The sequence below is a fragment of the Leucoraja erinacea genome, chromosome 12, assembly GCF_028641065.1.
Source record: "Leucoraja erinacea ecotype New England chromosome 12, Leri_hhj_1, whole genome shotgun sequence".
NCBI lineage: Eukaryota > Metazoa > Chordata > Chondrichthyes > Rajiformes > Rajidae > Leucoraja > Leucoraja erinaceus.
Window position 1 is genome coordinate 2,857,106 of NC_073388.1, and position 144,179 is coordinate 3,001,284.

General features: G+C 43.1%; 1 protein-coding gene and 1 long non-coding RNA gene across 3 annotated transcripts; one reads left to right on the plus strand and one right to left on the minus strand.

Annotated features, from left to right (window-relative positions):
- Positions 1 to 5,857: 5,857 nt before the first annotated feature.
- Positions 5,858 to 78,747, minus strand: pls3 (plastin 3 (T isoform)). 2 transcript variants are annotated; one of them, XM_055643470.1, is made up of 16 exons: positions 78,617 to 78,747; positions 42,445 to 42,555; positions 38,729 to 38,892; positions 30,701 to 30,830; positions 28,855 to 28,987; positions 26,705 to 26,786; positions 23,936 to 24,101; positions 20,770 to 20,912; positions 15,107 to 15,202; positions 13,778 to 13,973; positions 11,338 to 11,416; positions 10,019 to 10,133; positions 9,802 to 9,935; positions 9,286 to 9,409; positions 7,983 to 8,107; positions 5,858 to 7,023 (listed from the first exon to the last, which is right to left on the minus strand). In XM_055643470.1, the coding sequence occupies exons 2-16, from the start codon at positions 42,509 to 42,511 to the stop codon at positions 6,891 to 6,893; spliced, it is 1,887 nt and encodes a 628-aa protein (XP_055499445.1). In that variant the 5' UTR covers positions 42,512 to 42,555; positions 78,617 to 78,747; the 3' UTR covers positions 5,858 to 6,890. The 2 variants fall into 2 exon arrangements, with proteins under 2 accessions (XP_055499445.1, XP_055499446.1); XM_055643471.1 differs by lacking the exon at positions 78,617 to 78,747 and adding an exon at positions 77,622 to 77,750.
- On the plus strand, positions 77,902 to 101,346 carry LOC129702002 (uncharacterized). Its single transcript, XR_008724307.1, has 3 exons — positions 77,902 to 78,190; positions 81,810 to 81,915; positions 98,399 to 101,346. It is a non-coding gene; the product is annotated as an uncharacterized LOC129702002 (long non-coding RNA).
- The last annotated feature ends 42,833 nt before the right edge of the window (positions 101,347 to 144,179 follow it).

Sequence of the window (144,179 nt, forward strand, 5' to 3'; positions counted from 1 at the left end):
GGACGCCTACGGCTTGTGTGGGAAAATGACCCCCACCCTCCCGTCTCCCCCGGCCAGTGATGTGATGGACGCTGGGGTCTGGACCAATCGCTGACAGAGCAGCCATTTGGTGAGTTGGCTTGTAGGCGACGCAGCCTTTCAGTCAGTTGCCGTTTTGGCAGAGCAGCCTTTCGCTGAATTTGCTTTTAGCCGTCCCGCCCTTTCGGTTAGTTTGCTTTTAGGCGTCCAACCCTTTCAGTTAGTTGGTGTTTCGGTTTCCTACGCTTTCGGTTATTTGGCGTTTCAGCTTAGTTTCCGTTTGGTTATTTGGCTTTCACTTCTTTGCTTCGGCTTCTAGTCCTTCGACGCCACGTCCGCACACGGTGACTAGTGGGGGTACCGCAAGGCTCGGTGACTAGTGGGGTACTGCAAGGCTCAGTGCTGGGACCGCAGCTATTTAAAATACACATCAATGATTTAGATGAAGGGATTCAAAACAACATTCGCAAAAAGATGGGTGGCAATGTGAACTGTGAGGAGGATGCTACAAGAATGCAGGGTGACTTGGACAGGTTGGGTGAGTGGGCAGATACATGGCAAATCGGTTGGTGGGGGCGCTGCAAGCCGACAGCCCTGTCAGCAGCGTGTTTGTTTTTTCTACTTTTTTAGTATATCTTAATGTATGTTTTTAATGTTTTTCTGTGTGTCTTGTGTGTGGGGGGGGGGGTAAGGGGGAAAACGTTTTGGTTGCCTCCTCCACGGAGAGGCAACTTTTTCCATGTCGCCTCTCCTGTGGCCTAACATCGAGGATTTGGTGCAGCCTTTCCCTGAGACACGCCCGGGGCTTCATCTGCGGGCGCAATGCGGACTCTCGTCAGAGCAGGCGCGCCCTCGCTGGGGGTCGTTGGAGGGGAGCGCTCCGTTTGCTGGCCCGCGGCAGCCTGAAGCCACGTTCTGCAGAGCTCCAGCTGGTGCAGCGTCCGCAGCCTGGGATCCCTCATTGGGGACCCCGGAGGAAAAGAGCTCCGACCGCCGGCCCGCGGCCAACTTCTATCGCGGGCGGGGACTTACCATCTGGAGCGGGGTCCCTCGCCGGGGATCCCTGGAGAGGATCCCTGACCGCCGGCCCTGCGGTCTGCGGTGCCTCTGGCTGTGGCGCGGCGGGGAATTTAGATCTTCGACCGCCGGCCTGCGGCCTACACCATCTTGAAGCCGCGGTCTCCAGTGGGTGGGCACAGATTCAGGACTTACCCTGTCTGTACATCTGGACGCCCGCAGTGGCGACTGCGGAGGGTTGAGGTCCCGACCCCAGGGGAAAATGGAGGACTGGACAATTTCTGTGCATTCCACCAGTGATGAATGCAGTGGTGGATGTTTGTGTTACATTTTTATTGTGTATTGTGTGTTCTTTTTTATTGATCCGCTGCTGGCAAATTCATTTCACTTGCACTTATGTGCAAGTGACGAATAAAACTTGATTGATTGATTGTGATGCAGTTTAATGTGGATAAATGTGAGGTTATCCTCTTGGGTCGCAAAAAAAGGCAGATTATTGTCTAAATGGTGTCAAGTTGGGAAATGGGGAAGTACAACGGGATCTGGGGGGGGTCCTTCTTCATCAGTCAATGAAAGTGAGCAAAGGTACACAAAATGTTGGAGAAACTCAGCGGGTGCAGCAGCATCAATGGAGCGAAGGAAATAGGCAACGTTTCGGTCTGAACCCCTTCTTCAGAAAGTAAGCATGTAGGTACAGCAGGCAGTGAAGAAAGCGAATGTCATGTTGGCCTTTATAGCAAGGAGTCGAGTATAGGAGTAAAGAGGTCCTTCTGCAATTGTACAGGGCCCTAGTGAGACCATACCTGGAGTATTGTGTGCAGCTTTGGTCCCCTAATTTGAGGAAGGACAGTCTTGCTATTGAGGGAGTGCAGCGTAGGTTTACAAGGTTAATTCCCAGGATGGCGGGACTGTCGTATGCTGAGAGAGTGGAGCGGCTGGGCTTGTATACTCTGGAATTTAGAAGTATGAGAGGGGATCTTTTTGAAACGTATAACATTGATAAGGGTTTGGACTCGCTGGAGGCAGGAAACATGTTCCCGATGTTGGGGGAGTCCAGAACCAGGGGCCACAGTTTAAGAATAAGGGGTAAGCCATTTAGAACGGAGATAAGGAAAAACCTTTTCACCCAGAGAGTTGTGAGTCTGCAGAATTCTCTGCCTCAGGTGGAGGCCGGTTCTCTGGATACTTTCAAGAGAGAGCTTGATAGGTCTCTTAAAGATAGCGTAGTCGGGGGGGGATATGGGGAGTAGGCAGGAATGGGGTACTGATTGTGGATGATCAGCCATGATCACGTTGAATGGCAGTGCTGGCTCAATGGGCCAAATGGCCTACTCCTGCACCTATTGTCTATTAATTGGGTTATTCAATTCAAAACAGAAGGGTGGGTTTAGTTTGACCTTATAGTTTGAAAACATTAAAGATTTTGATCAGCACTGTCAAAGTTAATTTGCAAGTCGAATTGGTAGTAAAGAAGGCTAATTCAATGCTAGTATTTATATTAAGAAGACAGGAATAAAAAAAATGTAATGCTGAGACTCTATAAGACACTGGTCAGGCTGCATTTAGAGTACTGTGAGCACATTTGGGCCCCATATCTGCAGAAGGATGTGCTGGCTCTGGAGAGGGTCCAGGAGGTTTACAAGAATGATTCCAAGAACGAGTGGATTAGCATATGAGCATTTGACTACGCTGGGTCTCTACTCGCTGGTGTTTAGAAGGTTGAGCAGGACTTTATTGAAATTTACAGAATAATGAAAGGCATAGATAGAGTGGATGTGGAAAGGATGTTACCACTGGTGGGAGAGTCTAGGACCAGAGGTCATAGCCTCAGAATTAAAGGGCGCTCTTTTAGAAAGGTGAGAAGGAACCTTTTGTTAGAGGGTAGAACTCATTGCCACAGAGGGCTGTGGAGGCCAAGTCAGTGGATATTTTTAAGGCAGAGATAGACAAATTCATTATTAGAACAGGTGTCAAGGATGGGGAAAAGGAGGAAAATGTGATTAAGAGGTTGAGATCAGCCATGATTGAAAAGCGGAATAGACTCGATGGGCCAAATTGCCTAATTCTACTCCAACAACTTGTGAAGTTGTGAAGAAGAGAATTCAATTAAATTAAATGATTAAACTTGAAAATAGTTGCGGTCACACAGGTACTAGAAAATTACATCATTTAAAATTATTAAAAATTAAGCATTCCCCATGCAGGTATAATTGCCAAGTTTCCTCAGCCTAAATTTTTGTTTTAAATTATTCAAAAGGCCACTAGAGGGCTTCAATATAAAATTGGCATCGACACCACATGGAATTGGAAATAATCTACATAAGACGAGGTACAATTGTGAAACAAGTTGAGGTAATCAGCATTAATACATTTACGGGGAAGTTAGGTCAATTATGAGCAATAAATTCTTGAAATGTTATCTTTTTCTCTCCACAGATGCTAATCGGACAATTTCAGATTTCAAAGAAGTTGCTTTTTGAATGCACAAAAAAAATAACTAGAAACATGAAAGTTGTAAATGTTTGAAATTATTTAAGTTGACTTTTAGTCTTTAAATTAAATGTCTTTGAAAAGAGACAAAGTTAGAAATAGGGAATTGCAGCCTGTTATAAGTTATGGAGTAACTTCAGAGCTATTGCCTACTCATTAGAGGTCCAGTCACTGTTGGAGCACACTTGCCCTAAAGATTGGGTTCAGTGCAAAACGTATAGATAGCGTACACCTTCTAAATTGCACTCACTCTTACCAGCATAAGGTCATAAGGAATAAAAGTAGAATTAGGCCATTCAGCCCATACAGTTTACACCACCATTCAATCATGGCTAATCTCTCTCCCTCCTAACCCCATTCTCCTGCCTCCCCCCCCCCCCCCCATAACCTCAGACACCCGTACTAATCAAGAATCTATCTATCTTTGCCTTAAAAATATCCGCTGACATGGCCTCCAGAATTCCAGATTCACCACCAAAGTACGTGACAAGCGCAACAAGCTGAAGGAAGAGTGAGTGGGTGAGAGTGAGTGAGTGTGTGAGTGAGTGCATTTAATAAAATTCACTTGCAAATGCAACTTTTGAAACCTCGCTGGTCACGAGCAGTGTGATGGGACTGGAGATTAGCAGATAGTGTCCCATTATTTAAAAAAGGGAGATTGAGCTCAAGGCAAGTAGTTAAAAGTAGTTAAGTGGTGTGCAGATTATTGGAAACCACTCAAAGGGCAGTATAAATCTTCAATCTAAGTTAATTAAATTTAATTTGTCCAATTTTAGATATATTAGAAATAATTTAACTATTGATTCAGCCAAACTATATTTTAATGCAATGATTGTGCCATACATGACCTACCGTATAACAACTTGGTCACTGGCATGTAAGTCCACACTAAAGCCTGTTGAAATTGCTTATAAACAAGCCCTAAAAACTCTAGACAAAAAGCCCAGAATGTACCATCACTGTAGCATCCTGAAGAAATTTGATCTGCTGAGCTGGGAAAACGTAATAAAATATTCGGACTCGATTTTGGTTTACAAAATCTTCCGTGGACTAGCCCCACCTCCGTTAAAGGACTTCATAAAGAAAAACACAGAGGGCTGTGGAGGCCAAGTCAGTGGATATTTTTAAGGCAGAGATAGACAAATTCATTATTAGAACAGGTGTCAAGGATGGGGAAAAGGAGGAAAATGTGATTAAGAGGTTGAGATCAGCCATGATTGAAAAGCACATGAAAAGCATAAAGAAAAACACAAATAGGTCGACAAGAGCAGCCTCCAGGGGTGATGGTATAGTCCCGTTTAGGAAAAGTGTCTTTGGGCAGTCAGTATTTTCATATCGAGCGTCGCAGACCTGGAACGCGATACCATGCGTCATACGGGATCTGCCAACCCTTACCTCATTTACCAAACATCTAAAATCATGGTTACTGCAAAATCAAAACTGCAATCATAATCTACCTTAAAATTATCCTATGGTACTCTTTTATTGTTACTTTTTTACTTTATTGTTTGTTTTGTTTTTGATTTTTGTTTTGTCTCTTCTCTTATTGATTGGTTGGGTTGTGATGTGTTTACCTTGTTTACCAGAGGGACTAAAGATGGAAATTAGCTACTGGCTACAATCTTGCGTATTACATGTAAATGTTTATTAATATGCACTGTCCCCTAAATAAATAAAATCACAATTACAAAATTACAAATTACAATCAGAAAGGCACTAATTGATCAGGGACTGTCTGCATAGATTTGTTATGGGATAGCACTGTTTGACTAATCTGATTGAATTGTTTGAGCAGTTAACATGAATCAATCAGGGCAATGGTTTTAATGTAGTCCACATGGATTTAAGCAAAGCTCTTGACAAGGTCCCATGTGACAGGCTGATGAAAAAAGTAAAATGCCATGCAATTCAAGGGAGAGTGGCAAATTGGATACAATATTTGTTCAGCAGCAAGAACAAAGGATAATGGTTGGCAAGTATTTCCAAAGGCTGTCACCAGCAACCAGGTAGATCTAGCATGTATAGCACCAGCTGGATTTGGCATCTTACTGCCATCTAATCCCCAAATCATAATGAGTGAGAATAATGAACATTTTGAATCTCACACGGACAATCAAAAATATTTTTCCCTACACATAAACTAATATTGTTCTGATGGCTTAAATCTAGCCTGAATAGTTCAAGACTATCTAGTGTTGCCCATTTTATGAAAAGCATATCACTCAAATCAATTTCTGAAAATGAGTGGGTGAAATCTGTCAGGCCATTCGTTTCTTTTCTGATCAACCTTGAAAGAATATTTTACAGCGGAAAAGTGCACACACACGTCATATACATATCAAAACGTTTAATGTCAACTTTTGCCACCATTACCATTGAATATTAATGAAAGCTTTGCTCCGCAATTAAAAATTTAGATTAGTAAATGCTAAATCCCCGGACGTAAAACACACCTCAAACTTATGAAACATACCTGCAATGTACCAAAGCATCTCAAAGGTCCCACATTTCCAATATATTTAATTCTGACAGTTCTCAGAACATAAGAACTTTGGCACTTCTCTGCATAAAATGATTGCATAATATTTTAAATAAAACGTATTAATCTGTCATGCAGCTTTTGCTTTGTTTTTCATAAAAACATTCTTAAGACAATGAAACATGGTAAAATGATGATTCATAATTATTCGGACTAAGGAATGCACTGAAGTCAGTATCTAGCATGGAGAATTAGAGGGGCTAGGTGACCTTTAAAAAATAAATTGCAGAAAATACATAATCTCTTCATCAATCAAGGGGAAAAATGTTTATGGTCTATGACTGTCTTTGGAACCTCAAAATTGCTAACTTTTACTCACAAAAACTGAAATCGTTACTGAAACGTAGCAACGCAGGGTTTAAATACCTGCAATTAATATTACACGAGAGAAAAAATGCAAAGGGCAGTGATTGTCAAAATGTGAAAGACTTATCATTGGTTTTTTGCTTAAAAAAAATACCACCCAATAAACCTCAATTACAATACCAATTACCCAAAAATAAATCTACCTACAAAAATAAAGCCCAGCATGATCCATGTCCAACCATAATACATGCCCCATATTCACGCCATGGAGATAAAAACCTGATGGTGCTGATAAAGTGTAGCATGTTGGCATTTATATATGAATACAATTCATTGTATACTTTGCTAAATTAATGTATTATCACTTCAAGGAAAAAAATAAATGCAATTGTCTCCTTTCCAGGCAACTTGTTCCAGTCTTGGAAAGCGAAAAAATCAAAACTAGTTCTGCCAACAGCATATTTCAACCTGGAAATATCTGAAAGGCCAAATATTTGCTTTATAATTCAATGTCTCTCTTTTACACTCTCTTCATTCCTCTTCCCATCAAACAGGCAAAAACAGTCATAACCATCTTGGACTTCACTTCCACCAAGTCTTCTGGAAGGGCGTATACACGGGCTCCAATTTTCCTGGCCATTGATACAGTATATCTGTCGAGAAAGGCAACATGTGATCCCATTGTTCGTTTTTATCCGCAGAAGTCACTGGAACGTGGTCAATTAACATGGTACTTTATATTTAAACTGCTTGGTATAGCAAATTGAAAATTCAGGCAAAACACGCACAGTGCAGGAGGATGAGGGGTGATCTCAGAGGTGTATAAAATCATGAGAGGAATAGATTGGGTGGATGCACATAGTCTCTTGCCCCGAGTAGGTGAATCGAGGACAAGAGGATATTGGATTTAGATAAAGGGGGAAAAAATAATAGGAATACGAGGGGTACCTTTATCACACAGTGTTGTACGTTGGTGGGTGTACGGAACAAGCTGCCAGAAGAGGTAGTTGGGACTATCCCAACATTTATGAAACAGTTAGACAGGTATATGGATAGGACAGGTTTGGAGGGATACGGGCCAAACTCAGGCAGGTGAGACTGGTGTAGCTGGTACACATTGGCCGGTGTGGGCAAGTTGGGTTGAAGGGCCTGCTTTCCCGCTGTATCACTCAATGACTCTAATTATGTTCTATAATGTTTTATAACTTTTAACACCCTTTAATAAGTCCTTTAAACACCTATATGTAAATGATAATCACTACTTACATTGATTATATTGTAATTTTGAAGTAGTGATCAGTTTTGCAATCACAATGCAGAGATGTGTGAAGAAAAGTGTTTTTTTTTAAATGGGAAGAGCTACTTGTCACCAGTGGTCTGGAACTTGATCACCTTATTTATACAATGTTTGATTTTCTTAATGTGTACGGATTTAGTTGCTTCTAAAAATTCAAGATGAGAACTTGCAGGTACATGGATTGGCAGCAAATCTCAGATAACAAGGACAGAGGATAGAAAATGTATATGTTTCTCTCTTCATTCATTGCTGGCTTGACATGTAATTCCAGGAACATTTTTATAGCAAAGTGACAATGAAGTTCAGGTTACATACTTTGCATTCTCTTGCTTATCTTCATCAGAAAGGTCTCCAGTCTTTACCAGTTCATAGTTAATAGAGTTAGGTTGAATGGCATCAATCAAATCCAGTATCGGCAGACTCGAACTTAAGTTCTTATCCTGTGTAAAAATGGTCTCATTTCAGGTTAGGAATTATTGCATTTCAAAGGATTTGAGTATAGGAGCAGGGAGGTTCTACTGCAGTTGTACAGGGTCTTGGTGAGATCACACCTGGAGTGTTGCGTACAGTTTTGGTCTCCAAATCTGAGGAAGGACATTATTGCCATAGAGGGAGTGCAGAGAAGGTTCAGCAGACTGATTCCTGGGATGTCAGGACTGTCTTATGAAAAAAGACTGGATAGACTTGGTTTATACTCTCTAGAATTTAGGAGATTGAGAGGGGATCTTGTAGAAACTTACAAAATTCTTAAGGGGTTGGACAGGCTAGATGCAGGAAGATTGCTCCCGATGTTAGGGAAGTCCAGGACAAGGGGTCACAGCTTAAGGATAAGGGGGAAATCCTTTAAAACCGAGATGAGAACAACTTTTTTCACACAGAGAGTGGTGAGTCTCCGGAACTCTCTGCCACAGAGGGTAGTCGAGGCCAGTTCATTGGCTATATTTAAGAGGGAGTTAGATGTGGCCCTTGTGGCTAACGAAATCAGGGGGTATGGAGAGAAGGCAGGTACGGGATACTGAGTTGGATGATCAGCCATGATCATATTGAATGGCGGTGCAGGCTCGAAGGGCCGAATGGCCTACTCCTGCACCTAATTTCTGTTTCTATATTCATTGATGTTAGATTTTCCATTTTCCTTTTGTACCTTTTGAATCATGTTAAAGGCATATTGTTTTGTTACATTTATGAAGAAAAATATACTTTCATAATTTCTTTCACTGCAAGATCCCAAAGTATTTACCTGCAAATATGGTGATTTTTAAAATTAGCTTTACTGTTATTGCTTAGATAAACATACTTGTCGGATTTCACCTCATGAGAATTTAATTTCTAGGACCGTAAGATATCATCGACTGCTGGTTGAAAGATAAATCTTTCCTTTGATGTCAAAGTTCTACATTTTGTAAAATGAGGCATGGGATACAGTACACTTTAACAGGCAGAGTGTTTCAAGATTCACCATGGCACCAACGGGATTACAAATCCAACACCCAATCGTGTAGAACTCATATTGCAGGCACTTGTTGGGAAGCATCTGAGGACGTACCCTGCCTGCTCTCTCAGCTCAGTCATTGAATATGGAAAGGTGCAGCAGTGTCTTAAAAAAAATAATGCTTACCTTAAAACTTTGGACTGTAGATGACTTGCCTGCATCTTTCAATGTTCTATTTATCCAATTGATAATGATATCATCGTTGACTTTCTGACCATCACCCAATTCTTCAAGAACGTTCAGTGTATACCTTCCAATATATAATTGCAACTTTAGAATCGCTATGGTGATGATTTTATCTTAACGTAAGATGCTGAACTTCCCAATTAACAAGCCAGTAAACTACATGTAATAAAAGAAGTGGAGCCGAGACAAAAGTAACTGAATACATACAATATTTAAATATTGCCAGTGGTCAATAATCAATAAATCAGTGAAATAATAATGTAAAAGTGCAATTAGTGAGCATTTCTCAATTCCTTTTCAGGTGGGCCTAAAGGCACTTTTGTAATGAAGTGCAGTCACTGTTACAATATAGGAAACATGTCAGTCAATATGTGCACTGTAAGCTCTGTTGTAGGAATGATATAATTGCATGAAATCAAGAGGTCTCTTAATAGCCTTTTAGAACAGTGTCAGTACCTTCTCATCAGCTGCCAAACCAAGGCTAAAGTTAGCGTTGAGTTTCCATCATTTAAATCTGTTCCAGCAATGCCCACCAAGGAAAACTTTGCTCGCTCCTTTCCCAGGTCCACTGCATAATTACAGTTTTCTAGCTAAATAAAAAGAATCATTTGTGAAATTAAATTGATGGATTTTTGCTACATTTTTAATATTTTTAGAACATGAATATATCTACCTTTTTCATATTAGCACCTAGTTTGGGATATGGTGGCTTGTTCACCTTGTTCCAGTCAACTGGGACCTTGATTTTTTCATACAACTGCAATATCACGAGAGCATCAACTAAGTCACTGCAACAAGAACAAAATCCACAGAATATTTCAGGAATCGGTACACTTGAGAGTTAATCACCATTTAATCCTAAATATTCTTGTCTTGTGAAATAAATATAGCACTAAAACGGAAAATGTTGGGAGGTGTTAAGAATGTCTGGCAGCATTAATGGAGAGAGAAACAAAAGTTTCCAGTCAATAACTTTTTATCAGCACTGGAAAATATTATAAATTGAATGGTTACAACTTAAACCATATTCAATTTCTACTGAGACACAAGGAACGGCAGATGCTGGTATAAAAAAAAAACAAAGTGCTGGAATAACTCAGCAGGTCAGGCAGCATCTGCGGAGAACATGGATAGGCGATGTTTTGTTTCGGGGCCCTTCTTCAAACTGAAGGGTCCCGACCCAAAATGTCACCTATCCATGATGCTGCCTGACCCCGTGTTACTCCAGCCCTTGTTTTCAATTTCCATTCGTTCCTTGCTCTGCAATGGTCTGGAATGTTAACACGTTTTTCTCCCCACTTATGCTGCCAGATGGCCGAGAGCTGCCAGCATTTCCATCTTTTATTTCTTACATAATCTTTTGATTAACATTACTCATGTTTGTGACACTCTGACCCACACAAATGTTATGGAACTAGAGTAGAAATAAGTTAATTAGTCTGCTTTTAGTGCCACTTGCTTTCAACTGACAAAGTTAAAACTGGCCCAAAACGGTACTACTACTACACCTGTGACTTTAAGTGGAATCTGACTATGGTACAGGTCAGCCTCTGACATGACAGGAGGGTTGCTGGCACCAGCCCACCCCCCGGCCGATTCCAGGCCAGACCTTAGCCGCCATCGCTGACCCACACTACTTCCTCAGCCGTGCCTGCCATCTCCAATCCTTATCTGCATCCCGGCCACCTGCCGACTGCCACCATTGATTCCTCCGGTTCTCGCCTCAACTCACCTGGATTCCAGGCCCAGCTCCAGACTGAGAGTCTGAAGAAGAGTCCCAATCAAAACACCACCAGTTGTCCAGGGATGCTGCCTGACCTGCTGATTACTCCAGCACTCTGTGTCCATGTGTATTAACCAGCATCTGCAGTTCGTTGTTTCCACTACTTATAATTCTTTACTCGGTTATAGAGGACAGTCAGCAATAACAGACACCATCTCTCTCGCAACCCCCCGGGTCTGTTATAACGAGGATTTACTGCACCATCTTACCTGTACAAATGGTTCACTGCTGGATTTACCCCTTGCGAGTTCATCCAGTTGCGGAAAGTCCTTTCTTCACGGGTTTCACCTAATGTGTAAAATGCAACAGGTTATCGTAGAAAAAATGTTGCGCAGAAATTCATCATCTCAAATAACTTTAGTGCATAAAATAACTGATTTCTCCCCTCCAAATCAACAGTGCAAATGTCACTGTTGTATATTGTACTGAATGTTGCACCCTTTATCATGTATCTGGGCACTGATCCTTTTCATGTATAGCCTGGCTAGATAGCATTCAAACAAAAGCTTTTCATTATACCTCAGTACATGCGACAATATTAAACTAAACTGAAAAAATGTTTTGGAAAATGATGGCAGTTTAGTAGTTCCCATTGGACGACTTCCTGTTTCATTTCTCAAGAGTATTCTGTAATTGTAAGTGATGATTATCATTTGGTGAAATTGAATCACCTCTCCAAGTTCAAGCTTGCATTTGCATGTGTGGAAATTAACTGTGAAGTCATGGATACAGCTGCTGCCAGTGAAAGTGTCAGATTTCTGGCGCCAAAATGAAAAGATCTAGTAAGAAATATTTATTTACCATTACTGAAAATAGATGAAACAGATTTGATATTTGCAATATGTTACTGAATATTAGGGTCCAGATTAAAATCTAAGTTTTAAACAAAATAAGAAAGAACAAATTCCAATTAGTGTACAATTATGTGGAACTCTGGTAATGCCAGTCAGAATATTATGTACATGCTTGTCTATTTAAGGAGGATACATTTGAAGTGGAGAGAACACTTTCTCTAGATTTATTCCTGGAATGGCAAGTTTGTCACATGGAGAGGTTAAACTCAATCAATGTTCTTGAGTTTATAAGAAAGGGAAAATAAAACATTTCTATAGAGTGCAAGGCGGCAATAATGCAACTATTGGGAAGTTTAGGAAAAAAAGGTGCAGAGTAGGCCATTCAGCCCAGTACCACCATTCAATAATGATCATGGCTGATCAACCAAAACCAGTACGCCGTTCCTGCTTTTCCCCCTATATCCCTTGATTCCATTAGCCCCAAGAGCTAAATCTAACTCGCTCTTGAAAACATCCAGTGAATTGGTCTCCATTGCCTTCTGTGGCATAGAAATCCATAGATTCACAATTCTCTGGGTTCTATGTTCTTGGTTTCTTGGTCCTCCAAAATATTCCAAATGGAATTTAAACTGGAGGTGGGTGAAAAAAAATGTCCTCATCTCAGTCATAAATGGCCAACCCCTTATTCTTAAACTGTGTCACCCTTGTTTCCAGACTACCCCAACATTTTTCCTGCCCCAACATCTAGCCGGTCCAATCCCTTAAGATTTTATATGTTACTGTAAGGTCCCCTCTCATCCTTCTAAAGACCAGTTGACCCATTCTTTCATCATATGTCAGTCCTGCCATCCTGGGAATTAATCTAGTGAACCTACGCTGCACTCCCTTAATAGCAAGAATGTCCTTCCTCAAATTAGACCAAAACTGCACACAATACACAATAAGTGAGGTCTCACGAGGGCCCTGTACAAATGCAGTAGGACCTCCTTGCTCCTAAACTCAAATCCTCTCACAATGAAGGCCAACATGCCATGAGCTTTCTTCACTGCCTGCTGTACCTGCATGTTTGCATTCTTTCAATCATGTTGAACAAGTTAGTCATAGAAATAAAATAATTCGACTGTTAGTGGCAATAGTAAAGATAGGTCAGAAAGCCAGGTTCAATCCTGAGTTTGGGTGCCGTATGTGGAGTTTGTATGTTCATGGGCTTGCTCTGAGTGCTCAGGCTTCCTCCCACATCCTTAAGATATGCGAGTCAGTAGGTTACTTGACTGCTGCAATTGCCTCCAGTGTTGGTCGAATTGGGGAGTTTGTGTGCAAGAAGAATGGAATTAGTCCAGTATCAGTATAAATATGACAGTCAGTGCGGGCTGAAGGGCTTGATTCATGCAGTATCTCTCTACATCATGTTATATTAGTACAACGATGAAAGAAGAGCATTAGAATTTGTCGGTGATGATATCCCCACGGTATGGTTGCTTGTTTTTCTCGCTGGTAAAAGTTAGACAGAGTGAAACTAATATTAAGTTAATATCACCTTTGGGAAACTGAATTACCACCATACAGACCCTGTCTGATTTAAGACCACTGATCCCAATGAAAAGCAAAATTATTTGGGCATGAAATAAAGTCAGTCAGTCAGTCAATCCAAACCTGCTCAGTTTCTCTCCAGGTTAAAAATTATATAGAAGCCTCCCCTGTGGATCCCATCATCACATTGAGGCACCAAAGTAACTAATTATCTAAACAGTGTCTCGACAGTTTTAAATTACACTGCTCCAGAGGTCTCAACTAGGAGAGAACACCAGATTCAAACAGCTTTCCAGAAATACACAATACTCATTTGTAACTTTACCTTCCAGCAAGCTCCAATCAATGTCTTGATTCACAGGCTTTTCAAGCGCTGGATACTTGTTGAACAGATTAGCTACGAATGCCAAGTTCAGTTTTGGGTTCCCCTGGACAACATCTGCTGGGGTGACAAATTGTCTGCACCCCAGTTTGTCCGCCTCTTGTAACATGTACTCAGCTCGCTTCAGGTCATCTTTCTCCTGCAAGGTTTAAAGCAATGTGAGTGTGATCATAGATCTGGTCTGCTATTCTGTACAATTCACTGTAATTTACCGTCACTGAATTTTGAAACACAAGGAGTGATCTTTGTATTGTCTCAAGAAGGGTCTCAACCCAGAACGTTGCCCATTTCCTTCGCTCCATAGATGCTGCCTCCCCGCTGAGTTTCTCCAGCATTTTTGTCTACCTTTATATGTTATTTTATTTGTTTTGTTAACCTGTCAGATGGGCAGTGTTGCTAATTGCTTAAGCTTCAGGGCGGTGTGGCAAATGGGAGATTAAAAGGATTCAGAGAATAGCTAAGAGATAGCAAAGTGTAATGTGATCGATTCTCAGGTTTCCTCCCACATCCCAAAGACATGTGAGTTTGTAGGTTAATTGGCCTCTGTAAATTGCTCCTAGTGTGTAGGGAACGAATGAGAAAGTGGGATAACATATAACTAGTGTGAACATGTGATCAATGGCCAGTGCGGCCCGGCGGCCTGTTTCCATGCTGCATCTCTTTTCAAAATAATTGAAGTCCAGGATTAGTTTACTATGACAGGTAGCACTTCTCATTTCTCCCTCAGCTTTAGAAAGAAATATTACTCAGAAAGGGACAACAGAAACAAACCCATAGCTATTAGACGTTAAACTGCAAGACAGCAGAAATTTAAAATAAAAATTTACTTCAAAGATGTAAAATTCAAGCTTTATATTTACATATTTCAAGAAACAGTCAAATCAACAAATTGCACTGTAAATCTATGGGGGGGGGGCACTAGTTGTAGAATCTTCTGCCCAGGGGATAAGCCTGCATTTGTTTCGGTTTTTTGTTCGTTCCGGTTAAGGAGCTGTGCACACGGCAGCCAGCCAACAGTCGCTTGTCTTTCTTTTTTTCCACTTTTAATTTAATTTCAATTTCAAGTTAATTTCCAGTTTTCATGCATCTTGTTGTGGGTTGCGACTGCTGGCAGACCAATTTCCCTCCGGGGATGAATAAAGTTCTATCATATCGAGTACATAATTGTGGTTTACGATATTTGTTTGAAGGCTATGATCAATTCTTGTAAAGATACGAGTTCTTCGAGAAGGATTTTTCAGTACATTAATGTAAAGAAACACTGGTACTTACATTGAAGCCCGACATATTGATGTCAATGCGCGATTCTCCTTCTTTATTACCTTTCGGTGCAATCTGAGCCAGGAGGTGATAATAGGCCCTTGAATCCTGAATTCAAACAAAAAGATGAATTAAAATAGCAAACCTACAAGTTTTGAATCAAATGTATTTATCATTTAATAACTAAACAAAATGTGCACATGGCGTGTACCAATCATGTATCTGGATGTTGCAAAGTGCACACAACTAATGTAATATTTCTGAATGTAGGAAATGCATAAGCCAAGTTTTGGTCCCAGAAGTTGCTAGTTAATGACTAGGTATTTGGTTTTGGTGATACTATGAACTGCAGATGCTGGAATCTTAGAGTTTAAAAAAAAAGTGCAGGAAGTCTCTGGAGGATTTGGACAGGCGGCGTTTTGGGCTGGGTCCTTTCTTCAGACTGGTTTTCGTGATGTTGATTGATGGACATCAGGAGAACTACTAGGATAATTGCACGGGCAGATGTCTCTGCTAACCGTCTCAGTCAAAAAACTGTCTCGGTGCATTTTAAATAGCAAACTAAACATCAAGAGAAGGGCTAACCTATAATCATCCAGGAGCAGAAAAGACTGCAAAAAGTTGTGACCACTGCCCAGTCCATCATCACCGGCTTTGACCTCCCCACCATCGAAGGGATCTATTGAAGATGCTGCCTCAAAAAGGCAGCCAATATCAAAGACCCACACACTCATTTCACCATTGCCATCAGGAAGAAGGCACAGGAGCCTGAAAACTGTAACGTCCAGGTTCAGGAACAGCTTCTTCCCTGCAGCCATTAGGCTATTAAACACGGCAACAAATAAGCTCTGAACTGCGACAGACTATCATTATTATTATTATTGCACTATATTGGTTATTTATTGAGATTAAGTATGTGTGCATGTGTATACACACATTGAACTTTTTTTCATCTCCCGTTATGTACTATGTTTACATATTCTGTGGTGCTGCAGCAAACAAGAATTTCTAGTCCTATCTGGGACATATGACAATAAAACATTCTTGACTTGCATTCAGGTGAGGGCGATGCTCTTCAGCTAAAGATGATCTGTCATTTCAAGCTAAAAACATTTTAAGTATGCAAGAGGAAACCGCAGGCAAAAGTTATTCACACGGAATTCATACAAATCCTTTGACTCCCGTCATGTGGAATCCAGAGAAAACATTCAAATCAATGCGTCTCAACGTACAAATAGCATCGCAAGACCACAAGATGGCAGTACTTGACTTGCCACGTAATCAAAGATGTCCCAACTGAGATTGGTCTAAGTGTCATGGTGTTTAATAAATCACTGATACTACAGCAAGAAAGGAATTTGCTAATGATCTACTCAAAAGCAGTGGAGGCAATGCATTCAAGAGATGGGACCTGGGCCCTGCGATGGGCGAGGAGTTACATGGAAACCACATTTCAGGTTCAGTAAGTTTGGTCACCTAAGAGCATGAGGGGGACAAATCTTAAAACTTTTCCTCCGATTCCCAGTCCCCTCGTCAGTTTAGAGATACAGCATGAAAACAGGGTCACGACCCACCGAGCCCACAACAAACAGCAATCACCCATGTTCTATCCTACACACTGGGGGCAATTTGCAGAACCAATTAACCTAGAATCCCGCACATCTTTGGAATATGGAAAGAAACCACAGCACCCAGATAAAACCTACGTGGTCACAAGGAGAACGTACAAACTCCGTACAGACGGCACAAGTAGTTAGAACAAACTGTGGAATTCTCTGCCTCAGATGGTGGTGGAGGCAGGTTCTGTGCATGCTTTCGAGAGAACTAGATAGGGCTCTTAAAAATAGCAGTCAGGGGATATGGGGAGAAGGCAGGAACTGATCCTGCACCTATTGTCTATTGTACCCCGGTCTCTGGCGCTGTGAGGTAACAACTCTACTGCTGCACCACTGTGCTTCTGCACATTATGCCACATATGTTTATATAAGAGATATTGATCAGGAAAAGCTATAAACTTAATCTTTTGGGACTTGGTGCTGCCTTAATAATATACATGAAGAAATGCAAACTGCTTGCATGTTTTAATGATGTATTTTATAGTCGTGGAAGTTATGTGCTGCTGAAGGGGCAAGATTATTTTTCTATTTGGCTTTCAGCCATCTTCTTGAATTGCTGCATTACTGCACTGAGGTATTAAAGACTGCATTGAAATTATTCCTGCGGTGCACTTAAATCAGGAGGTCCAGGAGTCTGACTCACGAACAATGAAAGAAACATCAAAATATGCCCATTGAGGACAAGGTTGGGCAAGAAGTCAATGGACAAAGGGTTATTCCACTGCACACCTGGCAAACGGCCCCGTATACAGCCATAAGAAAAAAAGGCACAAAGTGCTGGAGTAACCGAGTCAGGCTGCATCTGTGGAGAACATGGACAGATGACATTGCGAGTCGGGACTCTTCTTCAGACCATTTTCCTCCCAATATGAAACATCACCTATCGATGTTATCAGAGATGCGGCCTGACTCACTGAGTTACTCCAGCACTTTGCGCCTTTTTTAAACCAGCTCCTTATTTCTACATATCGTCATAGGAGCCTAGATGAGTTGATGTATTGCATCTTTCACATAGGACACACTGCGGATTGTACTCGCTAGAATTTAGAAGATTGAGGGGTGATCTTATAGAAACTTACAAAATTCTTAAGGGGTTGGACAGGCTAAATGCAGGAAGATTGTTCCCGATGTTGGGGAAGTCCAGAACAAGGGGTCACAGTTTAAGGATAAGGGGGAAATCTTTTAGGACCGAGATGAGAAAAACATTTTTCACACTGCCACAGAAGGTAGTTGAGGCCAGTTCAGTGGCTATATTTAAGAGGGAGTTAGATGTGGCTCTTGTGGCTAAAGGTATCAGGGGGTATGGAGAGAAGGCAGGTACAGGATACCGAGTTGGATGATCAGCCATGATCATATTGAATGGCGGTGCAGGCTCGAAGGGCCGAATGGCCTACTCCTGCACCTATTTTCTATGTTTCTATGTGTGCTCCTGGTGGAGGGAGTAAACATTTAAGCAATTGCTCTTACAGACGGCTTCAGCCTGGACACTATCAGGTTTGAGTGTTGTTGAAGCTGCGTACATTCAGATTAGTGGAGAGTCTTCCACTATCCTCCTGAATCTGGGAGTTACTTACTGAAAATTTCCCAGCCTCTGACCACAGTTTAAGTGTGCGAACAGTCAAGAGCCTGAATGCGTTTATTACAGTACTTGAACAATTTCTGTCTGCAATAAGATTATTGATCACTGCCCAAAATAGGATTAGGCCATCAACCCCTCAACCCTGCCCTCCAACATGATCATGGCTGACCTTCCCCAGGCCATCTTCTACTTTGCCAACCTTTAATCTCTAGAGCTTTCTAAAATGTATCCACCTCCCCTTCAAATTTCCCCAACGTAGCCTCCACACCCTCCAGCGTTGAGACTTCCAGTGATTCATCATGCTCCGAGAGAAGAAACATGGAGCTGCAGATGCTGGTTTTTGATATCAATCAGCTCTTTAAATAATTAGAATGAGAAAAGACTGCAGAGGCGTGAACAAAAAACAAACTACTGGAGGAACTCCCATCAGTCTAAAGAAGGGCCCCGCACTGAAACGGCACCTATCCATGTTCTAACCAACATCTGCTGTTCCTTGTTTCTGCTGCAGGAACTCAGCGGGTGAAGGGCCTGTCCCACGAGCATACGACTCGATGCGGCAAGCGCGATCTAACGTGGTCGCTTGAGCCGTACGGCCTCGCGGGGCCGGTCCCACTTCGTTCGCCGGAGCCGTATGGAGTTCTGTGGAGTTGGTCCCAACATCGCCCGGGGCTCCGAAAAACTGACCATGTTCAAAAAATCCGCGCGGCAACGGCGTGCCGGTCCTCAGCCGCCTCGACGCCGTACACACCGCCTCGACGGCATACGCAGCGTCTTGACAGCGTACGTCACACGCAAACGTCCCGCGGACTTCGCTCGAACTTCACGTCACTCACTCGACCTCCGCGTGGCCCCCGCTTCCGGTTTGGTCACGCTCACCGCATGCAGGCGCATGCTGGTGGGTCCAGCTCTGTACGGGGATCACTCGACCTCCGCGTGGCCCCCGCTTCCGGTTTGGTCATGCTCACCACATGCAGGCGCATGCTAGTGGGTCCAGCTCTGTACGGGGATCACTCGACCTCCGCGTGGCCCCTGCTTCCGGTTTGGTCGCGCTTGCCGCATGCAGGTCGCATGCTCGTGGGACAGGCCCTTTAGGCAGCACAGAAGAAATGCTGGAGTAACTCAGGACAGGCAGCATCTCTGGAGAGAAGGAATGGGTGATGTTTTGGGTTAAGATCCATCAGACGGAGTCAGGGGAGAGGGAAACTGGAGATATGGAAGGTACAGAGAGAATGTAAGGTGTGAATATATGGGCAAAATGGGCAGGCAACATTTCATTGAAGAGTATAGCACAAGTTTAGACACTTTGGGCCACAATGTCTGTGTCGAACATGGTGCCAAGTTAAACTAATCTCCTTGGCCTGCATGCGATCCATATTCCTCCATTCTCTGCATATCCATGAGCCTATCTAAAAGCCACTATCTTAATCTGTCTCCGCCACCAATAATTTCAGGCACGTACCACTCTCGTATTATAAAAAATAAAAAAAATAAAAAAATCGCCTCACAAATCTTGAAGATTTTCCCCTCTCACCTTGAAACTATGGCCCCCAGACGTTGACATTTCCACCAGAGGAAAAAGATTCTGACTGTCTACACTATCTATGCCTCAATTTGATATACTTCCATCAGGTCTCCCCTCAGCCACTGACATTTCAGGTCAGGTCCGTTCTTCAGATCTCCATCTGTTGTGCTGGGAGTGCCCAACAACAGACGCCCCCAGGATCACAGGGCCGGTCCAGTGGCGCAGTGATAGAGTTGCCGCCTTACAGCACCAGGGATCCAGGTTCAATCCTGTCTGTGAGCACCGTCAATACAGAGTTTGTACATTCTCCCAGTGTCCGTATGGGTTTTCTCCGGGTGCTCCAGTTTCCTACCACATTCCAAAGATGTGCAGGTTTGTAGGTTAATTGGTTTCTGTAAATTCTCTCTAATGTGTAGGTTAGAACTGGTGAATGGGCCATCGGCCCGGACTCGGTGGTCCGAATGGCCTGTTTCTACGCTGTATCTCTAAACAAATAAAACAACAATCCCCTGCAGCTCAGAAAAAGGGATGTACAAGAAATAACACCATCCCACATGGTGCCGGTGCAGAAATCCCATCAGAACCGCAAAGTGAATGAGGCGTAGGAAGCACATGGTCAAACAACCCATCAACCATAAGTCGACACAGAGATGGACGTAAAACTATTTACCCGGGCTAAAGTGGTTTTCAATTACAAGCATTGTGAAACAATACTATGCAAACCATTGTGTTTAAGAAGGAACTGCAGATGATCAGAAGAAGGGTTTCGGCCCGAAATGTTGCCTAGTTCCTTCGCTCCATAGATGCTGCTGCACCCGCTGAGTTTCTCCAGCATTTTTGTGTACCTATGCAATCCAATGCCTGGGCAATTGTGCTCCAAATTTATTAGAATGGAATCTTCTTCTCTAATCAGTAACAGCGCCTATCTGTTTACATATAATTTTCCTTATACAAGTACCTTGATATCCGAGTGGAAGTTGTTGATTTTCGGGTAGCCTGCATTCTCCAAGTGGTAATTAGCCCATCGTAACAGCAGTTCTTCTGGGGACAACTTCATCAGATCCTCCAGACTCTCGCCATCACGGAGCAGAGCCACCAAAGCTGCGGAACAGGTTCCCATTAGTCATAGACTTAGGTTTATTATCACGTGCACCAAGGCACAGCGAAAAACTTATGCAATCAGATAAGATAAGTACATAAATACGCTCTGATCAAACTCAAGTACAATAGGTAGAGCAAAGGGGAAGACACGGTGCAGAATATTATTCGCAGCATTGTTGTGCATCAGTTTCATAGACAAATTCAATGCCTGCATGGGGTAGAGGTGAATCAGACAGTAACCGGCCATTCAGAAGTATGATAACAGAGGGAAAGAACCTGTTCCTGAATATCGTGACTCTCTCTGACAATAGTTATTCATTTGTTTTATACCAGTGCCAAACATTGGCATGTAAATTAACTCAGTCACAGCTGGGTTAATATTCTCTGTTGCTGCATCAGAGCTTTACTAACAGGCAGGACAAGATCTCTCTAATTTGCATTCCTCCCTGATTTGTATTTCTCCCTCTTTGCCAATGAAGGATTAAAATAAAGGATGCTCAACAGGTCAGTGCACAACCAGAGCCTCGTGTCATTTGACCGAGAACCCCGAATTCATCATTCAGAATAAACCAATACCACAGTGCCCATCACTGGGAGCATCTACAGATTGGACAGAAGACAAAGCCGGTATTACAGGAACACAACGATACAAAAGCTGTCAGCCTGCAGCAGAAGCAACGCACAAGGACTTGCCACGATAATGAGATCTGTTTACTTATTATTCCAGCATTCCGTCTTTATCAATCAGTCTAAACAGATACAAGCAGGCAAAAAATATGTTCTCCGACCACTCTTTAAAGAATCAATTCAATCTTTTTCACTGAAAGGCTTCTACAGTGGTTACAGGACAATCAGGTTGCAAAATATCCTCAGTCTACACGATATACGTCGAAGCATTAATCACCCGTGCATAGAAACATAGAAAATAGTTGCAGGAGTAGGCCATTCGGCCCTTCAAGCCTGCACCGCCATTCAATATGATCATGGTTGATCATAATGGCTGTGCAAATCTCTAAACGATGGGCGCAGTCGTATTGATTTAAGGTTTATTGTCATGTGTACCGAGATGAAGTGAAAAGTTTTGTTTTGCATGCCAGTAGACAATAGGTGCAGGAGGAGGCCATTCTGCCCTTTGAGCAAGCACCGCCATTCATTGTGATCATGGCTGATCATCCACAATCAGTACCCCGTTCCTGCCTTTGCATATCCCTTGAATCCACTATCTTTAAGAGCTCTATCTAACTCTCTCTTGAAAGCCTCCAGAGAATTGGCCTCCGCTGCCTTCTGAGGCAGAGAATTCCAGATTCACAACTGTGTGAAAAAGTGTTTCCTCGTCTGTTCCAGATGGCTTAACCCCGATTCTTAAACTGTGGCCCCTGGTTCTGGACTGTCCCAACATCGGGAACATGTTTCCTGTCGCTAGCGTGTCCAAACCCTTAATAATCTGATACGTTTCAATAAGATCCCCTCTCATCCTTCTAAATTCCAGAGTATACAAGCCCAGCCGCTCCATTCTATTAACATATGACAGTCCTGCCATCCATGCAGATAAATAACACTATACATAAATGCATTCAAATCAAACTCGTGCAATAGGTAGGACAAAGAGAAAGATGCGGGGTGCAGAATTTTGTTCTCAGCATTGTAGCGTATCAATTCCAGAGACAAAGTTCCATATCCACAATTAGGTTGAGGTGAATTGGACATACCCTAGCTTATGGAAGGACCATTCAGAAGCCTGATAACAGAGGGCAAGAAGCTGTTCCTGTGTCTGGTGGTGTGCAGCTGGAATGTTGGAAATATTTAGCAGTTTACTTCTGAATTGCAAATATGGTATGAAGAGTCAAAGAGACTCCCAGGCCCAAGTCATGAATGTTTGTATCCTGAGCATCCCCAATTTTAATTAGCCCATCAAGGCAGTCATGAAATGAACAAAACCAACCTGAGGTTTTCAGTTTCCCACTTAAATATATTCCTATATTCTCTGCTTCTTACATTTAAACTTTTTGGCAAACTGTCCTAAAGTCTTAAGTTTTGTGAAATTTAACTAATTTTACGAACAGTAAGCCACAACAAATGCAGGATAGCACGCAAACAAAGCTTTTCACTGTACCTTGGTACCCTTGACATTAATAAACTATGCCAACAGTATAGAGATTTTGAAATAGCAACAGGAGGCCAGGTGATCGCTACCTTGACTTTGTTTGAGTTTTGATAACATTGCGAATCAAAACAATGGATTATTCAGCCAATTGGAAACACAATTCAAGTTTTAAGAAGATGAGATTAAAAATATTTTAATAAGTACTGCAAATATTCATTGTCTGAAATAAATACTAAATGTTGGAAATATTCAGTATGTCTGGAAGCATCTGTGGAAACAGAGTTGCTGCTTCAGTGTGCTGGAAAAATGGAGACCAACATGTTTTAAGATGCAGAAGGGAGAGGGGTGGAGAGAACAAAAGGGATGACTCTGATATGGTGGAGACCAAGAGAGATGAATAAAAAAAAGTAGCGGCCACATTGGCTGAGAACATCTAGTTAGTGTAGATGATCAGCTTGAAGATGCAACTGAATAATCCAGAATGAAACTCGGACCTCAACACCCAAATTACAGGGAGACATTTCTAAAACTACATTGTGCACCTCAGTATATGTTTAGTGATTATTCGATTTAATTTTTCATATCAATTTATGGAGCTAATGGAGCTTTTGTGAAAATCTCTCTACTCATGAAGATATGTAGACCTAAAGATTACTCAGCTTCTCCCGAATGAAGCTGGGAGATAATTCTGCATGGAGAATATCTAGACTTTTCTCTTCCACAAATAGCAGTTGATATTAGTTTGTCAACTTTGAAATCGGAGAATGACAGATTTTGTTAACCAAATGTATTAAGCTAAGAGAAAAGATGATCACTTGGAATTAACTCAAGCATCAGCCCCGATTGCACTGAATGCTGAAAATGGCAGAAGATATATAACCCACTCAAGACTCCACATTCCTTTAATATTTGGTCTTACCTTCATTTTTGCTGAGTTCAATGTCTGCAAACAGCCCAATTTTGATGATCTGCCACAGAAGTCCCAAGACCAAATGCGGTTTCCCGTCTCTCAAGTCTTGAGCACCGATATTGACAACATGGCAACCAATAGCAGAAGCAGAGTTCAAGGCAAGATTCAGGTTTTCCTATGTAAATTAAACATTTGGATATATGATCAGGCTTTACATGCAAGAAGTAAACAGTCAGACGTAGGTTGCTCAAGAGATTTTAGTAGATCAATTCATAATACATAGGAGCAGAATTAGGCCATTTGGCCCATCGAGTCTGCTCCACCATTCAATTTTGGCTGATCTATTTTGCTGCCACAACCCTATCCTCCTGTTTTCTCCCTATATCCTTTGATATTCTTATTCATCAAGAATCTATCAATCCATGCTTTAAGAATAACCAATGGCTTGGACTCCACAGCCATCTCTGGCAATTAATTCCACACATTTACAACCCTCTGGCAAAATAAATTCCTAATCATCGCCACTCTAAGTGATGCAATTATATAATGCAACCTATGAGTGCAACAAGATCGTTCTCACTATAACTGATGTTAAAACCCTGAAAACTCTCAATAGAACACTGTAGAAAGACTGTAGAAAGTTCAGGACTCCTTAATATTCGCCCCCCCCCCCCCCACCCTAAAGATGCTGACTGACCTGCTGAGTGTTTGCAGCATTTTCCATTTTAATTTGTGCTCACATTTCCCAACAAGACTCGCTACCTATTCAGTTCATTGTTACAAGCAGGAGCAAAATCTTCCAAAGGCCCTCAACAGAACCAAAAGGCCACTAGATGCTTGGGACTATCCACAACATGATAATAAGTGCCTGGTCTGGCCAGACAGTACTTATCTATGAAAAAGCCTTCAAGTTCATATAATTTTGCTGATAATAATTCACCCATGAGAAATAAAATGATCTGATATACATACTGCTTTCCTTGTCCTATCATCTAATATTTTAATCTCACAATGTTCACTCATACTGGAATATGGATACAGGAACACCATCAGTCCTCGCCAATCTAATCATATGAGAGTCATGAAATCCAAGCTTTGGAGACCATCACTCAGAAGAAGATCTAACACTTCACTGGGGACCCCAAAAAGGATATGATCCACTGATAACTTGCACACAAAACTGTAAACATACCATGCATAAAATTCAAGATTCAACTTTCTGTCATTTCATTCAGTTTCATGGAGGCTGCAGAAGGTATTTAGTTTAGTTTAGAGATGCAGCATGGAAACAGGCCCTTTGGCCCACCGGATCCATGCCGACCGACGATCACCCATACACTAATTCTATCCTACCCACTAGGGATAGTCTACAGAAGCCAAGTAACCTACAAACCTGCACGTCTTTAGGATGTGGGAGGAAACCGGAGTACCCGGCGAAAACCCATGCAGTCACAGGCTGAACGTACAAACTGAACGTACAGACAGCACCCATAGTCAAGATCGAACCCAGCAAGGTAGCAACTTCTAGCACCGCAAGGCAGCAACTCTACTGCTGCGCCATTGTGCTGCCCTTGAAAATCTAAAGAAATTTGATGGAAACAATGCCTCCTGATTCATTTGATATTCGGAGATCTTGGAACCCTGATCTGCCCACTACATTCCTTACAAGACCAACTCCCAATCAAGCTGATAAACTCTCAATGGAGGGTTTCTCAGGAATTATGTTTGTACTTCAGTTTGCTGAAGATTAAAACAGTTTATATCAAAAGTCAATATTTGGACTTTCCCGTTGTGTTTAAACTCCAATGACTGCTAGGCTATTCACTCTCCACATTCTTTGAAATCTTGTCTAAAAGCTGTTCCAGTCCATCGAGTAACAACAATACTGGCAGTGATATGGTGAAGCCTTTTGTGAAGTTGAAAGTCTCTATGAGATCTGACAGTAGAATTTCATTGGACTCATTCTGCATGTGCCATTTTCTGAAAGAGGGTACTCCTCAGTTTCCTTCACCCCCACCCTATCTCCCTAGCCTCAAAACCCCCTGCTCTGAACCTACCATTAAAAGCAAGTTAAAACTATGATCACCTCCTCCAATACAAGCAAATTGGGCAAGGATCTGACCATACAATAACGAGTTCTTAGTGTCATATCCTTGTTTCCAATCTTGATCTCAGAAAAGGTTATTGCAGATGAAAACAGATTAATGGACAATGACTAGTAAGGAAGTAACATTGTTAGAATATTGAGACACAAGAAACAGCAGATGTTGTAATTTTGAGCACAACACAAGTATTGAAGAAATTCAGCAGATCAGGCAGTATCTGTGGAGAAAATGGACAGACAACGTTTGAGGTCAGGTCCTTTCTTAAAAACATAGAAAATAGGTGCAGGAGTAGGCCATTCGGCACTCCGAGCCAGCACCGCCAATATGTCCATGGCTGATCATCCAGAATCAGTACCCCATTCCTGTTTTCTCCTCATATCCCTCGATTCTGTTACCCCTAAGAACTATATCCAACTCTCTCTTGAATACATCCAGTGAATTGGCCTCCACTGCCTACTGTGGCAGGGAATTCTTCAGGCTCTGAAGTCTGATAAGTCGCTCTCAAAACATCATCTGTCTATTTTCTCCTCAGATGCCACCTGTCCTGCTGAACTCCTCCAGCAATTTGTGTTTTATTGTTGGAATATTGTTTGTAATATTTCAGTCCAAGAATTTGAGTCTCATCGAGAGATTAATGATAAGCATCATGTACGATCACAATGCAATCAGTTACCTGAATGGTAAATGCCGTGAGCTTTTTTTTGTTGATAGTTCTTTCATCAATTGTATCTGGCACAGAGAGGTTGATCATTTTGCTGAAAGAGGAAGGTGGGTGATTACTGACGCAGCAAATCCCTTGGCATCTCAAACACAAATAATAATGCAATTTATGGCTGTGACAGAAGATTTTGGATTCAGTTCCCATCATCATCTGCACAAACAAGTTCAAGATTTCAAAATCATATCACAGCATTTCATTTCAGTTGCAATAGCAGAAGCATTTACTTGGATAACTATTATTACAGTCAGTGAGAAGTCTGATGTTGAAATCAATACATCTTATTACTTAAAATATAAAAGAAAAGTAACCCAGAAAACTGATTCAGGATTGAAATTGATTTTCCAGCTCTCTAGGATGAAAGTTTGCCTTTCATTCTCAGTCTGCAACTCCACAATACTCTCTGAAGAAGCCTAATCAATCCCTCTTTTCTAAAAGCAACGATACCAAACAGGTACAACTCGTGTACAGAGCAATAAGGCACCACACTGAACCTCCTAACCCTGTGCACATTTTAATAAAAAAAAAAAAATTGGTTACATAATATTTTAAGTCTTTTCCAAATTCAGTTGCCAGAGGTTTAAGTAGATGGCATTTCAGGGGTTGATTCAAGAGATGCATAAACAAAGCAAACTTATTCAACCTTCGATTTTGGACGTGTTCACAATGTTTGGACAAATCAGCAGTGCTCAATCGATCATTTCACACGATGTCAAAGTTCACTTATGCTTTGCAATCTTGTCAGTACATTAGGTAAACAGGTCTCAATGTGGCAATGTTTGACCTTGGTCAGATTTTACCTCCGTTTGATGTGGACTGAAATTGTGGCAGGTTTAAAAAAAAAAAAAAAGCAGTAATTTTTCATAGAAACATACATCATGGAAAAATGCCCTTCAGTACACTCCAACCATCAAGCTCCCTATCACACCCAAGATAGACTAATCCCATTTTGCTCTCTCCACAATTAATGGTGCTGAATAACTTGGAGGGGATACTGAGCAGAGATAATACTCAAAATGGATGCATTTTCAAACACATGACATGGGCAGAATTTCACTGTGTGCTGTTAGATTCGATGAAAAGGGGTTATAATCTATATTGACGATAGATACAAAAGATTGGAGTAACTCAGCGGGACAGACAGCATCTTTGGAGAGAAGGAACGGGTGACGTTTCGGGTTGAGACCCTTCTTCAGTCTGTCGCTTTAAACCAGTATCTGCCGTTCCTTCTTACACATAAAATCTATGTTGTCGGTTAACATTTTTGGCACAAAGGCAGTTTTGATGGCTGCAATGAAATGCGAGCAGGATGCAACAAATGGCATAATAAGCAGCAAAATGAGCTTGATTCAAAAATGGTCCTTTCTGCCAGACAAAGGCTGGAGATGCACGGCTAGTAATGGATGACGAAGTACTGAGAAATGCGTCTGCCAGCAGAGTGATCACACAGCTTAAGTTGCAGTTCTCTGAAAGGGATGCGCGCCGCGGGACACATTTCTTTTAGACGACACAATGAACAAAACATTCAGTGAGCTAATAGCAGATTAAAGGTTTACACTCATTAATGTGTGTGCTAATTATAGCACTGGAGTTTGAATGTGAGAAAATCTATCCATTCAATTATCCAAATAATGTGCTTACACAATAAATTACTGTTAAGAGTTTAGTTTTTAAATCAGAGAAGGTGGGCTGCTTTTTTTTTACATTCAGCATAAGTAGTAATTTTAAAGGTAAACACACTCCTTCCTGAAACAACATCAGAGAGGAATAGTGGCAAGTAAATGGATGAATGCGAACAGGCCAAATTTCTGATGGAGAAAAATACCAAATAATGATCCAATCAACTGCAATCGGATCACAATTTCCACAGTCCGACAAAATGTTGTTGTTTTCAAGAACAAATAGACTCGAAACAACAATGTCTAGAAATATTTATTATCATCTTGATACTTAAAGGTCAAAATTCCATGGTTTGTTTTCTTATTCGAATTGACCCAATATAATTATGACTGGCAAAATATACAGTGTTGCACAATGATGAAACAAAAAACATACAATAGATTAATTGTGCCAACTGCATCACCAGTAAAATTGATGCAACTCACCAGAGTACAATGCCATTGTCGACAGCTTTGAACAGAGCATCTGTGTTGGGATCCATAGGCAGCATTCCACTACAATCTGGATCTTTCTCCAAAGCCTTGTTTATCCAGTTAACAAAGGCATACTTTTCCTCTTCTGTCATTACAAGAAAAAGAAAAGTAACTTAGATTTCAAAACTTAATATGATGATTAATATTTTGTAATGCACTATGTTCTAAACTCACGTTTGTTTTAACTGTCATCCAGCAGGCAATAGATATTAATCATTACTTTCTGAACGAGGAAGCTAAAAGTCATCAGATGGGTGCATTTGCCCCATAAGATCCACCCTGGCTCTGGGGAACAATCGTATTTGTTCCATTCTTCATCCTCCTCTCCTTATTCCCCTGCAATCTATTCTCCCTCACACATCCAACCCATTCTCCCTCAAACACTTGATTTTGCCATTAACCTAGACAAAGAGGTAACTTACATCAGCCAATTAACCCACTCGGAAATCTTGGGAATGTGAGAGGAAACTGAAGCATAGAGAGAAGGTAGAACTCTGCACGGAGGGCACCCAAGGTCAGAATCACAATCTGGCCCCTGTTGTTGAGCAGCATTGCTCTACCAAACATTTCGGATTCACAAGAAAAATAAAATTGAGATTTAAAACATTTATTATCAAGCAGAGGATGAAGGAAGAACTTAGTGTTGATACTTACGGAGGCAAGAGATATACATAATGAGGGAAACTCTTTGACATACAATTATTTCTTCACTCACAATCCAACAAAATGTGGCTAATCTGCTTCTATCCCAGCTTCAACCACATTCCAACAATTAGCTATCCTAGAGTATGAACCCAAAAGGTACCCCTGCTGACAGCCCACAATTCGTATAAACATCAGGTTCACTCCTGCAGGGGTGGCGGTGCTGCCTTAGCAGCTACGGCTCGCCTGCAGTCCGTCTGTTCTTTCTTTTTTTTGTTGTTCTTTTTGTCCTGTTTTAGTTAATTCTGTTTTATTAGGTTGTGTATGTGTGTGGGTGAGTGGGAGAAACATGTTTTTGGTCTCTTCCTTTGGGGGGGGCGGGGGATGCGACTTTTCTTGTCGTATTCCCCGTCTCCGTCTGCGCCGAGGACTAATGGCAGAGCTGGCGGCCTTGGGGCTGTGGCGGCGTTCCGGCGTCAGCGGCGACCCGACCCGGCCTCGGAGCTGTGGCGGCGACCCGACATCGGAGGCTCGGCCGCGGGCCCAGTGGACGACATCGTCGGGAGCTCGCGGGTCACAGGTTGGTGACCTGTTTTTCCGGAGCTCCCGCAACAACAGCTGCGTCCGCTGGACTGGAGGGCCGTAGCTTCGGCAGCTTCAACCGCCCCGGGCCGCGGAGTTTGAACCGGCATGTTCGCGGCGCTTAGATTCAGCCGCGGGACTGACATTACTTACCATTGCCCGGCGGGGTCACACCATCCGAAGCCTGGATCGCCTCGACGCAGAGGGAGAACAAGGAAGGAAGAGACAGACTTTAAGATTTTTACCTTCCATCACAGTGAGGAGGTGCCTGGTGAACTCACTGTGGTGGATGTTAAATGGGTTTATTGTGTGTTTTTGTCATTTTTATTATATGTATGACTGCAAGGCAACAAAATTTCGTTCAGACCAAAAGGTCTGAATGACAAAAATAGTTTAAAAATTCAAAATTCAATTCAGATTCACAGCCCTCAAGATCTGGTTGGCAGCATGACTTAGCTTCAAACACACTCTCTCTCTCTCTCAAATAAACATCTGAAAGTTACCTTAAAGTATTTTCATTCATTTTCAAGATTGTGAGGCTTCAGAAAACAAGTAGCAGCATTGAACGGGGTACCTGAATAAGAATGCTGAGTTCCTTCACTTGACTGAAGCGAGGTACCGCCAATAGCACAGATGCCTTCTCTCCTGTTGATTGCCATTCTGAACGTTTTTGCAACATGACTACTTTTCAGATTTTGAACAATCTGTGAAAATGGGAACATTTGAGTTTAAATGGATAAAATGAGGCACAGCATTGATCGTGGCTAGCAAAGGATCCATGTACAGTGCCCTCCATAATGTTTGGAACAAAGACCCATAATTTCTTTGTTTGCCTCTGTACACCACAATTTGAGATTTGTAATAGAAAAAAAATCACATGTAGTTAAAGTACATATTGCCAGATTTTCATAAAGGCAATGTTTATACATTTTGGTTTCACCATGTAGAAATTACAGCTGTGTTTATATATAGTCCCCCCATTTCAGGTCACCATAATGTTTGGGACACAGCAATGTCATGTAAATGAAAGTAGTCTTGTTTAGTATGTCCTTTGCATGCAATGACTGCTTGTAGTCTGAGACATCATGGACATCACCAGTTGCTGGGTGTCTTCTCTGGTGATGCTGTGCCAGGCCTGTATTACAGCCATCTTTAGCTTATGTTTGTTTTGGGTGCTAGTACCCCTTCAGTTCTCTCTTCAGCATATAAAAGCTCAATTGGGTTCAGATCAGGTGATTGACTTGGCCACTCAAGAAATGACCATTTTGTAGCTTTGAAAAACTCCGTTGTTGTTTTAGCAGTATGTTTGGGATCATCGTCTTGATGTAGAATGAACCGCCGGCCAATTAATTTTGATGCATTTGTTTGAGCAGATAGGTTGTGTCTATACACTTCAGAATTCATTATGCTACTACCATCAGCAGTTGTATCATCAATGAAGATAAGTGAGCCAGTACCTTCAGCAGCCATACATGCCAGGCCTTAACATCCTCACCGCCGTATTTCACAGATGAGCTGGTATGCTTTGGATCTTGGGCAGTTCTTTCTCTCCTCCATACTTTGCTCTTGCCATCACTCTGATATAAATAAGTTAATCTTTGTCTCATCTGTCCACAAGACCTTTTTTCCCAGAACAGTGGTTGCTCTTTTAAGTACGTCTTGGCAATCTGTAACCTGGCCATCCTATTTTTTGCGGCTAACCAGTGGTGTGCATCTTGCAGTGTAGCCTCTGTATTTCTGTTCATGAAGTCTTCTGTGGACAGTGGTCATTGACAAATCCACACCTGACTCCTGAAGAGTGTTTCTGATCTGTCGGACATGTTTGGGGATTTTTCTTTATTATAGATTCTTCTATCATCAGCTGTGGAGGTCTTCCTTGGCCTGCCAGTCCCCTTGCGATTAGTAAGCTCACCAGTGCTCTCTTTCTTCTTAATGATGTTCCAAACAGTTGATTTTGGCAATCCTAAGGTTTGGCCGATTTATTCTTGTTTCTCAGTCCCATAATGGCCTCTGACTTTCATTGGCACAACTTAGGTCCTCATATTGATAAACAGCAATAAAAGTTTCCAAAGGTGATGGAAAGACTGGAGGAAAGACCAGGTACTGAGAGCTCTTATAGCTGCAGTCATGAGGTAATTAAACACACCTGAGCAATTTGAACTCCTGTGAAGCCATATATCCCAATCATTATGGTGCCCTGAAATGGGGGGACTATGTATAAATACAGCTGTAATTTCTACATGGTGAAACCAAAATGTATAAAAATGGCCTTTATTAAAATCTGACAATGTGCACTTTAACCACATGTGATTTTCTTCTATTACAAATCTCAAATTGTGGAGTCCAGAGGCAAATAAATAAATGATGGGACTTTGTCCCAAACATTATGGAGGGTACTGTAAATTGTTTCCTTGTGGCATAAGTATAATTGTGCAGTGGTGTTCCATTTAACATGCTAGCTCATAATCCGCGTACCTGCGTGTCAGCATAGTTCCATCCTGCTCACCTCATTTTAGTTCAAATGATAACAAATATATTTAATGCCTGTAACTTTAAATACATTAAATAAATTTCTACTGATATTTTCAACATTCTCAATATCTCACTGTCAGTTTTAATGGTTGGAAAAAAATACACTTTAAGAACCAAATTCCTCTCAAAAGTGTTTTGATTTGATAATCCAATTGTGACATTAAACCTCTAACAGACACACGTAACAACATAAAACACTGGAGACTTGATTGGAATTACTTTATCCTAATATAACACTGAAATGGATGCAAAACTAGTAATACATCTGAACTTTGACAAAATGAACACGATGGATTGGCATCTATGTATTGCCAACTCGGGCATCTGTGTGTTCCTGTTCTGATGTATCAACAGAAGCAGTGGTGCACGATAAACAGCCTGTGTTTACACAAGGGATTTGATGAAGTTAGTTTTGTGGCCAAAATGAAAAGGCAAGCTGTACTGTTGTGCGACATCACCACAATAATTTAATTGCATTACCTTCAATGGTAGTCACGTCCTTAATTTATCTGTTATAATCAAAAAAAATTATAAATCACACGATACAGAAATATAAAATGTGGGTGCAAATATAATAGAATATTTAAAATGTTTTATCAAAACTAAGAATGTTATGTGGAACAGCAGGGAAGGGGAGAATCTGAGTTTCTAATCTCAGTTGGTTTACGTGGAAATAAGATTGTTCTTTGATGGTCACAATCCCAATCACAGGACACTATAACATTCATAGAAACACCGTGATGGATTGGGAAATGAATAAGTGTATAGCTGCAGCCAATTCCACCACTGAATTACACTTCTTACCACCAATTATATTTCCTACATGATATCCATCCACCTTGTCCCATCTGTCGGCGTTTGAGAATTCAGACACATTGGGACTCTTGTACTTCTGATATTTTTCCAATAGTGTATATTAATGGCATCGCTCTCCTCTCTCAGACCCAATCTTTACATCTCCCGATTAGTTTAGTTATACTGTGTGGAAACAGACCCTTCAGCCCACAGGGTTCATGCCAACCAGCGATCACCCGTACACTAATTCTATCCTACACACTAGGGACAATTGACATCATCCAATTAATCTACAAACCTGCACGCTTTGGGATGTGGGAAGAAACCCGAGCACCCAGAGAAAGCACACCCAGTCAGAAAGAATGTGCAAACTCCACACGGACAGCACCCGTGGTCAGGATCGAACCCGGGTCTCAGGCGCTGTGAGGCAGCAACTCTACCTCCTTGCGACTGTACACAATTAGTTACCTATATTGGCCTCCCCTTTTCAAGCTGGTGAACTGCTTTTGCACTTAACCTTTACTGTGGAATTCTGCAAATATCTGGATTACTAGTCACCCCATTGGTAAAACTATTAAACAATAACCTGGATTTGTGACACCAAATGTTTCTGGATGCTGCATCATCCTTGCAAGAACATGCACAGTAAAGCAAAAATTCACCACCTTCCATTCTATTTGGTCCACAAGGGATATGACCAGGTTAGATTGTTTGCCAACTTCAATGTGTGTTGACAGATATACAATGCTCTCAGATGGCAGATATTAGAGGTTTTGTTTTATTCAAGCAGTTTTTTGGATCTAACTGTCACAGATTGTACAGTCCCTGCTCATTCTACAATCATTTGTGATAATCGTAACTGCCCTCTCAAATTAGTTTCCTCTAAGGTTTCTCAGGAAGAAAATTCATGGTTTTCTGTATCTCCCGAGTATGGTTGCATCACATAATCTGGCTTCACAAGTGTATAAGCTTTAGACCCAAGGATCTTGAATAAGAATATTAATATACAGAATGTACACATTTTGCTATTCTTTGGCCAATTTACTGATAGCTTGATTCCACAAAGAACAGTTTGAAAGTGCCCGAGCTCATTTCCCCTCCAATCAAGAGTCTAGCCACTGCATCAATGTAGACTGAAAGAAACTTGGCTTCAAGATGTGAACTGGCAGGGCGGTTTCATGATGCCGCCTGGTTCTTTTCCCAAGCAGTATCAAAAGGAAGTGACAACATTTCCTCCATTTGTAAGTTATTGACATTGGAATATGATCCAGGATGTGTGGGGAATGAATGATAAACGTTTTTCTGTCGTGCAATTGTTTATTGTATGTACAACTAACAGAATTTGCAGACAGATGAAAAACTATATTGGTATCTTGATGTTCTCTGCTTTAATTTGAGACCTTTCTAATCAGGTTTAATGATGGTTACTGTAGCCTCTACTACTTTTAAAATGAATCTTGGCTGACCATTTCCCCTCGCCATTATTGAGGGGAGCTTCTAACACTGGGTAAAGGGCAACAGACATCACTGCTGTAGGGGGCTAATCCCGAGCTTCCATATAGTCTTGGTTACATATTTGAAAAGTGATAAGGAATCATACCAAAATCTAAATTTGGATTGCATACAATATATTTGACAACAGTTAAGAGGCAATTAAAATGTTAATGAGAAACTGGTCAAACCCATCTTCCTCTGAAGGCTCCAACTTACTTAGTACTGCCCAATTTGGATTGAAGTGCAGCATATTAAAGAAATGTTAACAAAACATTTGACAGCAACCCAGTGAAAGGAAGGGACAATCAGTTGGACAATTGTCATAGATGCTTTTGAATTATCTTATCTTTTAAATTCCTGACAGAACAAGTCTCCTCATCTTGAGCAATGAGCCAAATCCCAATACTGACAACATCTCCTATGTGAATCCACAGTCCACAAATTCACAAGAGTGCAAGTGTATATTAAAAAGTCTCATATTTTTGAGTCGATTGCAAAGGATAATGGATTAAATTATATTTCACTCAAATGGCTGGTGGCTTTCCAGATATAAGACATTTGCTGCAGTGAATTGAAGGCATCTTTTAGCATCTAGTGCAGCAATAGTCAAACGTTTGTGCAAAGTATGGGTGACTGATCTTCAAACTTTTCCCTATATCTGAACATGGAATATTTATATCCTCACAATCAAAATATGAAGTTGAATGGCTTAGTCAACACGAGCCAGAATACATTTCAAGCACAATGCAAGAACTGTAAGAATATTGTAATTACAAAATTCTTCTATTTAGCCTTGGTGAAGTTGAAAGGGCACTGATCTTATTTTTGGCTAATCCTCAAATCAGCAGGAAATGATGGTTTGTCCGTTTTGTCAGACTTCGGAATGTTTCTTGAATGAACTGGAAACCAAGGTGGCTCTCTATTAAATACCAAATTTGGCAATGAAATAAACCAGACCATAATGGCCAGCTTATCCTGGCTTGTTCACTGTGGAAGCACAATACATACAAACAGGCTTGCACCACCAAGAATTCCAGGTGCGGATCTCGGCTTTGAAAGTACCATGAACGTCGTGACATCGGCCAGAACTTAAATTTGCTCAGACTTCCTTACAAAGTTACAGTAATTTCACACAAAATTCATATTTAGCAGTTTCAAAATCTATTGAAAACATTAAATTCTTGTCTCCCCATAGACTTTGTCCAACTCAGTGCCACCACTTTTGGTCATTCATGTTGGATGTTTTGTATATTTTAATGAAATTTGAGTTGAGTTGACTTGAGTTTATTGTCACGTGTACAGTGAGAAGCTTTTGTTGCCTGCTAACCAGTCAGCAGAAGGACAATACAGGATTACAATTGAGCCATCCACCGTGTACAGAGGAAATGTTGCTGTCAGAGTAGAGATTTAAGAGTAGAGTCAGAGTGATACAGTGCAGAACCAGGCCCTTCGGCCCAACTTTCCCACTCCGGCCAATTCTGGTCCTCGATTCCCCTACTCTGGGGAAGAGACTGAGCAATTGTAACGTGTGATTGCAGATCTACTTCTGTGGCTAGCACACAAAGAGTCGCCTGGGTTGGACACCATCTTGCCATGGGGCATCCTGTCCCATGTGCTTCAGTTGATATATTAAGTGATGCACAGGAAACAAAAAAGAGTGAGCATCCACTCTTCTGCACAAGCAACACTGGAATACCTCAGGAAGCTTTTTCTCCATGCAAATTTCAGAATACTTCGGGACAATAGATGCAGGAGCAGGCCATTCGGCCATTCGAGCCAGCACCGCCATTCAATGTAATCATGACTGATCATCCACAATCAGTACCCCGTTCCTGCATTCTCCCCATATCCCCTGACTCCGCTATCTTTAAGAGCTCTAACTCATTCTTGAAAGCATCCAGAGAATTGGCCTCCACTGCCTTCTGAGGCAGAGAATTCAACAGACTCACAACTCTCTGGGTGACAACGTTTTTCCTCATCTCCGTTCTAAATGGCCTACCCCTTATTATTAAACTGTGGCCCCTGGTTCTGGACTCCCCCAACATCGGGAACATGTTTCCTGCCTCTAGCGTGTCCAATCCCTTAATAATCTTATATGTTTCAATACGATCCTCTCTCATCCCTCTAAATTCCAGTGTATACAAGCCCAGTCACTCCATTCTTTCAACATATGACAGTCCCGCCATCTCAGGAAAATAGATCACAGTTGACTGAAGCATGCACTGGGAGACTGCAGACAATTTTCAATCAGTGGTCTTAATGAAACTGCTGAAGATTACCATCATCAAGATAAAGTATTTGAATGAAGACCATAAGTGGATTGGGGCTGTACATGCTGAAACAGACCACAGCAAATGAAAATAAAATGCTGGAGTAGCTCAGGCAGCATCTCTGGAGATCACGGATAGGTGATGTTTCAGGTCAAACTTCCTCAGGCTGGACAACAACAAATCCTTTTGATCTTCCCCTCCTCTAATTTTGTGGATTCTGATATTGCAAGAACAAGATGAAATGTTTTGACTACTTGTTTCTCTCATCAGATGCCTGTCCCGCTGACTTTCCCCAGCAGCTCTCCTTTATTTGGCTTCAAATCCTGTGGGGCCCTCATGATCATGAACTTTAATAGTGCAGTCATTCTGTCTTCATGCCACAATCTGCCCCCAGACCAAATTTCTACGTCGTGAGCAATAGTCGGTCATTATGGTTTAAGATGGAGATGCTCGCTTGAGGCAATATTTGAAATTAAGTCCCAAAGCCTGATTTCTAAATAAGATTAATTAGATTCCTACAGACACCCGATTGAGACTGATAACAGAGCCTTTTATTATATATGAAAATATTAGAAATAAAAAGATACACTAATCTTAGTGAAGCAAATTAGGTTTAAAATAAGGACATTTCTTCATCTCAGTCACAACTAAACAAAACATTTGATAAGTCACTTGCACAATGCAAGCATTCCAGGAACATGTTGGAACCAGATATAAAACATGCAAGCAATGCTTAAAATGGAACCACCATCAACCACAAACATGTCAAAACTGCTGAGAAAGATGAAAACAAGTCTTACTTCACAAGAAAATGAAAATAAAACAAAGCTGAATAAATGATAGTGCAGCAGAAAGTTGAAAAAACATTAAAATACCCAAAACACTGGAAAAGGAAAATAAAAATCCCTCTCGTTCAGCAATATTCATACATTGAAATTGGCCATTTACACATTCTTTTAAAAAGTGTAGTATATTTTAAAAGTTAAGCAATAGCAATCTGATATTCCATAAACTGAAAGAATACAATGCAAAAGAAAGTTGAAGTTCCATAAACTTCTAGGCTTCTTGGGTATTTTCATCTGACTAACAAGTATTACTGCTCATTTTATGCACGTTTGGCTTCCAGTTTCATCGTAGCAAAGAGGTTTAAATCTCATTTCTAGCCAATATATCCAAAAGGTGATGTCATATCATATGAAAACTAGTCTGAAGTCATAACATGAACAAGACTGAAAGAAGGGTCTCGACCCGAAGCGTCTCTACAGAGATGCTACCCGTCTCGCTGAGTTATCCCAGCATTTTGTGTTAATCGCATGAAAACTAACTTGTTTTGAATTACCAAAGATGGGACTCAAGATCGACTTATTTGATTGGTGTCCTGATTGACAGATTAAATTCCATCCAACACAGATGTAGTGCATCACCAGGAAGGCTTGAACAGGGATACCAAGTTCTATTGGGTTATGAAAAGTTCCTGTACAGGATGAACCATCAAACACAAGGGGACTTACAGAAACAAATTCATTGAAGCTGATCCTGCAGTCTTTGTCTTTGTCACCTTCGGTCATTAGATTCTGAACGATTTCTCTTATTTTGTATCCTGGCAATGAAACATTGGCTTCACGGAGAAGATCATGGAGTTCAGAGTCACAAATGTAGCCATTGCTGTTGAGATCTGGCAAGAAAAACGTTTATTTTAGAAAAATAAATCGCAGAAATGGTCATTTCTGCCAATCAAGAATACTTGATCTACTCAGTTTATTATTTCACATTATTTAATAGATACTGCCCCTTTATGGCTAGTTTGAAGGTTAAATCAACACATGTTGGTTTGCTATGGTCTTGCATCCTAAAATAGAAAATTAGAATTAACTCAGCAATTCTTTCTATCCAGGATTCACACTGAATCGACAATCCAATTTTTGCTCGGTCAGGAAATTCCAGATAAACTTTAAACGCTTTATCTGAAGCTGATGGGCAACAATTTGCATCAGTGCTTTAATCATCGTGAATATAATGAAAATAGTTTCTAAATAAAAAAAAAAATCATAGGTACAAATCAAATGCACAAAAACTTGCATCAGAAATCAGACTACACCTCCTATATTTTTAAAAAGGGAGGGAGAGAGAAGATGGGGAATTACAGACCAGTTAGTCTAACATCGGTAGTAGTAGGGAAATTGCTAGAGTCAGTTATTAAAGATGGGATAGCAGCACATTTGGAAAGTGGTGAAATCATTGGACAAAGTCAGCATGGATTCACGAAAGGTAAATCACGTCTGACGAATCTTATAGAATTTTTCGAGAATGTAACTAGTAGAGTGGATAAGGGAGAACCAGTGGATGTGTTATATGTGGACTTTCAGAAGGCTTTCGACAAGGTCCCACATAAGAGATTGGTATACAAACCTAAAGCACACGGTATTGGGGGTTCAGTATTGATGTGGATAGAGAATTGGCTGGCAAACAGGAAGCAAAGAGTAGGAGTAAACGGGTCCTTTTCACAATGGCAGACAGTGACTAGTGGGGTACTGCAAGGCTCAGTGCTGGGATCCCAGCTATTTACAATATATATTAAAGATTTGGACGAGGGAATTGAATGCAACATCTCCAAGTTTGCGGATGACACTAAGCTGGGGGCAGTGTTAGCTGTGAGGAGGATGTTAGGTGGCTGCAAGGCGACTTGGATAGGCTGGGTGAGTGGGCAAATGTATGGCAGATGCAGTATAATGTGGATAAATGTGAGGTTATCCACTTTGGTGGCAAAAACAGGAAAGCTGACTATTACCTAAATGGTGGCCAATTAGGAAAAGGGGAGATGCAACGAGACCTGGGTGTCATGGTACACCAGTCATTGTAAGTAGGCATGCAGGTGCAGCAGGCAGTGAAGAAAGCAAATGGTATGTTAGCATTCATAGCAAAAGGATTTGAGTATAGGAGCAGGGAGGTTCTACTGCAGTTGTACAGGGTCTTGGTGAGACCACATCCTGGAATATTGCGTACAGTTTTGGTCTCCAAATCTGTGGAAGGACATTATTGTCATAGAGGGAGCGCAGAGAAGGTTCACCAGACTGATTCCTGGGATGTCAGGACTTTCATATGAAGAAAGACTGGGTAGACTCAGCTTATACTCGCTAGAATTTAGGAGATTGAGGGGGGATCTTATAGAAACTTACAAAATTCTTAAGAGGTTGGACAGGCTAGATGCAGGAAGATTGTTCCCGATGTTGGGGAAGTCCAGGACAAGGAGTCACAGCTTAAGGATAAGGGGGAAATCCTTTAAGACCGAGATGAGAAAAACATTTTTTCACACAGAGAGTGGTGAATCTCTGGAATTCTCTGCCACAGAGGGTAGTTGAGGCCACAGTTCATGGGCTATATTTAAGAGGGAGTTAGATGTGGCCCTTGTGGCTAAATGGATCAGGGGGTATGGAGAGAAGGCAGGTACAGGATACTGAGTTGGATGATCAGCCATGATCATATTGAATGGCGGTGCAGGCTCGAAGGGCCGAATGGCCTACTCCTGCACCTATTTTCTATGTATCTATATGTTGAAATAAATTATTTATTTAAGTTACTTTAACAGTAACCAACACAATTTCCTTGCCACCTTTAAGCTCATTCTCATCGACAAAACTCAACTTCATATGATTGTTCATAGAAAGTGTGGAGATCAAAGTATTTAATTGAGGGAGCTAAACTCACTAATATGCGCTGTGAGGGGAAGAATCAAAGGCTCATATATTGCAGCTTAAATTATTTGGTATGCTGGATAATGAACCATTAATTGACTGGCGCAGTTTTTGCTTCTGTCCATTCCGACCAATACAAGTCGCTTTCAACAAATTGTAGTTTCAAGGAACCACTTTAATGGGTACACACAAACTGGAAATTAAATTAATAATCCAAACAAATGCATGTTGTAGAGCATTTTTGCATGTTGTAGAGCATAACCATATGCAAAGTGGTGCATACATTGTGTAACTTACCTTGCACCACTTTTGCATCACTATCTCAATGAATGAAAATCAAATTACCCAAGCCTTTATTCCAGGCAGTAGACAAATTTCCAACATGCAAACATAGGGTGGAGTTGGTTGAAGGGGGGGGGGGGGGGGGGGGGGGGGTATCAGATGATTTTGACATATGCCACAAGACTGGAAGTCACAGTTGCAATGGAAAATCAAATCAATTAGACAGATTAGTGAACCATGGAACAATTCCCCAAAAGAGATCTACAGCAAAATTGTTTTATTGAAATTGGATACATTTGGTTTATTCTCAACGGAACATAGGAGGCTGAGGGGTGACCTTGGAGGATTTCAAATTATATGGGACATAGATGGAATATAGTCAGCATCTTCACTCCAGGGCAGGAGAGTGTAAAACTGGAGAGTAAAGAATGGTCCCGACCGAAAATGTCACCGATCCATGTTCCCCAGAGATGTGTAGGAAAGAACTGCAGATGCTATTTTATTTTCTATTCTTTTTAATGACTGTTTTCGATTGCTCTTTAATGCTGTGTAAAGCACTTTGAATTACCTTGTTGATGAAATGAGCTATATAAATAAACTTGCTTGCTCGCTAGTTTAAAATCGAAGATAGACACAAAATGCTGGCGTAACACAGCAGGACAGGCAATGTCTTTGGATAGAAGGAATGGGTGACATTTCGGGTAGAGACCCTTCTTCAGACTCGTTCTCCAGAGATGTTGCCTGACCCGCTGAGTTGCTCAAGCATTTGGTGTCTTTTTTTGGCAAACCAGCATCTGTAGTTGCTTGTGTCTACCTAAAACTAGAAAGCGCAGGTTAATGTGAAAGGGAAGAAATTTGAAGAGGTGAAAAGGTACGTTTATCCACCCAGAAAGGCGGGGAATATTTGGAACGAGCTGCCAGAGGTGATGGTGGACGCAGATGCTAGAACATTATTTCAAAGGTATTTCAACAAGAACATGGATGGTAAAGCAGAGACAAAGCGAATTCAGACAGGTTGGCATTATTGTCAGCAAGGATAACGTGGGCCATTGAGAGCCTGTGTCGGTGCTATATATTTCTCCAATTCTCTGAAATCCAAGATACATAAATTGTTTAAAAAGGGCCATCTTCTGATCATGTTTATGGTACCACTTTGTCCCAGTGCACGTCACTGGACATTTATCACTCATTGCTGAGAGTTTCTGGACACCATTTGGTTTTGTATGAATTAGTCAGGAGGCAATAACACTCACCAACTTTAGCAAAAGCTTCTCTGAGCTCTTCCAGATCATCCTTGGCAATCTGTGTAACGGTATCCATTTCCTTTCTCACCAATGCAATCCAGCCAGTTTACTAATTCAAAGCTAAAAAGAAGAAAAAAAGTCCTTTATAAGGGACTGGAATTGGCAGAATTGTTTTTTTTCTTGGCACCTCATGAAATATTATGACGTTTAGGAACTTTCCAACCATCTCTTGCAAGATCAAGTGTGCTCATCATCACAATAACCAGGAAACTATAAATATGGTGCAAAATAACTGCACTTTGGGAAGTCAGAAACAGACATTGCAGATGCTGGATGTATAAACTAAAAGCAGAAAATGCTGGGAATTCAGGCCACGACATATCTGTGTTTATCTTCCCACAGATGTAGCCGGACCTGGTGAGTATTACCAGCATTTTGTTTTGATTAAGGACCTTACTGCCACTGAACACATATACCACATGCAGGACTTATGACTGTACTAAAAAAGCAAACCCAACGAGCACAAATGTGATTCGTTGAAATATGCTGACATAATTTGCCGAACATACATCATACATTTCTCACCACGCATATCAAATATGGTTACATTAAGCAAATAAAACAAAAGAAAACTTATTTTAAATGTACAGCACCAAGAGCCTTCATGTCCACAAAAAAAAATTCTAAATTACTTCAGATGTTGTTCATAGTGTACAAATTGCAGTCATTGCAAAATGGTCAGGAGTTAAGGTCTTATTGGACTTGACTTGGTGGTGAAGCAGCAGTTGTCTACAAGAACCACAGCAATCCATGCGATGAAGACACTTCGAGTGTGATAGGGTAGGGAATTCCACAATTTTAATAAAATAAGAACTGAATATGGATAGGATTATTTGACAGGAGGCCTGGAGGAGTTAGATACTGTGCACCTGCTATCCTTCAATTATAGCAACATTTTACAGACAATTGGGCAGGTACACAAATAGGAAAGGTTTGGAGGGATATCAGCCAAACGTGGGCAGGTGGGACTAGTGTCGATGGGGCATCTTGGTCGGCGTGGGCAAGTAGGACCTGCTTCAATGCTGTATCACTAACTCTTTGCGTGAATTAAATTCGGACAGTACAGTTTTCTTTATAGCAGTAATCTTCTGTGGCATAGAATGTTTGAATCCAATCACACAACATTATTCTCTACATAGTTCTTTTCCAACCTAAGTGTGGATGTTCAAAGAGTATCTGCTCTTTACCACCAACCGCAATAGAATTTCCAATAAACATTGGTTACACAAATACATTCCGTCCTTTGAGCAGTTGCACAAAAATTCAAGCCAACATTGATGTTTCCCAACTCAAACCCATTTATACTTTGAGAAAATCTATGAGGTACTAACATAACAACTGCTTGTGTTTAAGGGTTTCACCCATTCTTTATTTTAATGTTTACCAAAATGCTCTGAGTTACAACTACCACAGAATCAGACACGTCAACACTTGGGCAAGTTCCAACTCTTGTCATAGAAACAAGGAACTGCAGATGTTGGTTTACAAAAAAGGCAACACAAAGTGCTGAAAAACCTCAGCAGGTCAGCAGTCTGAAGAAAGGTGCTGAAACATCTATTCATGTTCTCCAGAGATGCTGCCTGACCCAGTTAGTTGCTCCAGCACTTTTACATTTTGTTTCCTAACAAATGTCATTGCACTAGGAAGCATTACACTGAAAATGCACTGCTACTCTTTGAAACACAACTCAAAGCTTTACAACTGAAGGCCAAAAGGTTTTCCATCTCAAATTGGGCTAATCTTGTGTTTTAAGGGAATCGATGCCTATTCATGTCTATGCTGCTAGCAGCAGTAATTGATCACACTCCTGGAATAAGAACATGCGTGAATTTTCAATAAGCCATCATAATGTTTCGAACAAAGGTAGACACAAAATGCTGGAACATACAACAGCTCTGAACAGAAGGAATGGGTGACGTTTCGGGTCGAGAACCTTCTTCAGAAAGATTCAGGGAGAGGGAGACAGAGATAAGGAAGGGTAAAGTGTGTGAAAACAAGACATCAAAAGAGATGCAGATCAAGGAAAATGTAGAATAGATCATTGTCAGCTGGGACAAGGTGACGACAAAGCAAACCGGAGATAAAATGTAATCGGAGATGTCAGGTTGGTCGAAGAACTGGGGAGGGGAGGGATAGAGGGAGAAGGAAGGCAAGGGCTATTTGAAGTTGGAGAAGTCAATATTCATACGGCAGGGGTGTAAGCTGCCCAAGCGAAATATGAGGTGCTGTTCCTCCAATTTGCGCTGGGCCTCACTCTGACAATGGAGGAGGCCCAGGACAGAAAGGTTGTTGTGGGAATGGGAGGGGGAGTTAAAGCGTTTAGCAGCCGGCAGATCGGGTCGGTTTAGGCAGTCTGAGCAGTGGTGTTCAGCTAATTTATCACCAAGCCTGCACTTGGACTCGCCGATAAATAGGAGTCCACACCTGGAACAGCGGAAGCAGTAGATGAGGTTGGAGGTGGTGCAAGTGAACCTCTGCCTCACCTGAAAAGACTGTCGGGGTCCTTGTAAGAAATAGAGGGAGGAGGTATAGGGACAGATGTTGCATCTCGTGTGGTTACAGGGGAAAGTACTTCGAGGGTGATTTAAGGGTGGTTTGGGTGGGAAGGGACAAGTTAACCAGGGAGTTGTGGAGGGAATATAATATTTAGCTTGCTACTGCTTACTAATCAATTAATAGTGGAATGCAGTACCCCAGGAACATTCACTAACTGTTGTCAGGGCTCCAGGTCACACCACTACATTCCACAGCTGGATGTCTGGGACACAACAAGGTAGTTGCCCAATATCATTTAGAGAGGGGTTTGCTTGTGTATTAAGATAGCAAGAGAATAGCTAGATGCTAGCATAGGCGAGGGGTGCCTGTATAAAAGTAGTCTTGCATAGCTGACGTGCCACAACAGCTCCACAACTCCAACTCCTTGACCAAGATTAACGCTCTGCCCATAGAAACCCAGCTGAAAAAAGCAGCCTCGCAGCACTGGTCCTAACCGAACACACATGCAAACACACTACCCTACACTGATATTTATCTCTTCTCCAAAGCTAGAGATTAGAGGGTGACAGATTTTATTCCCCACCTTGAAAACATGATCCACCTCAGATTTAGGGGGTAATTCCCAATAAACTCCTACAGTACAGGATATTTAGGAATGAGCATTTTTCCTATCCCTATTGAATGAAGGCATGGCTGTACTTTGAATGCTTGTCTTCTTGCTTCAGGTTATAGAGGAGACCTATCCTTGCAATGACAGAGGTAAAAGAATCTCACCATCTCAGGGCGCTATCTTGACTACACTTCTTCCCAACCTGCTTCCTGTAAGGACTCTATCCCCTAGTCCCAATTCCTCCATCTACGCCGCATCTGCACTCAGGATATGTTCCATACCAGGCCTCAATTCTTTAGGGAACGGGGGTTCCCCTCTTCGACTATAGATGAGGCTTTCACCAGGGTCTCCTCTATATCCCTCAGCTCCGCTCTTACTCCCCATCCCCCCCCTCCCCCCCACTCGTAACAAGCACAGAGTCCACCTTGTCCTCACCTTCCACCCCATCAGCTGTCGCATACCACATATAATCCTCCAACGTTTTCGCAACCTCCAACAGGATCAAACCACTGGCCACATCATCCCATCTCCTCACCTTTCTGTTTTCCGCTGAGACAGTTCCCTCCATAACTCCCTGGTCAATTCGTCCCTTCCTACCCAAATCACCCCCTCCCCGGGTACTTTCCCTTGCAACTGCAGGAAATGCTACACATGTCACTTTACCTCTCCCTCGACTCCATCCAAGGACCCAATCAGTCTTTCCAAGTGAGGCAGAGGTTCACTTGCACCTCCTCCAACCTCATCTGCTGCATCTGCTGTTCCAGGTGTCAACTTCTCTACATCGGCAAGACCAAGCACAGGCTCGGCGATCGCTTCGCCCAACACCTCTGCTTGGTTCGTACTAACCATAGGACATAGCTTTAAGGTGAGAGGGGAAAGAATAGGAACCTGAGAGGCAACTGGTGTGTATATGGTACAAGCTGCGAGAGGAAGTCAGAGGCAGGTAATTTCACAATATTTAAAAGACATTTGGTCAGGCGAATGGATAGGAAAGGTTTAGAAGGATATGGGCCAATCGCAGGCAGCTGGGACTGGCGTAGATGGAGCATCTTGGGCCGAAGGGCCTGTTTTCATGCTGTACGACTCAGATTCTTGTACGATCAAGACGCCTATCTCTCTCTCAAACAATCTTCAACCCATCTTCATAAATCCAATAGCAAACCATCACCAACTATCTATAGGGCAGGAAGTGGCCGGCCACATGACACAAGCACAAATCTGATCTGTTTACGAAGCCCAAACTTGAAACAATTCAAGGATTCGCCATTATAGAAAACCACAAGAAAGCAAAGGACAGGATGACAAAGCATATACTGAATCACACCATTCTAATTATGTCCATCAGGAGACAGTCATGGGACCCACCAAACCTCCAGTCATGCAGTCTAAGATTAGATAAAGAAATTGCTTCCACAGGAAGTTATAATGTCCCTCTACAAATGCAATGGAAACTATACTTTTACTGTTGAGTATATTTGGGAATCAAGTTGTGTGTACACAAACGTATTTGTGAGGTGCAGGGCGCATCTTCAATAATGATAAGCTGTCGAACTGAAGGTACAAGGCAGGCAGGCACACTCCAAAACGCTGGAAAGTTTATCAGATCGGATTTAATCCTGAAAAGTGAAAGGCGTTACATGTTGGTTCAACTAATAAGATTAGGATTTGCAGTGATTGGCAATAGCCTAGGAATCTGAGGCAGATAGTAGCCTCAATGTAAATATCCATGACAGCATATGACAGTCCCGCCATCCCGGGAATTAACCTTGTAAACCTACGCTGCACTCCCTCAATAGCAAGAATGTCCTTCCTCAAATTAGGGGACCAAAACTGCACACAATACTCCAGGTGTGGTCTCACTAGGGCTCTGCAGAAGGACCTCTTTGCTCCTGAACTCGACTCCTCTTGTAATAAAGGCCAACATGCCATTTGTTTTCTTCACTGCCTGCTGTACCTGCATGCTTACTTTCATAGACTGATGAACAAGGACCCCCAGATCCCGTTGTACTTCCCCTTTTCCCAGCTTGACGCAATTTAGATAGTAATCTGCCTTTCTGTTTTTGCTACCAAAGTGGATAACCTCACATTTATCCACATTAAACTTCATCTGTCATGCATCTGCCCACTCCCCCAACCTGTCCAAGTCACCCTGCATCTCATAGCATCCTCCTCACAGTTCACACTGCCACCCAGCTTTGTGTCATCTGCAAATTTGCTAATGTTACTTTGAAACCCTTCATCCAAATCATTGCACCTTTGGAAGTTAATTCATCTTCTCCCTGATCTCATCTAAAGGATACGCCTTATTTCACTTTCATATTACACAATTGGAGGCTATTGTCTTTCAGACTTCATATCTCATTCTCATCTTGAATATCTCCAATGGCAACCAGTTTACCTGCATGAAATGTTCCATCAGCTCAGAGCTTTAAGTCAGAATTACTGCCAACACAAGTACCCAAATTCCCACTGGTTTGCTTAATTTAATTTAATTGCCATGTGCAATACTTTCAACGGATCTGGGTATAGCAGACACAGCAGCAAATTTGTTGAACCTTTCTATTTATTCTTAATGCCTAGTTTAAATTGCCTAGATTTCACCACTAACTCACCATGGGATTAAAATATGACCCTAATCAGCTTGTAACCCATTCATGGGAAATGACCTCCAAAACATCAGAGGTCTAGTTATACACCTGTGAGGAATTACTCTCAGATATAAAAGTGCAGCACATTTGCATCATGTTTTATAACTACAGATATAAATATAGAAAAACTGTCCAAAAAAAAACACACTATGAATATCAAAACAATACATGACCAGCACTAATGCAACCCTACTCACTCCTGATCAGGCAATTTTATGGGGTTTGCATTCATTTCCAAAATTATTTTCAATTTTAAGATTCCACATTTATGTGTGGGAACCAACAACTTCCAAAAGATTGTTACAAATGCAGCTGATTTAATTTAAACTAATACATCAAAGGGCGACTGAATAATATAGCAGGACAAATGACACATCATCTCAAACTTGGCCAACTGCATGCATTTTTCTGCAAGTTTATACAGTACAAGATTAAGAAGACAACATTTCAAAAAGTCAGTAAATTGATCGAACCCTTCCAGACTTGAAAACAACTGGTCAACTCTTCACTGACCTAGACGATCTGGTATCCAACTAACTATCCAAATCAGCAATTATCCTCGCCAGGTCTGTTCTCCCCACTAACTTATCTAAAAAAAGCCCTTTCTTTTTTTAATATATGAAACAGCTGGTGGAATGCTCTTCCACACCCAACTGGCTCATTGTACAACATTCCTAACTGCTGTGCACAGAACATTAAGTAGCATGTCGCAATGTGTCGCAAAATTTCCACACACAATGATACAGAGACCAATTTTCCAAGCCTCATCCTCTAAGATACACACCATTCTGAATGGCGCTTTTTAAAAACACGAGTGGAGATCCAGAGATGCTGCCTGTCCCGCTGAGTTATTCCAGCATTTTGTGTCTATCTTTGGTGTAAACCAGCATCTGCAGTTCCTTCCTACACATCCTTCTAGGATACAAATGCTTCGCAGACACTGTCCCAAAGATGCACCCATGTACTACTTGTAGTTTTTTCTCCCTGCATAGATGTGCTCAGTGATCATTAGCTGGTTGATCAACGACACAATACCCAATATCCCCCTAAGAGTTGCCATATATTACGCAAATTTCACTGGGATTCTCTGGTGTCAAGAATGGCTAGAAATACTTAAAGTATAAACACCTTTTTGTAAACTAACATCTGCAGATCCTCGTGTCTCCAAAATACCTGTCCAATTTAAGAAAAATAACTAAAGTTGGACATAGGCTGAAGAACCAGCTAAGTATGTGTTGCAATCTTGTTCACTGTTTAAAGAGCCGTTTCCTAGCCTCAACACTTTTGCTTCGAGATTTAAGTTCAACGTAATATTGTCATGTGTATCAAGGTACAATGAAAATCTTTGTTTTGCATGCTATGCAATCAGATCAGAGAATATTATACATAAATACAATCAAGCCAAACTCAAGTACAATAGGTAGAGTAATGGGGAAGACAGTGTGCAAAATACAGTTCTCAGAATGGTAGCACATCTGTTCCATGGACAAAGTCCAATGTCCAAAATAGGTAGAGTGAATCAGACAGTGTCCTAGCTTATGGAAGGACCAGATTCCTGTTAACAGAGGGGAAGAAGCCGTTCTCAAGTCTGGTCGTGTGTGCTTTCAAGCCTCTGTAACTTGTGCGAGAGCAAGGGGAAGGAAGAATGACTGAGGTGGGACCAATTTTCGATTATGTTGGCTGCTTTTCCAAGGCAGGATAGAGTATAGATGGAGTCAAGTCATGGGAAGTCTGGTCTGTGTGTTTCTCTGGACTTAAGAGAGTTAGATAGAGCTCTAGGGGCTAGTGGAGTCAAGGGATATGAGGAGAAGGCAGGCACGGGTTATTGATAGGGGATGATCAGCCATGATCACAATGAATGGCGGTGCTGGCTCGAAGGGCCGAATGGCCTCCTCCTGCACCTATTTTCTATGTTTCTAACCTGTTCTGTCTCTTGATAATTCCTTCATGAAGCAGCATTGCCTGGAAGTCATGTTTTTGGTTTGCTGCTGCATCTTAGACTGTTTCTCAGGAGTGAAGATGACTTGCTTTCCTGCAGTTTTGTGGGTTCTGAGGTGGCTAATGAGACCACCATGAGAACTTTACAATCTGACATTCATTTTGGGGCTGCTGCTGCTATTAGTCACTCTTGGGATGAACGACGATCTGCTTTCATCTCACTTTTTGGGGTCCGAGGTGACCATAGGAACCTTAGACCCTTCTGTAAATGGGACAGGGGGTGGCTGACAAGTGGGTAAAGGGTGAGATGTGTTCCATCTGCTGTGTACACATGGGTTTCAGTGTGCTCCTGATGTATTGTACAGAGGTTCTCAATACCATTCTGAATGGTGCTTTTTAAAACATGGTCATGGGTGAAAGATTTTTAGGAGTTTGTGCTGTTGCATTTCAAGGAAGCCTGGAGCATTTTTCCTGTACACTTGGCAATCTCCTTCCATGACTGCTCCATTAATTACATTAACACTGCCTCTTCAAGGCTGACCGGCCTTACCCATTCCCTACTTCCAGTATGTTTAGCAATTTGCCAAGATTCTTGTTCCTCATTTACATGTTGCCATAGCACCACACCCCATTCCTGGGATCCCAAGATTAACACATTTAGAGAAGACCAGGTAATTACTCAACTAGCAGGTTCCTGCATGTTGCTTTTCTTAAACTCTCTAATATAAATGATTAAAAAAAACATTCTCTATACACCACCGGGTGGCGCCCGTAATGGCCGCCTCGCCAACAGTCTGTCTCGTCCCTTGGTGGAACTTAGCAGATCAGGCTGCATCTTAGAACAGAGAACACAGAATAGTATGGCACAAGAACAGGCCCTTCACCCCACAATAACTGTGCCAAACTTGATGCCGAGACCAACTCATACCTGCCTTCAAATAACCCATATCCCTCCATTCCCTGGATATCCATGTGCCTATCCAAAAGTCACTTAAATGCAACTATTGAAGCTGCCTCAACTACCACCCTCGGCATCACATTCCAGGCACTCGCAGCTCGAAAAATCTGTAAAAATAATCTTGCCCCGCACATCTCCTTTAAACTTTGCTCCTCTCACCTTAAAGCTACACGGTTTAGTATGGGGGGAATGGACATGCGCGCTTCGGGTTAGGGCCATTCCTGGAACATGGACTGATATGAAGAATGTCGGCCTGAGTAATGATTCAGACCAGCCCCAGCAGCTTTGTGCAAGTCTGTGCCTTGGAGATTGCAGGGGATATGAGCTTTTTGCATTAGATAGCAATTGAAGTTGGTTAGGCCTCTCCCTCGAAACAGAAACAAATGACTCACCCTTCACGCCCAAGGATATATCGTAGTAATAGATGTCATCTCACCTTGTCACAGAACTGACAAACATATTCCACACAGATGCAGAAAAATATATATTACTTCCACCCAAATCAAATGCCCAGCTGTTCCAAGATAATTCCATGGTTTTAGCCTCATAAGGTATAACAGTCTGAAAAATGAAGAAACAAGGAACTACAGATAAAAGATACAAATTCACGATATTCCCGTATCATGTGTCTGTACACTGGGTATAGGTCGATTGCAATTGTGTAATGTGTTTCCACTGACTGGTTAGCATGCAACAAATTATTTTCACTGTACCTTGGTACACGTGGGAATAAACTAAACTACACAAAGTACTGGAGTGACTTAGCACGTCAGGCAGCATCTCTGGAAAACATAAATTGGTGATGTTTCAGGTCAGGGCCCTTTAAAGTCATCAACAGAAACATCACTGATCTACATTCTCCAGAGATGCTGCCTGACCCGATTAATTGCTTTAGCATTGTGACTTTGACTCTGACATCAGGGGGGGGGGGGGGGGGGGGGGGGGGGGGAGTGCAGTGGAGAGATAAGTGTTTTTGGCCTTCCATCACAGCGATGTGATGGATGTTTATGTAAATTATGTTGTGTCTTGGGTCTATGTGTTTGTAATGTATGGCTGCAGAAACGGCATTTCGTTTGGACCTCAAGGGGTCCAAATGACAATTAAATGTATCTTGTAATCTTGTAATCTTTAGCAACTGTGTTTGCTGGTTTATCAAGGAAAGACACAATGTGTGGAGTTGCTCAGCAGGTCAGACAACACTGCTGGAGACATGGACAGGTGATATTTCGGGTCGGGACCCTTCTTTAAAATCTTATCTTTAGTCTGAACGATCATGGTGCTTTGTTCAATATTATGACACGGCAAACTAAAATACCAAATACAGTTTGCTTTATGCTTTTGTTTAAATGGAAGGTCAACTAATTTCCAACATATTGATGACTTTTTAAAAACTGATTTTGCCAACACCCACCCAGAAAACTATACAAGTTCCCACAGATATTAAGTGGTATGTGCTTCCTGTCTGTAATGCAGAGGAAAAATTAGCAAGTCAAACTTCCTTAGGCAAGCTCATCCTGTGATTAACATAAACCTGAAAGGATATCACAAAATCAAAAGCTATCTAATTGTTGTAATGTGTTTCAAATCACATTTAAATTTCCATTAAAGCTTTTTGTTCAGGCCACAAAAATAATTCATCTCACTCCAAAAACCTTCAAATCTTTTTTCTCTGCAGCACAAATGAACCGAACCTTAATATAGACTATAGATCATTGGAATATAGATTAGAGTACATCCATGCTATTTTACAAGGATGCGCCAGAACACTTAATACCTACTTGATTAATGTTTGAAAAACAGCCTGCTGTAATTAAGGAAGGGTAGTTGTTCACATTTCTGCCATCGCTTGATGTCACGGATCAAATGATAGTCAATATTAAGCAGAGTTCCATACCCCAACTACTGTTTGAGATACCAATCTTCTAGGTTGATCTTCAAGCGGAACTCACGGTGGAGCTTCATCCTTGCAATGTGGGAAATAATGGATCATAAGGACGACACAGTGGTAGAGTTGCTGCCTTACAATGCTTGCAGTGCCTGAGATCCCGACTAGGGGTGCTGTCTGTAGGGAGTTTGTACGTTCTCCCATGTGATTGCGTGGGATTTCTCCAAGATCTTCAGTTTTCTCCCACACTCCAAAGACGTACAAGTTTGTAGGTTAATTGGCTTGGTATAAGTTTAAATTGTTCCTAGAATGTGTAGGATAGCATTACCTTGCGGGGATCACAGGTCATGCGGACTCGGTGGGGCTGTTTCTGCGCTGTATCTCTAAACTCAAATTAAACTACATATCATTCTGCACGCACAATGTGGCAGAGGATCTCCGCTGCACAGGCAGCATATGTGAAGACAGCATTGTGGATACGTGACGTTTCAGGTCAGGACCTTTCTTCAGAAAGGGCAGATTAAGTCTGAAGAAAGGACCTGACCCAAAGTGTCATTTATCCATATTCTCCAGAATTTCTGCATGACCCACTGAGTTATTCCAGCACTTCATGCCTTCTTTTGTACACCAGCATCTGCAATTCCTTGTTTCAGCATTTGAGGGAGTGAACAGATGACATAGTTTAGTTTATTGTCACTTGTACCGGGGTACAATGAAAAGCTTTTAGATGCATGCAATCCTGTCAGCAAAAAGACATTACTTGATTCCAATTGAATCACAATCAATCGACATTTCAGATCAAGACCTTCCTAACTTGCCATGACAGCTTCCGACCCAGACTTGTTACAAGAGCACTGTGTCTTTCCTCTTGAAATCTCTCTGACAGACCCCGAGGCTCCCTCTCACTGCTCCCCCTTTGTGACTCCTGCTGACCATGTTCTGAGCCAGACGCACAAGGGTCAGACACATGTCTATCCTCCTTTCCAGCAACTGCAATTCCTCGAGTTTTCATTACCTTAAAAAAAATTGTTTCTTTAAAAAGCCAACACCAACTGTCAATATCGTATAGGCCAAAGGATAACACGACTGACATTTAGTAAAACATTATCCTAATACACGGGGTTAGCATTGAATTATACAGCTGGGATGGAGCACATATCTCTACTGTGGGCTGGCATGCGCATGTTTGATGCTGACAGCTGGTATTTTAAATATCAAAGTGTTCCACTTTCATAGACAGATATATCCTCAAGGCAATATTGACACTCAATACTACCAATCTTTAATTGTTTATTTCCAAGTACTCAAAGCTGTGACCTTCAATATACCTTGCAAATATTCTAAAACAAACTTCATCCCTGGAACGGTACAGGAACAGACCCATCAGCCTAAAGGTCTGTGCCAAACATGTTGCCAAGGCCAACCCTCAACTGCCCTCCATTCCATGCATATCCATGCACTTATCCAAAAGTATTTTAAATGCCACAATCGCATCTGCCTCCATCACCAATCCTGGCAGAGCATTCCAAGCAGTCACCAAAAATAAACTTGCTCGCAGATCTCCTTTAAACTTTGCCGCCTCACCTGAAAGCCATGCCCACAAGTATTTTACACTTTCATCCTGAGAAATAGAAACATAGAAACATAGAAATTAGGTGCAGGAGTAGGCCATTCGGCCCTTCGAGCCTGCACCGCCATTCAATATGATCATGGCTGATCATCCAACTCAGTATCCCATACCTGCCTTCTCTCCATACCTCCACACCAAATAGTTTCTATTCAGAAGAGTTCCGACCTAGAACATAGCCTATCCATTCCCCACAGAAGTTTTGGCTCAGGACCCATCCAACCAGAAACTTAGTCATTTAATTTCCCTCCACTGATGCTGCCTGCTCCACAGAGTTCCTCCAACACTTTGAATTATTTTGATTAAGGTTCCAGCATCTGCAGTCCCAAGTATCGAAAGCTACAATCAAAACTGGCACAAATATTTGGGGGGAATCCAAATGGCAACACTATCTACAGGTGAGCACCCACCTCATATTGTGTAATGCAATTATTAAACTGTTAACTGAACAGAAAAATCTCAACACAAAAAGGATTATCAATTCTACTAAATCTTTCATTGTCGTGTAAGAAATGTCTTCCCATTGAATACTAATTCCTGGAATTAAATAGCTGGTCTGACTTGTTCAGTAATTCAACTCTAGAACAAAATTAAATTATTTAACCTAATGACGATCCAGCATTAAATCTAAACCAAGTCACCCACACAAATATATATATATTTTTATAATGATAACACAAATACCAATTTGTTCCAATTTCTTTTGTCAATTACTAAATTTGTCAGCTGCTAAATTTGTAGGCAGCAAGGGGTGGGAATTAATAAGCTTTGGCTTCTTCCTGCTCCTTTTCGGACACATACGATTCATTTATTTATAAATATTGTTTATGACACTTTATAAATATTCTTGGTTTTTGTTTTTGTTTTTTGTATGCTGTTTCACACTTGCTTTTTATTCTTTAGTCTGTCCGAAATAAAGGATTTATTATTATTATATAATACTATATCCCTAAAACCAGAAAGAATTTAAGAAACAGATGGAAAGTTTCTATGTCTACAGTGAAATACCGAACCTGATTAACGATGCCTGGTCAGGGGCAACATATGTTTGAACAAATGTTTTCTAGTGACAGGAACTGTCGACAAAACATTTCCACAGGGAGCAACCTGAACAGAATTAAAGAAAAGATGATGGCAAACAAATACTTAAGAGTCTGGTTGACCTATACATGTCTTCATGTTTACCCTAAACATCACAAATAGATAATTAAAAAAAACTTTTCTTCCCCAAGGTCACAAAGTAATTTGGTCCATCTTAATCAACCATGACAGATTCAGAAGATATACCCACTGCGGCTTTCAATTGCTTTTAAAATAATTCTAGGGGGGCTTGTCTACTGATCAATGTAGCTAGTGTACCAAGACAATCTTTAAGAGTAATTTACTAACTCAACAGAAAACTGGAAACCTAACGTTGTGTTTAAGTAAGCTCACAGCATTCAACAGCCAAAAGTAGCTTTCACCATAAAGCTTAAATAACCATTGTTGGCATCTTCTCCCTGGCCAACATCCCTGATGTTGAGGAGCTCATTACTCCCCGTCACACTCCCAATGAACTCCCAGAGCCTCACTTGTCATACTCCCAATGAAAATAGCCGTTAAGTAAAAAAAATAAAATAAATATAAAGATTTTTCCACTGATTTGTTATAAATGTAATTTCTATATGAATCTAATCATTTTTTATAGTCAAAATCGCAAAATTTTCACAGTTCCGCTGCAAATACTGGAAGGGATAAGGGGGAGGCAGCGACGAGCTGAGCCTCCCCTCCGATTGCGCAACCCTTCAGAACCTGCATGGAGCGCGGTCAATAAGCGTGTGCCTGTTACTATCTCTAAGTATGTCACCAAAGTAATGTTTGTAAACCCCTTCATTACATGTCCTTACCTTCCATAGTCCAGGTAACGTATTTCACATATAAAGATATTAAATTTGTGCTCGCTGGTCTCACATAAAACTGCAATGGAAAAGCTCCAGGGGAGGCAGCGATCACATCTGCCTCACAAGCAGGCATATCTTGAGCCCAGTGGAGGAAGAGCGAGCGTCAATTACGTAGGCTCAGCCCATGTAATTGACGCTGCCTCGCTCTCCCTCCACATTAGCTAGCTTCAGCAGCGGCGTCGCAGTACTACATTCCACCGCTGGCGGCGCTGACTTTCCAGCCACGGGCGGCGTTGAACCGTTGACCTTAACATCGCGGGGGTCGCCAGCGTTGAATCTCAGCCCAGCTCGGCATGTGGACTTCGGAAGCCGCGGTCTCCGGTAGGGAAGTGGCTGATTCTGAGGCTCTGGGTCATAGCGGCGACTGCAGAGGCCTCAATGGGCCCCGACCACGGGTGAACAGAGGAAGAGGACTGAACTTTGAAAGTACAGTCCTCCTCCTCTGTTCACACGTGGTTGGGGCCTGTTCAATTTTGGTGCCTTCCCTCAGTGGGAAACGTCGATTCTGCTGTGGGGGCGATGTTTTTATGTTTAATGTTAAATTCTAAAGTGTCGTGTTTATCTTTTTTGTGTGCTGCATTGATAAGGCTAAATGATGTTAATAATATAAGAAATATATTAAATGGATTTCTGGGCTAGAATAGGAACATAGAAAATAGGTGCAGGAGGGGGCCATTCGACCCTTCGGGCCAGCACCGCCATTCATTGTAATCATGGCTGATCGTCCCCAATCAATAACCTGTATGCATGTGTTGTAAAGAATGCTGATATGAAATATGAAACATACGGGAGTCATTGTGCAATCTGCCAATTGGATGGTGAATTTAAGCTACCTCTATTGGGTTCATATGCGTGTAAATCTGGCTCTGATACTAGCCAGTGCCTCCCCAGCCATTGACCTCACCGCACGTTACTGCCAGTAGGTTATAATGGACAGCCCACATTGTTCGCAAACTTAACAGCAGAGGTGGTGCTGGACCCTTTCCAACGTCAGCACAACCCTCCTCAGATATGGGGCCCAAAACTGCTCAGGATAGTCCAAATGTGGTCTGACCAGTGCCTCATAAAGCATCAACATTACATCCCCGTTTTTATGTTCTTGTCCTCTCAAAATGAATGTTAACATTTGCAAATGTTGCATTTACCTTCCTGACTACCGATTCAACGTGCAAATGAACCTTTGGGAATCCTGCACCAGCATTCCAAAAATCCCTCTGCACCTCCGATTTCCAAATCCTATCCAAATTTAGAAAATAGTCTGCGCCTTTATTCCTACTACCAAATTGTATGCCCACACACTTTGCTATGCCAGGACTGCAGAGATTCTCACTAACACTTTCTCAAGAGTAGTTATAGACAATAAATGATGGCCTTGCAGGCAATGCCCACTTTCCATCTAAATAAATAAATGGAAAGACTGAGGAAGGAATAAACAAATAAATAATTAATGGGCTATTTGCAAACACACTGTTGGGAATATCAGAAACCAGTTAACCTTGCTGCCGAGAACACAGGGAAATATTGGGGTGGCACAGTGGCGCCAAAGACTCGAGTTCGATCCAGTCTACAGGTGACGGAGAGTCAGGGGAGAGGTGAGAGTCATGCCCCTCTCCCCTGACTCTAGGTTGAATTCTCTTCAGACTGAATGTCACCTATTCCTTCCCCCCCCCCCCCCCCCCAAGATGCTGCCTGACCCGCTGAGTTACTGCAGCATTTTGTGTCTATCTTCAGTTTGGTTATTAATTTTGCTATTGCTGAAGCAGGCCATCTATTGATATTAAATCTTCAAATCCAGTGTTAAAACACATTTGTACTCCCTGGCTTTTGACAATGCCTGAGACGTTGCTTCTGTTTGTGGTGTTTTTGATGTTTCTTTATTTTACATGTCTTTTCCTACTATTTCTTTTGATTGTTATTTTTGGTGTGTATTAACTTTTTTGTCAATGATTAGTGATGCACAGCACTTTGTTGCAGCTATGTTTGTTTTTAAAGTGCTCTATAAATAAAATTATTATTATTATTATTATTAAGGCAACAGTGTCAGCAAATGAGTGGAAGTTGGCAAAGTAAACATCTGCTCTCAATGCAGTCAATCAAACAGCAAACAAAATCAATGTATTCAAGAAACCAATAATTTACAGCCTGAATCCATTTGCACTTATTATGCAGAAATCATGCAAAAGTAGCTGTTTCTCCCAGAGAACCACACGGAGCAATTCTCGTCAGATAATTTCTCATCTGTTATTTAATTGGTTTAAGCTACATACCCCCTACCTCACTGATCCAATGCCACTGCCAGGACAGCAGGTCTTTAGGACACAATGTTGAGTAGATCTTGATACTTGAAAGCTACAAGATGGCGTTGGAAACGTGGCGACTGGAAACGGTACGCCCATGAAATGCACTATTTTTTTTATACTGTAATCATTGCACTAATTTACTTGTGTATCATTGTGCTTATGTAAAGTAAGGTTTTACTGGATTGTATGCAAAACAAAGTGTTTCACTGCCTCTAGGTAATAAAGTAACTATTGAACTATGTTAGCTCACATATTCCTCTACTCTCAGCAGAATCTGAAGTTTTTGATTTGGACCTCAGCTTCTCACCCAGTTACAGGATTCAGAAATATCCCAGCAATTAAAGAGACTGCATTGCCACATAATGTCTTGCACACATTTGCCAGCTTCACTTTTCATTATGGTCAATGTGGACAGAATGGACAGATGACGTTTTGCATTGGAGTCCCTTCTTCAGACTAATGCAGGACAGACATAGAAGACGACTTGCATGTCCCTTCTCACTCCTAATAGCAGCTTTACCTGCTTCTACACTGTGCCAAAGCATTCCCAGCGATCATGCAACTTTTAATGGGAAACACACAAATCCTATTTTAGTACAATCATGTGCACAAATCACCATAACACCACTTCTAAAAGACACAGAGTGCTGGAATAACTCAGCAGCTCAAGCAACATTTCTGGAGAACATCGATAGGTGACGTTTTAGTTCAGGACCCTTCTTCAGGCTCTGCTGACACGTTGAGTTACTCCAGCACTTTTTTTATGTTCTATATTTTTGAAAACCAACATCTGCAGTCCTTTATTTCGACACAACTACTTCCAATGCACTTTACCGGGAGCACTAAACACAGCACATAAGCACACTAAACGGGTTACCCAACTTCTCAGCAGGTGTATTCAGAAATAGAGAACCCTGCTGCAATATCTTTCCAGTAAAAACAGGGTAATGACTTTGGATACTAGCCTTGCTTGGAGCTCATTTGCACAAAGATGGTGTGTGGTAACTAAACTTAATTGTGTTGTTACAGATCTACCCCATTATGACAGGGAATAATAGTCATCAAATGCAGCCATACTTAAAATATCACCTGGAAACTTCCAGTGACTGGTAGTCATCACCTCCAAATTCTTCTTCTTCATCCAACAGATGTTACTATGTAATATTTTCCATGTTAAATATGCAACAGATTTTTTTTTTTTATTGGAAATAGTTGGTAAAGAACTGCAGATGCTAGTTTATACCAGAGTGACACAAACTGCTGGAGTAACTCAGTGGGTCAGACAGACTCTCTAGAGATAAAGGATAGATGTTTCAGGTCGGGACCCTTCTAGCAGTCTGTGGAAGGGTCCCAACCCCAAACATCACCTATGCTTTATCTGCAGAGATGCTACCTGCCACGCTGAGTTACTGTAGCACTTTGTGTTTATCTTTAAATATCAATCCTTCTTATACTCAGTTAAAATTGTGTTCTAATATTTTCTAACCTTGCAAAATCCTTCTCTAGTTAATTGTGTGGGAATGATTAAACATCATCACAACACAATTGCAGGAGTGCCTGATTAACCACCCACACCCTTTGTCAGATTCTGAGGTCTTGTCTTGTCCGAGGTCAACTTGTTGTATTGTCAGAATGTTTTCAAATTCATCCTCTTGCTTAGGCACAGGTAACAATACTTCATTCATAAAAATCAATACCATCATTTTTGGACGGGTAACAGGTAATGGCGAGTCAGCATAAAGGAGGGAGATTGTTAATCTGATTAAGTGGCACCAGGACACTGTTGCTCTCAACATCGGCATGGCACAGATTGTTGACTTCAGGAAGGGAAAGTTGGGGATTCATGAAGCTGCCTTTATTGATGGGATGGTGGTGGAGAGCATCAACAGTTTCAAATTTCAGGTTCATAGGAGAAAGGAGTAGAATTAGGCCATTCGGCCCATTCAACCCATTTCCATGCTGTATTTTTAAACTCAGCAGGTCAGGCAGCATCAAAGGGAAATGGACAACATTTTGGAAGAAGGGTCCCAGCACAAGATGTGTCCAATTCCCTCCAGATGCTGCCTGGTATATAGAGTTCCTCCAGCAGAACTCAAAAAATTATGTATCTACTGAAGTTCTCCATTACGTTTCAATCTTAAGTGAAACTGAATTGTGTAGCGCACATGCACACGGAGCTAAACATTCAAATTTCTAGGCAAATTGTTCTTCTAATTACGGTGGGTGGGGCTTTTCTGGCTACTAATTGTTTGAGATTTTTCCTACAAAGTTATAATATTTGGGAACTCCTTAAAAAAAAACATACTTTGTAACTGTACGTCCTTCCTTCAGTCAAACCCGTCTAACATATTCTGTTCTGGTAAATATTCTTGCGTACCATGAAGCTGCACTACTAATTTTGTGCAAACAAGAGAAGATAAACTTTTCTGTTCAGAATATACTTCCTATCATTGTTTTGTGTACAAAGCAACTTAGCTCATAGGCAAGTCACTCTGGCTTTGGGAGCTGGCTTCCAAGTTGACACCATAATATGTGAGACAACCTGAATTTTGAAACATACAATAGATTACAACTTCCATGGCCAGAGTGAGCACCACCGGAAATTGTAGGAGCAGCACCTCATATTCCGCTTGGGCAGTCTGCACCCTAGCGGCATAAACATTGAATTCTCCAATTTCTGGTAGCCCTTGCTGTCTCCTCCCCTTCTCAGCTCACCCTCTGCCCTCGGGCTCCTCCTCTTCCTTTTTCCTTCCCGCCCCCTCCCACCCTACATCAGTCTGACGAAGGGTTTTGGCCCGAAACTTTGCCTATTTCCTTCGCTTCATAGATGCTGCTGCACCCGCTGAAATTTTCCAGCACTTTTCTCTCCACTAGATTACAGCCAATATTTTTGATTAAAAAAATGTGATTGAAAATCTCAAATTTCAACGTCGATAAATTCACCAAAATTTGGACCAATGCTAATGTCCCATGAAAAATTAGCAACGGTAGTTTGGAGGGAAGTGGAACTTGATGGACATCAAGGACTAACAAGGTATTTGCGGGGCACGAGAACAAGAAAGTGAAGTTTAGGTTAAGAATTGATTAGTTGTGACCTTACTAAGTGACAGAAGGCTTGAGAGGCCAATCAGCCAACTACTTATCTGGTTTGTTTTATTCTTAATAAATGGAACTTGTTACTCTTGAAGAAATAATCACGTGAAAGAGTGCAGCTAGTGTCTTGGGTTAAATGGCCTACTCTTATTCTAATGCCAGTGCCACTGATGGTTACACGTGTCCCTTTCAACTTGAAACAAGGCTGCAAAATAATGTAATGATTAAAACACAAGAGTCGAGAGTCCTCACCAAAATAAATGTATACTCAGTCCAGGCTGATTCAATGTGATTACCATCCACAAACAAGCATTCTTGCCAAAAACAAAGTACAGGATTGCTTAGAGAAATCAGCGATCACGTACCCAGCAAAATGGGCTTCTGTTCGCTAATGAAAACAGTCTTGTAATAGAAAACAATTAGCGTGAACACTTTTGGGTTTCATTGCTCATCCAATTACCAAACACTGAACAACAGGAATATTGTTTGGGAAGCACTGAGTTATATCAAGTAACTTAAGGCTTGCATTTGAGTTTTCTACTGGCAAACTATTCAGAAGCAATCCAAAGGGAAACCTTGCAGCATTTACATTGATTCCTTCACACGTCAAACATAATTTGTGCTATTTAATTACCAGGCACAAAACACTTTGAAAATTACTATTATTTTTAATAAACCACATTACATATACAGACATGGACCCAATGTATTTAAGTTTCAAATATGAAGACTTTGAATAAAGCCCTAGCCTTCCCAACCTCTTTCTATGGATCAGGCCCTCAGGTTCTGGCTACATCTTCATAAATCTTCTGTGCACTCTTTCCAGCTTAATATGCTTCCTATAGCAGAAACCAAAAATGAACACAATATTCCAAATGCAGCCTTACCTAGATCATGTATAACTGTAACATAACATCCATACTCAATACCGTAACTGAAGACGGCCAACGTATCTGCTAGCTTTCGTCTTCTGGATCACCTTATCTACCTGTGACATCACTTTCGTAGAACTATGTACCTGCACTCCTTGACCTCTCTGGTATGCAACTCTCCCCAGGGCCTGGTCATTCACTGTAAAGATAACTCCCTGGTTTGACATCTCAAAATGCAAAACCTTGCACTAGTCTGCATTAGACTTCATTAACCATTCCTCAGCCCACTTGCCCAACTGATCAGATTCTGCATAATTTTTGATAACCATCTTCACTATCTGTGATACCACCCACTTGAGTGGTATCTGCAAACTTACTAATCATGCCTTGTACATTCTCATCCAGATTGTTGATATAAACCACAAACAGCAATGGGCCCGGCACCGATCCCTGAAGCATACCACCAGATACAGGCCTCCAGTAAAAAAAAAACAACCTTCCACCATCACCTTCTGGCTCCTTACAGAAAGCCAATTCTCTACCCTTCTTCGAATGCAAAACACACCTGCCCATTCCCTCCACAGTTGCTGCCCGACCCACTGAGTTCCCTCAGCACCGTTTTCCCTCAAGATTCCAGTATCTGCAGTTTGTTCATGAAAGTATTAGGCAATTAGGAAAACCAAGTCACATCTATAAGAGATCAACCCACTTGTAAAGGTTTGAGTTTGTGTAAACAGGTAAAGTATTATCTAGTACACAAAAAAACAAAGAGAAACTCAGCGGGTGCAGTAGCATCTATGGAGCGAAGGAAATAGGCAACGTTTCGGGCCGAAACCCTTCTTCAGACTTCAAAGTATTATCTAGTCTTAGGCCAAGAGTATCATGAATCTACATTCCCATTATTCTATGGTATTGGTCTGTGTGTTCTAACCAGATTGTGATGTTTTGTAATCAAGAGGCCAAAGAACATTTATTAAGCAATGCCTCTAACCTCACACTATCTACATAACCAATTCATGATGTAGGAAAAAAGTCAACTTGCCATGTCCCACCAACCAGAAGAATTTTCTTCCTTCAAACAAAAATTGCAATGGTATCTTTTGTGATAACCTGAATGTGCCTCATCCAATGACACCACAGAGTACTGCTTCAGCACGGTACAATGAACTATTGTCTTACATTTTCACCCAAGCTTTCACCGCAGTGCATTCAAGCTCAGAGGCATCAGCTGACCAATGACAACATGGTTCAAATGTGTTAGATAATTCCATTCACCATGACGGCAAAATTCCAGGACAAGTATTACTGTTGTCAACCATTATCATAGGCGTTCTTTACTATGAAAACTTTTTGCACTCTCCATTTACGCTTTTCAAAATGTAGATAGATAGATGTTCAGCATGAATAATCTTTGGTTTATCAAATCATCACAAGATCGCAAAACATAGGCAATAAATAATAAAATTTAATTCTGAGGTTATGACCTATAGTCCTAGACTCTCCCACTAGTAGTCTCCACATCCTCTCTGTCCAAGCCTTTCACTATTCGGTAAGTTCCAATTAGGATCAATTAGATCCCCCCTCATCTTTCTAAACACCAACGAGTACAAGCCCAGTGCAGTCAATCACTCATCATATCAGGCATGAGACGGGGAAAAAACTGAAAAAAGAGGAAAAGAGATGGGGGGGTCCAGGTGGCATTGGTAAGATGCTTGCTTGAGCTCAAGAACCTCCTGTTAAAAAACCTAAGCACTTACAAATGCATCAATATCACTCTCTGAAATAACAAAATACAGTTGCATTAAGGATTAGATCTTAAAATATAAACATACATGATGTTCCCTCTCATGGAGGAATCAAAGATGATTCCGTTCCAATCTGCAGATTCTGAGGCGACCCAAAAAAACAATGGGGCAGGCAGGTGGATAGTTCATGAGTTTAGTTTAGAGATAAGAGTAGAAATAGGCCCTTCGGTCCACTGAATCTGCACTGACCAGTGATCATCCATACACTGGTTCTATCCCACACACTCAGGACAATTAACCTACAAACCTGCATATCTTTGGGACGCAAGAGGAAACCGGAACACCAGGAGAAAATCCCACGCGGCAACAGGGAGAACGTGCAAACTTCACAGACATCACCCGAGGTCGGGATCAAACCCAGGTCTCTGGCGCTGTGAGGCTATGCCATTGATGGGTGCTCCATTTGCTATTTATGCAGGGTTTTATCGAGAGTGCAATGCATTGCCTCAACGTTTTCAATACCTTCCCAAATCCTGCTTCTCCTCGAGTGTTCCAAACGTCAGTGAAATGCAGTGTTTCTTTAAGCACTTGGAATGCAATGAGGACCCCATTGCTGGGGAGGCACGTGCTGGTGGTATTCTTCCTGTACTTTGAGATGGAAGTAGACCAGGTCTCGGAACTTCAAAAGATAGGGGTCGCTGCTGCCTCATAGACCTTAAAAACGCACATACCAATTGAAACACACGAGACGTCAAATTTTCTCTCAAATCACACAGGCCCTCTCTTTCCTCTGGATCTTGCCGTTCCACTGCCTCCCTGCCATTTTTCTTCCATCCCCAATCCTATAACTCCAACTATGAGAGCATCTTCAAAAGTAGAACTCCAGCAGTTCATGGCACTCAAGAGCAATTAAGAATTGCCAAAACCATCCAAGTAATAATAAAATCATATCAGCTAAAATTATTCCTAACCTCCCCATTTGCACATATATCCTTTAATAATGGAATAGTAAGTACTACTAATTTAATCCCTGTACATTTTTTAATCTAATATGCTCTATACTGCATTAATGGCCCTGCAAAGCTGCAACAGATAAGAATGTAATTGTTCCATTGCCAGAATATACAACAATTAAACTCTTAAATGTCTTGACTTAAATACTGATTGTTTCTACACTACTAGCAAAGCAGTTACAGCTTACTCCCAAGTTGATGTTAAATCTTAAAAGGAATATACCGAATTAAAACATCTGTAAAATAAATTCCAACATAACCATGTTCAAGTAATGCTTGTTTAAATGTACAAGTAAAACTACATTTGAAATTTCAGATCATTTTTATGCACGTTGAGGCATGGATTTTTGGGCTTGCACCCACACCCTGTATATGTAGAAAAATAACAAAAATCCACAAGAGTATGCTGCAAGAAGCAACAAGCATTTTTATGTTATTTCATTGTCAGCATCCTCATAGACAAAGTTGTTTTTCCATTAATAATAATAATAATGGATGGGATTTATATAGCGCCTTTCTAGATACTCAGGGCGCTTAGATCTGCAGCAATTCTTTGTTAAAGAGGCTCCAAGGTACATTATTGTTATGTTAACCCGATGAATATCCACACAAATTTGTACACTGACCAACAGACGATCCAGAAGCCCAAAGGGAACGACAGTTTACCTAAACAAGGTTTCTGTTAACAGATTGATCTGTTAGAATCAAACTTTAAGGCAATCTTTCAATCATACACTTATTTCAGAAGCAATAAATTAATTGTCTTAATGTCTTATGAAGAATCATGACATTACATTCTTTATTGGGTTCCATTTATTGATATAAAGAACTTTTCTACAAAATGGATGGATGCAGGAGGGAGGAAACTTAATAATTGAACAAACTTTTCATTTCTACAACCTTAAGCCTAGGGTCAATTTATTTCAGGATACTTGCTCCAATTAACATTTATATTTCAAAGGAAACCTTAAATACACATAATATATGGAACAGAAACAGATCATTAAACCCATGTCTTTCCCCATTCATCAGACTACACACCTATCCCATCTCCCTTGAATCCCTCCAATCTCAAAATGCATCTATTCAATTCCCTTTAATCACTCCGAGTGACTGAGTTCTACATACTCTCCTCTCTTTGGTTAAAGCATTTTCTTCCGAATTCCCAACAGGATTTCTCAGATGAATAGTGGCGAGCAATGCTCTTCACCACAAGTGGAAACATCCTCTCTGCATCAGTCGTCAGAATCAGTCGTGGGCTTTGGAGAACAAGGTGCAAGGAGTCCATGGGACAATCTTCACACTGGACTTTGGCTTGACCATGCAAAAATGTTCCCCAAGTCAGGCAGAAGGGTGGCAAGTAGTTTCTAATACTGTTCCGGGCTTATGCCTTTTTCACAAATCGGAGCTTCGAAGAGCAGCTCAAACAAGTGGAATGGACTGTGTGGGAGGTCCAAAATGCTTCCACTATTCCAGGCAACATGTTCAGGAATTATTTCCAGCTGTGGCAGCGTGTGCATTAAGTTTTGAAGCAGGAGTAGCTGTCTGTGAGGTGACCTCCATGAGGCCAAAAACTGGAATGTTTGGAGATCTGGTCACACTCAAAATCAAATGGGAACAAGAAGAATGGGCAATGGTGTTTGCAAGAGTACGAGGAGCAAGTAGATAATGTGTGTGTCTTCTGAATCAATCTCTCCCTCAAAAACATTTTCTATTTTGGAGAGCGTTCCTCCCAGGAGCACATCCAAGAGTGTGGCGATTAAATGGCTCAATTGAATAGGGAGGCTGAGAGTGGAAATGCCCATTTATCATGGATTTGCAGTCATGGGGCACAAAGGATGTGCGCTAGAAAGGGAGGGTAAATAGCTGGAGATTGTTGTCCGTCTGTTCCAAAGAAATTGGCCAAAGGGGCAAGGTCTTTTAAACAGAGTTTAGGGAGCTAAGCGATAAAATACGTAGAACCTCAATATTCACTAAGCACTGACTAAAATGCAGGAAGGAACTGCAGCTTCTGGTTTACACTGATGATAGCACAAAATGCTGGAGTAACTCAGCGGGCCAGGCAGCAGCTCTAGAGAAAAATTGGTGACGTTTCGGTTCTTCTTCTTCTTCTTCAGACTAAGAGTCCCTGTAATGTGTTTTTTAAGTGATCTGTTACTTTTAATTGTATGACTGACCAGGCCAATGAAATTCCTCATAAGTTGCAAAACATAGTTAGCGAATAAAGTGTGATTCTGAAAGGTCCCGGACAGCTGGGACCTGTACAAGCGTGGACTAATTCTTTATCCATCTGTCTGTCTATTTATTTATTTAATTATTTATTTCGAACAGAATAAAAGAATAAAAAGCAAGTGTGAAACAGCATACATTCGGTGTATGAAGTTTCACACTTTCCGCATCACAGAAGAGAGCAGGTCTGTAAATTTACAACTGAAATGGTTCAGGAGGGAGAGGCTTTATGGCTAGATCTCACGGTGCGACCTGATGCAAGACGTCACCCGAGTGAAGTGGTCGTGGTCCAGTAAGAGTTCCGCACGATATAGCGGGAGGTAGATAAAGAGTTCCCACGGTACTCTGCAATTCTGTCATTTTTGCAAGTGACTTGTCCGTCTCCCGATCTTTCCCGTTAATCGTGAATGAACATCGTGGACTGTAGTGTAGTTAATCACGTGGCACAAATGATGTTACTTTGTTGTCACACACTATATTGGTTTTTTTCACCCGAGCTCTTTAATGAGCTGAAGAATAATCTGTGTTTTTTTAGACAAATGTTGTTTGGTGTGATGCACCTTCTCTCAATATGTGCAAGAAGTCGTCTTTTTATTTTGTCAAATATGAATAAAGACTGTGTCTCACATTGACTGTGATGATTGTGTTATTTTATGATCTACTGAGAGGTGAAACTTTCAGTCTGAAGAAGGCTCTCGACCCGAAACGCAACCCGTTCCTTCTCTCCAGAGATGCTGCCTGTCCCGCTGAGTTGCTCCAAGCAACTGGTGTCTATCTTCAAAGGACTGACCACCGGGCTGGTTGTCGGGGCTGGCGTGTTGCGTTTCACAGACCGAACTTGGAACGGGACTGGAGTTGGGAGGGAAGGGTGGGGGAGTCGAGGGAGAAAAGGGGGAGACAGATGGGGGTGTCTTCATTTAGTGGCGGTGGGTGTCTCTGTCACTGAAACAGGCAGGTGAGATTTCACATTCACCTTGTGTGTGCCTCTCTCTCTCTCCCTCCCTCCCTCTCACACAGGCATGAATGGATGAACTCCGCGGGCCAGGCAGCATCTACGGAGGGAAATGGACAGGCGACCCATTCTTCAGGCTGCCTTATGTCTCTCTCCCCCCCCAACTCCCACCCACACACGTGAATGCTGGAGAAACTCAGTGGGTGCAGCGGGTGCAGCGGGGCTGAAACGTTGTCTATTTCCTTCGTTCCGTAGATGCTGCTGCATCCGCTGAGTTTCTCCAGCATTCACGTGTGTGGGTGGGAGTTGGGGGGGGGGGGGGGGGGGGGGGGGGGGGGAAGAGAGGACATCGATGGCTGGTCGACCAAGGGAAGGTGATGGCTAGAGGCCCAGAGCAGCCTGGGGCTTGCCTGGAAAAGGCACTGCACATAACTGGAGCGTGGACGGGACTTGGAAAATGGCTCCAAAACACTGAGCCCTTTATAAATGGTCGCATTAGACTATTTCTGTACAATTGCTAATCAGGGATGGTATGGCAATACTCAACTGGACTGGTTGTAAGAAAATAATTTAATTGTGCATTTGCACTTCGCTAATGTGACAACAAAGCACCATTGAATCATAGTTGTAGGAAAGTAGTTGTTCCTGAAACTGATAGTGTGCAACTTCAGGCTTCTGAATTCAAAAGATTTCTGCACTGAATGCCAGTGCACAAGTGCAGGTTTCGTGATCTTGCACACGTGGCATCTTTTAGATCTGACAAATAAAGCAAGATGCTTTTAAATGAACATAAGATTTCAAAGGAATATTCTCTCCTGCAGCACAAACTAACAGCACTCAATTATGTTTAAGAAGGAATTGCAGACACTGGAAAACATTTCTCACTCAATTATCTGGCCATTTCACGGTAGTATTTGTGACTTATTATCATGTTTCTAAGATTGCAACAGCAAGTACTCTCCCAAAGTACTTGGTGTAAATGTTTTAACATATAAATTTCTTTTATTTGTTCACACAGCCCTCACAAAGCTGAGCATGATCGCATCCTCAGGTTAAGTTGAGTCACATTTATTGTCATATGCAGAAGTACGATGTACAGGTACAATAGAAAATCCTGCTTGCAGCAGCAGCATTGCAGACACAGACTTGGACAACACACATAAACATCATATATAAATTATATACACATCTGCAAGATAGTAAAAAGAAAAAAGACTGCAATAACAAGACAGTGTAAAATAATCATTAAAACAAGTCCATGGTCATGCAAGATGTAGTCTGCAGTTTAATTGCTAAAGTAGGAGAAGGGTTGCACAGATCAGTTCAAGAACTTGATAGTTTAGACTTTAGAGGTACAATGTGGAAACAGGACCTTCAGCCCACTGAGTCCACGCTGACCAGCGATCACAAGCACAATCTTACACACTAGGGACAATTTCCAACTTTTACCAAGCCAATTAATTTACAAACCTGTATGTCTTTGGAGTATGGCAGGAAACCCAAGTGGTCGTAGGGAGAACGTATAAACTCCGTATTGCATCACCCATAGTCAGGATTGCACCTGGGTATTGACTGTGTAAGGCAGCAACTCTACTACCACTGTGCCACCCCGATAATTGTAGGAAAGTAGTTGTTCCTGTAACTGGTTGTGTGCAACTTCAGACTTCTGTACCTCCTGCAAGAAGGTGACAGCAAGAAGAACACTCAGCCAATAACAACCCATGCACAATCAAGTAAGAACTATTTTAATACTATTCCAGAAGAGCTTCAGCAGAAAATGGAGACTGTCTCAACTTTGCAAAATACTGTATCAGTGCTATCTTTGAAACTTGAATCTGTCACTGCACGCACACCCCAAATCAAGAATATGGGTTCAGGTCCTACACAGGGAACTTGAGCTCAAAAATGCAAGTTCATACTTCAGCGCAATACCAAGGAAGTTTCACTTTTATGCTGGGCACAAAACAACTCGGGTGTTATTATGAGTACCTGACTAATACTAATCCCTCAACTAAGGATCATCCGGTCACAGTACACACAAGGAACTGCAGGTGCTGGAATCTTACATAGAACACAAAGTGCTGCTGAAACTCAACCAGTTGAGTTGCATCTGAAGAAGGGTCCCGCCCTGAAATCACCTCTCTATTCCTCAAGAGATGTTGCCTGAGTTACCCACTGAGTTACTCCAGCATTCTTTGTTCTACATGATCTGGTCATGTTGCTGTTGGTAGGGCTGTGCTATATTCAAACAGTTTTACATTTTCGATTTTAAGATCATGGCCTTGAACAACCCTTTTCACCTCACCCTGCCATGCTTTCAGTACCATGCATTGGAACATTCACGGCCTCTCTAGCTTCCACTCCAATGTTTAAAGCCCAAAAGCACCCACCTATACTGGCAGGGAGGGATTTGCCAGCTACTACGGGGCTGCAGGCATCTCTGCTATGTGGGAACTCTTGTTTTCGGCCACACATCATACTTGTGAACCATTCAGCATGCAAACAGTTCTCGTCAACAAACTCTGCTTTAACCTGGTGAAGACCTGCCACAAAACTGAACATTTTATTGTTATCTAACCTGGTAAGGGACTTCTAAGCCAAAATGAGCCATTTAATACAAATATTTAATCTTCATCCAACAACCAAGCCAAAGCAGGAGCTAAATCTTACAAATATTCTGTAAGAAATTACATTAGCAAGTTGATGTGTCTTCATTCAAAGCCTGTGGGATCACAACCCATCGTCAAATGCTGGCTCCTATAATAAATCAAAAATAATTTGACCATCTAACTAAAATCATCTTTAGCTCTATGTTGTCTTGCTTATAAATTTTGAAAGTGTTTTAAAAAGGGGCGGTGTTATACAAATTCATATTAGTTTGTTAGCAGACTAAACACCCACAGAAAACTCACTCTGAAAAATTAGGTGAAGGCTTGTATGAACATACCGGCCACTGCTCAAAACAGCAACTTTAAAATTTTACGCCGTATACAACCAGTTCAGTAACTTAACCAATCATTGCAATTAACATTTATTATCCGAGGCCTGATTGCATGAGGAGGAGATGGCTGTTTTCTTAAGGGATTATTTGAAGCACCAAATTTAAACCGATGCAGTTCTGTGTGTGGAGTTTAAACAAAGGCCCCCTTTCATCCCTGTCTATAAGTCATGTTAGTTAACTAGAGGTGGACAGCAGAAGCATGAAGTACTTATTTGTTATTGGGCAAGGTGTGGTCATAATTCTGACATGTGCTAATCAGCAAAATCCACTTTTGAATGCTAAAACAACAAAACTAAGAACACTTGCAATTTTTCACACGTGCCAGGGCTTGGATTTGATCGATTTGTTTCTGATGAGTTCTGTCAGAAAACTACAGACCCGAGCACAGTGGCATTTCCATACATGGAGTGTATGAGAATTGGAATAAATCTGCTCATGTTGTCATTTCTAAATTCAGAACACACCGGGTCGAATTAGTGCTAAACCAGGTATGAGCTAGTCTTGGAAAGTCTTGCCCTGACAAAATAATTCAAACATCAGCACTACACAACAATGTACAGGTTCTAGTAGAAACAAGGAACTACAGATGCTGGTTTAAAAATAGACACAGTGTTGGAGTCTCAGCTGGTCAGGCAGGATCCTTGGAGAACATGGATAGGTGATGTTTCAGGTCGGGAACCTTCTTCAAACTGGTCTGCAGGTCCTCCCAAACTTACGAATGGCTACTTACATTCAGCCCATAAACAGGAGACCTGCAGGATGGATTTGCCAGTAGTTGCGGGGCTACAGGCATCGTCGTCCATGTGGGAACTCTATTTGTTACCGCATTTCCTACCTGTGTACCATTCAAGTTACTAAAGGGCATGTCCCACTTGGGCGTCATTTGCACGTCACGCAGATGGCGCGCAAAGATTTTGTACATCCCAAAATCCTAGGGGTGTACCCAAGTCACCGTGCGCGCATCACGACGCATGCATCGTGACGTGTAAATGATGTTGCGTAAATTACGCACAAATGACGCCCAAGTGGGACAGGCCCTTTTACAGTTGTTTCATATGTATGAAACTCTGCCAGAAACTCAGGAAGACTTTGCATCAAATAGGGAGGTTTCACGGCAGTTGAGTCACAATCCATGACCTGTACTGTTGCTATGCTACTCCAAATGGATTACACGCGATGAACTGCAGGTAGGCACTTACCATTGTTTCCAGCGTAGCAGGCCCGTTAAAACCCATTGAAATTGTCAATTTTTGCGCTGTAAATAATTATGGAAATCGGGATAAGCGTGTGAGATTTAGCCTACTTCAGAATTCCAAAAGTGAGGAGAAATGACAGTAGATAGAAGCGAAAGCTGAAGGGACAACAACAGCCAGAGTGCTTAGCGAACATTTGCCGTTTGCTCACTGCATTTCATCAACTAAGGTGTTTTTTCTTGATTCCTTTGGCATCTAAAAAGTTTCAGAAGTGATAAATCCGGCTGTACTTTTTTTTTTTTTTTTTTTATCGGCCATAGTTCCCGTGGGTTTTTACATACAAAATGAAAACGCATTATCTGAAGAAAAATTTACAGCCAGATTTATCACTTCTGAGATTTTTTAGATACCAAAGGAATCAAGAAAAAACACAAATAATGCCTTACTTGATGAAATGCAGTGAGCAAACGCGATAATTCCCAATATTTTCAATGTTTATCAAGCACTTTAGCTGCTGTTGTTCCTTCAGTTCTCGCTTCTCTATACGTTAATTTCGCTTCACTTTTGGAATTCTGAAGTTGGGTACATGTCTCTCACACTTACCCCGACTCCCACAATTTTTTTTCATCGCAAAAATTCAACATTTTGTCGGTTTTTAACAGGTAGGAAAGTACGCGTTTCTAGCATTAATAACATATACATGTCATTAAAACCTCCTTCTTTCATCTCCGCAACATCGCCAAACTCAGACCCTCTCTCACACCTCCCGCTCCTGAAAGACTCATCCATGCCTTCATCTCCTCCCGACTGGACTATTGCAACTCACTTCTCCTTGGCATCAGCTCCACCTACATCAACCGACTCCAACTGGTCCAGAACGCAGCCGCCCGACTCATCACCCACACCAAATCCTGGCATCACATCACTCCAGTCCTCAAACAACTTCACTGGCTTCCCATCTCCCACCACCGGATCACTTACAAAATCCTGGTCCTCACCTACAAAGCCCTCCACCATCTGGCCCCCCCATATCTCACTGACCTCCTCTCCCCCTACCAACCCTCACGGCCCCTCAGATCCACATCAGCCGGTCTCCTCTCCATCCACAAGTCTAACCTCCGCAGTTTTGGGGACAGAGCCTTCTCCAGGGCAGCTCCCAGGCTCTGGAACTCCCTCCCCCAATTGATCCGCAATTCCGTGTCCCTCGCCATCTTCCAGTCCAGCCTCAAGACCCATCTCTTCACCTCTGCCTATCCTTAGCCCCACGTCCCTCTCCCTTTTCATCTGTGCATTAATTGCCATATTGTGTTTTGATTTGAATTCCGTCTTTAATTTGTGTACTAGTCATGTCTCTACTATTTATTTCATTCCCCTTACATGTTTTTCCTCTACCTGCTAAATTTTTATAAGATGTCCTTGAGACTCTTGAAAGGCGTCCATAAATAAAATGTATTATTATTATTATTATATACCGGAAGTGACGGATGTCCTCCAGTTGGATTTAGCGGCTCCGTGCGTCAAGCCCTCTGACCCAGTGACCTTTCGTGCAACCCCCCTATAGAAAATGTTATCGCTATGTAAGATGCTACGTAATTTCTAAGCCAAAGCTGGGCCATCTAACAGAAATGAAAGTGAATGATTAATACAATTTACATGAAACACACAAGCCAAAGCATAAGCTAAATCTTATGAATAGGACAGAATTTACATCAACAAGTTATTATGACCATTCAAAAGTCATGGGGTCACAAAGAGTTCTTCAATGTCTGTTTACTGAGGGTCAGATTTCAAATGCAGATTCAGTTTCACATTTAAATCTCTTTGATCAGATATCAATGCAAAAACAGACCAAGTTCTACTATCGGTTGGTATTGGTCATTATTGCCATGTGTACCAATGTACAGTGAAAAAGCTGTTTAGCTGCTATCCATTTAAATCGGATCATATTATACACAAGTATAATCAAGCCATACACAAATTCAACAGATAGAGCAGAAAGAAAAATACCAGAGTTCACAATATAGTGTTACAGCGTTGTAGTGTTACAGATACAGAGAAAAGGTCCAGCGTCTACAATAAAGGTGGATTGGAAAAATGAGGACTCCCCCTAACTTATGGGAGGACTGTTCAGGCTGTTTGTGGTACTAAAACACATCTTACTTTCACTTAGCACTTTATTAATATATTACAAAGTGGCGACAGTGCTCTACATTAGAAGAACATCCTCTCACAGCTCAGTAACCTGGGTTCCGTCTTGGTCATTAGTACTAACTACGTGAGGTTTGTACATGTTTCTGGTGAACTAATGGTTTTCCTCCGGTGCTGCGGCTTCCTCCTATATCACAAGGACACATGGCAGTGGTAGGTTAACTGGCCACTGTAAATTGTCCCTGGTGTAGATGGGTAGCGGAACCAATGATAATGTGGGAAGAATAGATTACATAAAATGTTAGTGTCCAAATGCGATGGCGTGGATTGGTATAGATTTGATGAGCCGAATGCCTTTTAAAAAAAAATAAATGCCATAAGAATATAGGAAAAAGGGCTTTTGCATGCCAGAGGCTTATGGTCTTCATGTTGAAGTTACTCATAATTTCATGATGTGCACTGGTTCAGAATTATGATCAACAATTCCATCATTCAGCCTCCTCCCAATAACACAACTGTAGTATCTCTATGCAGAGAAATCTTCACAATTTACTGTGTGGCTGGCACTGAACGTGATTACACCATTCACATCAGCTGCGTTCCTCTACGATCAGTCACTATGCAGATTCATTCTAGCGTAACCCAACTTCAGCACATCTATTACAATGGATTCTCTTGTCACATCTTCACTGTCACTGAGGCCCCAGATTCCATTCCTGATCCTCTTCCTAATCTGTACACAATCCCCGAGCAATATACAATTATAGGCATAGTATCCATATGTACGAAGATGTCAAATTTAATAACAATGCAATTCCCATAATATTCATCACCCAAATGTTGATTCATATCAAATCCAACAGTTCATTTTCTCAGCATTCATTCATGGTCAGCTGTATGTGGTCAAAAAGCCTTAACAAAATGCATAAAACGAGTTGCCATTTCCTCATCAGAAAAACGTGTCAACGTTATAAAGGAAAATGCAGGCAAATAATTTCAAATATATGCACACTGAAGGACTTAAAAAAAAAAAATCCAAAATACCCTGGAGATACTGGAAATCTAAATTAGATCCTGAAAACACCAAACCGCATAACAAGAGTAAAACAGTTTAACCTATCAATCGTCAAACTGAAAATATTAACAGTGTCCCTCTCTACAGACGCTGCTCAATTTACCATGTAATTCCAACATCTCCTGATTTCACCAAAGGATTTGTTTCGGGCGTTGACAGCATTGCGGGCGTTTTAGCAGCATTTGAACCAGTTTTGAACATAGTGTGTAATTGCTATTTATTGATGTAAATACTACATTCTGTTAAATGCCACAACCTCACCATAGATACAGATGTTGCAAAGCAAACCCCCCCCCCCCCTTTCCCTTGTAGCTACACAGAGTTCTATTGAAATGCATAGCGCACTCAAAGTTATTTATCCAAGGTTTATTGACATCGCTAGCAATGCAAGCATTTTATGACATTTCCCAATCCACACTCATAAGCAGATAGTTTAAAATCAACCACATCAGTGGTCTAGTCATATAAACATAGAACAGTACATCACAAGAACTGGCCCTTCGACCCAAATATGATACTATGACCAAGTCTTACATGCATGTCTCACCATTCCCTGCATTTCCATGCGTCTATCCAAAAGTCTCTTAAATGCCACTACCATAGCTGCCTTAACCACCATGTTTCAGGCATGCACCACCCTCTGCATAAAAAAAATACACGCTCTGCACTTGTCCTTTAAACTTTGCTGTTCTCCCCTTAACCCTATACCTTCTAATATTTGATATTCCCTTCCTGGTGAAAAAAACATTCTGTCTATCCTATCTATGTCTCTCATAATTTTATAAAGACCACACCAGGCAAGGAAAGCACATTTAATTGCTTCAAGAATATTAATGAAGCAGGCATGGTTTGCAAAATTACAATGCACTGAAATTAAAATTAATTCTAGGTTTCTGTTCGAGTACTCGAGGTTAAATTTGAACTCCGAGTCTCTGGATCAATGGAATAGAAGTTTGCCACTAATTTAACTATTATCGTCCCCCTGTGATGCAGCACGTTGACTGGGTGGCACCCAACATTCTTTTGGATCTACAGGATTGTTACAACATGCACCACCCTACAGCCTTTGGATCCTGTTGCAACAAGTGTTCTTTCTGCAGACACACTCAACTCTCGCTGTAAATCTGTATTCCCCCTCTGGATTCCTTGCACAACCTGCATGGATATCCTGTTACAAATCATCTGACAACAAGCAGGAGTTTGCAAAACAAAAGGAATGAGACACCGACCTACTGCACTAAACAATTCCTAGCGCACCAAAAGGATTAAGAGAAAACAAGTCATTTCCCGGACTATACTATTCAAAGACAGCATCATAAACAGCATCAATAACTGTTTATTTCACGAACGATGACTACTTAAAATCCCCACAAAACACCAAAGCAGTTTTAGTGAATACCCACCGATGGTGCGCAGCGCGATAAACCCTCAGCTCACTCTGCACTGTGACTAATGGGTTTTGAACTGGCTGTTGAGAATTTGAGCAGCCTAGGAATCTCAACCATTTCCTCTGTAATTATGAGCTTAGTTCACGGCGTATTTAAATACCCGGCGATTACATTGGTTGCAGTAAGAAAACAAACCAGTCTCGATTCTAAAAAGGTACAGGAAGCACCGCCTTCGTAAATCCCGAAGTAATAAATGTGAAAATAACGCACGAAAACCATTTAAAACGTGCAATAGCTCCTTTTTACTTGGAAGTGAAACACGAGACGTGGTGATTCAAATTATTGTTAAACACCCAAAGCGCTTTTCTGAACGTAGAGAAGAGTTTAAACTCGGGTTTTCTCCCGTTTGCCGAAGAGGCACTCTCTCGTTGGAGGAGACGGGAAGATACTGCTCACAGGCGTCGGACACAGTATTACTCACACTCGACAGTCTGGAAGTGGAAACGCCTCGCCTTTTGGGCGCAGCCAGACTCAAAGCAGCTCCCGCTACATTTCAAGAGGGGAATCTGACAAATTCCCCAGCAGTGAGTGATAGAGGGAAGGAGGCGAGGGATGGAGTAAGCGAGGGAGGGGAGGGGATGGGATGGAGTGAGGGAGGAAGCGCCACATCAATCTAGCGTCGCTCCTTCCTACCTGTCGGCATGAACTGATGGATTGAGTGAGGATAGAGCGAGGGGGAGAATGAAGTGAGGGAGCGCTGCATCAACCTAGCGCCTGCCCATCGTGCCTGAGGGGATGGGGTGTGTGTGAGGAAGAGGATGGTTTGAGGGAGCGCTGCTTCAACCTTACTCCTGTCTAAGCCCCACTCCACTCTCTCACTCTCACTCTCTCTCCCCTCTCCCCCCCCCCAGGGGCCTCACTACCCCCAGCCCGGAGCGGGACCACCCAGGTCAGGACGCGGACGCCCGCGGGGATCAGAACCAAGGGGGAGAGATAGCCGGGGTACTCACAACTCGGCGCAACTTTCTCCCCACTCTCCTCTGCAGCTCCGCCTGCGGATCCGCGCTGAAGGGCGGCGGTGGGGAGGCGCGCGCCCCGCCCCGCCCCCAGCTCCTCCCGCGCCGCTCGCGACCCGCCCCCAGCTCGTGGGGAGGATGCGCGCGACACCCGCACAGCTGAGGGGCCGTTAGAAAGCGCGCGACCCGGCCAGTTCTGAGGAAGGGGTGGAGAAGCGCGCGACCCGCATCCCAGATGAGGGGCGGTTGGAAAGCGCGCGACCCTCTCCCCGCCCCAGCTCCTCGCGCGCTGCCCGTAGCCCCGCCTCCAGCCCCCCCCCCACTCCCCACCTCGCCAATCGGCTGGCGGGATAACCAGGGTGCCGTGGGTTGATTGGCCGGTCGGGCTGTCCATCAGCCGGCAGGGCCCGCCCCCCACCGGCCCGGGCGCGTCACCTGCAAGCACGTGGCTGCTCACGCCCTGACAGACAAAGATCATGCTGAAGATGCTGCTGGACCCAGTGAGTCTTCACAGCAATCCCAGCTCACACTTTCCAGTATTATATCCTAGATGTATTGAGTTAATGGAATTTAATTTCCAGAGTGGGACTTGAACATATTCATAAATTATAGGAGCAGAATTAGGCCATTCGGCCCATTGTGTCTACTCTGCCATTCCAATCATGGCTGATCCATCTCCCTCCCAACCCCATTCTCTTGCCTTCTCCATCATAACCCCAGACGCCCGTACTAATCAAGAATCTATCTCTTCCTTAAACATATCCATTGACATGGCTTCCACAACCTTCTGCCGGACTCATCGGGACAAAAACTTAACTGATATTTCACCTCATCTCAAACCTTGTGGAAATATGTTCACCTCAGAGAATCCAGCCGTTTGAAAGGATGAGCAGTAAATGCTTGCAATGCCATTTAAAAGTCCATAAAACTTTTCTTGCCTTATCTTGGACTATCTCTGGAATCAGTCTGAAGAAGGGTCTCGAACCAAAACATCGCATCCATTTCTCCTCACAGATGCTGCCTGACCCGCTGAGTGTCTCCCCCATCGCCCCACCTGCAGATCTTCATATCTCCATTCTTTCCTTTCACCCTGTGTTCCCCCAGCACACAGACTCAAGGTTCTCAATACCATCTGACTGCTCATTTGAGTGGTCATGGGCCAGACATTTCTAGGAGTCACTGACAATGCTTCTTTTTTTTCAGAAAAACTTTGAGCACATCCTTGAACCTTTTCCTCCGTCCATCGATTCACTTCTTCCTTCATTAAAGCTTGGAATAGAGAGTCAGGTTTGCGTCTCCAGTGTTGGACTGTGACCTAAATGCTGTGCATGTTTGCTTGGAAAATGACACTGCTGGTGCATTTATTACAGTTTGAAGATTTTTTTCAAAGTATCGTGTCAGTGCTTCCTTATAATTGTCACAAATGATCTAGATGTCAGAAAAGCATGCTGACTAACTATATACCTTCCAAGTGTAGATTCATCTTGCCCCTCTGAATATTTTTCAATAACATCTGTACCACTGACATTCCACAGTGACCAGGAATTGCCTGGCCTATTCCTGTTTCCCTTCCTGAATAAAATTCATACTCTTGCTGTTCTCTAGTTCTCTGTCAGTGGTACAGATGTTCAACAATCCAACTCCAACAATCATCTCCCATTCTTCCCATAGTGACCTGCGATATCTCTCATCAGGACTTGAGGATACATTCACCTTTAAGACATCTAAGACTTTTTAATGATTACCTTGTTCAATAATTTTACCAACCCCTTTCTGAATTCTTAAATTACAATGTCCTTCTCCTTAGTACGTACCGCCAGCAAAATGATCACTTGCTTCTTCTTCCTAACTTGATCCACTTGGTCTCAATTCAAGAGCCATTTATGATATCCTCCCGCATTGCCGCAGTAATGCACTAATTAATCAATACTGCAGATTCCTTGCAATAATAGTAGCTTAGCCTTGCATTCCTGCCTGTCAACTCTGCCTACTGGACTGATTTGGTCTGCACCTCACCAACTGCACCTCACCAACTGTACAACTACCCTGAAGAAGGGTCTTGCCCCGAAATGTCAACCATTCTGTTCTCCAGGCTTGCTGCCTGCCTTGCTGAGATACTCCAGCATTTTGTGTCTATCTTCGGTGTAAACCAGCATCTGCAGTTCCTTCGTACACATACTCTGCACCATTCCCCCGACAAATTAGTTTTAAAACACAACATAAGGCTGATTTATTTATTATTCACCAAACTATTTTCACAAATACTAAAAGGATAATCGAGTGGGAGCAGCAACAGAATCTATCTTTTCATATCAACCATGACTTACCCAAACCCACATTAAATATGAAATAATAGATTCCAACTGCTGTGATATGCTGAGATAGAAGTTATTTTCCTTTACTGTCAGTATCCATTTTCTTACTAAAGGACTTTCGTGAAGATAATATTTCTCTGCTAAAGACAAGCTCATAAATATTGCCAAAAAGGTTCCAAGGCCATTCATTTAAAAATAAACTGGCAATCGCGCTCTTACAAACAAATTTCAATACGTGCATTTGATCGACTTAACCCTGTCCTCTATCTCTGAGTAACTGACAACGATACCAAATTAAGCACAAATATAATTGCTTTACTTTTTAGCTAGTTCAAACTCATTATATATCACAATATATAATGCAGGAATGCAGGAAGATTGTTCCCGATGTTAGGGAAGTCCAGGACAAGGGGTCACAGCTTAAGGATAAGGGGGAAATCCTTTAAAACCGAGATGAGAAGAACTTTTTTCACACAGAGAGTGGTGAATCTCTGGAACTCTCTGCCACAGAGGGTAGTTGAGGCCAGTTCATTGGCTATATTTAAGAGGGAGTTAGATGTGGCCCTTGTGGCTAAGGGGATCAGGGGGTATGGAGAGAAGGCAGGTACGGGATACTGAGTTGGATGATCAGCAATGATCATATTGAATGGCGGTGCAGGCTCGAAGGGCCGAATGGCCTACTCCTGCACCTAATGTCTATGTTTCTATGTTTCTAATATGTAATTAATGGTTTGTACATTAAAATCAACCCTATTTTTCTGATGTTGTGTAAATGTTTCTGTTGGTGTTCGACTTGCAAATGCCCTATGTGCTCTTCTCCGTAAAATTTCTACCCATTCTAAAACATTCCCTTCTTTTCCCTCCCACTGAAGTACAAACCTTTTACTGAAAGAGTTCATAACGGGTGTTTCTCCGAAGATCAAATGAAATGATTCTGCTCCTAACCAAGCCTCGATGTTCGATGAAATGGCTGTCTTGGTATGTTACAAACTTAGGAACATATTGTAAATGAATGTTTTTATTAACTGATATAGTAACATTCTTCCCCCTATCCACACACCCCAGTTTAATACCAGATTGCAATATTCACATATTTTCATACCCATATGTCATGATTTAAATAAAAGCAAGCAGAGATTATGGTTTTATTTGGAAAGACAACAAAGCAAATTTGAAGTTTTTTGCTTACATCTATTTCTTTCTGCATTTTATATTTTCCCCAATGATATTGATGAATACCCTATGACCATGTTTGTATTGCAGAAACTCCAAAAATATTGTCATATTTGCCTGGGGTATTAGTGTTTACATTTGCAGTTGCATCTGAAATTGCATTGTTCACACCATGCAGGTAATTAGAAATACATTGGCTGCATCCACTTATATTGTTGCAGCCTTGACTTTCTGGACAGCACTCTGGCCTTTTAGATTAAAACTGTGTAGTAACTGAAATGCATTGGAATTTATTACTGGTACTAATATCTTCATAGCTAACTGTACATTATGCAAAAGTATGCAAAATGTGTTAAAGACTTTACAGAGATGAGGCACAGTCATGTATTCTACAGAAAGTATGGCAAGGGATAGAAACATAGAAAATAGGTGCAGCAGTAGGCCATTCGGCCCTTCGAGCCTGCACCGCCATTCAATATGATCATGGCTGATCATCCAACTCAGTATCCTGTACCTGCCTTCTCTCCATACCCCCTGATACCGTTAGCCACAAGGGCCACATCTAACTCCCTCTTAAATATAGCCAATGAACTGGCCTCAACTACCTTCTGCGGCAGAGAATTCTAGAGATTCACCACTCTCTGTGTGAAAAATGTTTTTCTCATCTCGGTCCTAAAGGATTTCCCCTTATCTTTAAACTGTGACCCCTTGTTCTGGACTTCCCCAACATCGGGAACAATCTTCCTGCATCTAGCCTGTCCAACCCCTTAAGAATTTTGTAAGTTTGTATAAGAGCCCCCCTCAATCTTCTAAATTCTAGCGCGTACAAGCCGAGTCTATCCAGTCTTTCTTCATATGAAAGTCCTGACATCCCAGGAATCAGTCTGGTGAACCTTCTCTGTACTCCCTCTATGGAAAGAATGTCTTTCCTCAGATTAGGAGACCAAAACTGTAGTAATACTCCAGGTGTGGTCTCACCAAGACCGTGTACAACTGCAGTAGAACCTCCCTGCTCCTATACTCAAATCCTTTTGCTATGAACCTATACTCAAATCCTTTTGCTATGAACCTATACTCAAATCCTTTTGCTATGGTATTTTGCTGTAGATAGAGTTGATCTCAAGGGTCAAGTCAAGAGAATTTATTGTCAAATATCCCAAATAGGACAATGAAATTCTTGCTTTGCATCAGCACAACAGAATATAGTAGGCACGAATACAGAACATATCATAACATTGAGTCCATATACCATTAAATAAATATATACACACATCAATAAGCAGATAAAGTGTAAATAAACAGATAATGGTTTATTAGTGTTCAGAGATTTGTTCCAGTTGAGTTTAATAGCTTGATGGCTGTGGGGAAGCAGCGATTCCATAACCTGGACGTTGCAGTCTTCAGGCTCCTGTACTTCTACCTGAAGGTAGCGGGGAGATGAGTGTGTGGCCAGGATGGTGTGGGTCCTTGATGATGCTGCCAGCCTTTTTGAGGCAGCGACTGTGATAGATCCACTCGATGTTAGGGAGGTCAGAGCCGACGATGGACTGGGAATGTTTACTACTTTTTGTAGTCTTTTCCGCTCCTGGGCACTCAAGTTGCCGAACCAAGCCATGATGCAACCGGTCAGCATGCTCTCTACTGTGCACCTGTAGAAGTTAGAGAGAGTCCTCCTTGACATACCGACTCTCCGTAATCTTGTTTGCATATTGTGTAAAATGTACCACTAAATGACAATAGTCTGGTTTTGTGCTTAAGGCTCTGACTTTAAGTATGGGCAGTTCCTTCTGTGTCATGGCCCTGGCAGAATATATTCATGCACAAGCTATCACACATAGTTGTCCTATCAGAATCTCCTTCCAGCCACTTTAATCCCATTCAGCCCTCTGGCATTCCTGAATTTGATCACAGCTGAGCTGCTACAAGACAAAACTCAGGAAACTTCAGAGATGGAAAATAATGTCAGGACTTCTCTTGAGATAAAATAGGACAAAGAAACCAAATTGCGATTGACATTAATTATCCTTCTAATTATTCTTTACTAGCTAGAACAGATTTATTTATAGTTTCAAACGTTATGGATACATCTACTATAAGTACGTCTGGTACCTTCAGATATAGACAATAGACAATCATTCATTTAACAGGGAAAAATCAGTTCAAATATGCTATTTTACTGAATTGGAAAAATATGTCCATCCATTTTAACCAATTAATTCATCTTATAAATTGAACTGACTATTCAAATAGCTTTCAGAATATACAGAAAAAGTGATCTAATCGACCAGAATTTCCATTGCAATGATCATAGTTTCCAGCATTTACCATTATTTCATTGTGAAACTACTCATAATATCTCGTGTGATACCTGAAATCTGTAAATCACTCTGTAAAATGTTTAAGAACATGGTTAATAGCAAGGATATTTTACCTCCTAACTTGGCAGTTCAGTGATGCCATCATAGTTGCTGAATGCCGAAGAGCAGTTATTGCTGTCTGCAACTGTTGTCATTAAGAGGAAATTAATGCTAATGACAGCTTTCTTTGAACAGCAAAACCTTCCACTAATTACACTATGTTCTGGTGATAGATGTTTTACTTTGTGTAATCTAGGAGAATTGTTGTTTTCCAGTAATGGTGAAAGAGCAAAAGAGACCGAGATCAGCATTCCATCAACATGGATCCCATCTCCTTCCATTACACCATTCCCCACCCCTAATCTCAGATGTCGTTAATATAATTATCTCGAAGGGACGTTGTGAGGGCAGGTATTTTGTGAAAGCACACAAAGGCAAGTTTGATTGGGTTCCGACCCAAAACGCCATTTTTCCATCAGACAAGAAATCTGAAAATTTCTGAGGAAGGATGTGCTGGCTCTGGAGAGGATCCAGAGGAGGTTTACAAGAATGATCCCATGAATGAGTAGGTTAACATATGATGAGCGTTTGACGGCACTGGACCTGTACTTGCTGGAGATTAGAAGAATGTGGGGAGACCTCATTGAAACTTATGAATAGTAAAAGGCTTGGATAGTGTGGATGTGGAGAGGATGTTTCCACTGGTGGGAGAGTCTAGGACCAGAGGTAATTGCCTCAGAATTAAAGGAAGTTATTTTAGGAAGGAAATTAGGAGGAACTTCTTAGTCAGAGGGTGGTGAATCTATGAAATTCTTTGCCACAGAAGGAAGTGGAAGCCAAGTCAGTGGATATTTTAAAGTAGGGATAGATTCTTGATTAGTACGGGTGTCAGAGGTTATGGGGAGAAGGCAGGAGAATGGGGTTAGGAGGGAGAGATAGATCAGCCTTGATTGAATGGCGGAGTACCTGATGGGCCGAATGGCCTAATTCTGCTCCAATCACTTATGATCTTATAAGGAAACAAGAGTACTGCAACACTGGGCAATATTATTTCTGTGTTACTTCCACACAACTCCAAATGTGTTCCTTTATTTTAAACTAGGCTACGTACAAAAGGGCTGTTCACGTCAACTTATTTTGGAGAAGGGAGAGTTGAGAGGTTCGCTGTGGTATCACAGTGAAAATAAAAGCCTTGGAAATAGTTTCCAGATGGGGTTTTACAGTTTCAAATGTCATTTTGCTATTTATTTTTATGCAGGTGTTAACTCAATAAGTTGGAGACAAAGGAATATCATATTAGCACATTAAATGTTGATTCATGTGCTTTCCTGGAATTATTTTTGGCTGTCATCAGCTTTAATTCGTACTGAGTCGGACCTCCTTTCTCAAGAAAAGTAAAGCCTGATGAACAATCCAATTGAGAATTACAACTTTCTGGAAGTTTGATTGAATAGACATTGAAAAGTACAGAGTTCAAACCTAATGGGCATGCCCCACTTACGCGATTTTTTAGGAGACTACAGGCGACTTGGCTGTCGCCACATGTTCGCCGGTGGTTGCCAGGCTGTCGCCTGTATGGTCGTGAGTCGTCTCCTCAGTCGTGCAAAGAGTTGTAGCGTCTTTCTGGTCGCCGCAACATTTTAACATGTTGAAAATTTTTCGGTGACAGTGGGTTTGACACATGTGAATGTATCGTGACTTCTCCTGACGTAGGTGCGATGGTGGGTTGTCGCCAGGTTAACGTAGATTGTCGCCAGGATGATGTAGGTTGTCGCCGGGTGCTGACTTCGGTGAATTCCATTGGCGACTACCTACGTCAACCGGCGACAGGTTCTGGCGACTGAATTGTCTTACCTTGTCGTAGCTTGTCACTGGTGGACGTAGGTTGTCGTAGGTGTGGTCGTAGGTGGACTTCCTAATGGTCACCGGTTTACGGTAGCTTGCCGTAGCTTGACATGGACTAAGAGGTAGGTTTTTGTAGATATTGTCGTGGACATTGTCGTAGGGAAGGGGTCTAGTCGCCGGTTTCTCGGCGACCTGCTATGACTATGACAGTCGCCGGCAGTCGCCAAAAAAGTCACCCAAGTAAGGGTGATAAATATGAGACATATAACAGTGCAGCACAAGTACTTCTGGTCAAACTGTCTGTGCCAAACATCATGCTGACCAATTTTTATCTGCCTGCAAATAAATCTATGTTCGTCCATTCCTTGTGCCTATCCAAAAGTCTCCTAAATGCCACTATCGAATCTGCCTCCACCACCACCACCGACAATGCTTTCCAGGCACTCGCCACCCTCAGTAAAAACTTGCCCCGTATATCTCCTTTTGAACTTTTCCCTACTCATCTTAAAGGCTGAATGCCTCTTTGGCATATGGTCTAAAGCAATGCCTTTATTTGATTTTTTCTGTCTTTGGTATAAGGTTCTGACTGTCTATCCTATCTCCGCATCTCAATTTTATATACTGCTATCAGGTCTCCCACCCCTCAACCTCTGGCATTCCAGAGAAAACAATCAAAGATACATTACTAAATGTAATAATGAATTAAGCAGAAATGTCTTTACCAGGGAATAGTAACAATGGATTTATGGGAGGTTAGCTGAATAATTGCATGAGGGTTGAATGGAAGGGTACTGTGAAAGAGGCAGTTAAATAAGGATGGAAGGAAATTCATGTGGAACATAAACATTGACAGAGATTAGTTAGAGCAAATTGCTTTTTGTGCTGTAAGTTCTTTATACGTCTCTGTAGAGGAGTTGTTGCAAACTTCCCTCCATTGGTAGTGGAAGCAGAGTCTGACTGTTTTTAAAGCAGAGGCAGATAGCTTCTTGGTTAGGAACTGCAAATGATGGAATCTTGAGCAAAACAAAGTGGAGGTATTCTGCAGGTCAGGCAGCATCTGTGGAGGGAATGGACAGGCAATGTTTCGGGTCTGGATCCTTCAGAGAGGTTGTTGGTGAGCAGGGTGGGGAACATTATCATCAACAGATTGAAGTACAGGGTTGATGGTACAGCAAATCAGCCATGATCTTACTAAATGGAACAGGCTCAAAGGGCTGAGTGGCCATTTCCTATTTCTCAATTGGATATTTGTATGAAGGTAATCCCGTTCATCCAAGGATTTCAGACCAAATGCACATGAGAGTTCAATGAAGAGGTGATTCATTGGAATAGCTAATGCCCAAAGTAGACATCTCAAAGATGCTTGCAGTGTAGCAAACAAAGTCATAAAGAAGTTGAATTAAATAATGATTTGTTAAAGTTCTAAATGTGTTATAAATAGTGCACTGATTGTTTTGAACACCTTATGTGTAATTAGTTTAATTAATCATATGGGTTTAATTTTTTTAAAGGGGAAGCAGTAAACTGCATATACTGTACATATTCTACATAGTACATTCATAATATTACATATTTTTATATATCCGTGTATAGTTTATCTTGGTTTCATCACATGGTGATAGATTGCTTTGTCAGCTATCAGTTCAGAGTTACTGCCTTCAATAAAATATATTATTCTATTGCTCTGCCACTGTCTATTTAATTAAGCATAGTGCAGCACAATGAAAGTCCACAAAAACCACATGTTGTAGGATTTCTTCTTGACTAACATAATCCTGACTAAACTAAATAAAGCCACTGTTGGTCAAGGAATTAGTTACTAATTTTCTTCACTTACTTGCTCTGGCATTTTGTTTTGACTGGATGATAAGTAAAAAATGAGGCACTTATAGGTGTTAACTCTGTAGAGCACCACCCTTCCCTAATTCACAAAAGCTGAATTATTTCCAGTGGTGAACAGCCTTATGGGCCTGTCCCACTTAGGCGATTTTTCAGGCGACTGTCAAGTCGTAGCAGGTCGCTCACATGGTGCAAAGCCAATGTGATACAGACTCACACCACGGTGAACAGGAAGGTTGGCATCGTAATTAAAATGGTGAAAGCAGTGTACGGGAAGGGTCACGTAAGTCCTTTAAAAGGGAGGGAGAGGGGGGAAAAGGGGAAGACAGAGTGGGGAGAAGGAGTGGAGACAACCTTTAAGATGCCAGAGATACACGGCTGTGAAGCTCGGCGGACATTAACATACCGGTCATTTTTGGTTCTGAAAACTACTGTTTATGTTTTTTTCCCAATGAGCCAATGAAATTCACAGATCACCAAGGGCGACAACCTACAACAACCTACGACCTCATGGCGACCCACTACCACTGTACCTAAGTCACGAAAATTCTCGCTACTCTCCATAGCGTCAAAATTCTGGTCACCACTAATTTTTCATCATGTTGAAAAATTAGCGGCAACCAGAATGCTGTTACGACTTGTTGCGAGTCTGAGGGCACTACTCACGACCATGAGGGTGACTCCCCGGCAACCATCTGCGACCATGTAGTGACCGCATAGTCTCCTGTGGTAGACAAAAAAACTGGAGAAACTCAGCGGGTGAGGCAGCATCTATGGAGCGAAGGAATAGGCGATGTTTCGGGTCGAGACCCTTTTTCAGACTTTTTCTTGCCTCTAACGTGTTAAATATATGTTTCATGAAATCTTATATGTTTCAATAAGATATCCTCTCATCCTTCTAAATTCCAGAGTACACATGCCCAGCCACTCCATTCTATCAACAAATGACAGTCCACCATCCCGGGAATTAATCTTGTGAACCTACGCTGCACTCCCTCAATACAAGAATGTCCTTCCTCAAATTTAGAGACCAAAACTGCACATAATACTCCAGGTGTGGTCTCACTAGGGACATGTACAACTGCAGAAGGACCTATTTGCTCCTATACTCAACTTCTCTTGTTATGAAGGCCAACATGCTATAAGCTCTCTTCACTGCCTGTTGTACCTGCCTGCTTATTTTCAGTGACTGATGAACAAGGACACCCAGATGTGTTCTATATCTCTACATCACTGTCTATATCTCTCGTTTCCCTTTCCCCTGACTAGTCTGAAGAAGGGTCTCTATTTACTATTTACTATGTTTCTATGTATTACTTACAAGAAGAGGTTGGACAGACTTGCATTTTTTTTTCTGGATCGCCAGAAGGAAGACTTGAGAATATAACTCAGCGGGACAGGCAGTATCTCTGGAGAGAAGGAATGGGTGACGTTTCGGTTCAAGACCCTTCTTCAGACCTCTACCCGAAACGTCACCCATTCCTTCTCTCCAGAGATGTTGCCTGTCCCGCTGAGTTTATCCAGCATTTTGTGTCTATCTGCAATGTATGGCTTAAGCATTTATCATAATCGTGCAAAGTATTTTTGTTGCACCTCCCAAACTTGAGTAATCAACCACTTAGAGAAAAGCAGTTGGTGTATGGTGTACTCACCCTCATTTCCAAGTTGCCATGCAAGTCACACAGCATTCTGAATTAGAAATATATTGCTGTTCCTTTTCTGTAGCTGGGCAAAATTTGGACCTCATTACCAAACAATACTGTGTTGGCTCAAGGAAGCTGATGATCACCATATTCACAATTAATCACTGCCAGCGATGTCTACAGCCCCAAATGAAATAAAATACAAAGAAATTAGAAAGAATTTAAAAATAAGCAACAAAAAAAGAGAATGCTGTAAATCTGAAATAAAAGCAGAAGATCCTGGATATACTCATCAGATCAGGCAACAGCCAAGAAGAAAAAAAAATGAAAGGTAGACAAAATTGCTGGAGAAACTCAGCGGGTGCGGCAGCATCTATGGAGCGAAGGAAATAGGCAACTTTTCAGGCCAAAACCCTTGTTCAGACTGATGTAGGGTGGGGGCGGGAAGAAGAAAGGAAGAGGAGGAGCCAGAGGGCTGAGTGAGAGCTGAGAAGGGGAGGAGACAGCAAGGGCTACCGGAAATTGGAGAAGTTAATGTTCAGGCCACCGGGATGCAGACTGCCCAAGCGGAATATGTGGTGCTGCTCCTCCAGTTTCCGGTGGTGCTCACTCTGGCAATGGAGGAGGCCCAGGACAGAAAGGTCGGATTCAGAATGGGAGGGGGAGTTGAAGTGCTGAACCACCGGGAGATCAGGTTGGTTAATGCGGACTGAGCGGAGGTGTTCGGCGAAACGGTCGACAAGCCTACGCTTGGTCTCATCGAAAATGGTTAGTTTCAATCTAATGGTTAGTTTCATTGGAACTAATTGTACAAAATTATTTTTATGTTTGAAGTGTGCATTAAGTTGCCTGGCTCCAATGCTCTTGCTTGAAATAGTGAACGTATGAACATAGACCCACCATGTTTGGGCCAAAGATAATGCCACTCAGGAGGGATGTGAGTGAGCATCAGGGTGTAAGGGCTGATATGAGTGAAGATCAGGGAGTGAGGAGGGGATATGAATGAGGGTCAAAGCGCAAGGGAGACTGTTGGTGAGGGAGATGTCCATGAGGGTCAGGAGAGTGAGGGGGATGTGAGTGAGCGTCAGGGGAGTGAGAGGATTAATAGTAAGATTAAACAAGAACTTACCAGTTTGAAGTTTGATCTGTATTTTATGAGGAGTTACGATGAGGGATTACGTGAAGAACCCGCTCAGCGCGCAGGTGCGGCATACTTCCAAGCAGCGGTGTGGAATCACAGATAGACACAGTTATTTGAAGTAAACATAGTAAAGAAAAGGAGACATCAATTTATTAGTTTGATCCATATAATGAGGGAGGGAGCGGAGGGCATATTTGCTATATTTAAGAGGGAGTTAGATGTGGCCCTTGTGGCTAAGGGGATCAGGGGGTATGGAGAGAAGGCAGGTACGGGATACTGAGTTGGATGATGAGCCATGATCATATTGAATGGCGGTGCAGGCTCGAAGGGCCGAATGGCCTACTCCTGCACCTAATTTCTATGTTTCTATGTTTCTATCCCTCATCGTAACTCCTCATAAAATACAGATCAAACTTCAAACTGGTAAGTTCTCGTTTAATCTTACTATTTTACTTTGGAGTCACGTGAGTGACTACGTGAAGACTTCAAAGCTCTGTGATTTCAAACCGTGTAACAGTTTATTTCACTCACTGCCGAAGTTCTTGAGGGAGGAAGTGTGTTATCGTAACCAACCAATGAATCTGTTTTTTGAAAAACAAAATGGTATTTAGTAACAATAACAATTAAATTGCTCCCCCCGGGCTTAAATTAAATATTTGCAGTTTGTAAAATTTTTCTGCAAACAAGTGTGTATGCCAGTCGGGTACTATCAAACCCTGATGCAGAGTCCATCTGTATTTTTCGTAGTACCTGACTGATGAGGCAGAAGGGAGGGAAAACATAGAAGAAGGAATGTCCCCAATCCAGCGTGAAGGCATCTACTACCGCTGCTGCCTCTAGGTCTGGTTCCCAAGCGACATGTATCTGGTGATTTAGCCTTGATGCAAATAAATCGATATCTGGCGTGCCATATAGCTTGATAATTTTTGCAAATACTTTGGGTTTTACATCCATTCGATGTTGTCATTGAATTTGCATGATCTGGTGTCTGCCACTGTATTTAGCTTACCTGATAGGTAAGTTGCTGACAGCCAAATACGTCTTTTTGACACACCATTGCCAAATTGTGTTGACCAATTTGTCGCATGATAACGATTTTATGCCACCCATATGGTTAATGTAGGCCACCACCGTAGTATTATCCATTTGTAACCGTACATGCAGTGATGCATATTTGATGTATATGCTTTTAATCCATAAAAGGCACCCAACATCGCTAAATAATTAATGCCCCGTGTAAGTAGTAATGATGACTTTAGGTTAGTCCATCTACCACCTGTTAGATAATGATAGGGCTGAAACTATGCCAACTGTTTTGATATAGTTCCCGTGGGTAATTACATGACCTGATCACCTTTGCTCTTTGTAGATTTCATAATGCAATGGTCCGAATTGTGTAGCCAGGAATGCAGCTACCATTTTCCCAATTATTCTTGCTATTAGTTGAATAGTTGGTTGCTTGTTGACCATTGAATTATGGCATAATTGTGCCAATTCAACCGTTTTGTCTTTTGGCAAAGTTACAGTCATATGGACTGAATTAATTGTGAAGTCTAAGTCCATGATAGTGGATGGCTTCAACTTTGATTTATCTGGATGTAAAAACAAACCCCAGGGTTTAGAAAACTGTTTTATAGCTGAAACAGCTGACATGGCCAAATCCATGGTTTTCTTATTAGTTTTGCCAGGGCTGTTTTTAGTATCTTGGTGAATAATCTAGGGCTGATGTAAACCATTGGTTAACGTTTTAATCGCCATAGCTGCCCCATCCAGGTAAATTTCAGGTATCTGCTATGATCCTTGTGAATGGTGCTAAATAGTAAACATCTTTAAGATCAATGCTTGCCATGAAGTAACCTTTGGAAATTAGTCGTTTGGCAGTAACCACCGTTTCCATTTTGAAATGTATACTTAACAAACATACTTAGTGCAGTTAAGTCAATGATGATGCGACATCCACCATCTTTTTGGGTTTAGTGATGAATATTTGATACGAATTCCAAGGGTTCATGTTTCCCATGATACCCTTTATAATTTGTCTCACCAGTTCAGCTTGTCCCTCTCGTTTCCTTAACGGAGAGGGAAAAATACCCTCTGGGGTAAATGTTGAACTGGTGGCAATTACACTAGTATGAATTGTTTTTTGTATCCACTAAAGCCATTGAGTTTATACTGATCACTCGTGATAGACTCCCGTGCTTCTTAAAAAACAGGTGTAATCTCCCCCCTGTTAGTATTAAGCCCCTATTTTCTATACGTTGGTAGGAACCAGACCCACCTACCTCCATGGTTATGGGTATTCTTCTGTTTCCTCCCGGTCCAACGAGACTTGCACGTCATGTGACGTGGCGGGGGTGGCGCATTTTCCATGGGGCCTGCTCTGGGCCCTGGCCTGAAAGGCTTACAGGATTGGCATGCAGGCCCCGAGCTTTCACCAGTACCATGAGGTAGACCCTGCTGGTGGATGCGTTAGAGGTACTGCTGACTGGTTTACGTGTGGTGCTCATTCCAGACCCTGCCCTCTTACGCCGATATGTTGGACACTTCGTCCAGTTTTTTAGGCTTGGTTTGATAACTTAGCCAGACAGCAGGATCTATGGTTGTGAGGTCGGCGTTCACACAGTCCTGTAAATGTTTAGTTGAGGGCAGGTTTTATAACTTCCTGAGAAGTTGCGGAGCACTGCGAACAGTAGGGTCAGGTGTTTTGCCATACTACCCTGACCTTCTGGAAAGAGCTTGCGAAAATGATAGCCGACGTCAGGGATATCAAATTAATTTTAAAATATTTGGGTTTTTTAAGAGCGATACTCAATGTATCCCCCAATAATGGTGGGCACTTTGAGTAAATGCAATTTAGGGGAGGCGTGATGAAATCCAACACCTCATGACTACCTGTCTTGGAGAGGTTTTTTGAAAAGAACAGGTAGTAAGCTGGCCGTCAGTTGAGACTGAAAAGCCATCTCGCTAGTGGTGAAGCCACATAGCGGCCACACCCAGCAGCTCTTCCTGATCCTGTACCTCAAGCATACTCCCGATGTTGTTCAGCCAGTGACCCCTCTTCTTGACCAGCCCAGCTCTGGTTCCCATCAATCGCTCGACAAGGGAGATGGCCAGTGCTGTAGCACTGGAGTGGGAATGTTAGCTCCCTTGGCGGACTTGCCCCTGCTCCTGAGGCAGTCTCGCTGGAGTTTTTAAGCTCCATGACCTTCCTCTGGCTTGGGGAAACAGACATTCTTGTTTCCTATTTGAAGTGCTGATCCCATCTTGCGTGTCTGTCTCCAGCCTGAGGTTGGTCCTGATCTTGCTATTAGAGGCTGTCTGCCGTTTTCAGGCGGCATTTCAGCGGTTCTCGGGCGGCGAGTCTCCTTGTCGGGAGTCTGCAGGGGTGCCGGCCGGTTTTTAAATTTCCCTCCAATCCGCTGCTGTTGGTCAGACAGCTGTTTTAGCGGACTGGGCATCAGCGCAGCACCCGTGTCTGTGGACCGCAGCGTGTGCGGTCCCATTGCCGCCTCTCCCCCCTCCACTGTCGGCTCCTTCCCTGGAGTCGAACGGGGGCCGCTTCCCTCTGCTGCTTTGCTCCCCCTGGAGCAAACAACACAAGGCAAAGACCGATTTTAGTCTGAAGGTAAGTACTTACCTAACGTTCCTTTTTTCAGGCTTGTAGTGGGAGCGCCCGACTCCCGCCTGCCGCTGTTGCACTGCTGGCGTAATGCCGCGCCTGCGCCCTGAGCGGGTTCTTCACGTAGTCACTCACGTGACTCCGAAGTAAAATTTAAATTGGCATCATGTTTGCCACGGACATGGTGGGCCAAGGAGCCTGTTCCTGTGTTGTACTGTTTTAAGTTCTATATTTAAATGTTCAGGAGTGGAGAAACCACAGTTCTGCCACCAAACCAGGAGAAACCTGTTGATATTTATCATCACAGCAGACAAATATCTTTGACTCACTGTGAGAGGGGTCTGGAGGCCCTGTGAATTATTACTCCAGCCACATGTCAACACATTCAAGACAGATGGTGGAGAGAACATTTCTTCTGAACAAAATATAGAGGAGATGATGACTAATTTGCAGTAAGACACATCTCGAAGCAACAATACAGGAGGAGACATGGTGTAAATTGGCTACAACAGATTCTGGCGGATTTGGTGACTTTAAGGGTAAGGGGGAAGTCTTTTAGGACCGAGATGAGAAAAACATTTTTTTTTCACACGGAGTGGTGAATCTGTGGGATTCTCTGCCACAGAAGGTAGTTGAGGCCAGTTCATTGGCTATATTTAAGAGGGAGTTAGATGTGGCACTTGTGGCTAAAGGGATCAGGGGTTATGGAGAGAAGGCAGGTACAGGATACTGAGTTGGATGATCAGCCATGATCATATTGAATGGAGGTGCAGGCACGAAGGGCCGAATGGCACCTATTCCCTATGGTTCTATGTTTATGCTCTTTTCCCTTTCTATAAATGTAAATCTATACATGTATTAATTTTGCGTACCTAACAACTGAAAAATAATTGATAAAGTGAAATCATTAAGTTAAGAATAAAAACCCATAATAAAAAATGAAATTAGAGATGGCTCAATATATTTTCAATCTGGTCAAAACCACCAATCCCTGCGGATATCTTGTTAGTAGTTCATTGATGTTGTAAACCTAATGACAGAACACAAACATCACCTTTCAGTGAATGACATCATTCACCCTTCCGTGCATCTACAAAATCAGAACAATATCGACAAACCTTCAACTGTCCTGGCAATATAAACACAGCTTCATAACAATGCCGCACGATCCACTCACAGCAAACAACATTAGTTGGATATCTTCCAGTAATAACATAACTATCAATGGATAATGTCATCAGTTTTTTTTGTCAGCTGTGTATGTGTGATAATCTTGAGCTGTTTATTAGTTAACACACAAAACGGAGGTGAAAATATCCGGCCTTTCATTGAATATCACCAGTCCACAGTGTTCTGTACAGCTGATAGCAGCTAAGGAATGATATAGAGTCATAGACGTATATAGCACGGAAACAGGTTATTCGGCCCACCTTGTCCATGGTGACCATGTTGGCATTCTGAGCAAGTCCCATTTGCGTGCATTTGGCCCATGGCGCTCTGTACCGATTCTATCCATCTCACAGACTATTTCTGATTTCATCACTTCTGGCTGTCTGCCTTCCACAGCCTCCAACCTTATCGTTTCCCAGCCCCGCACAGCCCGGTTTTATCTTCTCCCCAAAATCCATAAACACAACTGCCCTGGCAGACCCATTGTTTCTGCCTGCTTCTATCCCACTGAAATGATATCCACGTACCTCGACTCCATCCTATCCCCCCGGTCCAATCTCTCCTGACTTATGTCCAAGATACCTCACATGCCCTTCGTCTCTTTAATGACTTCCACTTTCCAAGCACCTACTCCCTCATCTTTACTATGGACATTCAGTCACTCTACACCTCCATCCCCCATGAGGAAGGCCTAAAGCCCTCCGTTTCTTCCTCGATCGCAGAACCATCCAATTTCCCTCTACTAACACTCGACTCCGCCTAGTGGAGCTGATCCTCACCCTTAACTCTTCCCACTTCCTCCATGCAGAACTCAATGGACTTCATTAACTGCACCAATTTCCATCCTGCACTCAAGTTTACTTGGACTATCGAATGATGTCTATTACGAACTTACTGACTCCCACAACTATCTCGACTACATTTCTTCCCACCCTGCTTCCTGCAAAGACTCTATCCCCTACTCCCAATTCCTCCGTCCATGCCGCATCTGTGCCCAAGATGAGGTGTTCCATGCCAGGACATCTGAGATGTCCTCAATCTTTAGGGCATGGGTATTTCCCTCTCCCAGCATAGATGAAGCCCTCACTCATGTCTCCTCCAGATTTTTGTGCTATCTTCGGTTTAAACCAGCAATTGTTGACTGACACTATCCATCTATATGTCCAAATGTATTTTATACGTTGTAATTTCCCCCACACTTCAAGAGTTTCCTCTGGCAACTCAATCTAGACACTGGCTACTCTCAGAGAGAAAAGGTTGCCACTAAGGATGTTCCTAAATGTCTCCCCTCTCACTTTAAGCCCATTCTCTAGTAGACTAACCTAGGAAAAGACACTTTACCAGTGGCCGTCAATCTTGCACACCTCAATACACTCATGCCTCTTATGCTCCGACAGAAAAAGTCCTAGCTTATCCAACCTCTGCCTATAAATCAACCCGCAAACCCGTGACATCTCTGTGAATCTCTACTGCACCCGTTCCTATTTAATGACTTCCTTCCTAAGACCTGGGGGACCAGAATGACACCCTGTGGTATCATGAATAACTTGTACAGCTGCATCATGATGTCTCAACTTTCTTTACTCAATATCATTCCCATTGAAGATAATCGTGCGAATGTCTTCTTCAGCACGCTGGCCACCTGACTCACCATTTCAGGGGAACCATACACCTGTACTCTCTGTTCTACCGCACTCTCTGTGGCACTGCCATCTATTGTGCAAGTCTTGCCCTGGTTCAGCATACCAAAGTACAACAGCTCCACTTGTCAAAATTAAATTCCATTTGCCATTCCATGGCCTACCTTCCCAACTGGTCGAGATCTTGTTGAAAACTTAGATATCCTTCCTCACTGTCCACTATACCACTATTTTTTATCCCAACTATGAGTTTACCAACAACATTAATGTCAATGGGAACTAACAATGTGAATGCTGTTAAAGACTGTCATGTCATTATATATTGTATATCGCCATCTCCTGTATGCAGTCCCACGGATGAGCGATACCCACACCACACCACCCCACTGCCCCCACACCACTCCACTCCCCCACCCCAACCCATCACCCAACTTTACGGGATCATTTATCCAAATAATACATTTAAACTGTTAACCACCTTTTTCAATTGCACCGAAGACTTTATCTCTGTCAACTTAATAAGAGTTCAATTTGTCTCCAGCATCTGCAGTCTCCTGTGTTTCTATTTGCAACACTTTTGGTTTCAGATTTCCAGCATCTGTAGCCTTCATTAATTTTCAGCCCATACCAAACATCTAGTAAACTGCTTAGATCCTTTAATCCCCAAGTGAAAGAGCTCTTATCCCTTCATTATTGCCACAGAAAATGAACCCACTATGTTATCTCTGCTATCTCTGTTATTTCAAAGACTTCCAGACTGGGATCTGGGGATATCCATGAGTGAGTCTCTGAAGTAATCAGATTTCTATTTTCCACTTGTAAATTTAGCACAGTATTATTTAATTTTCTGTCGTGATAACAAGTTGACTTTCAATACTTTCATCCTAACTTATACTGACAGTCTTGTCTGATAGATAAGTGAGGATATACTGTGTAAAACATTATTGTCTGTGGTGTGGGGGATGACAATAACATCTGAAAGGCTCCAATTAACTTCAGAAGTGTGAACTCTTGACATTATTGCTCATTGCCAGCTGCAACTTTTCACTTGATGGAAGCGATGCCCCCACTCCACTCCTGAATAGATGTCAACAACGTGAGATCAGCAGCCATCTGGAATTGCTTGTTCCTCACTTTACAAGATCTGTTAAATGACTTATCAAACACTGTGATCGGGGGTCAAACAAACTCAAATGTGCTTTTCAAAGAATGAACTGGCAGGACTAAGTTTGCATTGAGTTAACGCACTGACCTTCATCTCTGGCATCTGGGATGCAATTTAAACAGGGAAAGCAAAAAATCTTCTCTATCTGGTAACGGTTTACGACCAAATAAAGCAGAACAGCGTCAACAGTGCTTTACTTAAAGGACAACAGGAAATGAAAACTTCAGAGTCCAGTGAAGGTTACTCTGTTGAAAATGATGTGGATATTCTAAATGTGTAGGAAGGAACTGCAAATGAAAACCGGAGATACCCTGTACCGTAAAGCTGGAGTAACTCAGTGGATCAGACAGCATCTCTGGAGAAAAGGAATAGATGACGTTTCGGGTCACATAAAAATACATACGTCAGGCTGGTGTTTATAGACTACAGCTCTGCGTTCAATACCATCATCCTGTCCAAGCTGGTTACCAAGCTCTCGGAACTGGGTCTCTGCACATCCCTCTGCAACTGGATCCACGACTTCATCATCAACAGACCACAGTCTGTTCGAATTGGCAAAAACATTTCTTCCTCAATAACAATCAGTACGGGAGCACCACGAGGCTGTGTGCTCAGCCCTCTGCTCTACTCACTCTATACTCATGAATGTGTAGCTGGACACAGTGCGAACTCCATCTTCAAGTTTGCCGACGACACCACTGTTGTTGGACGAATTACGAGATGGTGATGAGTCAGAGTATAGAAGTGAGATCGATCGACTGACTAAATGGTACCAGCACAACAACCTGGCTCTCTATGTCGGTAAGACCAAGGAACTGATTGTGGACTTTGGAAGAGGAAGGTTGAGGACCCAGAAACCTGTCGATATCAACGGGACGATAGTGGAGAGAGTTAAAAACTTCAAATTCCTGGGCGTGCATATTGCTGAAGATCTTTCCTGGACTCAGCACACTAATGCAATTATAAGCACGTTAATGCCTCTACTTCCTGCGAAGATTGCAGAGGTTCGGTACGTCAGAGAGGATTCTCTTGAACTTCTACAGGTGTACAGTAGAGAGCATATTGACTGGTTGCATCATGGCCTGGTTCGGCAACTTGAACGCCCAGGAGCGAAGAAGACTGCAAAAAGCTGTGAACACTGCCCAGTCCATCATGGGTTCTGACCTCCCCGCCATCCAAGGGATTTACCGGAGTCGCTGCCAGTATCATCAGAGACCCACATCACCCTGACCACACACTCATTTTACCCCTGGTGTCGGGAAGAAGGTACAGGAGCCCGAAAACTGTAACGTTCATGTTCTTCCCTACAGCCATTAAACACTATTAACCTCAAATAAGCTCTGAACTACATAGACTATTATTGCACAATTATTATCTGTTGTTTATGTGTATGTATGCGTGTGTATATACACACACTGAACTTTTTTTTCTTATTTATTAGATTGTTTAGTGTCCTATGTTTACATATTCTGTTGTGCTGCTGCAAGAATTACATTGTTCTATCTGGGACACATGACAATAAAACACTCTTGACTCACTTTGGGTCGAGACCCTTCTGACTGAGAGTCAGGGGAAAGGGAGACAAGAGATATAGAAGGTGATGTAGAGAGATATAGAACAAATTAATGATAGATATGCAAAAAAGTAACGGTGATAAAAGAAACAGGCCATAGTTAGCTGTTTGTTAGGTGAGAACGAGTACAGACAATGAGACTCAACAAGATGACTTTGAAGCTGGTACAACGGGTGGGGGAGGGATGGAGAGAGAGGGAATCAAGGGCTTACTTGAAGTTGGAGAAATCAATATTCATACCGCTGGGTTGGAAGCTGCCCAAGCGAAAGATGAGATGCTGCTCCTCCAATTTGCATTGGTGCCAATTCTTAATGCCCCAATTAGAAACCTATTTCATTTCCAGAACTGAGGATCACCAAAAAGAAGCTTCAAAACAAAAGGAAGATAGACACAAAACGTCGCTGTAACAGGCAGCATCTCTGGAGAGAAGGAATGGGTGACGTTTCGGGTCGAGACCCTTCTTCAGACTGGTTCAAAACAAAAGAATCCATTTGACACAAGGAACTGCAGGTGTTGGTTTACAAAAAAAGACAGTGCTGGAGTAACTTGTCGGGTCAGGCAGCATCTCTGGAGAATATGGACAGGTGATGTTTGGTGTCAGGACACTTCTATTGCCTCCACATTCCAAAGATGTGCAGGTTGGTAGGTTAATTGCCCCAAGTGTGTAGTGAGGCGATGCAAAAGTGGAATAAATAGAACTAGTGAACAGCTAATCAATGGGCGGCCTGGACTTGGTGGGCTGAAGGAGCTGTATCTTTCAATCGATGCTCAGTAATCACAGTAATCAGGTAATCATCTAACCTGAATTCCCAGGGTTTAAGCACCGTTTTGGGGATAGAAAACGCCTTTTCTTTCCGTCAGTGTTTGTGAATTACGTAATTGATATTTAAAGCATTAAAAGATCCTCCTTATCAGAGGATCGTATTTAATTAATGTTAAAAAACATTTGGTGAGAAGTGTACAGGTGTAATTTCAGCAATTTGTAGCATCCAACTCCACCCAGATAATGCATGGACATTCCAGTTTGAGACAAAAAAATAGAGCGTAAAAATGAAAAAAAATGCTGAAAGTTCAAATTGAGATCCTGTATCACTGTTCTGCACGCAGAATGAGGTAATCACAATGGCATTATTAGAGGCACAGGAAGAACTGGATTCCTGCCCACATGGTTAATCATATCCTGTAATATGAATGTATTCAACAATGCTTTTACAGGGAGATGTGATATCACGTGCTGCCTAGCCATACGTAATGGCAGGCCCTGGACAGATAATATCAGGGACTTGTCTGGCTTTCCATTTGTGCTTGTACAAAGGGTGATAGGATGGCGAGAGGGTCTGGATAATGTGGGAGAGGAGAAGGGAATGAGAAAGTACAACAATTTAATTTGGACGTTTAATTTAATGATTCCTACACGGAGAGACAACTCAGAAACATTGCCACTCTAGATATGGTATTATAGAACAGATTAACTATGGAACATCACAGCACACAAACAAGCCCAGTCCACAATGGTCTGTTGAACATGATCCATCTGCAATAGCCAGGTGCATATAATAGTTATATCTTCATTATTTACACAGAGACAGGTTTGAATCCCAGCCTTTCTGCTGGAGACTTTAAATTAATTTAATTAAATGAAAATATTGAAAGATGTTGAAGTTCAGAGAGTCCAGAGTATCCACACACGCTGGAAATTAGCGGTAAACGAGGTAAATTATTCTGAAGACAAGCAGCATCTTAACCTGTGTAGGAAGGAACTGCAGATGCCGGTTGACACCAAAGATAGATACAAAATGTTGGAGTAACTCAGTGGGACAGGCAGTATCTCTGGATAGATGGAATGGGTGACATTACGGGTTGAGACCCTTCTTCAGACTCTTCTTCCAGCTGCCAGACTTCAGTCAAGATTCCTACCGTGCCCCTTCCCAGGGGTGATCTGAAGACCCTTCCCCACCCCACTTACCCTGATGCTCATCCTGCAGCCATCAGCCCTTTGTCCCGTCCCCCAACCCCCCGCGTCCCCCCCCCCCTCCCCGACTACGCCAAGCGCAGCTATTGACCCTAGTGACACTTCTTCCATGCAGAAAGGTTGATTAAATGGGAGAAGTGTGGAGTGTGGGCACACTCATAGTCATGTTAGGGTTTGCTGGGTCTGTGCCATGTGAAGGGTTGACAGAGGCAGAAGAATCAAAGGGGAGGAAGGGACTATCATGGTTTATTATTTAAGCTGCCAAGTTTCTTGTCTCAAGATCCTTGTCATTCATCCGATTCACTTCTGCATTTGTAAAACATAGTTGTCCTGGGAGTAACCAACAATGGCAACTCCTGCAAAGGTGTTGTATACGTTCTCAGGAATGCCCCTGAGGGAAGAATGCAAAGTGATTGTGATCACCCTGACGTAAATAGTGAATGAGGTGAGCGCGCGCGGGTAGGACCTGCCCTATTGAATTTCCAGTGAAATGAAACAAAAGACGGGAATTGTGTTTCACTCCATGTAAGAGCAGAATAATCATCTGTAAAATTACAGTAGCAGGAAAAGCAGTTACTGTAAAGTAGAAATAAAATTGTCAGATGGAATTATTGACAAACTCCAGAAGATGTGGATCCTATTGCAGCTTGAGTGACACCCACGGTGCTTTCAGCTGCACCACTGATTTCTACTGTTCACCTGTCACAGCTGAGGTGTGAGACTGAACGTGTTTGGTGAAGATTCTCCGGTTGCCCGGTTCACTGATGCATTACAGAATGTAAAGCATTTCTTTTAAGGGAAAAACAGAATGCACAGGGGCAAGTTGGGAAGAGTGTGCATTTATAATGTTACATCTCTGAAATTTATGACTGCTTTATAATTTAGAAGTATGTTTGAGTTTGCTATGCAGCAAAATTCAAAACCCTCCAACAAGCAGGAATTTTGAGCTAGGCTAGACTTGTTATCTGAAGAAACTGCAGATGCTGGAATCTTGAGCAACAGGCAAAGTGCTGGTGTATCTCAGGTCAAAACAACCCAGTGGTATGGAATGTTTAAGAAAGAACTGCAGATGCTGGAAAAATTAAAGGTAGATAAAAATGCCGGAGAAACTCAGTGGGTGAGGCAGCATCTATGGAGAGAAGGAAAAGCCTACGTTTCGGGTCGAGATCCTTCTTCAGACTGAGGATGGATCTCGACCTGAAACGTTGCCTGTTCCTTCTCTCCATAGTTGCTGTCTCACCCGCTGAGTTTCTCCAGCATTTTGTGTCTATCTTTGGTATAAATCAGCATCTACACCAACACCTCTAAAAAGTCGAGTTTGGGATGTAGCAGAAGCTCTTGCAGCTCCAAGTGCCTGAACACCATCCAACTCATAGGTGCTGCCTCAAAGATATTCAGAGATCTCAAAGCACGGATCAGACTGCCTCCACTGCTCACTGGACAATCCACCCCAAGCTTTCACTGAAGTCCAACATTAAACTGATGTTTGCAGTGTGTGTCGTTTTCCAATGTTCCTCCTCAGAGCAAAGACAGTTGTCACCAGGCACTGCCAACAAGGTGGGCACCACGTGATACCCATCACCACTTGGAAATGTCTTCCTTTGCTGTGTGCGTTCTCATTTACAATGGTGGAAATGCCCCTATTACTGCAACGAAGGAGTTCCTCAACAGGAGAACAGTGAGCTAGAAAGTGCCTCCTCAGTGGCAAAAAGAAGGATGCATATTGACTTCCTGAAATCCTCCGATAAAAAGAAGCCCCAATCTGTTTAATGGCAAGAGCTACACTACTGCAATCCGTGACTGATCATCTCATTCCCTCGATGCACAAAGCCGGAATCAAGTGATTCAAATCGGCAAACATGTTTATCCACCTCAACAAAGCCAAACTATAATTGACTAAATAATGACTGTTCCCAATGCCCCTTGTGTGCCCGTCTAGTTCTCTGCCGTGCCTCCTTTGTGCCAGCTGCCAAGCTACTGCCGACTGTTCTGTTGGAATGGAGGAGGCAGCAGGTGGCTGGGAAGTGTGACCATAAGCAGGTTAATGATACAGTGTTGGATTCTGCCATCTGGCCATCAAGTAACAGTGAGGACAGTGCTGAGAGCCAAAGTGTTACCATATTTCACATACCTGGCAACATCTTCCGAGATTCGTGTCCTCCAGAAATACTGGCTGGCCGGCCGAGTTGCTCCAGCACTTTGTGTGTTTTATGTTATAACCCACATCTGCAGTTCCTTGTGTCTACAATATCTTACTAAATTCCGGATCACTGGTTCCCCGTCCTCAAAAGGGTCGTGCCCGAGGTCAAGCTGAGGTCAAGCTGTGGTACGCCTACATTTGTTTCCCCCAACCCACCCCTCCGCTACCACATTGCAGCAGTTTTCAATTTAATGTGGCCTCCTCTTGCAAGAAAGATGGACAAGTATGAGTGAGCACATCACAATGTCTAGATGTGGTACGCCCAGCTTAATTGAATAGTTAGAGGCAAGTAAAATGCGAGGGATGCATGTGTGTGTTGGTGTCTTTTTCTACTTGTTCATCTTTGCAACATGGATGTTGGTGGCGAGGCCAGTATTTACAGTCCCTCTTCTTCTTTTCCTGTCCATCTTGTTACAAATGTTGTCATCGCTGTCATCATCCGTCCTGAAAAGGACGCAAGCTTCCGGCAACAATCAGTGGAAGCCATCACTTGTCACAATAGATGATGGTGGTAGCAGAATTAGCTCAGGATACTTCCAGTTTCCAGCCCCGCGACCTGGACGCTTCTGCTATGGGGCCTTTATTGCCGTTGATCTGGACGTTTCTGCTATGGGGCCTTTATTGCCGTTGACGAGGTGGCACTCAGAAGCACTCAGAAGGCAGTGTTCTTCTGCATAGCCCTCACTGGTGGCAGAGATTCGGTTCTGGGAGGTGTTGTTACTCCAACACTTTGCCTTTTATGAAAACCAGCATCTAAAGTTCCTTGTGCTAACATTAGGATTGAACTTCCATCATTAAAATTGATGTGTGCAAACATCACCTGATAATCAGGAGTGAGTCACGGGTGGATTAAATTATTATGAAGGGGAAACCTAATGCCTGTGCAACATTGGATCCATCTGGCTGAACCAGGTGTAGCTTCAAAACCAGAAGAATAACTAACTCTGCAGCAGGAGATCGGTGAACATTTTATTTATATCACCTGTCTACTTCAGATGGTATGTTTGAATTTTGGCAGTGACATGATTTTATAGATAAGGTAAGCACTGGCAAGTCATACTGAAACCTCTAAAAAGTTAAAAACTAGACTTTCAAATGTTTAGAATTTTCAAAATCACAAAATGATCACTAAAGTTCTAAAAGTAAAATGTATTAATTATATTAGGCAGTCAGGCAACAAAACGGTTTATAGGACTACAAGCTGCCATAGACACCTTGAGCAAGAAGTGACATGTGTGTGGCACTTTTTTCCTGTCGGAAACCAGCACCACTGCTTGCTAATGTTTTCAATGATTTCATAATAATAATAATAATAATAATAACAATAATAATAATAATAATAATTAGGGGCAGTGGGCAGGTGCAATAGACCTGCACGGGAAGGTAGACGCTCCCCTCCCCCACGAGTCTCGGGCAGATGGGGCTCGTCAGCCTGGGAAGGCAGTCCATCTAGGAGAGGGAAAACTGATTTAAAACCTCCACTGCCATGTGGCCATATCCAGTCATGGAAAATACTCCAGGAGTAAGCCTCAAGAAAATCCGGAGTCAGAGCCCCTAAGGCAGTCCGCCGTTGTCTACAACCTCGCTCTGGCAGCTCCTGCGACGGCGCTGGTGCCAAACTGTAACGGTACTACTACTACGACTACTACTACTACTACTACTACTACTATTACTACTACTACTACTACTACTACTACTACTACTACTACTACTACTACTACTACTACTACTACTACTACTACTACTACTACTACTATTACTACTACTAATAATAATTATACCAGAAACAACATTGGAGTCAGGTAAAGACTTGGTAAAGACTGCTACAGTATCTATCAATTCTCCTGGAAGTAATATCAATTTACTAAAGGCTGTCAATTTAGAGAGCAAAATGAACAGAATTTTGGAAAGTCGCTACTGAATCATTGTTGCTAGAAGTACAGCAAATAGTTACACACGACTTACATACTTGAATCTAATCTAATCCTAGGTCAGTTAATGCTCAATGCAATGTGTGCACCTGACTTGATTCACAACAGAATGCCCATTCGTAGAAAGGCATTGTTGCTGTGTGCAGCCTTGATTTTAATGGCTGTTCACTGGCTATCAGGAGCTGGGATCCTAGCAACAAAAGGAGGCAAGGTAGTTTCAGTGCTTTCCTAGTGTTGCCTGCAGGCCACGGGGATCAGAGTCCCTACATTCAACAAACTCTGCTCCTCCTCAACAAACAACCTCCACCCAATTCTCTTCTTGTTTCATTTCCCACCAGCCAATGTATCCCACAGCCCTCCTCCACCCTCTCATCTCTTGTCCTCCACAGTTCTACTCACTAGGCCTCTCTCATTTTGTCTATGATCATTGTCCAGGTTTCTCATTGTGGACTTTCTCCTCAACACTCCCCGTGATCTATTTAAAAGATCAACCGGTTACCATCTTTCTCCTTCAACCTATCAACCTTCTACCAACCATCCTCCGCTGAATACTCTGCCCTCTGACTCTGACACTGACAATCACTTCACCTATTGATCAATTGACCTATTGATTACTCTCGCCACTCAGTTGATCTATCAATAACTCTCCTGATCACTCTTTCTGATTAACTCTCACCGGTTGCAAACCTGACCGATCCAAACGGCATCTTAGTTCATAAGTTCATAAATTATAGGAGCAGAATTAGGCCATTCAGCCCATAGGGCTACTCCACCGTTCAATCATGGCTGATCAACCCCATTCTCCTGCCTTCTCCCCATAAGCCCTGACACCCATACTAATCAAGAATCTATCAATCTTTACAATAAATATATTCATTATCTTGGCCTCCACAGCCTTCTGTGGCAATGAGTTCCACAGATTCATGGACTCTGAGTAAAGAAATTCCTCCTCATCTCTGTAGATCGATACTACTGTGCCAATCTCTACTACTGCCAGTAGTTCCTCATGCAATCATCATCCTCTCAGTGTAATGACTAGAAATCATGGATGCATTGGTGATCATTTTCCAATGTTCTTTTGATTCTGGATCAGTTCCTGTGAATTGGAGGGTAGCTAATGTTATCCCACCTGTCAAGAAAGGAGGGAGAGAAAAAGCAGGGAATTATAGACCAGTTAGCCTGACATCATAGAAACATAGAAACATAGAAAATAGGTGCAGGTGCAGGAATAGGCCATTCGGCCCTTCGAGCCTGCACCGCCATTCAATATGATCATGGCTGATCATCCAACTCAGTATCCTGTACCTTCTGTGGCAGAGAATTCCAGAGATTCACCACTCTCTGTGTGAAAAATGTTTTCCTCATCTCGGTCCTAAAAGATTTCCCCCTTATCCTTAAACTGTGATGGGGAAGATGCTGGAGTCGATTATCACAGATGAAATAGCATCACATTTGGATAGCAGTAACAAGATCGGTCCAAGTCAGCATGGATTTACGAATCATGCTTGACAAATCTTCTGGAGATGTTTGAGGATGTAACAAGAAAAATGGACAAGGGAGAGCCAGTAGATGTAGTGTACCTGGACTTTCAGAAAGCGTTTGATAAGGTCCCACACAGGAGATTAGTTGGCAAAATGAGAGCACATGGAATTGGGAGTAGGGTATTGACATGGATAGAAAATTGGCTGGCAGACAGGAAACATTGAGCAGGGGAATGTCAGGCAGTCACTAGTGGGGTGCTGCAAGGCTCTGTGCTGGGTCCGCAACTATTTACAATATACATTAATGATATAGATGAAGGAATTAAAAGTAACATTAGCAAATTTGCAGATGACACAATGCTGGGTGGCAGTGTGAACTGTGAGGGGGATGCTATAAGGCCGCAGGGTGACTTGGACAGGGTAGGTGAGTGGGCAGATGCATGGCAGATGCAGTATAATGTGGATAAATGTGAGGTTATCCACTTTGGTGGCAAGAACGAGAAGGCAGATTATTATCTAAATGGTGTCCGGTTAGGAAAAGGGGAAGTACAATGAGACCTGGGTGTCCTAGTACATCAGTCACTGAAAGTAAGCATGCAGGTACAACAGGCAGTGAAGAAAGTTAATGGCATGTTGATCTTCATAACGAGAGGAGATGAGTATAGGAGCAAAGAGGTAATTCTGCAGTTGTACAGGGCCCTAGTGAGATCACACCTGGAGTATTGTCTGCAGTTTTGGTCTCCTAACTTGAGGGAGGACATTCTTGCTATTGAGGGAGTGCAGCATTGGTTCACGAGTTTAATTCCCGGGATGGCGGGACTGTCATATGTTGAAAGAATGGTGCGACTAGGCTTGTATTCACTGGAATTTAGAAGGATGAGAGGAAATCTTATAGAAACATGTAAATTATTAAGGTATTGGACACGCTAGATGCAGGGAATATGTTCCTGATGTTGGGGGAGTCCAGAACCAAGGGCCACAGTTTAAGAATAAGGGATAGGCCATTTAGAACTGAGATGAAGAAAAACTTTTTCACACAGAGAGTTGTGAATTTGTGGAATTCTCTGCCTCAGAAGGCAGTGGAGGCCAATTTTCTGGATGCTTTCAAGAGAGAGTTAGATTGAGATCCTAAAGATAGTGGAGTCAAGGGGTATGGGGAGAAGGCAGGAATGGGGTACTAATTGTGGATGATCAGCCATGATCACATTGAATGGCGGTGCTAGTTCGAAGGGCCGAATGGCCTACTCCTGCACTTATTGTCTATGTCTATGTAATGGGTGGGCGAGTGATTGTTCCTAGAATTCCAGGAAATCAGTTGCTTGCCCATTTCCCCAGTGCACCAGGCACTCTTGTTGATGGATGGGGTTGGAAACTGGTTTGTTGCAATGAATGAGAGAAGGTGTTATTTGAATGAAGACAGGCAAGTCCAATATCCTGAGAAATTTGGCATTAGAGCTCTTTTCTCACCACCACCGATATCCATGACCACAGCACAGAGGCTCCCTTATCTGACTGACAACAAAATACCTGGACAGTTATAGTATTAGAATATTGCATTTAGAGTATTGTAGCAATGCTACAAAATTTTGAGATTTTAAAAATCGAGTCTGCAATTTATCCCATCATATAAAGCATAAAAAGAAGTTTAATTTGACACCTAATTCACTTTCATATCTTCGGTATTAAAAAAAGTTATGGCCATTTTCATACTCTGTAATTAGCATTTTGTTCCCTATTGCTTTTCCATTGACTTAACTCAAAAGCTGTGATCGAGGACAGTCAAAAGGCCATAACTTACTTAAAAATTAAGAGAACTGAATGAAATTTTCAGTTATTATTGATTGAAGCATTCTGAAACAAATATGAAACAATCTTACTTGGATGAACTGAAATCAAAGCATACTATTAGTTAGTTACCTAATTGTAGCTAATTACAAAATTCAATTACTAGATCTAAAATCTATCCATTTCTTAAGAAAAGGTTAACATTTTTAAATAGCCTAAATGTCCAAATAACATTCACACAAGAATTCACAATATAACATGATTTTTAAATCTCAATGTCATGAATTTATAGTCCAAATGGGAGGAATTTAGTGTTTAATTCCCGTAAATCTATGGCCATTTAATTTGCACTTGCAAGTGGGTTTTTGTGGAACGCGATCGATTGGAACATTGCGGTTTGTGGTGGATTTAAACCCCATATCGGTAGGAAAAACACTGCTGGTTCGTATATTTACATAATGACATTTTCGCCGATGAAATTTTGATTAAAGTAATCCTAAGAAGCAAGTGTATATGTAAAATAAACGACTTACCTTATGTTTTGTCCCGTACGTGAGATCCGTCCCGTTGTCAGCGTTGACGGCGTTAGAAGTCGCTTTTTTATTTTACCCCAGCCATGAAATTGTCCTGCGTTTTTTTTAAATTCAGAGAACGGCAGTCGGAACGATTATTTAGCATCAGGTAGAAGCCCGAGAAAATATATCTTGGACAAGCAGGAGAAAACGGCATTTTAACCCTGCCCCCAACCCCCCCCCTCAAAGGCGCCAAAGTCGCGCACACGGCCAGTGACAGAACTGCAGCGCCGCTGAAGACAAGTTTTGTAACATACCTAAGTATTGTGTTCAGCTCTGAGCACCATGTTATAGGAATGTTGTCAAGCTGGAAAGATTTACGAGGATGTTGCCAGGACCAGATGGTCTGAGCTATAGGGAGAGATTAAGTAGGCTAGGACTATTCCTTGGAGAGCAGGAGGATGAGGGGTGACGTTATAGAGGTGTATAAAATCATGAAGGGAATAGATCAGGTGGATGCACAGAGTCGCTTGCCCAGAGTTGGTGAATCGAGGACCAGAGGACATAGGTTTAAGGTGAAGAGGAAAAGATTTAATAGAAATCTGAGGGGTAACTTTTTAACCCAAAGAGTGGTGGGTGTATGGAACGAGCTGCCAGAGGAGGTAGTTGAGGCAGGGACTATCCTAACATTTAAGAAACAGTTAGACAGGTTCATGGATAGGACAGGGTTGGAGGGATATGGACCAAACGCGGGCAGGTGGGACGATTGTAGCTGGGACAGTTGGGCCGAAGGGCCTGTTTCCACACTGTATCTATGTCTCTATGACCTGGTCAGTTGGGAGGGGGATGCAAGTGCGAATCTTACCAGAGGAGCTGGAGAGTTTTAATTCAAATACTTCAAGGTCTGGGAAGCTAAATATCACCAGTATATCATATAAACATGTCGGCTCACAAAGGGAAGGTAATGGGATTGCAGACCCTATAGGAATGCAGTTACTTTCTAACTGTTCTTTAAACATCTATCAATCTCCCTCAAAATATTATACCTTTCAGCATGCTCTCTTTAAACTGTTCAATCCTTCCCCATAACTCTTTCGTTCCAGCAATCAAGCTGGTGACCTTTCCCTGAACTACCTTAAGTCCAGTATAATCCTCATCGTGTAAGGATATCGCTCCTCCATGCCACACTCCATCCGGCCTGGTCTCACCAATGTCCGACACAGCACAACTTCCTGACTTAAAAACAATTCATCCACTGCAATTAGCTCTTCTAATTTCCCGCTGCACTATATCTGCAAACAAACCTTGTATAATGTACAGGACTCCGGTACCTCTGTGGAACGGTATTCTGTAGTCTTATTCCAGTTCAACTTTTCCTTGCACCAGAGAAGACAATCCTGCTCTTTCCCATCACATATTGCATTGCCTAAATTCTTGTCTTCTCACTTAATTTAATCAATATTAGTTGGTTAGTTGGTTAGTCGGCCCCCCTCCGTCATGGGTGATGCATCCTAGTTGGGTGGATGCAAGCCTGGGCGATGTCATATGGAGGACAGGCTGTTGCCCATGCAGCACGTCCCCCCTCTCCACGTCGCTGATCGATCCAAAGGAACAGCAGGGCCGTTACAGTTTGGCACCAGCGCTGTCGCAGGAGCTGGCAGAGTGAGGTTGTAGACAACGACGAACTGCCTTATGAATTCATTTCGTTGTCTCAAATTGAGACAATGACAATAAATTTGAATACAATACAATACAAAGGGCTCCGACTCCGGATTTTCTTGAGGTTTACTCCTGGAGCCTTTTCCACTACTGGATATGGCCACAAGGCAGTGGAGGTTTTAAATCAGAGTTTTCCCTCTCCTAGATGGACTGCCTTCCCAGGCTGACGAGCCCCATCTGCCTGGAACTCATGGGGGCGGGAGCATCTACCTTCCCGTGCAGGTCTATAGCACCTGCCCACTGCCTATAATCAATATAACTTTGCAGATTCTTTGTATCCTGCTCACAATTAGATTTCTCATCTATATTTGTAAAAAATAGTGAGGACACATTTGGTACCTTCACCTGAGATATCATTGTGAATTCTGAAGAAAGGTTCAAACTTGAGCTTCCTGCTCTCCCTCTTTTCCTGAGTAGGTGCATTATATTTGCGTTTTTTTCAATCCGTTGAAACATGTCCAGAACATGGGACATTTGGAAGATCGCACCAACTGCACCACCATCATTAAGTCTGAAGAAGGGTCTCGACCCGAAACGTCGCCTATTCCTTCGCTCCCTAGATGTTGCCTCACCCGCTGAGTTACCCCAGCATTTTTGTCTACCGACCACCATGCAGCTGTTACTTATAAAATCCTGGGAAGTAGGACCTTGGCTTCACAGGTTTTGTTCATCTTTGGTCCCATGAGTCTGTCTCTAACATGCTTTCTAACGTTAATTATTTTAGGTTCTTCTGATTTTAGAAATATTACTTGGATGCTTTTAAGTGTCCTCTACCATGCAATATAATATTTATTCAATATAAATATTATTTGTTCAATATGAATATTTATTCAAAGCATATCCAATTGCTTTAAGTTTTCATTAGTTCCCGTCTCATCCTCTAAGAGGCCTACATTTATCTTTAACTTTCCTTTTTATACCTTTCTATTTTATATTTTCACTGATTTAATATTCTTGCTAATTTATTCTCACAATGGAGATTCTCTTTTATTATCCCCGAGTTTCCTGATTATTTGATTAACTATATTCTATTTGAGGTTAGAAGGCATGAAGCGAAGATTCTGATGATGATCCATTTTATAAAGTTTGCAAACAGTAGTTTAGAACTGAAGACTATTGTCACAAATGAGGTCTCATCGATACAATATTGTGTTGTACATCTCCACTGAACATGGTATAGATGAGGCCTGATTTAGGTTTAGCTGCTATAGATGAACCCATGTTACATTACAATCCACTTGGTATTGGCTTATTATTGTCACATGTACCGAGATACACTTGAAAAACTTAGTGTGCAATCTAGTCAAATCCTACCCTAGGCAACCAGTACAATCTAGCCGGTCTCCAGCAGCAGTCTCCACTCGGCGCGGCCTGCGGACTTTGGGAGCTGCAGACTCCGGTAGGAGGGGGCCGACTCTGTGTCCACGCCGCTGAGGACGTCCCGCAGCCCCGACATCGGACTTTAACACCCCGGCGTGCGGTCCTGAACATCGGGCCGCCCGTAGCGGCAACTGCGGAGGGCACGGGGAGGCCCTGACCACGGGGAATAGTGGAGGAAGAAGACTGACTTTGGTGCCTTCCCACACAGTGGGGAACTTTGATTCTGCTGTGTGGGGATGTTTTATGTCAAACTCTATAGTGTGTTGTGTCCTGTTGATTTTTATTGTATGGTTGTATGGAAATTCATTTCACTGGCCATCAGGCACACGTGACAATTAAATCTATCTTGAAACTTGAATCTTGAATCTTGTATAAGTGCAATAGATAGTGCAAAGGGAAAATACCAGAGTGAAGAAGAGTGTTGCACCTTACAGTATATCATTACAGCTACAGAGAAAATGCAGGTAATAAAGTGCAAGGGGTGCAATGAGGTAGGTTGGAAAACAGAGACCCCACCCTAACATTCTCCAGACTGTTCAGTAGTCCGATAATAACGAGGAAGAAGATGTTCCTTAATCTGATAGCAAGTGTTTTCAAACTTTTATATCGTCCACTGAGTGGGAGAGGGGAGAAGAGAGGTGACGGTTGAAAATTACCAGGAGATTATGTCCCTTTTAAAAGAAATCGAGGGTACTCTGAAAATGTTGAGTCAACAATTGACATGATTGCAAAGGTGGTTTTGTGGCTGTTTCTTGAAAAATTAAGAAATGCTGCATTTGGTGTATTATTCATTGAAGGTCAGTTGCCAAACACTGCAGAATAACAGCGCAGCAGGAATTTACTTTTATGCTGACACTTCCTCTGGGTTCAGTGTGAAGTTCCTGAAAGTAGCTGGTGTTACCACTCTATGTCTCCCACTCACAACTAGCCAGCTCACTGATATGATTATGGAATCCTCTCGGCTCTTTGTTCCTTGATTAGTACGGGTGTCAGAGGCTATGGGGAGAAGGCATGAGAATAGGGTGAGGAGGGAGAGAGAGATCAGCCATGATTGAATGACAGAGTAGACTTGATGGGCCGAATGGCCTAATTCTGTTCCCATCACTTATTAACATTGTCTGTGCATTAGTTAAATTACATCCACCAGTGTCAACTCATCTGGAATCTCTGACAAGCTAGAAGGGCCCTTTTAATTGATATTAACTAGAAAGTTACACTTTCACTTCCAGCATCAGAGCTAGAGGTACAGGAAGGAACTGCAGATGCTGGTTTAAACCAAAGATAGACACAAAATGCTCGAGTAACTCAGCGGGGCAGGCAGCATCTCTGGATAGAAGGAATGGGTGACGTTTCAGGGTCTGAGGAAGGGTCTAGACCTGAAACGCTACCCATCCCCTTCTATCCGGAGATGCTGCCTGTCCCGCTGAGTTACTCGAGCATTTTGTGTCTATCTTCAGAGGTGCACGTGCTGACTATGCCATAGTAGTGAAGTGGAACTCTGCTTGAAACACCTCTACTCATGGGCACTGTATTATGATGAAAGGATTGTCATCCTTTACACCACCATTATAGCTGCTGCTGGTTGTGACATGAACCTGATTGTACTGGAAAACCTGTAACTGGGGTTCAAGTTCAAGTTCAAGTTCAAGTTCAAGTGAGTTTATTGTCATGTGTCCCTGTATAGGACAATGAAATTCTTGCTTTGCTTCAGCACACAGAACATAGTAGGCATTTACTACAAAACAGATCAATGTGTCCATATACCATGATATAAATATATACACACATGAATAAATAAACTGATAAAGTGCAAATAACAGAAAATGGTTATTAATTAATAATCAGAGTTTTGTCCGAGCCAGGTTTAATAGCCTGATGGCTGTGGGGAAGTAGCTTTTCCTGAACCTGGTTGTTGCAGTCTTCAGGCTCCTGTACCTTCTACCTGAAGGTAGCAGGGAGATGAGTGTGTGGCCAGGATGGTGTGGGTCTTTGATGATGCTGCCAGCCTTTTTGAGGCAGCGACTGCGATAGATCCCCTCAATGGAAGGAAGGTCAGAGCCAATGATGGACTGGGCAGTGTTTACTACTTTTTGTAGTCTTTTCCTCTCCAGGGTGCTCAAGTTGCCGAACCAAGCCATGATGCAACCGGTCAGCATGCTCTCTACTGTGCACCTGTAGAAGTTAGAGAGAGTCTTCCTTGACAAACCGACTCTCCGTAATCTTCTCTTCTCGTAATTGAGGCGCTGATGAGCTTTCTTGATAATTGCATTAGTGTTCTCGGACCAGGAAAGGTCTTCAGAGATGTGCACGTCCAGGAATTTGAAGCTCTTGACCCTTTCAACCATTGATATAAATGAGGCTGTGGGTCCCCCTCCTACTCCTTCCAAAGTCCACAATCAGTTCCTTGGTTTTGCTGGTGTTGAGGGCCAGGTTATTGCGCTGGCACCATATGGACAGTTGCTCGATCTCACTTCTATACTCTGACTCATCCCCATCAGTGATACGCCCCACAATAGTGGTGTTGTCAGCGAACTTGATGATGGAGTTCGCACTGTGACCGGCTACGCAGTCATGAGTATAGAGTGAGTACAGCAGGGGGCTGAGCACACAGCCTTGAGGTGCTCCCGTGCTGATTGTTATCGAGGCTGACACATTTCCACCAGACTGTCGTCTGTGAATGAGGAAGTCGATGATCCAATTGCAGAGGGATGCACAGAGAACCAGTTCTGTGAGTTTGGTAAACAGTTTGGAGGGGATGATTGTGTTAAATGCCGAGCTGTACCAGCCTGACATATGAGTTTTTGTTGTCCAAGTGGTCCAGTGCGGAGTGGAGGGCCAGTGAGATCGTTGATCTATTGTGGCGGTAAGCGAACTGCAGTGGGTCCAGGTTTTTGTCGAGGTAGAAGTTGATCTTCACCATGATCAACCTCTCGAAGCACTTCATCACCACCGGCGTTAGTGCCACTGGTCAATAGTCATTGAGGCACGTCACCTTACTCTTCTTGGGCACTGGTATAATTGATGCCCTTTTAAAGCAGGTGGGGACCTCAGACCTCAGAAGTGAGTGGTTGAAAATGTCCGTGAAAACTCCAGCCAGTTGGTCCGCACAGGTTTTTAAAACACGACCGGGTATTCCATCAGGACCAGGTGCTTTTCGGGGGTTCACCCCTCTGAAGGATTTCCTGACGTCGGCCTCTATGACTGAGACTGAAATGCCATCACAGCGAATGGGTCTCGGAAGGCACGTTGTCTCGTAAAGATTGTGGAAGTTCTCGGTTCCAAAAACACCATTCTAAGTATTTCTTCTCAATTTGTGCATTTTTACACTTGTGTCCTGGTAAAGATATGAGCAGGTACAGAAGCTTGGAAGCGCTCACCACCAGACTCGGGAATGGTTTCTTTCCCTCTGTTATCGAGCTTCTGAACTGTCCTTCCATAACCTCGGGTACTGTCCAAATACTGGCGGGTTGCACCACAGATTGGTTTGGGGAACAGCTCTGCCCAAGACCGCAAGAAATTGCAGAGTTGTAGATGTAGCCCAGTCCATCACACGGACCAGACTCCTCACCATTAACTCCATCTACACTGCCTCTGAGAAGCAACCAACATAATCAAAGATTGCCACACCCCGGTCATTACTTCTTCCCGCTCCCGTCCGGCAGAAGGTACAGGAGCTTGAATGCGCATACCACCAGACTCAGGGACAGCTTCTTCCCCTGTTATTAGGCTTCAGAATGGTCCTTCTATAAGCTGGGATATTGTCTGATTCACCTCCACCTCATTGAGTACATTGGACTTTGCCTAAGGAACTGATGCGCTACTGTGCTGAGAACTATATAGTGCATTTTGTATCTTCCCCTTTGCTCTTTCTGTTGTCCATGCGTTTGAACTGATGGTATGGCATATCTGATCTGTTTGCATAGTGTGCAAAACAAGACTTTTCACTGTACCTCAGTGCACGTGACAATAAACTTAAACCTGGAGGGAAAGCAATGAGTTTCTTTCATGCAGCTTATTACTGTACCTGTCACTAATAGGACAGCCCCATAGCAGAAACGTCCAGGTCGTGGGGCTGGAAACTGGAAGTATCCTGAGCTAATTCTGCTACCACCATCATCCACTGTGACAAGTGATGGCTCCCACTGATTGTCGCCGGAAGCTTGCGTCCTTTTCAGGACGAACGATGACAGCGAGGCCAACATTTGTAACATGGAAGATGGGCACGAAAGAAGAAGAAGACTAACAGGACGCATCACGTTGGAATTTCAAACTTACAAGAAAATAGGAGCAGGTGTAGGCCACTCGGCCCCTCATGTCTCTCCTGCCACCTGCCATGTCCATGACAGATCAGCCTCTGGCTTCTTCCGAGTTTATAGTTTAAAATTCTGTCTATAGTTCTAGTTATTCAACATGACCAAACACACTGGTTCCAACTTAATCCAGATGCTACCCTTACAGACGGAACAAATGCCTCTTTCTCCAGTATTAGTGCCAGTGACCCCTGGACTAAAAGGTATTTATACCACAACACACATTGAAGTGTCTGATTTTATTTACACTGTGCTAAATCGCACATGCCTCTGCGGTAATCTAGAGATTATCTGGCTATTGATTTTCCGCAACAGGATCTTTAGGATGGCACAGTAGCGCAGCTGGTGGAGCTGCTACCTCACCGCACCAGAGACCTGACGTCAGGTGCTGTCTGGTAGGAATGTGCACATTCTCCCTGTTGCTGTGTGGGTTTCCCCCACATTCCCAAGACAGCAGGTTTGCAGGTTCATTGCCATCTGTAATTTACCCCTAGTGTGTAGGGATTGCATGTCAATCGATGGTCAGCATGGACTTGATGGGCCAAAGGGCATGATTCCATCACTAAACTCTAAACCGCTTACTCAGTCCTCCCTTCGTCATTGCTACCTGTGTGTGCCTCCACTGACAGAATCTCAGTGCAAGGGTGAGGCAGGAAATTGTGGCCCAAATTAACCCAGTAACCCTGACAGAGCAGTGGGCAGAGGAAGATGACTTCAGTTTTAGCACAAACAGAGGAAGTACAGCTCGAGCTCAATTACCACTGAGTAGTGTGTAGGAGCCAAATTGTCCAAGTATGGGCAACTTTGCTGTGAGCAAGAACATCTGGTAGCCAGGTGTCTGGTAGAAATAATAGTTAAATGATGGATGTGAACTTCTGATGATCCCAATGTAAACCAAACTTACATTGACTAAAATGGGGCCTTTAAGAACAATAAACTGTTATATTTCCAACACTCTCACAGTTACATTAGTAACTCTCCAGCTTTGTGCTAAAGATATAAACTTACAGTTGCAGTTTGTCTTTGGTCTTGAAGGAATGACTAGTCTAAACACCGGCACTTTGGGCTAATTTTACTTTGTTTTAAACACTATTTATCTCTAAAACACAGATGTGATGGTAATTCTAGTGCTCAAACAGATTAAGTGTTGTTGACAGCCTTTGCTGTACACCAACCCCTTCAGATAACATAGAGTTCTAGTTCAATAAGCCAGGGTGTAACATTAGTGGCAAAGAGGCAACATTAGCACTGAGAATGTGAAAGTGAATGAGAACCACATTCCAGTGAGTGCATATTTGAAGGGGCTGTCGGAACAGATTGTTGCAGACAAACACCAGCCTTTCACCCAGAGTGATTAAAGATCCAGGCAGACATAACAAGAACCTGTGGCACTGTCTCCCAAATGGAATCTCAAGTGAACAATATTGTGCAGTAACTCAAAATTAACTCCGATAAGAAGCACCGAGCTGTTGGGAGATTGTAAAATATCTTACAGCACCAGATATAGAGGGCCAGGAGCTTTGGCCAAGTTTATTAATACCTATTGAAGATAATGTGGAATCCTGGTCACTTATTTCAATACCATCTGCAGGATTTAGCTGTGTGCCACATTGACCACACTTCACTGGGATCAATCAATCAATCAACCTTTATTGTCATCTTGCAAGCAACAGTTGTACAGTGCAAAATGAAAAGACGTTTCCCAGGGAATACCGGAGCATCGCACATGAAATTTAAAACATTTCACACATAATAACACTAAAATCAATCCAGTCCCTGATGGAACAGTATAAATAGTTAAAAGCAGGTAAAACAACAATGTTAAAATACAGTAAAACCAATCATAAAAATGTCCGGGGCAGCTGATTTGAGTGGCCAGTGCCAGTTATTAAAGTGTCCGTGCCAGCCGCAGAATCAGGTGACTGTGAGTACAGAGTGACTGTTTAGCAGCCTCACAGCCTGTGGTAGGAAGCTGTTTAGCAGCCTTGTAGTCCGGGCTTTGATGCTGCGATATCTCTTGCCTGATGGCAGGAGATCCAGGTGTATGTGGAGGGGGTGCAGTTTGTCCTTAGCAATTCTCTGAGCTTTTTTCAGACAGCGGCTGTGGAACAGTTCTTGTACCGAGGGTAGGGAGACGCCAATGATCCTCTCTGCTCCCCTCACTACCCTCTGCAGAGCCTTCCTGTCCGAGCAGTTGCAGGTGGAGTACCACGTATTTATGCAGTACGTGAGTACAGACTCCACCGCACCCCTGTAGAAAGTCCTGAGGGTGTTGGTGGGGGGTGAGGCCTGGTCATCTTGGTCAGCAAGGACAAGTTGGGTTGAAGGGCCTGTTCCATTCTGTCTGACTGTGACCAGCTTCAGGCATGGTCCTGCAGCCGACTCTCGCCATTCCTTTCAAATAATTGCATCGACAGACAACAAATTTGGTCAGGTGGGGGATGGGGAAATGCCATTGAAGGGAAGAGAGGGGGAGGGGAGCGGAGGATGGGGGGGGGGGGGGTTTGGAAGCAAGAGGGTCAGGTGGTAATTGGGCGAAGGATTGAGGGAAAAGAACCTGGAGTAGGGACGGAGAAGTGAAGGGAGAAGGGGCTGTGTTGCAGATTCAAAATGAGGGGGTGGCAATGGGGACGGCGGGGGGGGGGGGGGGGGGGGGGGAACCGAGAGTGGGTCGGAGGAGGTCAATGAGGTGGCAAGGTGGGAGACTGAAGAAGGGAAGTTTCAAGAAAGTAGACGCTAGGAACTGCAGATGCAGGTCCACAAAAAAAGACACAAAGTGCTGGAGTAACTCAGCTGGTCAGACAGTATCTCTGGAGGATGTTTTGGGTCAGGATCCTTCAAACTGGCTCATGGGAAGATTCAAGCTGGGGGGCAGAAAACAAGGAGGCTGCAAAAAGTGGTGCAGGGAGGGGAGCAAGAATGAGGCAAGGCATGAAGAAATCCCTGGTAGACAAAAGTGCTGGAGAAACTCAGTGGGTGCAGCAGCATCTATGGAGCGAAGGAAATACAAATCCCTGTACTCCTAATGAGAAATTTTTGACTTCCAGTAGAGGCCTGGGGCCACAATTTGTTGCAGCTGAATAACTCTTTCATCTGATGGCTTTATATTCTGCCGAGCTTTTCTCTAAGAGTTACCTCTATAATCCATTAGGCATTGTTCCCCCGGGGATAACTGAAGCTTTCGCACATGGAACAATCGTGGCTGCCTGTGGCTTTGCTTTGCAAGTTGATGCAAACCAGTCAACATCAAACGCTGGGAAGTATCTATTACTAGCCTGCTCAGTGTAGAAATGTCCAGAGGCTGTTTAAGCTGCAAGTGGGGAAACTCTTCAAATGACAAAAGGCAGGATGCATAAACTTACTTCAGAAATGGCATATCAGCACATCTCCGAGCCCATCTCTCACGCACTGCACCTACACCAATCTTTATTCATCTCTCTGCCCCCACTTCACTTGCAGAGTTTCCCACACCACCAGACTCAGGAACAGCTTCTTCCCCTCTGACGTCTGACTTCTGAACGGTCCTTCTGTAAGCGGGGTGCTGTCCGATTCACTTTTCCCTATTGAGGACATTGGACCATGTCCATGGAACTGATGCATTACAATGCACCTCAATGCTGAGAACTATACGCTGCACTCTAGTAATTCCACACTCTGTATCTTCCCCTTTGGTCAATCTATTGTCATCAGCGGTCACTATGAACGAGTATGGCTGTCCTCTCATGGAGGACGCCTGTGCGTGACTTTGTTTAACGTGGGGAGACTGGTGCACAGACAGCCACCACACGGCCCTTGACAGATCTGGGTCAGGATCCAGTGGCACGGAGTCCAAGACGACCGGAGACCCTTTTCTGCTGCAGCCTTCATCCGCCTTCCCAGCCGTTGTGACGCTCCACTAAGGTCAGCCATCGTCCTCCGCCTGTTCCACCGTTGAGGTCTTGGTCGGTTTGCTCTTTGTCAGAGACCTCCCCCTCGACCTTACCGCCATGGGTGGCCCTACCAGGAGCATAGCTCCAGACGGCATCGCTCTCAGGATCTCAGGTCCACACAAGCTTCTCCACCACGACAAGGTGACAATCCACGGAGAAGTGGATTGTACTTGTACTCTATTGTACTTGAGTTTGAACTGATTGTATCTATGTCTGATATATCTGATCCATTTGGACAACATGTAAAATAAACCTTTTTAACCGAACCTGGGTACACATGACAATAATAAACCCAAACATAGCTATCCATTACTCTCCAGGAGTTAAAAGCCAAAAGTTTTTAATTATATGTACTGACAATGCAACAATGAAATTCTTACTGTCAGCAGCATGACAGGCCTGTAAAGATCTGTAAATGCCATTGACAAAATTGAATTTGGTTTACGGGACAGTCCTGGAATATTTTATGTGCAGAGCCCAGGAATTGCTTAGCTGTAAATGTTGTATTATTCCTTGCCCGGTAGCCTGAAAGCATTTTGGTGGAATTCTAATCTAATTTACCAGAAGCATTTTTCTTTCCATGCTTGGTCCATTAGTGCAGATTGATAAAAATACATCTATAATCTGACTTTTTCCCGCTGGTTTCCAGTATTAACATTGACGTGATATAATTTGGGAGTTCAGACTAACTGAGAACAGCTGCTGGGGTTGATGAAAATCTTTTTCCAAAAGCGGGAGAAGGCAATCGGCAAGGGTGACAGAGCTTTATGGAAGGCCATTCAGAAAGAAGCCCGGTCTTAAAAGCCCATTTGACATATGGCAACATCCCTTCATCACTGTTTAAGAAAGAACTGCAGATGCTGGAAAAATCGAGGGTGGACAAAAATGCTGGAGAAACTCAGCGGGTGAGGCAGCATCTATGGAGCGAAGGAATAGGTAACGTTTCGGGTCGAGTCGACCCGAAACGTCACCTATTCCTTCACTCCATAGATGCTGTCTCACCCGCTGAGTTTCTCCAGCATTTTTGTCTCCCTTCATCACTGGGTCAGCCAGGCAGGTTTGTACATGTTGAGCGTGGTACTCCATCATCTCAATTGCAATCTCAGGAGGTGTGAACACAAACTGAACCACTCAGGAGGTGTGAACACAAACTGTACCAAATGGTACGTGACAAATAAATGTATCTTGTACACATGGATTAATATCATCACAATAGCTGTCTTTGAAATCGTTGTCAGAGGCTTCTTTTTGTTCTCCCCTTGGTACATCAACATTACATTTGACAGTCACTGATTCTAGCTATCGAGTTGTTATCCTCATGTGTGAGTCCAAAGGTAGGAAATGATGGATTGACCTACGAAGGAGGAAGGAGGAAGACACAGAGTGCTGGAGTAACTAAGCAGGTCAGGCAGGCAGCATCTGTGGAGAACATGGATAGGTGACGTTTCACATAGTGCTGGAGTAACTCAGCGGGTCAGGCAGCATCTGTGGAGAACATGGATAGGTGACGTTTCACAGAGTGCTGGAGTAACTCAGCGGGTCAGGCAGCATCTGTGGAGAACATGGATAGGTGACGTTTCACAGAGCGCTGGAGTAACTCAGTGGGTCAGGCAGCATCTGTGGAGAACATGGACAGGTGACGTTTCACAGAGTGCTGGAGTAACTCAGCGGGTCAGGCAGCATCTGTGGGGAACATGGATAGGTAACGTTTCACAGAGTGCTGGAGTAACTCAGCGGGTCAGGCAGCATCTGTGGAGACCATGGACAGGTGACGTTTCACAGAGTGCTGGGGTAACTCAGCGGGTCAGGCAGCATCTGTGGAGAACATGGATAGGTGACGTTTCGGGGCTTCAGTCTACTTCAGCACTTTGTGTCTTTTTTTTGTAAACCAGCTTGTTTCGACTAGTTACTACTGGAGTACGATGGTGAATCAAAGCTGCCTTTTTAATTAAACTTTAGAGATACAGTGCGGAAACAGGCCCTACAGCCCTTAGAGTCCGCGCCGTCCAGCGATCTCTGTACACTAGCACTGTTCTACACACCAGGGACAATTCACACTTTTACCGAAGCCAATTAACAGACAAACCTGCACGTCTTGGAGTGTGGGAGGAAACCGGGGCACCTGGAGAAGACCCACGTGGTCACGTCCGTACAGACAGCACCCGCAGTCAGGAAGTAACCCAGTTCTCTGGCGCTGTAAGGCAGAAACTCTACCACTGTGTTGCTGCCCTGACCTCCAACTCTGACTGGGCAAAACTGAACACAATCCTCCAAGTTGGGATCAGATCAGAAAATACTGTACAAAAAACAATCAAGTTAAACTCTAGTACAATAGGGAGAGCAAGCGGGAAGATATAGCGTGCAGAATAGTTCTCAACTCTGCAGCGCACCAGCTCCAAAAAGTCCAATGCCTGCAGTGGGATAGAGGAGAATCGGACAGTACCCCAGCTTAATGAAGGACCATTCAGAAGCCTGATAACAGAGGGATAGGAGCTGTTCCTGAGTCTGGTGGTGCGCGCTTTCAAGTGCAGCCTCACCAACCTCTTTTACCACTGTATTATAAAGTCCCAAGTTCTAGACCCAATTCCCTGACTGATGAAGGCCAGCGTGCCACAAGCTGACTTCACACCTGTCTTCCTTCTTCCCGCACGCTGGTCACTTGGCTCAGTGCAAACTGGCATGAAATGCACTTGGACATGCGACGGCCTCAATGCAATGCTGGTGCTCCCTCAGCAGCTGCAGCTGCGACCATGTTGCTGTGTAAGCTGTTCTGCAGGAAACTGGACGGGTCCATCAATGCGCATTGTTTACAGAACAAACACACGATGTGTGCTGTGCTAAACTCGATCTAAACTCAGGTGTCCACCGACAATGTAATCCCAGGCAGTTTACTGTCACTGAGCAGAGTTTACATGCAAAATAAACCCGATGGAGGTACATTGCCCTTCAGAGGACATCTTAAACCGTATCATAGAACAACATAGAAGAGTACAACAAAGGAACCACAATGTTTAAGCCAAAGGTGATGCTGATCTCATGTGCCTGTACATAGAACATAGAAACATAGAAAATAGGTGCAGGAGTAGGTCATTCGGCCCTTCGAGCCTGCACCGCCATTCAATATGATCATGGCTGATCAACCATCTCAGTATCCTGTACCTGCCTTCTCTCCATACCCCCTGATCCACTTAGCTACAAGGGCCACATCTAACTCCCTCTTAAATATAGCCAATGAACTGGCCTCAACTACTTTATGTGGCAGAGAATTCCACAGATTCACCAAAAATTTTTTATCATCGGGAACAATCTTTCTGCATCTAGCCTGTCCAACCCCTTAAGAATTTTGTAAGTTTCTATAAGATCCCCCCTCAATCTTCTAAATTCTAGCGAGCACAAGCCGAGTCTATCCAGTCTTTCTTCATATGAAAGTCCTGACATCCCAGGAATCAGTCTGGTGAACCTTCTCTGTACTCCCTCTACGGCAAGAATGTCTTTCCTCAGATTAGGAGACCAAAACTGTACGCAATACATGATCCATATCCCTCTATTCCTTGCATTTCCACATGCCTGTCTGAAAGCCTCTTAAATGCCACTGTCATATCTGCCTCCACCACCACCTCGAAGGGCCAAATGGCCTACTCCTGCACCTATTTTCACCCCTGGTAGTGCGTTCCAGGCCCCCACCACTCTGTAACAAACTTGCCCCCCTCTCACCTGACAGCTCTGCCCTCTAGTGTTGGACATTTCCAACCTTGAGGAAAAGGTTATGATTGTTATTAAGAGCTCTTTAATACCTCAGTGACTACTCAACAAAGTGGAAAGAAGCTCTCACTGTGCACTGCCCAACATTTGTCGAAGTTTATATTGCACCTGCATCAGGTGAGCTCCTTCAGACAATCTACAGCACAGTGACGCAGCGGTAGAGTTGCTGCCTTACAGCGCCCGAGTCTAGGTTTCGATCCCGACTCCGAGTGCTGTCAGTACGGAGTTTGCACGTTCTCCCCGTGACCGTGTGGGTTTTCTCTGAGATCTTTGGTTTCCTCCCACACTCCAAAGATGTACAAGTTTTGGGGGTTAATTGGCTTTCTATAAATGTAAATTGTCCTTAGTGTGTGTATGATAGTGTAAATATGCGGGGATCGCAGGTGGAATGTGGACTCGGTGGGCCGAAGGCCCTGTTTCCGTGCTGTATCTCTAAACTAAATCTAGATGGAATCAGCCAACTCTGCATTTTCCTGTATTATAGGAAATGGTCTATAAAGCTGGTAGAATCGTTGCCTCCCAGCACCTGAGGCCAGGGTTCGATCCTGATCTCCGATGCTCTGGATATGCAGTTTGCATGTTCTCCCTGTGTCCATGTGGGGTTCCTCTGGGTGCTCCGGTTTCCTCCCACATCCTAGAGACATGGGGTTGATGGGCTAATTGGCTGCTGTTAGTGCTGTCAGTATGTAGGTCAGTGGTAGAATCCAGAGGGAGATGACGGGAATGTGGGGAGAATTGAAAATATTGGATTTACATAGGATTAGAGTAATGGAGCACAGAAACAGGCCCTTCGGCCCAGCTCATCTTTGCCGACCAAGATGCCTCATCTGAGCTAGTCCCATTTGGCCGCGTTTGGCCCATATCCCTCTCAACCTTTCCTATGTACCTGTCCCATTAATGTAAATGACCTGTCCCATTAATGTAAATGACGTGGTTGATGGCCGACATGGACTCAATGGGCTGAAGGGCCTGTTTCCATGCTGGAAGTCTCTACGACGCTCTATATTTAGTTCTGTTTTCGAGTGATGAATCCCCCAGTCAATAACTAATAAATTGTCATTTATTGCATCTGCGGGATGCTGCTGTGTACAAAGGCTGCCACATTGCACTCACAAGGTAACAGTGAATGTGCATTAGAAAATGCGTCATGACTTCCTGGCAGACCCAATAAATGATCCATGTGAGCCAGGTCTTTAATTCGACAAGGAAATACTGGCTATAAATCACAAAGGCAGTAAAGTCTCAGCACGACAGGAAATAAAAGAGGCACAGGGAGGGGATGTGAATGAGGGTCAGGGGGCGAAGGTCAGAGGTGAAGGTCAGGGGGTGAAAGTTAGGGGGTAAGGGTCAGAGAGTGAAGGTCAGGGAGCGAAGATTGGGGTAAAGGTCAGGGGGTAAAGGTTAGAGTATCACGGCCAGAGGGTGAAGGTCACGGGGTAAGGGTCAGGGGGTAAAGGTCAAGAGGTGAAGGGGATGTGCGGGAAGGTGAGGGTTTGAGGGGAATGTGCTTGAGAGTGAGAGGTATGTGCGTGTTTTCGTTTTAATTTAAGAGATACAATGTGAAGACAGGCCCCTCGGCAAACCAAGTCCGCGCTGACCAGTGATCACCCGTTCACACTAGTTCTATCCTACACACTAGCGACAATTTACAGGAGCCTATTAACCTACAAGCCCGCACGTCTTTGGAATGTGAGCACCCAGAGGAACCCTCACCATCACAGGGAGAACGTACAAACTCCGCACAGGGAGCACCCGTAGTCAAGATGAAACCCGGGTCTCTGGTGCTGTGAGGCAGCAGCTCTACCTGCTGTACCACCCTGATGTGAGTGAGGGGGTTGAGTGTGAGGGTGAATGAGATGAGTGAGGGTGAGGGAGTGCGGGCGATGTGTGTGTGAGGGTGAGAGAGAGTTGGGGAGTGAGGGGTGAGGGAGTGCTGTGAGAGTGAAGATGATTTGTGAATTCAGCAGATGTAAATGGCAGGGATGTAAAGAGGGAGATGAATGAGGGCAAAGGGGAGTGATACTGTGGAGTTGTCACTGAGCAGGGTCATTGCTGACCAGACCAGCATACTGTCAGCCTGTTTCTGCACGGTATGCATAGGAAGGACCTGTAGATGCTGGTCCCTGGGCAGTGTTTGGTTGATACTTGCCGACGTTTCCCGGTGCTACCCAGCTGGCGTTTCCCTCAGCTGCATCATTCCTCTGACCGCGTCTCGGTCACACACTTGCTGAACAGCTCCTTGCCTCCGTCTCTGCTCCCATTTGCTGCTGTCAGGCTGGGCTTGTTGCCAGAGCTTGCTGGCCAGCGGCCCACAGCACTCAGTAAGATTCAAGGCATCCGCTTCACACATCTGACAGTCTGTGGGCCGGCCTCACAGATGCTGCTCCCTCTGCAGAAGCTGGGACCGCCAGTCTTGGAGGAGTTGTATTTGGACGGGTCGGTCCACGCAAGGGATTGGACACGCTAGAGGCAGGAAACATGTTCCCGATGTTGGGGGGAGTCCAGCACCAGGGGCCACAGTTTAAGAATAAGGGGTAAGCCATTTAGAATGGAGATGAGGAAACACTTTTCTCACCGAGTGGTGAGTCTGTGGAATTCTCTGCCTCAGAGGGCGGTGGAGGTAGGTTCTCTGGATGCTTTCAAGAGAGAGCTAGATAGGGCTCTTTAAGATAGGGGATTACGGAGAGTCGGTTTGCCAAGGAGGACTCTCTCTAACTTCTACAGGTGCACAGTAGAGAGCATGCTGAGCGGTTGCATCGTGGCTTGGTTCGGTAACTTGAACGCCCTGGAGAGGAAAAGACTACAAAAAGTAGTAAACACTGCCCAGTCCATCTTTGATTCTGACCTCCCTACCATCGAGGGGATCTATCGCAGTCGTTGCCTCAAAAAGGCTGGCAGTATCATCAAGGACCCACACCATCCTGGCCACATCTCCCTGCTGCCTTCAGGTAGAAGGTACAGGAGCCTGAAGACTGCAACAACCAGGTTCAGGAATAGCTACTTCCCCACAGCCATCAGGCTATTAGACTTGGCTCGGACAAAACTCTGAACATTAATAGATCATTATCTGTTATTTGAACTTCATCAGTTTATTTATTTATGTGTATATATATTTATATAATGGTATATCATGGTATATGGACACACTGATCTGTTCTGTATTCATGCCTACTATGTTCTATTGTGCTATCTGGGACACATGACAATAAACTCTCTTGAATCTTGAATCTTGAAGTTGCCGAACCAGTCAATATTCTCTCCGCGTGTAGAATTTCCAAAGGTATTTGTGGACAGACTGAATCTCCTCAATCATCGAAGGAAACAGGTGCATTGATGGGCTTTCTCTATGATTGCATCGATGTGGTTCCATTTCCTCCCAGACCATTTGTAAACCATAAACTACTTGTGCAGAGTATTAAAAGCTGACTACTTCACTGTCAAACAGGAGCGCTGATGAACAGTCCCAAGTGCCGGTGCCAAGAACGACCACAACATTAAACACAGGACTCTTAAATGTGTCTGAAGCAAACTGATTTGCAGGAACGAGAATACTCCCGGCAAACACAGCCCTTATGAGAAGGGACACCACAATGCATAATGTTGTAAACGTCGCTCTGTTTATTTTAGCCAGTGTGCACATACTGGTGACATAACTGATTACATTCACGGGCAGGAACCGAATAAGCAAGACCTCTCTTACAATCAACTCCATTACTTGTTCTGGTGGAAACACTGTGCAGCTCTTCACTGTTGTGCCTCAAACAGATGGCTTCTCCTGCCTGTGTATACAAAACACAATGCCCATCACAATTTTTTTTTAATTTTCAAAAAATAAACTCTATTTAGAATAAAAAATACAAGACAAAAACTGCGTAGAAACTCTTCCTGTATGCTCAGGGTCCATTCTCAGTCGTATCGTTCAGACCGAACGATACTGAGTGGGAGGAGGGGAACGTGGGTCGGCATGTGACGGAGGAGGCCCAGCAGCAGCCTGGGGCTCGCCTGGATCGGGAGCTGCTCCAGTACATCAAGCGCGTGGACCGACTTTTGTTTGTAAATGGCGCCAAAATATGGCGACTCATGCATGCATGATTTATGCAGAAGGAAATTCACTGTGAATTGACACCTCATGATGATAAAACACCACTGGTTTAACCTATATTTTAACAAACACCTTGCCACTGATGTGCCCACCTGGGGTGATATCCCTTCTCTTGTTTGAGGGGCGTCCCACTACCCCTCAATGTTCAGCTGCGGAGGACCCTAGTCTGAGGTCCTCCCCCACCGAGCCGTGGCGTTGGCTGCACCGAGCTTCAGTGCGTCCCTCAGCAGGTACTCCTGCAGTCTGCAGCGGGCCAGTCGGCAACATTCCCCGATGGACATCTCGCTCCGCTGTGTTTCGGGCCGACCATCGAGATGATGGTCTTCCAGCAGCACTTGATGTCCAAGCCCAAGTCTGTCCTTGGGAATGGAGTCCTCTGTGAATGAACCGTGCCAAGGACCCTTGCATACCCTCTTTGCAAATCCACACTCTGCAAAGAGGTGGGCAACCGTCTCCTCTGCCGAGCAGCCATCCTGAGGGCACGTGCATCAGTAGTAAGATCCTGTTGGTGCAGGAAGGAACTGACTGGGAGGCCCTTCTCACTGCCAGCCAAACAAGGTCTTGGTACTTGCTCTGGCAATTAGGTGTTTCTCCAGACAAAAGGGGCAGTCTGCTCATGGAACCACGCCACAAGGTCCATTGAGTCCTTGTCCTTCAGTGGCTGCACGATAGGGTGAGTACACAGATAGGGTGAATACACAGAGTCTTAAGGGCCTGTCCCACTGTACGATTTCCCGAGTACCGACCGTTACTCTTGCGAGCCGCTACGGGACATTCACAAACTCCTACGGACCTGCTACGGACATTCTCCGAGTTGGAATCAGGGGAGAACTCGGGAAAACTCTTGAATTACCTCGTACATTGGGACAGGCCCTTTAAACCCAGAGTAGGTGAATCAAGGACCAGAGGACATAGGTTTAAGATGAGAGGGGAAAGATTTAATAGGAAGGAAGACTGATTGGGTTATACTAGTCTAGAATTTAGGAGATCCAAAGCTTATTACAAAATTTAAGGGGTGGACAGGAACCCGAGAGGTAATTTTTTCTCTCAGAGTGTGGTGGAGAAAATGGAACGAGCTGCCAGAGGAGGTAATTGGGGCAGATACTAGAACAACATTACAAAGCCACAGGGGCTGGTACATGGATAGGAAAGGTTTAGAGGGATATGGGCCAAGCGGTGGAAAATGGGACTAGCTTGGACAGGGTATCTTGGTTGGCATGGACGGGTTGGGCCGAAGGGCCTGTATCTGTGCTGTATAACTCTATATCTCATTCCTTCTGGAGAAATAGCAGCACCTGCAGCATCTGCCATAACCTGAGCTGGCTGGGAGGGGCGGGAGAGCAAAGAGGAGCCGTCACCCATTTAAGGGAAGAATTAATTCAGGATACGTGGTCTGATCTTGAAGCATTTGCTTGAAATAATATCTCCCGTAAAACATCTGGTATGAGAGTTAATGCCTAAGTATTGGATACAGCTGAAAAAACATTGTTGAAACATTGCAGCGTGTTTAACAGCCGCCAGTCGTGGAGGTACGTGCTCCATCAGAATATTCAGCATTGTAGAGTCACCGTGTGGAGCTTGAAAGGGCAGACACTGCCATATATGTCGATAACACAATGAACCGGCGAGACCATTGCAGTATCAAAGACATGCTTGGTGGCCCAAATGAAGTTGGTCTCAGCCCTTAAAGGGACTGCACACTACACCAATAGCATACAGTGTGTATCTGTCAATACAACATGGGGAGCACTGAGAAAACTGATGCAATTATAAAGAAAGCACATCAGCGCCTCTACTTCCTGAGAAGATTACGGAGAGTCGGTTTGTGAAGGAGGACTTTCTCTAACTTCTACAGGTGCACAGTCGAGAGCTGACCGGTTGCATCGTGGCTTGGTTCGGCAATTTGAGCGCCCTGGAGAGGAAAAGACTACAAAAAGTAGTAAACACTGCCCAGTCCATCATCGGCTCTGACCTTCCTTCCATCGAGGGGATTTATCGCAGTCGCTGCCTCAAAAAGGCTGGCAGTATCATCAAGGACCCACACCATCCTAGCCACACACTCATCTCCCTGCTCCCTTCAGTAGAAGGTACAGGAGCCTGAAGACTGCAACAACCAGGTTCAGGAATAGCTACTTCCCCACAGCCATCAGGCTATTAAACCTGGCTCGGACAAAACTCAGAACATTAATAGCCCATTATCTGTTATTTGCACTTTATCAGTTTATTTATTCATGTGTGTATATATTTATATAATGGTATATGGACACACTGATCTGTTCTGTGTCATGCCCACTATGTTATGTTGTGCTGAAGCAAAGCAAGAATTTAATTGTCCTATCAGGGACACATGACAATAAACTCACTTGAACACTTGAACTTGAACTTGAACTTGAGATGTCGGGACCAGGGAGAATCACTGGAGGTTGATAAGGAAGTTGCCTGGTTGATGAGGAAGTGCCTGAGCTAAAGGGAGAGGTTGGGTAGGCTAGGACTTTATTCCTTGGAGCACAGGTTGAGGGCTGATACTACCTTCCTGTGCTCCAAAGAATAAGTCCTAACATGATGCCGAGATCAACTCTTATCTGCCTGCACGTGATCCATATCCCTCTATTCCCTGCATACCCATGTGCCTAACCTAAACATCTATTGCATCTGTCTTCAATACCCCTGGCAGCGCGTTCCAGGCAAACTATACTATTTTTTAAACTCTTGCCCAACATAACTTCTTCACATTTTGTTCCTCTCACCTTATAAGCTCTGCCTTCTAGTATTTGATATTTCCATCCTGGGGAAAAGGTTCTGACTGTCTGCCCTATCATATGTTATTGCAGCAGAATTAGGCCATTCAGCCCATCAAGTCTACTCCACCATTCAATCATGGCTGATCTTTCCCTCGCAACCCCATTCTCCTGCCTTCGCCCCATATCCCCACACACTTACTAATCAATAATTAGTCAGTCCTCACCTTACAAAATGCCCAATGACTTGCCCTCCACAGCTGTCTGTAGCAATGAATTCCACAGATTCACCACCAGTATCTATCTATGCCAAGCAATCTATACCTGGTGATACATCGGGTATGTGACTGTGCCAAGTACATTTTCAGTTAATTCCGTAGGGAATTCATCAACTGGGCCAATTCTCAGGGGCACAATGTCACCAGGTGCACAACAAATACCTGGTTAGATCCTATTGTCTGCCACTCACACAGGCGTTAGTGAAGCCAAGGTGGATTACTCACCAGGACTCAAGGGTCTCGACCCGAAACGTTACCCATTCCTACTCTCCAGAGATGCTGCCTGTCCCACTGAGTTACTCCACCATTTTGTGTCTATCTTAAGAGAAACTGGGTATAGGTTTATGAGGGCACCACACCTCTTTACCACATTCCTGTCTCTCTCAGATATCACCGTACGATTCGGCCACTAGGGGGCGCTGCATGATGGCAGCCTCTGCCCACAGTCTGTCTGTTTTTCCATGAAATTTTTTTTTTAGTTTGTTTAAAAGTACGTTTTGGAGGATTTTGTTTAGTAGTTCTATGTGGGAGAGGGGAAGGGGGAAACCGTTTATCAGTCGAGGCTGTGACTATTCTCCGAGTCACGTCCTCGCCCCCCTCCTCGCGGCCTACCAACTGGATCGGTGCGGCCTTTCCTGCCGGGAACCGGACCAAAGCTTCAGCAGCGGGGCAGCACTGGATGCCTTACCTAGATCGCCGTTGAAGCTCTGGAGTGTTGGGCCGAGCTGTGGGTTGCAGAGCTTCCAGCGCGGGCGGCGCTGACTTCAACATCGCAGGGTCCTGGGATCCCTTTGCCTAGGGCCACCAGCGTTGAATCTCCGCCCAGCTCGGCCTGTGAACTTCGGGAGCCAGCGGTCTCCGGTAGGAAGTGGCCAATTCGGAAGTCCAAGCCGCTGAGATTGTTCTCCCGTTCCGACGTCAGTGTTCCATCATCCTGAACATCGGGCCGCCCGTAGCGGCGACAGCGAGGGGTTCGGGAGCCCCCCGACCATGGGTGGACAACAGAGGAGGATGACTGAACTTTGGTGCCTTCCCTCACAGTGCGAAACTTTGATCCCGCTCTGTGGGGATGTCTGTGTTAAAGACTATCGTGTTCTGTGCTCTTTTTTATTCGTATGGCTGTATGGTGACCACAAATTTCACTGTACCAGTTGGTACATGTGACAATAAAAGTCTCTTGTCTCTCTTGTCTCTTGATTACTAATACAACCCCAATTTTCATCCGAGTACCATGAGTTCATCTGACAGATCTTTGCAGCCAAATACCTGAAAAAGAAACGCATTGTGCAGAGCAATTTAGTCAGCTACAATCAAACGTATTACATGCACAAAGAAGTCGATGGAATTTTTGAAAAGGTTAGCAGTTCAAGAGTCAAGTGTGTTTAATTGTGGATACTGAAAGGGGAACAATGAATTTTTAACTTGCAGCCACATAATAACAGGTTTATAAACATGGTATTCATTAATCATGTAACAACAAAAAGTGCAAGAAATTAAAATATTAGTGCAAAAAAAACAAAAATCCTTTGTGGGGTTGTTAAGAAAGATATGGTGCTGATTTTATTGATTTATGTTCCTCATCAAATGCCCTAAAATCGACTGCGCAAAGTCACCCCATTGTTAAAAATACTCAATCTATCCACTGCCCTGGAGAAATAGCAATTCAGAAAACAGAAATGACAGAGATTTTTTATGCTGTTTAATTGAACAGCAACAGGAGGAGTGTGTTTTGGGATGAACAGCATAATCAAGGCTGTGAATGAGGAGGAATGGATTCCAAATAGACACAAAATGCTGGAGTAACTCAGGAGGTTGAGTGAGTCTGAAGAAGCGTCTCGACCTGAAACGTCACCCGTTCCATCTCTCCAGAGTTCCTCCAGCATTTTGTGTCTGTCTACATTCACTGTGAATGAGGCGCTCCACATGACAGTGCTTGGCTACGAAGGGGACATTTGTGGTGGCAAACTTCTGAAACAAAGCAACTAGGAACTGCAGATGCTGTTTTTTAAAAAGGAACATATAAAATTATAAAAGGACTGGACAAGCTAGATGCAGGAAAAATGTTCCCAATGTTAGGCGAGTCCAGAAGCAGGGGCCACAGTCTTAGAATAAAAGGGAGGCCATTTCAGACTGAGGTGAGAAAACTTTTTCACCCAGAGAGTTGTGAATTCGTGGAATTCCCTGCCACAGAGGGCATTGGAGGCCAAATCACTGGATGGATTTAAGAGAGAGTTAGATAGAGCTCTTGGGGCTAGTGGAGTCAAGGGATATGGGAAGAAGGCAGGCACAGGTTATTGATTGGGGACGATCAACCATGATCACAATGAATGGCGGCGCTGGCTCGAAGGGCCGAATGGCCTTGTCCTGCACCTATTTTCTATGTTTCTATGTAACACTAAGTGATTTTTCACCCCTCCTCGTTTCCCTGTGCCCCACCCGGATGCACACCCTTTTCCCTTTTCCCACATACCCTTCCACCTATGTGTCTTTTTTTTGTAAACTAGCATCTGCAGTTCCTTGTGTCTGCATTGCTGCATTGTCACCTGATCTCAATAAGACAGTAACGTACACCAGCGCAGCAGAACAAACACAATAGCACAACCCTCCGCCCTTTACTAGAGACACAAGATTCATGGAAGCTACAAGCTTGGCGTTAAAGTCAATTAAGTCACCAATGCCCTTCAAGGAAGAGATCGCCTCTGCCCGTCTGATCTGCCTGACATACATTGTCATGACCATATCATGTGGGGAACCTGTAAACCCTTTCAAGTGTCCTGGCGGCCAACTTCATTGCCAAAGTAAATAGGATGGGCAAGGAAGGCACCTTTGTTTGTAAAATGATCAATGGGTACCACCCAATGCTCAAAACCCATCCTAGAGCCCTTTATCAGCTGGCATTCTGTGCGGATACAAGGTGATGGGGTGTCATGGTTCAGATTAGACGCTGAATGAAGAGTCTAATTGTCCTCTGATGTTATTCGAGGAATATATCCCGTTTTCTGGCAACTTATGAATTTCTTAACCGATTTCACTGATTCAATTTGTCTTTTGCGTCACCACAAGCGGTTTTTTGTGGATAAATTAGTGGCACATTTCCTGCACAACTGTGCCGACACTGTGTTGGTGGTGAAGTGCTCCAGGCCACTCAAAGGTCATGGCATGCATGACTTTCCTTTTACTCATGTGATCCGACTATTCAGACTTACGGCATCAGCATGTGACTAACTGGCCATATGAAAGGAAGAGTGCGTGAGGGCTCTGCGGATATCTGATGACTACTCCATTGTTATTGCATAGTGGTAGATGTTAAATGAACATAGACATTTCCACATCTTATTGGTCATATCATCTTGGATAGGTTCAAGCATTATGGATAGGGAAGATTAGAGAGATATGGACCAGATACAGGCAAACGAGGTTAGCTTAGATGGAGGAGTGGGTGATATGGATCAGACAGTATGCAAGCAGATGAGGTTAGTTTATTTTGGCATCATGCCCAGCACAGGCATGTGGAGTTCATTGCCACAGACGGCTGAGGAGGCCAAGTCAATGGATATTTTTAGGGCAGCGATTTTGACAGATTCTTGATCAGTACGGGTGTCAGGGGTTATGGGGAGAAGGCAGGAGAATGGAGTTGAGAGGGAGAGATAGATCAGCCATCATTGAATGGCGGAGTAGACTTGATGGGCTGAATGGTCTAATTCTGCTCCTATCACTTTTTAGTTTAGTTTAGTTTAGAGATACAGCACAGAAACAGGCCCTTCGGCCCACCGGGTCCGCGCCAACCAGCAATCCCTGCACATTAACACTATCCTATACCCACTAGGGACAAGTTTTACATTTACCAAGCCAATTAATCTACAAACATTTAAGTCTTTGGAGTGTGGGAGGAAAACGAAGTTCTTGGAGAAAACCCACGCAGGTCACGGGGAGAACGTCAAACTCCGTACAGACAGCGCCCGTAGTCGGGATCGAACCGGGGTCTCCGACGCTGCATTCGTTGTAAGGCAGCAACTCTACCGCTGCGCCACCGTGACCTTATGACAACACAGGGCTAGCGATGTGCTTTCCAACTCAGGACAGTGTGTGTCCTGGGCAGGAAGGATCAAGTGTTGATGCTCCCTTGTAGCGGCTGCCACTGACTTGGCCTCCGCACCCTTCTGTGGCAAGGAATTCCACAGATTCACCGCCCTGTGACTAAAGAAATGTCTCCTCATCTCCTTCCTAAAAGAACGTCCTTTAATTCTGAGGCTATGACCTCTAGTCCTAGACTCTCCCACTAGTGGAAACATCTTCTCCACATCCAATCTATCCAAGCCTTCCACTATTCTGTAAGTTTCAATGAGGTTCCTCCTCATTCTTCTAAACTCCAGCGACTACAGGCCCAGTGCCGACAAACACTCATCCTAGGTTAACCCACACAAACCTGGGATCATTCTTGTGAACCTCCTCTGGACCCTCTCCAGAGCTAGCACACCTTTCCTCAGATATGGTGCCCGAAACTGCTCACAATATTCCAAATGTGGCCATACCAGCGTCTTATAGAGCCTCAACATTGCATCCCTGTTTTTGTACACAAGTCCTCTTGAAATAAATGCTGGCATTGAGTTTGCCTTCTTTATTCTTTGCTTCTGTCATTGTCACATGTTCAGGATGGATCAGAAGGCTCCTGTGTCCTCCAGGGCAACAGAAGACTGAGGTGGGCGCCAGTTGTTTACACCAGACCATGGAGAAGAAACAGTGCTGGACGGCCTATATAATCACAATGGATGGAAGGTCTGGGCTCAACCTCACACCAACAAAGCACAGGGCGGCAGGGTGGCACAGCGTTACAGACCCGGGTTCGATCCTGACCATGGGTGCTCTCTGTACAGAGTTTGTACGTTCTCCCTGTGATCGCGTGGGTTTTCACCGGGTGCTTTGACTTCCTCCCACATTCCAGAGACGTGCGGTTTGTCGGTCAATTGGCCTCAGTAAATTGTCCGTAGTGTGTAGAATGGAACTAGTGTATGGGTGCTTGTTGGCTGGTGCAGACGGAGGTTGATGGGCTGAAGGGCCTGTTTCCATGCTGTTCACCATATGGCCAGGGAGCAGTATTGGCCATGCCATTGACCACTCCATGCTGGGAACTACAGGCCATAGTGAGACGGGGGGGGGGGGGGGGGGGGGGGGGGGGGGCTGAGGGTGGGAGCAGGGGAATGTGTGGATGCATAGATCTATTTATAGATATATGGGAAGTATAAAAGTCTGCTGTTTGCTTTATTTCTTACAAATGTGCGAGGAAATGTTGATTCAGTCAGAAGGAATGTTCGGAAAATACCTTTGCCAGATGAACTGGTGGCCTCCATGCTGTTAAATCTTGGTTTGGACGTTAAAGACGCACATCTGGTTAAAATTGTAATTCTAGTCAACAAGTCTTCATCGTGTTAACATCCCCGACAGCTTTAATCGTTGCATCCGAGACGTCGGGGTGGTGAATACAGATCCGAGCTACCAGTGTTATGACTGAGTGGTTTAGACCGCCCGGCCGTGTTTAATGGGGACAACATCCAGGCAAAGTTTCTGAATTTCCCCGAATCTAAATGAGATGGAAGGACATGCGGAGGGGTCGACACAGAGGTGGTGAGGGGGTGATTACTACAGACGGTACAGTACCTTGGGGCAACTCTCCAGGTTAAAGATCCTGATTGTTGCCAAGACCAACACTTATCTACGTACATGTACTCTGTATCCCTCCATTCCCTGCATAGCCACGTGCTTGTCCAAAAGTTTCTCAACCGCCACTATCGTACCTGCTTCCACCACCACACCCGGTGGACACTGCCCAGTCCATCACTGGCTCTGACCTCCCCACCATCGAAGGGATTTAACAGAGTCGCCTCCTCAAAAATGCAGCCAGCATCATCAGAGACCCACACCACCCTGGTCACGCACTCGTTTCACCCCTGCCATCGGGAAGATGGTACAGGAGCCTGAAAACTGTAAGGTCCAGGTTCAGGAACAGCTACTTCCCCACAGCCATCAGACTATTAAACCCAACAACGAATAAGCTCTGAACTCTGAGCTACAAATAACTATATTATTATTGCACTATATTTGTTAGTTATTGAACTTTTCTTTTTTTTTCTCTCTTCCCCCATAATGTACAATGTTTAGATATTCACATATTCTGTTGTGCTGCAGCAAGTAAGAATTTCATTGTCCCATCCGGGACATGTGACAATAAAACACTCTTGACTCTTGAGAGATGTGCACCTACCAAGTCTCAAACTTGCTGGCATTTCCCTGGGTAAATATCAGTCAATCCACATGGAATTACAGGCATTTTCCAGCCAGCTCCAGACCATTGAAAGTCACACGTGACTCACATGATCCCTCCAATTCAGTAGTGAATAAATGACTGGTCAAACAGTGTTTCATTACTTCAATGGCACTTTATTGTAACATGTACCGAGGTACAACAAAATTCCTTTTTTGTATGTGATTCAGCATAAATCTTGCTCAACGTGACCACACTCATAACTAAGTATCAGAAGGTACAAATAGTAGAATATACTGAGGTAGTTCACTAGAGTCGTTTTGTTTCCAGTGCCATCTTCTCCCCTTTACGTTGAAAGTTCTTAAAAACGGCAAGCTTTATTTTGGCCTCAAAGGCCCATTGTCCCCATCTCTTTTTCATGAATTTTGTTAATTTGAATGTTTTAAAATCAGTTCATTAATGTTTTATTGTTGGGAAATATCGAACATTAGCATAGTTATGGATTCCTTTCTGAAGTGAAAAACAAGAATGAAAAATATGCTTTTGGTGAAATAATTTAATGGCGGTGAAATAATTTTTTACTTTTTTAAATCGTATAAAATTTTTACAATTCTAGCCCAGCTCACTAGTCAGAGTCATTCACAATGGGAACAAACTCTCAGACTTAAACAACTGAACAGCAAGGAGATGATGGATGGTTAAGGGCTTGACATTTATATGTGGCATTAAGCAAAATTGCTTCAAGGATGTGAAGTACCGAAGGCTTGTGCCAACTGTGGTAGTGGCTTCACTGACAACTGTTCTGAACACAGTGGAAGTTTGTTAAGAGCCAGGGGTAGACTGTGGAGAGACAGGCTGGTGTCTGGTGGAATGCGAGGATCCCGTAGACGGTCTCACTTCAGTTTGCAGCACGCAAGGCACAAGATAGCACAACGCAGTGCATGTGTTCAAGGCAGCTGGGGAATCCCAGAGGCGCAAGAGGATTAGACCCTCATGGAGTTCGAGCTGTGTCAATGAATCCATTCAAAGCAACTGCTGACACAGGGAACTGCCGATGCTGGAATCTCGCGTAGAACACCAAGTGCTGGAGTAGCGACGGGGTCAGGCAGCATGGCTGGAAGTCATGGACAGGCGACGCTTCGAGTTGGGTTCTTCTTTACAATGTTGGGTCTATCCAACCCGAAACTTCACCATTCCAAACAAATCAGGTAATACGAAACATAAATACAGTCAAACCAAACTCAAGTACAATAGCCAGGGTGGAGTGAAATGTTGACTAAAGTTGGGTGGCGAGTGCGTGGAACGTGCTGCCAGGGGTGGTGGTGGAGGCAATTACGATAGTGGTGTTTAAGAAGCTTTTAGACAGGCACATGGATATGCAGGGAATGGAGGGAAATGGATTGCGAGTCGGCAGAGGAGATTTGTCTAACTTGGCCTCGCTTCGGCATGGACATTGTGGGCTGAAGGGCCTGTGCTATACTATTCTGTGTTCTAATTATGTGCTACTGGTCCAGGGGATAGGTACCATCTCTGGATCTGCAAGGTAAAGTGGCCGGGTCCAATATCAAGTTAAGGCCTTGCGCGACCAATTTGATAAACCTTGCCTCTATTTTCTCCCATTAGGGCAAACACAAGCCAAATCTTGCATGGGTTACGGTAGCATTAAGGCCAGACTTTCCACAAGCCAGAGCCTATAAGCACCAGTCCCAGGTTTGACCCTGACCTTGGGTGCTGTCTGCGTGGAGCATGCACGTTCTCCTAATGCAGGGTAGTTGGTGATTTGTTCTCTGCAAGTTGCCCCTGGTGAGAGCGGTGGAATCTGGGATGAGCTTAGAGTTTATGGTTTAGTTCAGAGTTTAAAGATACAGCATGGAAACAGGTCCTTTGCCCCATCAAGTCCAACCCATTCACACCAGTTGTATATTATCCCAATTCCCCATCCACTCTCAACACATTGGCGGCATTTTATAACATAGATGCCAACCCGCACGTCTTTGGGATGTCAGAAGAAACTGAATCACCCAAAGGTAAACCACATGGCCTCAGGGAGACCATACAAACTCCACACAGACAGCACTTGAGATCTAGATCAAACCCGGGTCTCTGGCACGATGCGGCAGCAGCTCTATCTGCTGCCCCACCGTTGATGAGAATGTTGAGAGAAGAAAATGTCGGATTAATGTAAATGTCGCATTAAACCTTGCTTGCACTAAATGTTATTCCCAGGCTTTATTATGTATCTGTACACTGTGGAAGGTTCGATTGTAATCACGTATTGTCTTTCCGCTGACTGGTCAGCACGCAACAAAATGCTTTTCACCTTGGTTCACGTTGACAATTAACTAAACTAAATGAATACTTCTATAAATATAATTGATGATCCAGACTGACTAATGTTGAGTTACATGAAGCTCCTCATCAATAACAGCTGCCCGCGGGTAACTCAAACAGCTCCAGTTGCTCTTCCTTCAGCACAGCAGTTGCTGGGATTAATACCAAGTTGAAGGACACATGTGCAACATTAAAAATAGGGTTGGGCTAGCAAATGGCCGAGGGAGATTACAACAGGACCATTGTACATGACAGAGTGGGGTGGTCAGCTGCAGAGTGACTGATGGTTCAGTGATGTTGTCTGTAAAAAAGTGACTTGAAACTAAACACCACATGGAACTTTCATCTAACTTGCCTGCTCCTGACCAGAACAGTTCTGTTCTCAAAACTAGGTTAGGGTAGCATTACAAGGTATAAGGCGGTAGGTATGTGGAACGAGCTGCCAGAGGAGGTAGTGGATGCAGGTTCTATAACGACATTTATAAGACAGCTACACGGATAGTACAATAGTCGCACCGAAGGGCCTCTTTCCACTCTGTGTGAAACCCTTTGAATGAAGGATATATTACGCCAGAAATGAATGGGCAATATCATCATGGGCTCCATAACTCACCTTGAACAATTCACACTTTTGCAAACCACAGCCATGTGAATCAGTATTTAGTTTAGTTCAGTTTAGAGATACAGCATGGACCAGGCCCTTCGGCCCACCGCGTCTGTGCCGACCAGCCTACACACTAGGGGCAATTTACAATTATACCAAAGCTAATTAGCCAACAAACCTGCGCGTCTTTGGAATGTGGGAGGAAGCCGGAGATCCTGGAGAAAACCCACGCAGGTTGCTGGGACAATGTATAAACTCCATACAAACAGCACATGCAGTTAGGATCGTCCCAGGTCTCTACGCTGCAAGGCAGCAGGTCTTTCACCGCACCACCGTGCTGCCTTTAGACAGAACAGGTTTCATCTTCACTAAAGCCATCAATAATGGAACTAGCAGCTCTATAAACAGCAGGCACACGAGGCTGCAGATGTTGGAAACTGCAGCAAAAATAAAAACCTCTGGAGGGATGAGCAGGTCAGGAGATAAAGAGATGGCCCATGTTTTGGATTGAGTTGCAAGGTGTTGGCTTCAGATGCCAACTATCTCTCGGCCCCCATAGATGCTGCCTGCCTCGTTGAAATCCTCAGCAGGTTTGGTTTTAGCTGTTTAAGCAGTAAAAGGTAGATTACAATTTCAATCCATTATCAATTGTAATTCAGGATCACATCTCGGTGTTGTGAGAAACATACAGATAATCGATGCTTGGGCGGTTTGAGCGGGCTGGAAATGTCACTGTAGAGGAAGGTTTGGAGGATTTGATGGCAGGAGATGGAGAAAGAAGGATGAGGATTGAGCACCCTGACAATGCTGACTGCACTATTTGTTTATGTGTGTGTGTGTGTGTGTGTGTATGGACTTTTTAAATAGTTTATTATGGGTTTTACAGAGTATTATATTTACAATCTGTTGTAGAGAGTCTGAAGAAGGGGTTCAATCTGAAATATCACCCATTCCTTCTCTCCAGAGATGCCGCCTGCCCCACTGAGTTACTCCAGCCTACAGCATCTAGAAGCCGCCCGCGGTCTCCGATAAGGAGGTGGCTGATTTGAGAGCTCCGTGCCGCGAGATGAGCTTGGCCTGTCCCGACATCCCGACCAGAGGGCTTGAACATCAGGCTGTTCGTAGCGGCGACTCTGGAGGGTCAGGGCCCCGGCCACAGGTGAACAAGGTAGGAGGAGGAGGAGGAGGACTGTCTGAACTATATTGCCTTCCACCACAGTGAAGAATGCTGCGTGGATGTCTGTGTTGAATTATGTTGTGTATTGTGTCCTTTTTTAATTATAACCCTGCATGGTACATTACATTTCACTGCACCTTATGGTGCATGTGACAAATACATTTGAACCTGAACTTGAACATTCTGTGTATCTTTTACATATGTGTGGTGCTGCTGCAGGTATTTCATTGTTCTGCTTCAGCACACATGACAATAAAACACTCTGGACTTGTGAATGAAAGTTCCCCCCATTGTATAAAAGCAGCACAAAACGTCACCATGTTGCAGCTTCAGGGCAGATGAACAATGGATATTGATTTTCGGAGCAGGAACTACTTATCTATAACAATGTTTAGATTTATAGGATGCATCACATTGAATCACACACATATTTCTCTGCACATTGTCAAGAGAAGGGAAGTGTTGTTCAACTTCTGAGATCCTGTCAAAGTGGTTCCCTTTCATTAAAAAGGTTCTGGTTTTGTTGTCAAATTCATCCAGATGCCATAGAAACATAGACAATAGGTGCAGGAGGAGGCCATTTGGCTCTTCGAGCCAGCACCGTAATTCATTGTGATCATGACTGATCGTCCCCAATCAATAACCCGTGTCTGCCTTCTCCCCATATCCCTTGATTCCACTAGCCCCTAGAGCTCTATCTTTGCAGCCAGAGCCAGACCTTTAGCACTGATGGATTTGACTTTACTCTTGTGCACAGATTTTGTTCTTTGCTCTGGAACAGTGCAGTTGTTGAGCAATGTTTCATTTACTTATGTCCCCGTCAGTTGTTTTTTTCCACAGTGACAGCTGGTATTCAGTGCACCGGGAGTTAATGATAAGTATTCTTTTGTTTTTTTACACATATTTTCCCCCAAGACGTTGCTGGTAAGAACATCAAGTGATGGGGTAGCTCAACAGGTCAGACAGCATCTCTGCAGGACATGGATAAGCAATGTTTTCAGGTCGGGACCCTTCTTCAGAAAGAGGATGGATAGGCAAGGTTTTAAGTTGGGACCTTTCTTTAGAAGAAGATACCTGACCCGTAACATAGCCTATCCGTGTTTACTTTGGACTTTAGGGAATCAACATGGAAACAGGCCCTTCAGCCCACTGAGTCCACACCAACCAGCGATCACCCCATATACTAATACTGTCCTACACACTTGAGATAATTTACAGAAGCCAATTATCCTACATAGAAACATAGAAAATCGGTGCAGAAGGAGGCCATTCGGCCCTTTGAGCCAGCATTCATTGTGATCATGGCTGATCATCTACAATCAGTAACACGTGCCTGCCTTCTCCCCATACCCCTTGATTCCGCTAGCCCCTAGAGCTCTATCTAGCTCTCTTTTAAATTCATCCAGTGAATTGGCCTCCACTGCCTTCTGTGGCAGAGAATTCCACAAATTCACAACTCTCTGGGTGAAAAAGGTTTTCTCATCTCAGTTTTAAATGGCCTCCCCTTTATTCTTGGACTGGTGGCCCCTGGTTCTGTTCTCCCCCAACATTAGGAAGATTTTTCCTGCATCAAGCTTGTCCAGTCCTTTTATAATGTTATATGTCTA

Bases quoted from the DNA above. Each gene is read 5' to 3' on its own strand.
- pls3 (XM_055643470.1), bottom strand. From the start codon at position 42,511: ATGGATACCGTTACACAGATTGCCAAGGATGATCTGGAAGAGCTCAGA. The intron at 20,913-23,935 runs GTAAGACCAAAT...CCTGTTCCGCAG, and splicing joins TGAACTCAGCAAAAATGAAG to CTTTGGTGGCTCTGCTCCGT. The intron at 9,936-10,018 runs GTAGATATATTC...CTTTTTATTTAG, and splicing joins TAGGTGCTAATATGAAAAAG to CTAGAAAACTGTAATTATGC.